At 39.5% G+C, this 120,047-nt stretch overlaps 5 protein-coding genes, 3 long non-coding RNA genes and 2 pseudogenes across 9 annotated transcripts; 3 read left to right on the top strand and 7 right to left on the bottom strand.

The window, feature by feature from the left end:
• The first annotated feature begins 12,450 nt into the window (after positions 1 to 12,450).
• On the top strand, positions 12,451 to 16,236 carry LOC104441135 (cysteine-rich receptor-like protein kinase 25). The gene is made up of 7 exons (XM_039310611.1): positions 12,451 to 13,320; positions 13,695 to 13,850; positions 13,943 to 14,064; positions 14,350 to 14,560; positions 14,948 to 15,185; positions 15,351 to 15,501; positions 15,604 to 16,236. The coding sequence occupies exons 1-7, from the start codon at positions 12,564 to 12,566 to the stop codon at positions 15,955 to 15,957; spliced, it is 1,989 nt and encodes a 662-aa protein (XP_039166545.1). The 5' UTR covers positions 12,451 to 12,563; the 3' UTR covers positions 15,958 to 16,236.
• Positions 16,237 to 17,316: 1,080 nt separating this feature from the next.
• LOC104441136 (probable UDP-3-O-acylglucosamine N-acyltransferase 2, mitochondrial) lies at positions 17,317 to 52,366 on the bottom strand. 2 transcript variants are annotated; one of them, XM_039311452.1, is made up of 10 exons: positions 52,102 to 52,366; positions 51,357 to 51,564; positions 19,908 to 19,984; positions 19,367 to 19,416; positions 19,066 to 19,130; positions 18,908 to 18,959; positions 18,751 to 18,821; positions 18,502 to 18,568; positions 17,816 to 17,887; positions 17,317 to 17,679 (listed from the first exon to the last, which is right to left on the bottom strand). In XM_039311452.1, the coding sequence occupies exons 1-10, from the start codon at positions 52,115 to 52,117 to the stop codon at positions 17,629 to 17,631; spliced, it is 729 nt and encodes a 242-aa protein (XP_039167386.1). In that variant the 5' UTR covers positions 52,118 to 52,366; the 3' UTR covers positions 17,317 to 17,628. The 2 variants fall into 2 exon arrangements, with proteins under 2 accessions (XP_039167386.1, XP_010052447.2); XM_010054145.3 differs by lacking the exons at positions 51,357 to 51,564; positions 52,102 to 52,366 and adding exons at positions 20,708 to 20,920; positions 21,444 to 21,810.
• LOC104441138 (putative receptor-like protein kinase At4g00960) lies at positions 40,160 to 44,471 on the bottom strand. The gene is made up of 8 exons (XM_039311450.1): positions 43,926 to 44,471; positions 42,952 to 43,303; positions 42,330 to 42,455; positions 41,856 to 41,983; positions 41,558 to 41,768; positions 41,187 to 41,424; positions 40,889 to 41,039; positions 40,160 to 40,760 (listed from the first exon to the last, which is right to left on the bottom strand). Exons 1-8 carry the CDS (start codon positions 44,400 to 44,402, stop codon positions 40,425 to 40,427), a joined length of 2,019 nt encoding a protein of 672 aa, XP_039167384.1. The 5' UTR covers positions 44,403 to 44,471; the 3' UTR covers positions 40,160 to 40,424.
• LOC120292902 lies at positions 47,041 to 49,730 on the bottom strand. The gene is made up of 2 exons (XR_005550540.1): positions 48,816 to 49,730; positions 47,041 to 47,313 (listed from the first exon to the last, which is right to left on the bottom strand). It is a non-coding gene; the product is annotated as an uncharacterized LOC120292902 (long non-coding RNA).
• A 4,620-nt stretch (positions 52,367 to 56,986) lies between the features above and the next one.
• On the bottom strand, positions 56,987 to 61,131 carry LOC104441142 (annotated as a pseudogene).
• A 6,899-nt stretch (positions 61,132 to 68,030) lies between these two features.
• LOC104441137 lies at positions 68,031 to 68,877 on the top strand. Its single transcript, XR_724859.3, has 2 exons — positions 68,031 to 68,143; positions 68,309 to 68,877. It is a non-coding gene; the product is annotated as an uncharacterized LOC104441137 (long non-coding RNA).
• A 372-nt stretch (positions 68,878 to 69,249) lies between these two features.
• On the bottom strand, positions 69,250 to 71,759 carry LOC104442732 (cysteine-rich repeat secretory protein 38-like). Its single transcript, XM_010056128.3, has 3 exons — positions 71,082 to 71,759; positions 70,106 to 70,457; positions 69,250 to 69,656 (listed from the first exon to the last, which is right to left on the bottom strand). Exons 1-3 carry the CDS (start codon positions 71,556 to 71,558, stop codon positions 69,502 to 69,504), a joined length of 984 nt encoding a protein of 327 aa, XP_010054430.2. The 5' UTR covers positions 71,559 to 71,759; the 3' UTR covers positions 69,250 to 69,501.
• Positions 71,760 to 84,608: 12,849 nt separating this feature from the next.
• Positions 84,609 to 88,698, bottom strand: LOC104442731 (annotated as a pseudogene).
• Positions 88,699 to 106,349: 17,651 nt separating this feature from the next.
• Positions 106,350 to 108,517, top strand: LOC104441141. Its single transcript, XR_005550539.1, has 3 exons — positions 106,350 to 106,532; positions 106,662 to 106,715; positions 108,222 to 108,517. It is a non-coding gene; the product is annotated as an uncharacterized LOC104441141 (long non-coding RNA).
• A 4,397-nt stretch (positions 108,518 to 112,914) lies between these two features.
• On the bottom strand, positions 112,915 to 117,135 carry LOC104441139 (putative receptor-like protein kinase At4g00960). The gene is made up of 8 exons (XM_039311449.1): positions 116,587 to 117,135; positions 115,632 to 115,983; positions 115,008 to 115,133; positions 114,519 to 114,646; positions 114,221 to 114,431; positions 113,848 to 114,085; positions 113,550 to 113,700; positions 112,915 to 113,421 (listed from the first exon to the last, which is right to left on the bottom strand). The coding sequence occupies exons 1-8, from the start codon at positions 117,076 to 117,078 to the stop codon at positions 113,086 to 113,088; spliced, it is 2,034 nt and encodes a 677-aa protein (XP_039167383.1). The 5' UTR covers positions 117,079 to 117,135; the 3' UTR covers positions 112,915 to 113,085.
• Between the last annotated feature and the right edge of the window lie 2,912 nt (positions 117,136 to 120,047).

Genomic DNA, 120,047 nt, shown 5'->3' with positions numbered 1-120,047 from the left:
GATGTTGTCTATGACTCATCGTCATTTTTATTCAACGATGTCCCCATACTTCGTCTATCTGTTCAATTTCAGTTCATGAACTGCTTTCTTATTCTCTCCGTCAAATGGGCTTTGTCAAATTTGAATATAATCCCGACCCAAACTGTTTATTAATTATGTCACAATATTATAGCCAAAACATAAAAGTTAGTAAAATGGATACATATCACATACCATTTCAGATATAAGTTTTTATGTATAAAAATTATTATTTATGTTAAGAAGTTGTAAATATTAATTTTAAATGTATCTAAACATGTCACGTAGATATAAGGAACATTTTACATTCTTTAACTAAACAATACCAAGCGTGCTACTACAAACAAGTAAAAGGGTCACTTCATACATGACATATTTATTATTCATCGCGATTTGATTTTATTACGAGTACATTAACACATGTGGTGTGTGTGATGTCTTGTCGAAGGATTGTGTTTAAAATTACTAGTCTTAAATAAAAGTCAGCAAGGTTTATCTTCAAAATTATTTGATAATTCTCACTATGCTCAAATGAAGGCTGTTGGTGAGAAAGAAAATATAATAGCTTAAGGATGAAATAGAACAAGCAAATAAAGTTGAAGGACGAGATGGAAAAAGTAAAAGCGACGCGTCAGTAACTTTAACGGCCACGCATATCATATTTAACCATAAAAAATTCAAGAATGACAACAAAAGTTGAAATGCTTGAGGTGCCATTACCTTTTCCCATTACTTTCCTTTTATCTTTGTCCTTTTTGGGTTTATTTAATGTTGGCAGGTCCATTGCATTTGCATAGTTGTTTTGATTTTTCCGTGTAACACCTTCTCTCTTTTTCATTTCCATGGATTTTTTTTATTTTTTATTTTTATTTTTTTATTTTTTTGATGACCGTGGAATCGCTTCGCAGCCGAAAGCAGCTATGCGTAAATCACGGGGTGCTAGTGCAGAGACCTACCTCTCGCGGCTCCCCACTTTAGTCGCACATAATGACGAGTTAGGGATTCGAACCCTGGCCTTGAGTGTGGCCAACGTTCGATTCCACCGACTCAGCCATCAAGGGATGGTATCCATAGAATTATGTTTGTCGGTGATCTTTGAAAGAAACTTGCTGTGGTTATGGTAAGAGGAATTTGTGAAGATAATACCTGTGACATGTGCAAACAGAACCCTGAAACCATGGAGTACCTCTTTTTACTCTGTCCCTAGCCGCGGAGCATATGGTCGAACCCTGCATCGCAAATCGCTATTTCACACATTGTTCTCACTTCGAATCAAAAAACGGATACTAAATTTTCAGCATACCTCCTCGATCTTCGACCTCGTTGCCATTGTTCTTTGGCATTTATGGAAAGAAAGGAATGGCTTCATTTTCTGCAACAAAGCTCCCGATCCACAGTGGCTTGCTAGTTCTGCCGTGGCCGATTACCCATGCTTTGTTCAGTGGGCCAAAATCAAGAGCAAATCACCAGCAAACAAAGATAGCTTCCTTCAGATCTGGAAAAGAAACCCCAGCAAGGGAACCCTCAAATTCAACTTTGATGTTTCCTTCGTCGAGGGATCGACGACCGGGGCCATTAGCTGCGTAGGCAGGAACTGCCTTGGAGAGTTAATTGATGGTTTTGCAATGGAGGTGAGGTCGAGCTCAGTCAAGCAAACGGAGACTCTAGCGATGGTCGAAATGCTTAGATTTTTGAGCAAGACACGGCACGAGTAAGAGTATTATGGTTGAGTCAAACAACTTAACTCTTGTGAAGATACCTCAAGGGGCAGATCACTTCACGTGGGAAGCAGACGTCCTTGTCGCCAAGGCAAAGGTTCTCATTATGGGCTTTCCGAATTTGAGGTTGGCCCTCTACGACAGAGAGCACAATAAGTTAGCGAATTGGATTGTTAGAACCCAAAATAATAGATCCCTACCTCATAATTGGCCTTACTTGTATCTGAAACAAGTATTTTACCCTCGCACTCCTTGATAGAGGTGGCAAATGGGTGGGTCGGGTCAGGTCGGGTATGGGTCGGGTCGAAAATGGGTCGACCCATATTCGACCCATTTAACCCGTTTTGACCCATATTCGACCAATTTAACTCGTTTTGACCCATATTCTTGTAATGTAAATATAGTGACTCGTACCCAATTCATACCCAACCCATATTGCTAAAACCTACTAATATTCTAAAAAAAAAAACCGCACTCACTTTACGCTATATGCTAATTGGATAAAAACCCCAAATTAAATTAAAAAATAGTACATAAAATAAAAATTGTTAAAAAAGACCTATAAAATAAAATTAAAAATAGTAAATAAAATAAAAATTGTTAAAAAAAAAAAAAACCTACAAATTGATTTTTCGATCTAGTTTTCACGGTCCAAAATATCAAAGCAAACAAAACAGTGCATTGATTAAATATTAAGAAGCAATCTCTTCACAATCTAATGAAGCAACCAAAACGAGCCTCTTAGCCATGGCCTTAAGGAATGCTGGAGAACAAGTTTGTTGGACTCCATGTCCACACCGAGAAAAAAACTAAACCTCAAGCAGATGCACTAAATAATCCCTAGCATCATAAAAAAGGATGAAACTCGAGGATGATGAGCTCCTTTTACACAAAACAATCGAACACGGTTAACTTGCTTCCCACTTCAAGTTAGTCATTAACCTTGCTGATCTTTCTTCTTATTATGAGAAGTTCAAGAGGTGCAAGAGAGAATGTGAGACTTGATTTGTCCAGCTCAGCCAGAACTTCTTCCTCAGGTCTGTAAATCAAATCAATCATCTGCCATATATGTAGTAAATAGTTTGGACCCAATCAAACATACGACTGTTCAAGATAACTTATTTGTGATGCAGAGCATATATCCAAATAGAAAGGCTACATCAATGCTAGCTATTAGCATAAAAGTCAACAGATATATCCTTTATTTTAGAACAAATTTCCAACCACCATCCACTTGATCTTGATATTTTGAAAATAGGTTGGTTGAACAAGCACAAGAATGTATCATTAAGTCGTGACAATGAAATATGAATGAAGCTGTCGACATGATTTAAGGGTAAAACCAATGGTTTGCATAAATGCGAAAGGTGTGAAAGTGAAACTACTTGTAGTGTACAACCTCCACCAGTACTTTCACCATCATCAGAAACACTAACTATTATCCAGGGATCGGACGAATTCCAATGGAAGTCAACAATCTTGTCCCTATAAGCAATAAGAACATCAATTAAAGGTCAAAGTTGGAAGAACTATTGATCAAACTAAGAGAAGCAAGCAAATTTGGCACCTGTGCCCAGCATGACGAAAGAATAACCCTGGAGGAGAATTGGGTACTTTTGAACCCACGGTCTCTATCTTTCTACCAATTTGGAAAGCAAAAAAAGATTTATTGACAAATAACATGAAATAATGTAGGGAGTATTGTTAATAATATCAATTTATGAAAACATCAGATAACTTCAGCATTGAGTTTTTGCCACGTGATGAAAACACTAGATCTCTTTTTTACCATTGCATCCTATCCAGTACCATATCTCTTCTTCGTAAACTATCTTATCTCAATGAAGTACTTAAAGCAGCAGACTAACAACTGCTAAGAAAAGTACTCACTAAACTCGTCCTATGAGGAACAACCAAAAGGACCAAGTGAAGTAAAATGAATAACACCTTAAAAATGAAGGCAAAGCTAACAATATTGTAGCTGCTATACTCTGTTTTATGCAGAAGGACGTGAAGCAAACAAACTTTGAATTCAACAAATAACGCACATGCACAAATCACGGAGAGAGTAATAGCATGCAACAAGCAGTAGTAATTTTCATCTATCTCTCAAGAACAAGAATGAAGGCAAACTTGGAGAGTATTTCCTCAATGAGACAGCCAAGTTCCGAGTTTTGAAAACAAATTAGTGCTACTTCAAATATGCCAGATGAAGTTGATCAATGGCCTTAGGTAACTTGAGTCAATCCAACTCCACTAACATTTAAACTCAACTTAGTCACAACCTAAAATCTTTTTGGTCATGACCACATTCAAACATGAACGGGTTTCATTCACATCATCAACCCAATCTAAACACTTGACAAGGACAACATTACTAGCATGCTTTCAAGTCCAGAAACTTCAGAAAATAGTCAACTCAACCAAATGTCATGTCTTAATTCCAAGTGTGAATTCACACGCAATCCCTTTTATATATATTTTATTACAGTAAAACCAAAATAGGATCCATGACCCATTAACACAATAAACCAAAAGAGGATCCATGGACCACCAAATTCCCTCAGCTACCACTCGAATTCATCTCAATACACAAATTCAGAAAATCTTACTAGATGATTTTAATATGTTAAGACCACGCATCTAAATTGCCGCATCCAATTCACCTCTAAGAAGCCCCTGCTCAAGGCTACCAGGTAAAAACCCAAAAGCCCCGAATGGAGCAACATCAGGCAGAGCCGATCAAATGAAGCAGCACACCTACATGCGGACGAAAGACCAACAATGAAAATTAACAAACGAGAATTTAACATTCCGATATTGCGCGCAGAAAAGAATAAGAAGAAGCAAGAAACAGCGCAATCAACAAGCAACCCATGGACGGCAAGAACCCCCTCTTGTAAACCCAATTGCTCGCTTCATGTAGATAAAACGGAGAGACCCCCCAACTCCAAGCAACTTCCACAGACCAAAAAGACCCAAAACCTTTCTTCCATCCATTCTACTCTCAGAGAAAAAGAAACAGCAGAAGTGCAAGCATTCATGCGAAGAACTGCAGAGAAAGAGAGAGAGAAGTGCAAGCATTCATGCGAAGAACTGCAGAGAAAGAGAGAGAAGAGAGAGAGAGAGAGAGAGAGAGAGAGGCAAAGACACAGGGGGGAGAGGAACGTTACTTGAGAGGATGGACAACTCAGCGAAGAGCCCACATGACGATGGAGCTGCAAAGATGAACTCAGAGGCAGGCGGCAGAGGCGACTCGGAGGCGAGCCGCGCGGCGAGTGGCGGAGGTGGCTCGGAGGCGAGCGACGGAGGTGGGTCGAAGGTGAAGGTCGAAGGGCTGTCACTGAGCGGCTCTGTCGGAGGAAGAGAAATTTTTTGGGTTTAAAAAATGGGTCAAAAATGGGTAAAAGAGTGTGACCCATTTTCGACGCATATAAAACTGAACTAAAAACGGGTCAAACATGGGTTAATAGTTGTCATGGGCTATTAACCCATATTCGATCCATATATGAAAAATATGGATGCAAAATGGGTCTCTACTCCTTGAGTTAGCTAATGGATTACGGTATTTTTGACAAAAAAAAAATTAGTGGTTGTGCCTTTTATCAGATATGGAAATGACCATCTATAGCATAACTCTTACAAAATTTCTCAGTTATCAAAATCGGTAATGCAAAGTTACAAAGTAAAAAGCAAAACTCGTGCGAAGGGCCCCATTAGACATTTGTTTTTCTGATTACTTAAGATTCTTTATTTGTTATTACACTCTTTTTTGACAAAAGATCCACAAGTAACTTGTTATATGATCCCAGACCACAGGAGAACCGTATCCTAAAAATGCACTATTGAGGTGGGAGAGCCCACGGTCATATAAACCGCAAGTCAAAGTCCGATACCATCAATATGGGATTCAAATCCCATACCATGTAATTGGGATCACAACATTGTATCACAATTAAAATAAAAATTGAAATAGTTGGCATGGTGGTTTATGTAAGGAATAAAGATGTGTATGGGATTATACCAAACAACATAGTTCATTTCGATGGGTCTCAGTAACAAGTGAAGTATCTTTTTCTCTTTTTGGAATAGAAAATGGCACGTTCCTCAGTGCAAAGGTAAATTATGTGCTAGAACAAACAAAATAGTTCATTTTAATTTTGTCAATAGCGACCAGACTAAAATGCCTCCATTATACCAATGAGCAAAAGAAAAAGGGCAACAACTACCCAATCAATCTAAGCCTATTGTACAAATTTTAATTTAGTCCTAAATTTTTGAATTTTACTAATGTAGTTCTAAATGTAAGCGCAAAATTCTAATGTAGTCCCTTTGGACAATCGCTACCAGAAATTGCTGACATGGTATCCAATCATTACCATCCGTCTTACGTGGTGCATGCCAACATGGACAAATGTCACGCCTTGATCCTCCAAACACGTGCCCATCCCTTCATAGTCGATTAAATAGCGACGTCTCAAGATGCATCGTCGACTCATTTATTCTTAAATGCACATGCAGAATTAGATAGCAAATCCCCATATAACAATTTAATGGGATAGGAAAGTAGGGCCATCTTTTTTCAAATCACAACAAGTTTTTTATAAACAACTGGGTTTATACACAAGACTAGACTACTTACAAAAATATCGGCTTATCAAAAAGGAATTGTCCTATGACGAACTAGTCATAAAGGTTCACTTATTATGCTTCTTCCACATTCCCAAACTCCGAGACTTTCGGCTCTCCACAGCTGTCACCTAAGAACCTGAAAATGTGATCCCATAATGGGGTGAGACTACGTCTCAGCAAATTTAACCCCCCTAAAACCCAATTAGGAAGTCAATACACCCTAAAGGCTACTTAAGCACAACATGAGTCAGATAACTTACCTTGGCCTTAGTTTCTCCCTGCAAGTTAGTTCAATTCATAAATACCGATAATCGCATCATTCAATCAATCAGATTGATTCATCGATCAATCAACTCAATCGATTACATGTCATCAAGATCACACTCCGGTCATCACAAGTATTTCGTCTCAAATCTTACTCACGGCTCAACAAGCATGGTCTATTCGATTCTCAACTATAATTCACAGTCCCAAGGACACGACCTATCTTTAGGTGGTAATCATGGCCCAATGGGTGCAACCTTTAATAGGTGGCAGATCACGGCCCGATGGGTGCAACCTTTAATAGGTGGCTGATTATGGCCCGACAGGCACGACCTCTATCAAGTGGTGGATCACGGCCTGATTTGGCATGACATTTAATAGGTGGTAACTCACGACTCTATTGGGCACAACCGATCCCAATTTGATGATAAATCTCAAACTATTGGCACAGCCATACTTCGGCAACTTTTCAAGGCCCACGTACAACCTTTCAAGGTTAATTTCCAATTTAATACCAACACTAACAAATTTTGAAACAATTTCCCACATAATCCTTAATTCACTAAATTTTCACAAACCAGTGCTTAATTAAATAAACGGAAAGCACCACTGAGATCAGCATGAAATTCCAATCACCAGCAATCTTAGTTGAATTTATGGAAATTAATTAATTAATTAATTACGGAAATAAATAAATGCCAATAAATAGCATAAATCAAACTTAGGCCCAGAAATGCCTAAACGGAAGTCGAGACGGGCCAAAAAAATTACCGAACCAAATACTAGAATTTGTCTAGGCTCTAATTACAATAACTAACCACCTACCATGCATTGATAACTAATTTAAATTCACTAATTAAGTCTAACTAACCACCTAATTTATCTTAGTCTAATCTAATTAACCACTAAGCATCATTAATCTACTAAGCGAGATTTAATGAGTTAAACTCACATGATTAATGATCCGCTCGGATCAAAACGACAGGATCGCTAAGAGGAACGATAACTTCCAAAGCGAGACCGCCAAGCAGGGCCGGGACGGGCTTGAAAACGGGCTACCATGCCCACAAACCCTTGTTGATTTTGGCCACTGATCAAGGGCTGAACGAGCTGCAACGGGGCTGGTTTGGGCACGGTTCGAAGCTAGGTTCGGCAGCCACGGGTGGTGGTGCGAACCATGGCTGAAACGGCCGTGAACCGAGCCGAGTTAGTTGCTGGATTTGCTGGAAATTGGCCGTGAGAGCACTGCTGATGGGCTGCAACGGTGGGCTTCGAGGACGGCCCGATGTGGACGGACGAAAGGGCAACTTCGATGCAGCAGAGACGGGCCCGATTGAGAAGCGGTGGACGAACTGTACGTGGTGTTGGTGCATTGGTGATGTTGGCGAAGGAGAAATGGACGCAGGTGGGGGCGTCGGTGGGGCAAGATGTGCAAGGGAAATAGACAGCAACAAGGAACGGGAAGGAGAGAAGGCCGTCGTCTTCGTGGGGCAGCAAAACCAGTCAGAACTCATGCAGGGAATAAAAATAAATGAAAGAGAGGGCGAGCGATGAACGTCAGCCAAGGAAAAATAACAGTAAACGTTGAAGACTAAAGGGGGAATTGCGGGGCAGCTGGCCGCACGAATGGATGGGGAGGAGAGAGGAGAAGAGATGCGCGGCAAGAGGGGGTGGAAGACGTGGGCGTCGTGCAGCCCAACGTGAGAGAGAGAGGGAATTGACCAAAAGTCAATAAAAGAAAAGCAAGGAGGAGACCCCCCGCCGGGCGGAGGGGCTTGTGTGTGGGGGGGCGTGCGTGCGTGCGTGCGCAAATGGTGGGATAATTAGAGGGAAAAGGGAAAAAAAAAACATAAAACACCATTGAAAATTCGCTCAACTTCACAATTTTGTCAATTGATCACCCTATAGCCAATTTCTTCACTAACTTGAACAATTGAAGTCCAATTAGACACCAAAATAAGACAGTCCCTCAGTCTCACGAATTTCTCCCAAGTCCGAATTTTATTTCATTTTTCTCGGAATCCGATTTTTGAACAAACTTCTCCGGTTGATAGCGGAAATGCCCACGAAATTTCCTTTCACCAATTCACTTACACCAGATGCCAAAAAATCCCTTTAAATTGGCAAATCCAAATTTCCGTTCGTTTTCCGAAACGTCCGAAACGATTTTCCATAAAAATCCTAAACTCATTGTAAATTCCCCAAAATGTGAGCCAATGTTCCTAGAATGACTCGTGATACGACAGGACTTTCAATTTCTGAAATCAAATTTAAATTTTCGGTTAATTTCAATTAGACGTAATTTTAACATAACTTAATCTACCGGGTATCTTTTAGGAATTTTTGGTGCAATTGATCAGTGGTCAATTTTCTTCGAGCCACATATACCTCTTTGACATATTGGCGACTCTTGGTGGTCGTGAAAATCTCGAAATTTCAAATACGAACACAGGGTACCCAAAATGACATAAAATCGGTTTAGTGCCGATCGATGAGAATTTTGTAATTTAGTGGAATCACCCACGTTTAACTACACGTCTCAATCAAGTCAACCTATCTCCAATCTCTAATTGATTTCAAATTGTGCCCTAATGACCCTTATAGACTAGTACGGTCGAGCAGTCTAATCCTAGTCGAATTCTCAAGTCTAGCTGGGACAAAGGGTCGCGATCCCGCGAGGGCTATTACATTAAAATCCTTTAACGGCTTCACCTGATAGGTCAATTATCTCATGAGTGGTCATCTAAGATAAAAACACTATAGTCGCGTTGACGAAAGGTCCAATTTATTTAATCAAAATCAGAACCTTAAAATCATGACGCCACAACAAATATACTCATGCCATGGCAATTGACTAGAAGAATCACATAGGAGTTTCACATAAAAATTTAGAACTGCATTGGTAAAATTGAAAAGTTTAAGTGTAGGATTGAATTGGTATTGCCCCTCCCAAAAAAAAAAAAAAAAAAGAAGACAAAATAGGAAACAAAAAACCGAAGTAAAAGGTAGAAATCAATAAGAAAATTTATCATATGTGAATGCCATGGAGGAGGATGTGATTAACATATTATATTATATGTTGTTGGGGAGCTAGAGTGGAGATGCGTGAGAAAGGAGGTAGGTTTTTACAATCTACATACAACACGTGGTAATTTGTAAAAGAGATATAAGATAAGATCAGACAAAAAAAAAAAGAAGACAAATTGAGGGGTAATAAGGCGTCATAATTTATCTCCTTCATTGACCTAGTCGCCTCTAGATCCATCTTCACGTAACTCTCGAAAAGAAGCAAAGGGCGCATTATAGACAGACAAGGGACCCATGAATGATTGGATTAGACTTGAACTTTGTTGGTTGATGATAGGCCTTTCCTTGCAAATATGGCATGAAATAAATGTAGGCAACTCAACTTTGATATTTGATTGTGGCAGGAAAATAAGAGTTTGTTAAGGAGTTCGCTTTTTATTTTTACTTTTTGGTTCAATTCTCACAGATCACCCAATTCGTGTTTTATCTAATGGGAAATATCCAGAATCTTCCAAAATTTATAAATATCGACACTCAGAACTTTTAAAATTATTAGTAATTTTTCAAATATGTAAAGTACTCATTTGATAATTGCAATTTCTTTCTTCTTCTTTTTCTTTTATGGAGCATTTTGTTAACGAGTATACTGGTTACTTTTCAATGCATTGTCTCTTCTCATGTTATGTGTTGCCCCTATCTTGAAAATCGAACCATTCCTTTTTAAGCATGCTTAACTAGTTCTCAAGGGCACACATTAACAGAATCCTTTTATGAATTAGTAAGGTGATGTAATGAAATAACTCGATCATAAATTTTCCTAACCTACTCATTGCGTACTTTCAAGAAAAATACTCAGAATTATCCTTATTTTTTACGTCAATATCACTTTACTCCCTCTTTTTTAAAAATCACTAATGTACACCCTGAGTTTTGGCTCTAGAAACCAATTTGTACCCAACATTAGTTACCATAAATAGGGATGAGTATAGTTTTAGGGTAAAACCTAGAATCAGAGAACCGCATAGGTGAGAACCTGTTCAATTTAAGGTTTTAAGATATGCAAAATAAGTTCCAAGTTTCAAAAATTGGGTAGATTCTAAGTTTTAGATAGGTGGAACCTAGAACTTAGAATCCGAATCTAAAATAAGTTTTTATATTTTTCTTGGTCTATATCTTCATGTGATCTTACAATATTTTGTGGCATCCAATGATAAGTGTATAATATGAAACCGCTAGTTTAAACTTCTATTTTATGATAGAGACTTCTACTTTATTAATGTTCCATGCTCTTTGTATGTCAAACATAAGTTCTGGTCAACGGATTAGTAATAAGTGGTGGTTATTAAATGTGATAATTCACTACAATGGTTTGATTACTTATAGACCCTAGAAATTATCCTATCACTGGAATTGACACTAGAACCTATGATAGAGTAGGTTCCAAGTGTATGGTAGGTTTCAAGTTCCAAAAAATAAGGAACTTGTTATAATGAATAGGTTCTAAGTTTCAGATGGAACCTAAAATTGCTAATTCCTAACCATCATAACTCTGAGGACAATATCCACATTCTCCTTCCCAAATGGCCCTAGAGAAATTTTAAATTTCTCACCTAGGCAAAACTTCCAAAACAACTTAAAATCCAATTACCCAAATCCTAAATCAAGCTCCACGGTACCCCGATGAATATCCACCTCGCTCGTTGTCATCCACCAATGATCTCCCGTGCTTCCACCCTCCCTTCCTCTCATGATCAATCAAGGTTGCCAAGGTATTAGCGACCTCAATCCACATGCCTTCTCATGGGCTTGGACCACCACAAATTGAGGTAATAGGCCTGTGGATGTGGACAACCTTAGGTTGAGGTCGTCTATGGCAACTTGCAACCTTAGATGTATCAAGATTTGACGCACAATCACAAAGAAATAGAAAATCAAAACAAGAAAAAGAAATATAGACGCGAGATTTTTATCCCAATCCACCCTTAAATTAAGGTTACGTCCAACTAACCATTCCACTATGATTAATACCTCACCTCTCTATTATAACTCTTAATTTACAAGAGAAAAATGTTATATATGCCTAGTAGCTATTCATAGGCCAAAACTTAAATTACCAATAAAATATGGATTTAAATTATAAGAGCCTTCCAGCACAGCTTAGGGACACTACCTCCGCGACCACTGGACCCTCACCCGCTCATCAAGGAACGCAATTTCTGTGCCTTCTTATCGATGGGAGCATGAACCATACTCCTAACAAAATGGAGGTCGCGAGACGGATCAAGACTACAGACCATGGTGGTCAGAGAGAGAGAGTGGCAGTGAGAGAATGGTGGGGCGATTGTCTGCGGCAGTGGATGGTGGTGGGTAAAGAGATATTAGAGTTAGTGCCATCGGATCTTGCGAAATTAGAAACTGAGATTCTGGATAAAGTTTGAATGACGGGAAATAGAGCCTTTGTACTATGGGACTAGCAAATAGTTGGTTCAACGTGGTTTTAGAAAGAGAGACTCAAGTGGCATCAACATCAGTGGTAACTAGAAATCTTTTTGTGATACACGCCACCCAAAATTTAAAGCAAACTGGTAATATCATTGATTTTATTGCAACGACGACGGCTTTCAAGAAACCAAGCTCTTGGGAAAGGAATAAGCAAAAACGACAAATCCCATGTGTTGCCGTCCTCCACAAACACGCTAATTTCTTTTTATCTTTTGAAAGCCGGGGTTGACAGTGGATGATGTCGGCAGTCACGTAGGCTTGTAGTCCTTCACCATATTTAGCAGTCCATGCTGTGGCCTCACGGTTGAATGGAAAGAGCAAATCCCACTTACTCATCATAAACCACGCGCACACAGCAAGAGAGAGAGAGAGAGAGAGAGAGAGAGAGAGAGAGAGAGAAGGATGCGGATGATACGTTTCCTACTTCCTTTCATGCTCAGCTTTTTCACCATCAAAGCTGCTGAATTCACCCTCACCTTGAACAGCTTGAACGGCCATTACTGCTTAAACTCAAGCACCTTCACCCCCAATAGCACCTATCACGCCAACCTCAATCGCGTTCTCGATGATCTCGTCAGAGACGCGGGCGCCAACCCTGATAACGGGTTCAACTTCACTTCAAGCAAAGCCAGCTCGAGCAACGCCGTCTACGGCAGCTTTATGTGCAGAGGCGATGTCTCCAAGAAAGAGTGTGCGAATTGCGTCAGGAACGCGAGAATTCGAATAACCCAGCTATGCCGGATGACAAAAGTCTCCTTCCTGTGGTACGATCAGTGCATGTTGCGCTACTCCGACATGAATTTTACCAGGAAGGTCGAGCTGGAACCTCGGTTGTTTGGATACAATGAAGAGAACATAGACCAGCCTGATGAATTCATGAAGGTACTGAATGTCACTACGGATCACGCGGCTAGAGAGGCTGCTCGGCATCCTCCTAGGATGTATGGCCATGGTCACGCCAAGTTTAGTCAGGAGAAAACGTTGTACACGTTCGCACAGTGTGTGCCTTACCTTTCCAATAACGATTGTTCGGAGTGCCTTCGCAACGCCACATCTAGCCTCTTAAGCCTCCAAGAGGGGAAAATTGGAGGCCGAGTTTTGCTTCCTAGTTGCTTTGTCAGGTTTGAGATTTACCCGTTTTACTGGAGCAGCTCAAAAGGTAAGGTAGAACCTAATAGTTGATTTTTGAAAAGTTCATCATCATGCTTCTTACTACTTCAAAGATTACAACAGAATTTGTGTTGTCCGCTTAAGCTGTTTCTTTGCTCTTCAAGGAGTTATTAGAGTTTCTCAGCCAGCAAAAGATTTTATTTTTTATTTTTTCAATTCTGTTACAGTTGAAATCTTTGCAGTTGGATTACTCAACACACGTTTCATTTAAGTACGGTCAATTCAACTTTCTGCCACAGCTTTTGAATGGAGTCGGGGCATATCTTGTCTCGTGTGTGTGCTGGAACATGAAGTTGTCATGACTAGAACGAGCCATACTTCCATGTATGTAAATGAAACTATTAACTCCGACAACAAATGCAGGGAAAGTGCACTTTAAGTGGAAAATATATGCTGCAGTCCTTGCCGCAGCCACAGGAGTAGCGCTACTTTTTTACATGATAGTGTGGCATATACTACGAGGAAGAAAAAGAATCCCAAGAAGGGAGAGCAAAAGTGGTATAAAAGAAGATCAGATTGGTAACTCGACGAAATACTGCTATTGCATGCATACAATTTTATCGATTCTGTTTCACCAGAGTCTAAAGATATCTGAATTATTTAACTGCCAGTTAGGAGGCAAATTTCTGGACTCCATTCCCTGCAATTCGATCTGCAAACGATAGAAGCTGCCACAGATAACTTCTCGAACAACAACAAGTTAGGGGAAGGAGGATTTGGTCCGGTTTACAAGGTAATTAAGATGTTCAATCTGATCATTCAGCTTTTGACTTATCAAGAAGATGATGCTTGCTAATTTTGATATATAATCATAATGTAGTATGATATTGTGGTTTACAATGAAGCTTCTCAAAGCTCTGGAGCATTTTTCTCCTCCACGTAAGTTAGATAGGAAAAACTCCAAGATTATGTCCTTCTAATCTCATATTAGTAAGAGTGCAAATATAATAAAAATGAAGCAACAATAAGAGGCATCTGTTTTGGGCAAATTTGGAGTTTTTATGTCTTCTGTTATCAGGGTACACTACCCAATGGTCAAGAAATTGCAGCAAAGCGTCTATCTAGGAGCTCTGGACAAGGAGTCGAAGAATTTAAGACCGAGGTTGAATTAGTAGCCAAGCTTCAGCACAGAAACCTAGTGAGGCTACTGGGATTCTCCATGGAAAGAGATGAAACAATACTAGTCTATGAATACGTGCCCAATGGGAGCCTTGATCGCTTGCTATTTGGTTTGCCTCTCTTTTATCTCCTTTTCACCAAGTTAACACACCATCATTTCAGTCTCAATGATATGTTTCACTCAGAGAAAATGAGAAGCAAATATGAGTCTGGCTAAATGAAAAACCATAGATATTAGTGATAGCAGGACGATGTAATGCAAGCAAAAAACCTGTTGTTATTTTGCTTAGTTTTCTTCATCATTTTGTTTCTACATCGACGAATGCAACTTTAAAGATTGAACATTATTTAATAAGTAGATACGGAAAGCAATGAATCACATCATAATGAGAATATTGATCAAAAGTTGACGAAAGCAACTCGGTGTGATGATCTGGCAAGAGCATTATGCAAATACCAGTTGATGTAACTTACAGATTATTTTGACTAATGTACAGATCCTGAGCTCAGTGGACAATTGGATTGGTCAACACGTTACAAGGTTATGGTAGGGGTGGCGCGTGGATTGCTATACCTTCATGAAGATTCTCGGCTTCGAATTATTCATCGTGATCTCAAAGCCAGCAACATTCTACTAGATGCTGACATGAACCCAAAAATCTCAGATTTTGGTTTGGCCCGAATCTTCGGCAATGATCAGACTCAAGCAAGCACAAATAGGATTGTTGGAACATAGTAAGTTCAACATCTGCTAATCTGTCTTGTTATTAAAAAAGAAGAGTGTGCCATTAGCATTGAACTTGGGGCCTTTGTGCTAATTTGTTCAAGCATTTTATATCCATAGCGAAAATTTCTATCTTATCCTCTCATTTCTATGTCAACACATGGTGCTCAATGCAGTGGCTACATGTCTCCAGAGTATCTGATGTTTGGACACTTCTCAGTAAAATCTGATGTCTTCAGCTACGGTGTGCTAATGCTAGAGATTATCACTGGCAAAAAGAACAGCCAATTCTCCGCATTATACTGCGACGAGGGCCTACTAGGCTATGTGAGTATCTTAATACTGCACTGTTTTGTTGGCTAACGTCACTTTTATTAGAAGTGCAGCAGTAATTCAAACGAAATTAACTAAAATTAACTAATCCTTTAGGTTTGGAAGCACTGGAGCAACAGAACGTCGTCGGAAATAGCGGACCCAGTTTTGAGTAATGCTTACTCAGTGAACGAAGTGATCAGATGCATGCACATTGGCTTGCTCTGTGTGCAAGACGACACGGAAGACCGACCTACCATGGATTCGGTCGTTCTCATGTTAAACAGCGAGTCTATTAACATCCCGGTGCCTCAAAGACCTACATTCTTCTTCTCAAGCAAGAAGAACAAACCGGCACCCTCTGTTCCGAACTCAGATCTATCCACCAGCAAAGTGGACCAGTCTAATAATAAGATAACGTCGTCGTCATCTGCAACTGATAGTGGTTATGCTGAGCCTGTTCCGCGGTAGGCAAGATTCTTAGGCTATCATTTAGATCCACCTATTGTTTAGGATAACTCGTGTGTGTACACTTCACTGTTGTATGAGGATTCATCTTATCTTCATTGCCGTATCTCTGGCTTATTCTTTCTCGTAGGACCAGAACAGGATGCCACATGTGTAAACAACTCCATTAGCTCAGACGAGTTTAGCCATTAGATTGGGATTAGCATTTAGGCTTTACAATATGGCACATTGTGACAAGGACACTGGAGCTTTAATAAGAACATCACCTTTTCATGCTTCAAATTTGGCATATGGTTGGAAAATTGTTCAAGTCGTCCACTCAAACGGGTTCGTTTCTTCTCGGTTGCATATTAGCGTAGTCAAAACTCTGGAAATATATTTTATTTCATGATTTCAAGATGTGCTGTTAAAAAACAGATAAGGTACGGTAAGAACCATGCGTTCAAGATTTAAATGTTCCAACACCATGTCCACAAAATTGATGGCCTCCGGCCCTCCAGAAGCTCAGAACCCTCTCTCCATAACGCTTGATTGATCAGGAGAAAGGGCACGGAGAAAACTTCAAAGAGCCAAAGTAAAATTAAAGCTTTCTCTCCACTCAGAGAAAAAGCAAGAAAAAGGAAAGGCTCTCCTTTGCCAGACCAAAATAAAAAAGGCCACTTGACTTGAGCAGAGTCTCTACATGACAGTATCGGAACGGAATCCAACGAAGACAGGATCCGGTCCCCTCCCCGGCACAAAAGAATCAATTTCTCTTGCAAATTGCAGCATATACACAAGCATTATTGTGGAATAAAGTTGATAAAGCTGATACATCACTCAATCAAGACTCCCCAAAGTATACCATTACGGGTCAAACACGCGCGCTCAAAGTCTCACTTTTTGGGATTCCTGATAACCATGCAATTAAGTGCGCCTTCAAGGAAGCAACACAGTTAAAAGCTTTTCAAGAGCAAGAGTCCACGGACTCGTCTTTGCTTTCCCAACAACAATAGCAATTTCAAAGGCCCCAAACCATTTACTTTCACCATTCTTTTGAACCAGTTTTCCCTTTTCCTCTTCTTTTTATGGGGGAAGAGGAAAAGAGAACAAATACTTGATAAGTCGAATAGCATTTCTAATCTAGAAAGGTCTGATACTTTGGAAAAGTTATGCCCCACTGAAAGACAATTAGATTAACTTGTAAGATATGCCAAAGAAAGTTCTAAAGTGAGGATCAACGAATGTTGATGGTAATTGAGAAAGTAGTATGAAGCTGAAAATCGTGCCGAGTCTCTAGATAGCATAAATGTCTACTTGTGGCGTCACAGGTCACTCTAAATTCTTTCCAAGACCATCAGGACAACATTAGTGGAGACTTCATTGTGCAACAACCAACCGATAAAAATAAGCATTGGCCCCTAGAGATTAAAAACTTAAGACAGCACTAAAGCAAACAGCAGGACGTGCGGACCTACAATCAGGAAGTTTCATACCTGACCGCCGTTCGCCACCAAAGAAAGAATATGTTCCTAACAAGACAATGTGCTAAACAATGCTCCTGTAACTTCTTTTTTTAGGCCAGTAGGGGACAGAGCAGACCCCACCTTGGCATGATCTTTTCCGCATCGGAAGCACGATGTTAAAACATCTGGAATCTTATATCATTAGCAAACTCCATGGAACACCTCTCCTTCAAGACCTACCACGGGCAACAACTTGTCTCCTCCAGATACCTATTGGCACCTGCAAAAGCAGCCAATACAACAAATTAAATATTGGTCAGCTGACACCATCAATAAGCTCTTGATCCTGGTAATACTCAGTATAACCTCAGTAAATTGAAAACTGCAAAAGTATTATCAGCTGATAGGGTCCTTACAGCCGGGAAGCCACCATAATCCCCTGGCTCTTTTATGTCCTTGGTGACACAGCTGTTTGCAGCCAGACGCACCTGCATTTTCAAATGTTATTTGATTGTGACTAAGACTCTTTAAACATGCACAGGCAAAACTCGTTTTCTTGTTTATGTTTCTATAAGAAATAGGATATTGCAATGATTTATTCATGTGTTCCAATATTGAGATATTAAAGTTTACTGCAAATCAACCCAAGCAAAAGTTGCATAGTAAGCAACTCACTGGCAATAACATGGATTTTATGATTGCACCTACATGTAAATGCATATTGTACACAATCCAATTTCAACTCCAACAAATCTCTGTCCTTTTAAGTTTTCAATCAGAATTGGAAGGTAATTTGAACGGGTTAACGGGACCAGAGCTGAGCACAGTTCTTGGTCAAACAAGTTTAACCAACCAGTTACAACCCATTTTTCAACATTGGCCATGACATGAAAAATTTGAAGTTTGCAATGATTGAAATAGTAAAGGATATGGTGTTCAACGAACATCATATGATTCAATCACATTAATGTGATGGCGATTTTTCTGTCATAAGAAAGCTCAAAAGCAAAAAGTACATGCTTAGATCATTACAATGTACATCTTACCACATTGAAGTCATTTAGCAATTTCACTTCATCAGAAAATTCTAACAAGTGGATACCTTTGATGTAATAGAGACGTGATCGCGAACAGCTGCCCTTCCACCTAGAGTCACATAATCTCCGAAACTGAAGCGAGGAAGACATCAAAAGTCAAAAGTTAGACTCTGGAAATTAACAACTCAGCTTCTCCAAAACAAAAAATTAATCAGAATATAAACTTAAATGAGCTGTGACTGGAAAAAAAAAAAATGGAGAAAGGTCGTTCACAAGTTCAGAGATTACAAAATTTGTCAGTGAAAACAACATACGTTACTGAACCAGCAATTCCAACTTGGCCACAGAGTATGCAACTTTTCCCAATAACTGCATTGTGACCAATCTGAAAAGCCACAAAAAGTTCATATCATAAATCAAGCAGTTTAATGGAAACATCGTAGTCAGAAAAAAAAAAAAAAAAAAACCCACCTGAACTAAATTATCTATCTTTGACCAATCGCCAATGACTGTGTCTCTCCAACTGCACATGCATATAGTTCGCATGATCAGTCTTTAAATCTTATACAGGGAAAAAGGATTTTTTTGGAATTGTGATATCTCAATAGTTCATTTGGAGTGTAACAAACCTGCCTCTATCAATACATGTATTTGCACCAATCTCCACATTATCCCCTATCCTAGCATTCAGCATCTGTCAAAGGAAAAGAAGAATAAAAACAGATCACACGTCGTTGTACTAGATGAACCAGCTGGAACAATCCCAAGATTCCAAACAGGAATTGGGCCTTGGTCCTCCAGTTTGCTCATTGAATAGTTATGCAGAAACATAGATTGGACCAAATAACCATGAGTGGACAAGATTAAAAGATATTGTAGGCAAGTAAAATAACTAATCAAACTCATTATAAACTAAAATGCAAGACAAACTTGAGGCTTCTTCAACATGTTTCCAGACTCATCCACAAGAAATCCAAATCCTGTTAACAAAATGACACCAAACTTCAGGGAAGTGGAAAAAATAATGACAAACAGTAACTCTTAAGTCAAGAAGGGAAAGTTGTGTCCACTCACTATGTTAGAAGAAACTTAGGTTGAAATTCTTAGATGCAAGACCTTATTTATGGAATCAAACAAAGGATATCTTAGAAAATTGTTTATAATACCACATAGCAGCCGGCAGCAAGTTTATAAACAGAAGTTTGTAGTAGCATCCATACAAGCCCATGCAAAAGGCACACTATCGTGTCATCACAAAGCAAGCATGTCATGATTACCAACATAAGCCCAGAGATAACAAGATGTATAGAATATTGGTCACGACAAAATGGGACCTTGATTTATAATAAAATAGGCTGGGACACTATCAATGGAAAGTTAAGCATAAACGACAGCCATTTTAATGAGAATTGAAAACACTCAAAATACTGATGAGAAAAGCTAATAAATGAGAAAAATTGTGCAGCCTTACCATCTTGACCAATGCAGGCTCCATTGTGGATTATGCATGATCCACCAACAGTACAGTTACCCAGTGAAACATTGTACCTGTTGAAGATGTGATTATCAAGCAACGCCAATTGATTCTTCACAGTTCCACTAGAAAGATACTATTATACATCATAAAAATAATTCAAACAACATTTCTTCAACATAGTTGACACATATAATGAATGCTTGAGTCATTCAGTTGTTGCTGAGCCTATTCATGGATATAGGTCAAGTATGATAGAGCTAGAATTACTGGCCTTTGACACTGAGCACATTTTTTCCCTCGAACATTTGGCCATTCCAGCCCTATGAAAGCAAAAGGCTGATTCATATTCAAATTTCTCTTTGGAATCAAGAGACAAACAACTTAAAGATCGCTTCGCACAAGAACTTAAATGTTAAAAAGAGAAAAGATATACAGGATCGGTAACAAGACATCTGCAATTTGTGGTAGTATGAAATAATATATGCTCCTTCTCATATACTTGCTTGCAGAATGTGGATGCAATGTACATGGACAAACAAAAGTTGGACAAGTTCAAAGACATAATTGCAAAGAGCCACCTCAAAAACGCGACTAACCATTATGTAGAGCGAAGCAAAGGCATCCATTGCAATACACACAATCCAGACAACATATGAACCTCAACCTTAAGGTCTAGCCAAGCCAAGTATAAATAAAAACACATACAGTCATGCAAATCGGCAAGGAATTGAACCCAGACAGATGCAATATGCAGCCAACCAGTGATCCAATATAGAGAAGGAAGTAAATGCTACCCAATCTTTGTTGACGGGCCAACCGTAACGGCAGGTCCAATAACTGTTCCTGATCCCACATGTACATGTGCACCCAGCACTGCTTTTGGATGTACAACAGCACCCACTTCAATGAGTGCAGTTGGATCAATGCAAGCAGACTCATGGAAAGTTCCACCTCCGTTTGGACATCTCAGAAATTCCTGGTAATTTGTCCCGTTACCACCGTCTAATCTTCATTTAGGGGATTGCAAAAGTAGGTTCAGTGTCTCATCATCCTACATCTGCCAACATACTTCATATTCCACATCAAATGCTAAGGCGCACTTATTATCAGACACAGTACAAGAATAAAAATCATGCTTAATGGCTTTTAATAAGCATTAACATATAAAACGCGCGCTACAGCATTTTTCAGCTTAAATTTTTTAGTAACATAAACAATAAGATCCTACGTGGAAATGATCCCTTCCTCGTATACAATGCGAGTTAACCACTATAAAATGCATCGTTGGCTCACTTAATGCTTTTTGCTTTGCCAAGACATTAGACGACATATCGTCAATCCTCCTCCGGCCATTATCTATCTACCAACTAAAACTTCTTAGAATAAATAAGGCAAACATTAGCTAACATGGGCATTAGAGCTCGAAGCCCAATATCACTTGCCAGCATTCGGATCTTCTTTTCAAATTTATCTACTCAAAGCCGCATTTCGTCGAACAGCTGAGCTGCACGACACTCGACCGAGACAAACCTGGAAGCACTCGCATCCGCCGAACATGTGGACACGCCCCGAACGCTACCCACAGCGAACGCAGCCAAAAGATTCAATTTTTCCGGGCGCTTCGGCTTGGGAAGAAGGTGGGCGACCGAACTTGAAGCACCCAAGGCAGCGAGCTTTCTCAGATGAACCGCCATCGACGCTACGAACAGAGCAAGAGGGTGCAAATGGGTGTCGCCCAATGTAGCGAGTGAACTCTCGTTTGTACGGTCGGGAGGTGGTCAGGCTCGGAGCTGCAGCGGGGGAACGACCCAAGTACTGAACTCCAGCACTGTCGGAACAAGGAGAAGAAAGTTCAAGGAAACTCGCAGGCTTGTCGTGCCAGGGGACAGGGACAGGATCTGTTTCAGTCAACGTGAGAATTTTGGAGGGACATTGAATTTAATTATCTTAAAAATTATGAAAAAATTAACTCCAAAAAAAAAAAAATTCCCAATCCCATAAACATAATAATCTACTAGAATGTTTGCATGGGATCGATTGCACGCATGAGAAAAGTTTATAATAATGCATAGCTTTATTCTTAAAATTTGTATTGAAAGTAGACAGAAAATACATCCAATAAATTATTTCGTATGCCACAAATTTTTATGTTGACTTGAGAAAGTAATAGATTAGACAAAAGAAATTGGATTCATATAGAAATACATATAAGGAAAATTTGTAAAAAAAAAATCTATCTGCCATTATTTTATGTGGATTCTCTTAATGGACCAAATTAATTAATGAAATTTGAAGTAACTTTTTATAAGGAGTACAACCTCCTAGATATATAAATGAAGAAAAAGAAGCGTATGGCATTCTCTAATTCCAAAAGGTTAAAAATTGAAAAATTCGAGGAAATTGTTTAAACAAAAAAAAAAAAAAAGAATCAACTCGGCACATTTTTAGCAAAACCCAAAAGTACTTTTATTCATCCCCAAATGAACAAAGAAAGAACTCAAATTGCGTTACGTATAATTGGAACACCACGAGATCTAGGAGAATTACTTCACATGAAAATCCAATATTAGACAACCCGAGTTGTGTCTCGTGAACTTTTATTTTGTGAGTATTGAGATTGGTGGTAAATTTCATTAAATCTTGTATCTCTTCAAAATTGCAATTGCCACATGAACATTTTCGATTCACTTATACACCTATTATTAATTATGGATGATGAATAGATTGACTTCTTTGAGCATTGAGCATCGAATGAATAGATATTGAACTTTGTAACATGAATTTAACGAGTCTTCAATTTTCATGTAAAAGAAGATAGTTCAACTTTTATCTCTTCAAGTATAACTAATTAGCATGGCTAATTAGTTAGTAAGTTTTGTTGTAGTATGTAAACTTACTAATCATTAGTTCTATAGAGAGTGAAAAGGCAACCACGTGATAAGATTTGGAAAAATAAGCAAATAAGTCTTTCTTTGGTTAGATTGAGTGCTAACAACTAAGCTCATCAAAAGTTAGTTGATAAATGTTACATTGTACAAACTTTTGTACAATGCTTACTTTGGTGCTATAATTTGTTTTCAAATCACTTAATGCTAGGGAACCTAGTGAAAAAAATTATATGCTCTCGCAAAGCTCTGCGTCCTCTCTGCCCGATAGTGGCCTCTTCTCTCGCCGACGGTGAGTTTCCTTCTTTCCTTCCCGGGATAGATCTTTTTTCTTTCCAGACTTGGAATCTGTCTTCGCCATGGATATTGCTACACATTCCCCACCGGATTGATCAATCATTTACTCCTTTCAACCCAAAAAACAACAAAAAATCAATGAACAAATTGCTTCCTCAAACCCTAACTTGTCATAACTCAGATCTATCAGTCAATGATTGTGTAATCTACAGAGCTCCCTTCATTCCCCATAAAACCATCGTCTGAACCAAAACCTGCTCATCTTTGGAACCCCATCTTGTCGTCAATGAAAACCCTCTTCTCTAGAAAGCCTTGCTAAAGCAATGGAGGGCAGCCATGAAAACCAGCTCCGTTTGTTGACCCTCTGTAAACGTATGGGAGATCTCTAGGTTGCGGATGATATTACGGAGTTGAATAATCACATCCCTGAGGTAAACCAAAAGGTTGATGAGCATCTATTATATGGAAAATTGTTCTCGAAACCAAATGCTAACTTTCCAGCATTCTGGGCTACAATGAAAAAGTCTTGGAAGGTAGAAGAAGTCAGATGCGAGGTGATAGAACAGGGTTTCTTTGTTTTCATATTTAAATCGGAGGTAGATAATAAGAGAATACTCCAAACAGGCCCTAGGTCTTTTGCCAGTAATCTGTTAATCTTACAAGAAGGAGACCCTACCGTTCCCGAGCATTGTTATGAATTCAACTCCTGCTCGTTCTGGGTGCATTTGATGGGGCTTCCAAGGGCTACAATGTCGGAGAAGTGTATTAGCATGATTGCTGGAAAAATGGGAGAGGTAGAGGAAGTTAGAATTGATGCTCGGAACAATGATTCTCGAAAGATAGGCAAAGCAAAAGTGAGGCTGAATCTAATGCAGCCCCTTAAAACTGGAACAATCATTCACGTGGGAGATCGCAACTAGTGGATTGACTTCAAATACGAGAGACTCCCACATTATTGCTATTCCTGCGGTTATATAGGCCAATATGCTAACTATTGTCCGACATATCCCTATGAAGAATCTGGACTTCCTCAGGACAAACCAGGCCGCTATGGTTCTTGGTTAAAGGCAGAGGTGAAAACTCTTAGCCCTTGCTGGAATACTTTCTACGGCGACATCGATCTTACCTTAATAGAAGATGAAATGGTTCCCGAAACCCCTGTTATCCCCTCTTGTGATGAATCAAACAGGAAAAGTTCTTGTGATGAGAGTCAAGCCCTTGTGCTTTATCAACCTATGACACAAACAACACCAGAAGAACCGGATTCAGCAGAGCTTATTGCACAAAAGAAAGGGAAAAGGACACAGCAGCCTTCAGATCTTCTAAAGACATATCAAATACAGGATGCAGGTGTAGCGACTTAGGGGGTAGTGAAACTTGGTTCAACGAAACCAATATCCAAAAAATTGAAACAGTTTGCTCCCTATGAGAAGAGGGTTTCACTGACAACCCTAGTGGACCTGGACCAACTTATGGATACACCAATTCAAGTATGGGAAGGTGAATCTGTAGGGGCTTTGGTGGCTAGCCCTAACAAGCCACCAAAGGAGCCATGAAAGTGTTAAGCTGGAACTGTCAAGGTCTAGGCTCTCCCTTGACAGTCCAGCACCTACGAGCCTTAGTGGCTCGTGAGAGAGAGACCTAATCTGGTTTTTCTTATGGAGACAAAGAATCAATACCAGGTGGTGGAAAATATCAAAAAAAGACTAAGATTTACTTATATGTTTGCTATTAACCCTATCGGCATTGCGGGAGGACTAGTACTCTTATGGGATGAGTCGGTGCAAATCTCTATTGAGTATAGCTGCCAAGAGATGATCGAAATTTCATGCACAAATGCTGGAAATGGAATTAAAATGAAGATTTCGATGTTGCACGCGTCAGCAAATTTCCAAGAACGAGTCTCTCTTTGGAACTATCTTCGAGCAAGAAATGGAAACACCTCACAACCTTGGCTATGTATATGAGATTTCAATGAGGTATTATACCATTGGGAGAAGGTGGGTCGAAGATCAGTGGAAATGTTCCGAATGACAGCGTTTCGAGAGTTTGTTGATTCATGCTCGTTAATAGACATTGAAAGTAAGGGGTGTGCATTTACGTGGACAAATAACAGGGAATGCGAGGATTTAGTCAAGAAGAGGCTTGATCGAGCATTTTGCAACCTAGAATGGAGGCTCCTATTTCCTAATGCTGAAGCTTTTGTATATCCAGCAATAGGTTCTGATCATGGTCCACTAATGCTTTGTTTAAATTCAGTTGTACAGAAAAGACAAAATTTGTTCAGATTTGAGCCTTACTGGGTAGATCATCCTGAGTGTGCAGCTGTAGTAGATCAGGCTTGGAAGGCAGTAAATGGGCAGCACCAAAACCTGGTAAGGAAAACAAAGCAAGTAACTCAAGATTTGAGAAATTGGAGCAGGAGATCCTTTAAAAATGCATCCAAACAGATTGATCAGCTCAGAAACTAGCTCATCCAGATAATGAACAGGGCAGACCAGACAAATATGGGAGAGGAATACTATAATTTAACTGAGAAAATTGGCACATTATGGCCCCAAGAAGAAATGTATTGGGGCATTAGATCCAGAATTAATTGGCTGAAGTGGGGTGATCGGAACTCGAAATTCTTCCATGCAACAACCATTCAAAGGCAACAAAGAAATAAAATCAAAATGCTCAAACTTGATGAGAATGTGTGGAGTCGTGAGCCTCGAGTTATCAAACAACACATCACAAGCTACTACAAGAATCTATACCAATCTGTGGGGCATCGATACTATCAGCTAGTCTTAGAGCAATGTCCACGCACGGTAACAGAGGAAATGAATGAGGCGCTCATAAGACCAGTCATAAAGGAAGAAGTGCAGCAGGCTGTTTTTCAGATGGGGGCAACTAAAGCCCTAGGACCAGATGGTTTAAGTGGCCTATTCTATCAAAGTCAGTGGCATATCACTCATGAAGACATATTCCAGCTTGTAAACTCTTTTTTCAGAGAAGGAACCTTTGATCCAGAACTAAACTTAACCCATATTACACTCATCCCCAAGGTGGCAAACCCTGAAAGCATATCAGAATTCAGGCCCATTAGCTTGTGTAATTTCAGCTATAAAGTTATCACAAAAGTCATGGCGAATCGACTCAAACCTTGGCTCCATCTTATTATTCCTCCTGAACAAAGCGCTTTTATTAGCAATCGACAGATACAAGATAACATTTTTATAGTCCAAGAAGTCATCCATCAGCTACGAGTTAGAAAAAGGCGAAGAAAATTCCAAGCTATGCTGAAACTAGATATACATAAAGCATACGATAGAGTAGAGTGAGACTTTCTATGTGATTGCGTGAAGAAGATGGGTTTCAGTGATAGATGGGTGCAGCTGATCAGATTTTGCATCTCCTCAACCCAATTTCGAATCTTAATCAATGGTGAAGCAGGGGAAACCTTTATTCCATCGCGAGGTATATGACAAGGCGATCCGCTCTCACCTTTGATATAGCTAGTATAAGCACCTAGAGGAGGGTGAATAGGTGTAAAAATAATTTCTTGAGATATGAAAACAATACTAAACAGACAACAGAAAGGAAGCTCTCCTTTAGTTAACAAATCGAACTATGATCAAAGTAAAGCAGAGAGTGGGGAAGAGAAAATTGAGCACAAAGTTTATAGTGGTTCGGCTTATTCCAAACCTACGTCCACTCTTCTGCACTGACAGCCGACTGGCTGGATTTCACTATGAACAAAAGAGATGTTACAGCACTGCTTTCCCTTGATTCCACAGTGTAGATATTCTACCACACTTCCTCAATGTATCTCAAAATATAGACTCTCTTTTGTGTACAAGATTTCGCTTAGTAAATGAATTAACTAAGAATTAAAGAGCTTCAGACGTTGGAATTCTTCTACCGTGCACACCTCGAACAACTGGAACGTCTTCTTTTATACTCCTTTGTGCCATCATACCCGTTGGCACTTACCAAATGAATTCTTCCAATCCTCCCGTTGGACAGAATCAATTAGGAAGATTATTCGAGCTATTAAAGGAACATGTCGATAGCCCATCAATCTTGCTCGCCCATACAATCAGGATCTTGGTTTCCATAAGTAGAACCTTTCAAGAATACTTCGTCAATCATCGGATCTTTAATCATTCTTGATTTGAATAAAGGAATCCGTTATGTCATATCCAGCCAAGAGATCTTCTCCGGGGTCGATAAGGCCAAATCCTTAATGAAGCAAGCTGGATAGCCTTTCTTCAACGGATTAGAAACTGTCAATGAGAATAGACTTTGAGTCTTGAGTCCGGTAGTCCGGAGGTCTTCGACTTTAATAGAAGAGTCTGCAAAATTTCAGACTAGATTGATAGAAACGTTTTGTCGCCTTCAAAATATTCCAGAAAGATTTCTCCAACAATCTCCCCTTTTGATGGTGACAAAACTTTTTGCAGATTTGAATAACTTTGACCCGCAAAACATTACTCAAGCGTATATGGATATCTCATAAAGATTAATGGCTTAATGATAACACTAGAATCTGCACCCACAGAAAATAGGTTAGTTTTGCATGAGAGTAAAGCCATTCATAAGATATCAATAGTACTTAATATAAACAGCAAGTCAAATCCAAATCCATGTTCAAGTCAATCCTCATCCGCATACGTACACACAAGTCAAACATCAAACTAAAAATTCAACAAGTTTAAGTTCAAAGATTTCAAATCTCGCATCTCTCCCCCTTTTGTCATCATAAAAAAGTTGAGATGGGAATAGAATGGAGTCAAGTTTGCTTAGAAATGCGAACAAGCTGGAAATCTCCCATGGACTCGGATGATGCCTTCCAGCTTTTTCAATTCTTCCTTCGTTGATCCACCTCTTCACCTTTAGCATTGGCTTGAATCAAGAGTAAGGGCTTGATCTCGATCGTACAATGAAACGGAAGAAGCTTGACCAGCATTCTTCAAGTTCCGAGCTTCGCTTTCCAAAGCATATATCTGACCCCGCAATTCCAAAAGAACATCAATGATTCTGCAAAAATTTGCTGAGTTATCAGTCTGCGTACTGGCTTCGGCACGATCTGATGGAGTAAAGGCAAACGATGGTATATCACAATAATCACGCAGATTTGGCGATGAAGCACCATGTCCCTCCTCAGGAAATTGAGAGGCATGAATGTCTTCTGGATCTGCTAGAGAGTGGCTGACTCCTTCACTGGTAACAGGATATGAGAACATTCCTCTGTTTTCATCATCTCCCCCTGTTTCCATGGCTTCAGGTGGAGAAGAGTTTTCCTCATGCTCTCCCTCCTCTTGATTTTCTCTTTCTTCTTCTTCTTCAAACCTTTCCTCCTCTACTTCTTTTTCTTCAGCTTCTTTCTCCTTTTCTTCCTTCTCCTCTACTTCTCTCTCCTCTGCTTCTGTTTCTTCTTCTTTCTCCTGTCGTTCCATTGATTCAGGAACAGAACGACTCAGCTTCTTTAATGCTATAGCAAAAATTGTGAGGTCATCCTCATCATCTTCATCAGTAATGAGAGCTTTTCTCTTCTTGGATGGAGCAACCATGGGTTCCTTCCATTTCCTTTTCGCTACTGAAGAGACTTGATGAGATTTGTGGGGTTTTCTCCTTAAATTTCTCCAACGCCTTGTCGAGCTCTTTCGACGCATTTTGGACACCATTTTCAGTCCTACCACCATTTTGTCACAAGGTCGAACACGAGAGAATTTGTGGAGGCTGAATATTCAAATGTCCGAATATCTTTGACACAAGACCTCGGATAAGGAAGTTGGCCCTTGTCCTTCACCACTGCTCTATACATGTGAAACAGAATAGTGTGAGGAAGAGAAAACTTTTTCCCACCATTAATGGCGTACATCAGCTTTGCCTCTGAGTTAGAAACATCAGTCTTGGAAGTTGATTTCGGTCTGAGGCAATTGATCACAATCTTGTGAAGCAGAATGTTGAACGCATGCATCCTTGAGTAGGAAATCCTTCCCTCTGTCATTCTGTCTTTAACAAGTTCCAATGTGGCACGAGCTATAGAGACACTGATGGGTTGATATCTCCCTCTCTTAACCCAATAACATCTGCCAACATATCCACATCCACTACAAAGTCCTGATCTCGGACACTGAAAGAGATTCTATTCGCATCCAAGAAACTAAGATTTAAATAGAAATATGCAGTTAATTGAGGGGGGAAGTACATTAATGGTGCCATAAGTTGTGTACGGCGCTCACTTTGATGCCAAAAGTTTCCGTCGGATCACTTAAGTGCCAAAAAATTTGAAAAACGCTCACTTTGGTGCCAACTCCGACGAAATTGGCCGGAAATCCGACGTGGCCTTTTTTATTAATTTTTGACGCCGACGTGGCTCGTCGAGAGCCGAGTCAACATCCAAACACCAAAACGACGCCGTTTGGTGTCTCCCCCAATTCAAAACCCTAATCTCCGGCCGTCGCCGTCCTCGACGATCCTCGCGCTCGGCGGCCACGGCTTCGACCCCGACCTCGACCCCAACCGCGACGATGGCCACCAACGGCAGCGGCTCCGACTCGACCTCAACCCCGACCCCGACGATGGCCACTCGGCGGCCGTAGCCCGACCTCGACCTCGACCCCGACCGCGACGATGGCCACTCGATGGCCGCGGCTCAAACCCCGACCCCGACCCCGACGATGGCCACTGACGGTCGTAGCTTCGACCCCGACCTCGACCCCGACCTCGATGATGGCCACTCGGCGACCGCAGCTTCAACCCCGACGACGGCCACGGCTTCAACCTCGTCGAAACCCTAATTTCTCCCCCATGTGAGCTAAACGGCGTCGTTTCCATGAAGCCATCCACGTAGGACGGCAAAACGACGTCGTTTTCTTAAGGAGGACCGAAACGACGTCATTTAAAGGCTTATCAATTTTTTTTAAAAAAATCATTTTGGCCGGAATCTTTCGCCGGAGGCCGGAATCTTTCGCCGGTGGCACCAAAGTGAGCGTTTTCCTCCGATTTGGCACTTAAGTGATCCGACAGAAACTTTTGGCACCAAAGTGAGCGCCGTACACAACTTTTGGCACCATTAGTGTACTTATAGGCTTCTGTGGTGTCAGAACAGAACTGTTCAAGTTAAAGAAAACTGAACTTTTCCCTCAAATTGACATTCACAGCATCAAGGAAATCAAAATCCACACTCCTAGGGTTTATAACCCCACGCTTCAACAATTTGGAGTATAAATCCTTATGTTCATTCGATTTAAACAACTTTGTTCTTTTTCCTCGAATTTTCGCCGCAACACCCATTTTCGGTTGAAATTGGTTGTACAATCTGTCATCATCATTCCCATCTATCGGATTAAATCCCCCAACACGCGGATCACTTGGGATATTTGCAAGGGTTTTTTCTGCCAACCCCTTAGGAGCAATTTCCAAACTCTCCATTTTTCGTAAAAAGATATACTCATTCCCATATCCCTTGTCCTTAAGAAACTCATCGATGTAGTTCAATGGAGTACCAATGCTCTTTAAAGCACGGTAAAGCTTATAAATAAAAGAGGGCTTTTGAACTCTTACAGGATCTGCGTCTTCAACGATTTCTTCCTCTTGTTGATGAACATCATTCTGTGGACTAGATGGTGGAGAATGACGCCGCCGAGAATGTTGTGGGCTCGCCGCTGACTTGGTGACTCCTCTTCCTCGGTGAGATCAAAATGAGTAGGCCCCTTACTCATTCGCCGTGGTCCCCTGCTTGCGATTCTCGAAGACTTTCTTGAAGACGACATCTTTCTCAGTCTTCGAAAGATTCCTTGCTTGACTTTCCTAAGAAAGATGACAACTTTTTCGAAGATTAAACAAGGGAGGAAGACCGGAATGGAAGATCGATGCTTTTTAGGGTTTTGGAGTTAAGTGAAGAGTAACCGACTGTATATAGCTCAGTCGAAGAGAGGCATACCAAGCGTCGTAATGGAAAGTAAAAGATACCCCTTTTTAAAAATAACCGCCTTTTTAAAAATAGATAACCGCCAATTTTAAAATATTAACTCCTTTTGAAAAAGAAAATTGCACTTTTCACGGAAATTGAAGATAGCATAGATCAATTATAAATACATAAATGATCGTACCTTTCCGAGATTTAATATAAGAGAAAATAAAATAACTTACAGTCAAGAACCATGATTGTCTGAAACTACGAGTCTCTAGACTTTAACTTCTTCAAGCTTCAAGATGTTGAGTCTGGAACGGATGATTTCAAATTGATTTTTCTCCAAAGCCTTCGTAAATATATCCGCTAGTTGGTTCTTTGAGTCAACAAACTAAATCGAAACTTCTCCATTTTGAACATGATCTCTAATGAAGTGATGTCGAATCTCTATATGCTTTGCTCTTGAGTGAAGAATTGGATTTTTGGTAAGATTGATTGCACTGGTGTTGTCACAGTTAATCTCCGTGCATGAATCTTCAATTCCAAAGTCTTTTAGCTGTTGTTTTATCCACAGAATTTGTGAACAACAACTTTCGAGAGCTACATACTCTGCTTCTACTGTAGAAAGAGCTACTGTATTTTGCTTCCTTGAAAAACAAGACACTGTCCTGCTTCCAAGTAACTGATAGGTACCCAAAGTGCTCTTTCTATCAACTCTGCAACCGGCTAGATCTGCGTCTGAATATCCAAGGAGAGTAAAGTCTCCCTTTTTAGGATACCAAAGGCCAATGCTTGAAGTTCAAGCAATGTATTTGATAATACGCTTTGCAGCACTTAGATGAGATTCTTTAGGGTCTGCTTGAAATCTGGCACAAATGCAAACACTAAACAAAATGTCGTCTAGAAGCAAGAAGATAAAGAAGTGAACCGATGATACTCCTGTATAGCTTATGGTCAACTTTCTTTCCTCCTTCATCTTTGTCTATCTTCAAGGAACTTGACATTGGTATATTAGTCTTTTTGCAATTTTTCAGTCCAAACTTTTTGACAAGATCATTAGCATATTTTTCTTGATGAATAAAAGTCCCTTCCTTCAATTGTTTCACTTGAAGTCCAAGAAAGAAGGTTAGTTCACCCATCATGCTCATTTCAAATTCATCCTGCATAGACTTAGAGAATTTCTTGCACAAACTTTCATTAGAGGATCCAAAAATGATATCATCAACATATATTTGAACAAGCAGAAAACTTTTGCTTTCTCTTTTGATAAATAGAGTAGTGTCTACTTTACCTTTTTCAAAGCCATTTTGAATTAAAAACTTACTCAACATGTCGTATCAAGCTCGAGGTGCTTGCTTTAATCCATACAAGGCTTTTTTCAGTCTGAATACTGAGTCTGGCTTCCTTGGGTCTTCAAACCCAGGTGGTTGTTCCACATAGACTTCCTCATGGATAAGTCCATTCAGAAAGCACTTTTGACGTCCATTTGGAATAACTGAAATTCTTATAACAAGAAAAAGCAAGTAATAATCGAATTACTTCTAACCTTGCTACCGGTGCGTAAGTCTCGTCATAGTCTATCCCTTCTTTTTGCGTATATCCCTTGGCCACGAGTCTTGTTTTGTTTCTTACGACTTTACCTTTTTTCGTTCATCTTATTTATGAAAACCCATTTAGCTTCAATAATAGATTTACCTTTTGGTTTAGGAGTCAACTCCCAAACATTATTAATACTGAATTGTCTGAGTTCTTCTTGCATAACTTCAATCCAGCTTTCATCAGATAAAGCTTCTTCTATGCTTTTTTGTTCTATTTCATAAATAAGAGCCACAACACTAGACTCTTCGCGCCTTTTGGATCTTGTGCGAATTCCTTCATTAATGTCACCAATAATGAGGTCTTTGGGATGACCGGACTTATGCTTCCGCATTCGGTTGATTTGTCGTTGATGATCACTTCCTTCATTTGAATCTTCAATAACCATTTGTTGCTAGTCTTTCAGAGTCTGAATTGCTTCTTGAGATTTAGACTTTGTAGAGTCTGGAGCAGGTTCAAATTCTTCAAGATAAGTTTGAGCAGATTCATTTTGCATAGAATCTTGGAATTTGACATTCATTGATTCCTCCACAGATTGACTCTTCTTGTTATAGACTCTGTAGGCTTTGCTTGAGATAGAATATCCAATGAAGATTCCTTCGTCTGATTTTTCTTCAAACTTACCAACTCTATCATTTGCCTTTTTCAATATAAAGCATTTGCATCCGAACACATGAAAATATGAAACAATAGACTTATTTCCTTTAAATAACTCATAGGGGGTTTTTTCCAGAATAGGCCTTAGAAAAACTCTATTGATAATGTAACATGTTGTTGAAACTGCTTCAGCCCAAAAACGTGAAGAGATGTTACTTTCAATTAAAAGAGTTCTAGCCATTTCTTGAAGTGATCTGTTCTTTCTTTCCACAACTCCATTTTGCTTTGGAGTATATGGAGAGGAGAACACATGCTGAAAACCAGATTCATCACAGAATTTTATAAAATCATGATTTTCAAATTCACCTCCATGATCTGTTCTTATACTCAAGATAACATACCCCTTTTCATTTTGAACCTTTTTAGCAAACTTTTCAAAGTAAGATAAAGTTTCAGACTTACTTGCCAGGAAATATACCCAAGTAAATCGTGAGTATCATCCACAATTACTAGCCAATATTTCTTACCTCCAATGCTATGAGTTCTGGTTGGTCCGAAAAGGTCCATATGCAGAAGCTGCAGTACACGATTAGTGGAAACTTGATTTATTGGTTTAAAGGAATTTCTTACCTGCTTTCCCAATACGCACGGTGTACATAGATCGACTTTTGGTATGACAATTTGGGTAGACCACGAACAAGCTTCTTTGCTGAAATTTTGGCTATCTCGCTTCATATTGACGTGCCCAAGCTTTACGGCGTGCCATAAGCTCGCTTCATCTTGAATTGAGATTAGACATTGCGATTCATCCGGTTTCACATCCAAGAGGTAGATATTTCCATGTCTTCGGCCCATGAATGATCGAGTAGAATCTTTACCGGTTCCCGAACATATTCCCTCTTGAAAGTTGATTTTGAAACCAGTATCACATAGCTGACTGATACTGAGTAGATTGTAGTTGAATCCTTCCACAAGGGAAACATTGCTTATAGTGAGGTTTCCAATCTTTACAGTTCCAAATCCCACAATTTTTCCTTTGTTGTTTCCTCCAAATGAAACTTTTCCACCATTTACTTGAACGAGCTTTATGAAGCAATTTGAGTCTCCTGTCATATGTCTTGAGCATCCACTATCCGATACCATTTTACTTTTTCTTGATAGTGACCCGTATTTAAAAGAGAGACTCAAGCTTTCTTTGGTACCCATATTTTCTTGGGTCCATTGGTGTTAGTATGATATGCGGTTTTTGCCCATACTTTCTTAACAAGTTTCCAAACCATAGGACACTCTTTTTCAAAATGATTTGCACTATTGCACTCTGAACATCTGAGAGCATTTCGACCCACCGGTTTTACAAACACTTTTGAAAATGATTTTTGTAAAATGTCTTTGAAGGTCTCGCTTAATTCTTTCCTTCACTTTAGGAAAATCAATTAAATGAATGGTTTCTGCTGTCATTCCTAAACCAGATTTATTGAAATAAGGTCTTTGTGCTGAAAGAATTTTTTCAAGTTTCTCAGATCCTATTGAAAATCTTTTTGAAATATTTGATAAGTCATTTTTTAAAAATGCATTTTCTTTTAAGAGATTATCTTCGTTTTCTTCAAGAGTAGAAACATTCATGTCTAAATGTTTCAACTTTTCTTTCAAAACATTTTCCTGTTGTTTTAGTGCAGAGTTTTCTTTTTTAAGTTCGGAAATCCTTTTGAGAGAAGTCTTAAGACTAAAACACAGCTCATCAATGTATTTGGAAACTTTAACAGAGATTTTAAAGTTACTTACCTCAAATTCACTGTCCGAACGAGTCTGTCTCTGAGTTTGATTCTCAATCCGATTGTGCCATCGACATATATTGGCATAATCATCATCACTTTCTTCACACTCGTATCACCTGTGTTTCGCTTTAAGAGCCTTTCGATACTTTTTAGCTTTTCCTTTCTTCTTTTTCAGAAGAGGACAGGTTGGGTCCGATGTGTCCCTTTTTCTTACATTCAAAGCGAGACTACATCTTTGTTTGATTCATCATCATCAACAAACTTGGTCTTTGCTTTTGAAAACTCGTTTCTTTGGATTGAATCTTCTTCCTTTTCGTTCAGCTTTATGAATTTTCTTATCATGAGAGCAAGCTCCTTATCATCCATATCGTCTTGTAACTGTGACATCGAATCATCATTGGATTTTAATGCAATGGATTTCTTACCTTTAGGATCTTCGTCTCCATTGATTCGTTCCACTTCATAAGACTGAAGAGTTCCAACCAACTCATCGATAGATAGTGGCATGATTCTTTGTGTCTCTCTTATTGAGGTTTTTATGTGATTCCAATCCTTGGAGAGTCCACGCAAGAACTTGTTTACCTTCATGGGATCGAAATTGGTTGACCTTGATTTTGAAGACCATTCACGATTTCGTAAAACGACTAAACATATCGTTATAGATTCTCCCGATTTCATTTTGAAGGCTTCATATTGACCGAGGAGAATGTTGATTCGGGTCTCTTTCACTCGATCAGGTTCCTTCATAGGTGATATGTAATCTATCACGTACTTCTTTTGCTGTAACACAAGAAGATATTCTGTTATATTCGTAGGTGATAAAGCACAATATAAAGAATAAATTGCTTTTACATCAAGAGCTTGTCTCTTGATTATCTCTTCCTGAGTCATTTCACTTGACTCAACAGTTTCTTTTCCTCTCTCTGTGACAGATGCAGCTTTAAGAGTGATTCATTTTTCTACAACATCCCATTCCAGAGGATCCTTTGATCGTAGAAACGATTTCATCTTGTTTTTCCAGATGTTGTAATCATTTCCATCAAAGTAAGGTGGTCTGGTATTGCTCTGCCCTTCCACCAGCCCTGGAGCTAGCATACTAGTCATGGATTTTTAACTCTGAAGTAAAACACTTCAAACAAAGTGAGTACACAAGCTCTGATACCAATTGATATAGCTAGTATAAGCACCTAGAGGGGGGTGAATAGGTGTAAAAATAATTTCTCGAGATATGAAAACAATACTAAATAGACAACAGAAAGGAAGCTCTCCTTTAGTTAACAAATCGAATTATGATCAAAGTAAAGCAAAGAGTAGGGAAGAGAAAATTGAGCACAAATTTTATAGTGGTTCGGCTTATTCCAAGCCTACGTCCACTCTTCTGCACTGACAGCCCACTGGCTGGATTTCACTATGAACAAAAGAGATGTTACATCACTATTTTCCCTTGATTCCACAAAGTGTAGATATTCTACCACACTTCCTCAAGGTATCTCAAAATATAGACTCTCTTTTGTGTACAAGATTTCGCTTAGTAAATGAATTGACTAAGAATCAAAGAGCTTCAGACTTTGGAATTCTTCTACCGTGCACACTTCGAACAACTAGAACGTCTTCCTTTTATACTCATTTGTGCCATCATACCCGTTGGCACTTACCAAAAGAATTCTTCCAATCCTCCCGTTGGACAGAATCAATTAGGAAGATTATTCGAGCTATTAAAGGAACATATCGATAGCCCATCAATCATGCTCGCCCATACAATCAGGATCTTGGTTTCCATAAGTAGAACCTTCCAAGAATACTTCGTCAATCATCGGATATTTAATAATTCTTGATTTGAATAAAGGAATCCGTTATGTCATATCCAGCCAAGAGATCTTCTCCAGTCAATAAGGCCAAATCCTTAATGAAGCAATTCTAGATAGCCTTTCTTCAACGGATTAGAAACTGTCAATGAGAATAGACTTTGAGTCTTGAGTCTAGTAGTCCGGAGGTCTTCAGACTTTAATAGAAGAGTCTGCAAAACTTCATACTAGATGATAGAAACGTTTTGTCAGCTTCAAAATATTCTAGAAAGATTTCTCCAACAACCTTATCTGTTCATACTTTTGGCCAACGTCCTCTCCCACATGGTGCAAAATGCTGTTAGTGATGGTAGCCTAAAAGGTATTAAATTAAACCCTCACTACCCCACTCTTTCCCACTTATTTTTCGCGGATGATGCTATTTTCTTTCTGGATGGAACACTTAGAGAAGCTCAGAATCTTGCAAACTTACTGAATTGCTATTGTTTTGCAACGGGCCAGTCAGTTAATCGTAACAAATCTGGAGTGTTCTTCGGGGAAAGCTGTCCACAGTTTTTAAAAAGAAACATAGCATCTGAATTGAGGGTTCCTATCTTAGAAAAAACTGGAAAATACTTAGGGATACCATCCGATTGGGGTCAAACAAAAAAACAGATGTTCAATTGGATCATGGCACGGGTGGACAGAAAACTGGAGGGCTGGAAGGAGCAGTTAATTTCAAAGGCGGGGAAAGAAGTACTAATAAAAATGGTTGTTCAGGCTCTTCCCCAATATGCCATGAATATATTCAAAATACCCCTATCCATTTGTCGAGCGATTGAAAGGAAAATTTCAGATTTCTGGTGGAGGAAGAATGCAGTACAGAGAGGTATTCACTGGAAGAGTTGGGATGTCTTAAAGATGAGAAAGGACCAAGGTGGATTGGGATTTAGAGATTTAATGGAACTTAACAAGGCAATGCTGGGGAAACAAGCCTGGAGGCTCCATCAAACTCCAGAGGCCTTATGGAGCAGAATTTTTAAAGGACTCTACTTCCCTAATGGTAGCCTATGGACTGCTACTAAGGGCGCTGACCATCATGGGGTTGGCGTGAGCCTCCTACTTGGCCAAGATGCTCTTGAACCTGATTTGAAATGGGAGGTTGGGGATGGCAAATCTATAAACTTAAGAGAAGATCGTTGGCTCATGTCAGGCAAAATTGGAGGACCGGCGAATCAAAATGACTCGAAGCTAGTTGCCGATATTATTGATCCACACTCGCGTACATGGAAAAATCAACTCATTAATGAGCTCTTTGACAGTAACATCTCAGAGGAGATCCATCAAACAACACTCAGTATAAACACCAGACCTGACTACTTAATATGGATAGGGCATCACTCGGGGAACTACAAAATCAAACATGGGTACCACAGACTACGAGCAGCAACTATAACAAACACAGAGAACCAGGCATCATCTTCTTTTCAAGTCCCCAACTGACTATGGAAGGAAATATGGCAACTACATACTAATCCCAGAATCAGGCACTTCATGTGGAGCTTATGTACCGAAGGCCTTCCTACGAGACTCAACCTGTGCCGGAGGAAAATCTTACCTAAGCCTACTTGCCCTTTCTGTCACGAGCATCCGGAGTCCTCCGAGCATCTATTTATCCTGTGCCAGTGGATAAACGCACTATGGCTGAACTTCAGTGATCAAATCAACACCTCCCCGACATCAGTTACAAGAATAGATCAGTGGGTATGCAACAACCTCTTCTCCGGCAACTCAGCAAGTCAAAAAGCAACCTTCGCGACCACTCTGTGGTACATATGGAAAGCACGAAACGGCCTGATCTTTCAAGGCCGGAAAATAGAACAAAACAAGATAATCATTGAAGCTCGCCTAGCTCAGCAACTATTTGAGAAGTGGCAACCACAAAGGACAGCGATTACCTCGGAACGATATTCATGGGTGCCTCCAGATCCGGGCGCGTGGAAGATTAACGTGGACTGTTCATGGCAGGAGAACAGATCGGAGGGATCCATAGCCGGAATTTGTAGAGGAGCTGATGGGGTGTGTACCGCTGGGTTTGTGCAGAAAATCCGAGCTCAATCAGCTCACATGGCCGAAACCCTAGCTATCCGACGTTCGCTCGAGTGGTTGAAGGAGAAGCGAACCGGTCTGTCAGAACTAGTTTCAACCGCACGAACTAAAGCAGCTTTCTACGTATCAAGTGACTGCCTCCTTGTTGTTCAGTCTATTATGGGCCACACAGAAATTCCATGGGCCTCGCGGCCCTTTGTCCTTGACTGCCGATAGCTGCTGGGCCAAATGAAGGATGTCTTTTTGCAGTTTGAACCGCGTGAGTCCAACCGAGCCGCAGACTGGATTGCTAAATCACACAATTCCGGTTCCTTGCCGGGTAATTGGGTTACTAATCCCCCGCACGAACTTTTTCTTATCTTATGTGTTGATTTTTTTACTACTTGTATTCCACCTACTTAGTATCAATCAAAGCGTTTTCACTTCGACCAAAAAAAAAAAAAAAATCACTTAAATGCTAAATCGGAGAAAAATCAATTACTTAAGTGTTCACAGTGACAAATTCCGGCAATTCATCCCACATGAATTTTTTATATGAAATTTTAATGTCTCTGTGGTTTTCTTATAACAAGGACGTCCAACTTGGACGATATGTTGACCTTAAATGCGACATCCCGAATTATAAATTCGATAATAATATTTGGGATGTAAAGTTAAGTATTAACTAGTTGGGAGTATTGGATGGCACCTATGAAATCTCTGGTGGGTTACTAATTTTGTGAGAAAAGTGTGAAGGATGATTTTCATGATTGTAATTGCTCAAAGTTCGATACGTTAACATTAAATCGATAGATACTAACGTGTACATTGATGGTGTAGAGTGATAATAATTGATATACCTATGTTTATTTGGTCAAACTCTAAATTACCAAACTTTTTCTAATAATTTACCAATTTCTTACTAACTTTGAAATTGTGACCTAATGTTAGGTGACAACTCTTATTTGAACCACTCATCAACATTGTAGATCGCTTAAATAACGAATGATCTATAATAACATACCAGGTTTTAATGAATTATATGAAATTACCAACTTCATCTTATTCATTTACCAACTTTTTACATGACATGTTAGTAGTGGCCAGTTCTCGTTGTCGACAGTAACTTTACACATACAAAAGGAAGTTCAAGCATCTAAGTAGCTAATAATTTCTCAGATTAGTCACACAAAAAAAATTATTGTGAGAAAGTACAGTAATTATTCATGAGAGTCAGTAGTTTTCTCATAAGAAACTAACTACTGATATATCTAAACTAAACATCCATAAGTGACTTAAACATTTCTATAATGCAAAGTAACTTTCAAATATCTTTTCCATTAATATAATATGCAATTGAAGTAACTTTTTCAGAGTAAATTCCGTCTATAGCCAGTAATATAAGCGACAGACTTCACCCATTTTTAAGACCATAGCAGCATATAATCATCCCAGATTCCAGTCAACACATGAAATAATGCAAATATCAAATGATGTACTGATGTTGCACATTGCCTCGTCGTTCCATCGTTCCATCCGCAGTGGAACAGAAGACGTGCACAAATATAGACTCCAATCTATGATCATCGAGGATATAGCTCGGTGATGGAAGCCTCATTCACTGATTCTTGGATTTCTCTGTCTTTGGATCGATTTGAATGAGTTACCATCACCTGCGAAGCTGTGTCAGATTCAGGGATACTGGGCAAAATGAATGCAGGTCGTGATGGTAGTGGCAAGGTGGTGGAGTAACTACTGAGCATCAGAACCACCGCACCCATGGTGGGTCTGTCGGCCTCAATTTCTTGAACACACAGCAATCCGACATGAATGCACCTCAATATTTCAATCCTCGAACCATCGGCCAAATTAGGATCTATGAGATCTGAGGGGGTCCCTTCCCTCCAACTCCTCCATGCCTGCAATGAATCATAAACGCAAACTCAGTATGGTAAGGACAGTTGCTCAACTCATTTGAGTTTGGGTCCACCACTCTTTCCCAGCGATTCTTTAGGGGAAGGAGAGTGATTGAAAGATTTTTTCTTACATAGCTAAGAAGGTCCTCCGTGGTATCCCCATTGCAGAAGCGGCTACTTTTTTTACCACTAATAATCTCTAGTAGCAACACCCCAAAACTAAAGACATCTGACTTGACTGAGAACAATCCATGCATTGCGTACTCTGGAGCCATGTACCCACTGCATCACAGGAATAATTAGCACTTTCAACGCAATTCCACCAAAGATGCTGTGCCTTTATATCTGCTAGCTATTCAGATTATATGGAGAAGAGCACGGGAAATATAACTGGATCTATTTTAAGATACTATGCTATGTATTACTTACTAAGTGCCAACAACCCTGCTTGTGGCGTCTTGAGTTTGATCCACCGCAAATAGCCTTGCTGTACCAAAATCTGAAATTTTAGGGTTCATCTCTGCGTCTAGCAAAATATTGCTTGGTTTGAGATCCCGATGAATAATTCGAAGTTGAGAATCCTCATGAAGATAAAGAAGCCCACGAGCAATGCCTCCTATTATCTTTTGACGCCTCTCCCAATCCAGCCGCCTACGCCTAACAGGATCTACATAGCATATTGAGAAAAGGTTATAGTGATGTAGCTAGTGCAAGGTCACTCTAAACGCAGATTGGCAAGAACATGCACTTCAATTACTCATAAATCAGATGATGCTGGAACAAAGGTGGCATGATCATACCAAATATAAAGTGGTCCAGGCTCGAGTTTGGTACGAATTCATAGATAAGAAGCCTTTCTCTCCCCTCCAGGCAAAATCCTAAGAGCCTAACCAAATTCCGGTGTTGAAGCCTTGCGACCAAGAGGACTTCATTCTTGAATTCTCGATCACCTTGTCCCAAATCTACAGACAGCCTTTTTACTGCTATAATTTGTCCATTGGCCAATGTTCCCTGAAAAAGAATGCAAAAAGCAACCATATACATGTAAATGTTTCAAATTCTTTGTTATTGTATGAATAAACAATTTGCGGTGATTACCTTGTAAACAACGCCAAATCCACCTTGTCCCAATTTATTTGCGTCAGAGAAGTCATTTGTTGCCTCTCTGATGGTATTCAAGTCGAACTGCAGGGATTCTGCATTTGTGATTTCATCTACAGGTACAGCTACAAAGTTGAAAATCCAAAGTTGCTTATTGTCTAATTCCACACTATCAGTAAGCCCGTCTGCTGACTTAACATTCTTATTTAACAGATAATCCATTCTAAGGAAAATTTAGCCTCTAGGTGATGCTAGCAAATAAAAGATTTTCCAGAGCAATCTGGGAACTTTGATATCTATAGCCCTTACGAATCTTTCCTCATTCAGTCGAAATCACCGACCTCCGAATTTCTAGAAAGTTACTAGCTTGAACATCAAGGCTTAACCTATTGGCTGCTAATCTGTTTCACATAGGTTGTATTCACCCAGTATTTCATGAAAATCAGTCACCCAAAAGTAATGAGAACTTACTTTCGAAAGTTTTCTTTAATCTTCTTGACCTCAAACAGATGCACAATATTCCAGCAATTAAAAGAGATAATCCAACAGCTGGGATTGTGATAATGAGGGCAATACGACCAAAGTAAGTATCCTTTCCTGAAAATGGAAGAGCTCTTATGTTAGACAAGAAACTCACAGAGAATAGTGTTTAGACCCAATTACCAATAACAGATTTTAGGAGGGGTTGCACATTTAAAGCAGTCCTTGGTGTTATTCTATCGTTTCGATGAAATTACTTCAGACGGTGATACTTAAATCCAAAGAAAGAAAGACCCATGATGCATCAAAAATCTCATTAATTTCTCATCTGCTACTTATTTCATGCTTATACCTCATTCAAAAGGAAACATAAGTGTCTCAGGAACTTATTACACCAAGAATAAAAAATTAAATTACATCATGCTTTAAAATACACTTAATGCGGCCATACTCAAAGGAGGAGGAGCAGGGGAAGGAGTCTCTTGTTTGTAAAAGGAGCTCATTGAAGTTGATAGCATGCTTGCTCACATTTGTTATCATGTTTGTCCTACAGACAATTGAAAACACAAATAGAATGCTCTGCCATAGGTAAGTGTACATTAGAAGGAAGTACCATTAGGGGATGGGTTATTCGTTGGAGGAGGTGGAGGAGATACTGGCGATTGCGGTGGTGATGGTGGCGACTCATAAGCCGAAGAATCAAAAAAAGGGTATACTTCAAACCTGATATTGCAACTGGGACTAACAACCCTTCCTCCTATTTTCTGATTACAACACTGAGGAATTTGTCCAATAGCGCTCACCAAACAATCGTCGCATTGTGACTGTGACAAGTCTGGAGTGCACTGCACAAGTCCAAACAGAATCTGGAAGTTTGGAGCTGTTGCGTTTCCAACAGCAAACTTCCTTGTCGAATTGCCACTTGCAGCTCGGTCTCTCAAACCATCCGTCAGATTCCTCAAAACCTAGAAAACAGAACCAAAACTATAAGCTACCATCGGGACAAGAAGACAAGAATTAGTACTTTATCATGACCCGCACCATAAAATCCTACTCAATCTTGATGCATATGAATTGCTAGCTGCTATCCAAGAATCATACCTAAAATAAAATGCTCCTTTGAGCTCAGACTACCCTCAAACATAAAGTTCAACAATTCAAGACGAAAGGAAGTAAAAAACACATTCTCTGAGAACAAGTTGCAGAGACAATACAAAAAGGAACAAGAAAACAAAATCATAATCAGCCCCAGGATATAACCATGGGCTCTTCCGGACGCTGTCTAGCACTTCAAAAGGGCTATGATGAATTACAAAGTGCAGCTAAACCGGCAAGAATTGCACTCAAACAGCAACCTGATCGAACCGATCCGCATCGTCGGGCATGTCGTCTTGTGGAGACGAGGATTCTCGTGGTTTACTATGTCGAAAACTTCGGAAAGGTTCGATGAAGTCAGCGAAGTCAACGCGTCAAGAAGCATGATGCACTCTGCTTTCATGGAAACAAGCGAAATGCAATGCAAATGTTTTGTTCAAATGAGAGATGCCGATCGTGAGCATGCAAAAGCTGAACTCTCCGATTCCGAACCTGATTGAACTGATCGACGTTGTTGGTGACGTTGTTGCCGTTCCGCATGTAGAAGGCGGGCGAGTCCTCCTTGGTCCGAAAAATGGAGCGGTTCGAGTACCGGAGCATGCAATTGTCGTACCAGATGATCGCCTCCTTCTGCACCGGGCACCGGCGGGCGATCTCGGGGGCGGAGTCGTTCAGGCAGCTCCGGCAGTCGGCGGGCCCGACGTCGCCCCGGCAGAGGGCGATGGCGTTGACGGCGTCGGGGCTCCCGCCGCCGGCGGAGAGGTTGTAGAAGCCGTAGTCGGCGGCGGCGGCTGCGGCGGCGACGACGGAGGTGAGGAGGGCGTTGAGGTTGTCCCCGTAGGTGCCGTTGGCGGTGAAGTTGCCGTTGGTCCCGCAGAAGTGGTAGAGAGGGTCGGCGCCATGGGCGGAGGCGGCGAGGGCGAGGAGCGAGAGGAGGAGGGGGACGGCGGAACGCGGCGGAGCGATCATCGGAAGCTTGTCTTGAGTTTCAGTTCTGTCAGAGAGAGAGAAGGGGGGCGGGGATTCGGTGCGGGAAGGGACACGGCTTTGACTTCTGCCGGCGGGCTTGACCGTTGACTTTGACCGGCTTAAGAGAAATCCTGATCGTGACGCTACAGCGATTGTGACGGGACACCGGTAATGATGAAATTTAATTCCCGAAATAAGATACTGAGGTGCTATAAACAAGATATTATCAATATATATATAAATAAATATTAAGTTGTTTTTTTTTATTACAAAATTAAAGCAACCCAAAAAAGAATAAGGTCAAACCCGAAATATAAAAAATGCCAATGATTAACTATGATCGACAAACTTATTACTAAATTAGTCTCTCGGTGCTTATAGCACTTCACACGAGAATTCATTCTAAAAATACATAATAGTAAATCAAAGAGCGACACCGCAGCTAGCATCCGAACCAGAAAAACAAAGAAGAAAGAATAAGAACAACAACAAGTGTCGTCATAGAATTGAATAAAAGCGCATTCTAAATTAGTATTTTCACTGTTAAAAAGTCTAATCCAAAGACTTGAGAGGCCATATGTATATAAAGAGCTAGACAAGTGAGATACTTCAACACCCTTTTTCTTGTTTAATTCGAATTAGGAACAACACGTGAAATTTGACAAGTAGGTGAAGGGACAATATATGCATGTAACAATTTTGGAAACCTTCGCCTCTTCTTGAGAGATCACGTATACTCATTTCGGAGTTGGTGGCCATTGTGATTTCCTTGTTGAGATGCTTTGCTCGGGTGCTATTGTGCTAGTCATGTAGGGCCAGCATTCACTTGGGTCCTCTCCTAGGAGCAGTCCCTCCTAATGTGGCCTCGTTGACCACACTCAAAACATTTCCTCGAATCCTAATAGGGTCTCCGCCCATGTCGTCCACCACAACTTTGGCATGGTTCATTCTGGTAAAGTACTTGATTCATTGCATGGCCTTTCTCGGCTTCTCCAAATTTTTTGAAATTCCGCTTCTTATGAGAAGGGCCAACTATCCTTGAGATGGGTGGGGCCTCTTGTCTTGTCAAACATAACATGGTGCCATCTAATATCCAAACCCAATTCTTTGTTCACTTTCTATTTGTTCCCTCATCAATTTTTATTCTACAAGCCGGGCTTGCTTGTAAATTTCATTATAGTCCTTGATGTTAAGGGCAATAGTTGTTTTCTAATGTCCACCTTTTAGAAATTTCTTAACTTTCTCTTCTTGATCCTTTATCAATCGAGGAGCGTACTTGGAGAGTTTAGAGAATTCCATTTCATATTGGTTTACAGTCAGCTCCTTTAAGTCCAATTAGATAAATTCTATTATCTTCATGTCCTTAGCGCAGTAAGAGAAATGCTTTTTGTAGAAAGCCCTAACAAATTCATGCATTTTTACTATTGTATAGATCAAGAAGATTGCGACCCTAGAGGCCCTCCACCGATGCTTGGCATTTCTTTCTAGTTGGTACTCAACCAAAGTTATATTCTCGTTGTCATTGCAGTTCAATAGTCGAAAGATTTTCTCCATTTCATCAATCCATTGTTCTGCCTTTTCTAGGCTTCCAATGCCAATGAAGGAAGGTGACTTTATTTTCAAAAATTGTCCTACCAGTCCTTGGGTGCTATGTTTCGCCTCAGGTTACTATTGGGCTTGTTTCTCCATCAAGTTTCTTTTGTTAGCAAATGCTTGTAAGAAATCCTCCATCTGAGGTTCTGCCTTCAAAGTGTTGGCCTCCGTCCTCGATGGAGAACTTCTTGACCTCACCATGTTTCCTACAAATTCCTAAGCATTACCCACGTAAACGATTAGTGACCCGGTATTTCTAATTGTATAACCATAAGCAAAATTGCATCAGTAACATATGCATGTCACTAAAATACACAGGTAACTTGAAATTGTTACCTGCGCTTTACAAGTGACAGTCCATCACCCGTTGTCCAAAATAATTCAAGCCCATGCATTTAGTATCTTATCGCAAGCGTTCATCCTAGCTCCTTCAATTGCTAATGTAACTTATCACTCTAGTCAAACCTATGCTCTGATACCATTAGAACTGTGACGCCCTCAGTACGTCACAACTAATGTAGAGCTACTAGCGCAATTATCATTTTCGTTTCACTTTTCTTAAGCGTACAAAAGTGTAAATAACTAAAGTAATACTGGGGTGTACAGGGACTTCTATAAACTAGGCAACTTCATTTCTTATTTATTTATATACATTTGCTAGGTGATAGTTTTGGTACACTAGGAAATTTCAAAAGGTCATTACTACTGACTACACCATACTGTAAGTCGGTCACCCCATCCCAACCTAGCTGTACCCGTGGTCACCTAACTCTGACCCTTGGCTTAATCAAAATCTTCCAAGTTCTCAAAAATCCAACTGCCCTCCTACCTCCCTTCTATGCGGCGGGGTTACCTCCGACTCTTGGCTCGTTGACGAATAGTGGGAGGGGACCCTGTCACGCCCCGACCCTCGGTCACGTGACTATCCTTCAAATTTTGGTTGATTTTGAGAGCGATATCCTAGGACGTATCTATCGCTGACCATTTCATTTATATATGCACATGCAGAAGCAATTATAAATCCCTAGATAATAAAACAATGGGATAGTAAAAACAAATCATATTTTTCATACTGAAAATTCAAAACCACACCTTTTTACACACATCTCATAGTATTCTACAATACTATATATACGTAAGTTTGATCTAACATCTATTCACATGCAGACAAGGTCTGACAAGACAAGACAGGATCTCAATCCTCATTCGGGTCGTACTTGGGGTCGTCCTTGGGGTCCTTCTCCACGTACTGCTCTTCGGTTTCCTCAATAGGGATCTCGTCATTAGATTCCTCCTCCTTAGGCTCCTCATACGAGTCCTGAAATGGTTATTCAATAACCACTGAGACAACATTTTAGCAAGTTCTACCCCTTAAGACCCGATTAGTAAACTAATACATCTTTGGGCTACCTATGCACAACATGAGTCAGATGACTTACCTTGGCCTCAGATTCCACCTGCATATTAGCATAGATCAAATAGGCACCCAAGCAATCACATCATTTATCGAAATATCGATCAAATCGACCTAGTCGATTACATGCCAAAAAGACCACTCATGGTCATTTCCATTCAATCAATCAATTCACAACATCATATCAAGGCAACGGATCACATCAAATCACACTCAGATCGAATCATCGATCAATTGACCTAGTAGATTACATATCATCAAAACCATTTCCAGTCATTTCAACTATTCCAACTCAATTCCTAATCATGAATCATGGTCCTTAGGACACAACTTATTTATAAGTGGACTTTATTAGATTTAGTGGCTTTACGGCCCCACTCGGCATTTTCAAGATTCAATGATTTTACGGTCCCACTCGACCCTTTTAAGATTCAATGGCTTTACGGTCCCACCCAACCCTTTCAATATCTGATGGATTTACGGTCCCACCTAACCTTTCAATATCTGATGGATTTACGATCACACCCGACCCTTTCAATATTTGATGGATTTACGGTCCCACCCGACTCTTTCTATGATGTCATACTCCGTCACCGAGCCACATGCATTCTCCAGGAAGACATTCAGAGTCTCCGAGCCACGTGCATTCTCTAAGGCTACCTTTTCGCCAATGTGACATATCCAATCACCGAGCCACGTGTCCTTCCCAAGTGACATTCCAATTCACCGGGCCACGTGCATTCTCCAGGTGATTTACCAACTCACTTTCGATACTAACAACCGATATCCAACCAATCCTCAATCACATAGCCAAAATTGCATTATTTAAGAACATAACTTCAAAATGCACCATTAAATCAATTCGACACGAATTAAAGGTCAAATAAATAAATGGACCACTCCACAACAATCAGCACGAGATTCCGGACACCGGCCATCCCGGTCGAATTTCCGGAAAATAAATAATTAAATAATTAATTTCGAAAATTAAATAAATAAACACAATAATTTCAATTTGGCATAATATGAAACTCAATTAAATAAACGGATTGCTCCACGATCATCAGCATAAAATCCCGGTCACTGGCCATTCCAGTTGAATTTCCGAAAAATAAATAATTAAATAATTAATTTCGAAAATTAATATTTAACTCCTAAAAATTCCATTTAAGCCCGGATTGCCTAATTAACACCCGATAAGGGTCGGGAAAAATCCCAAGAAGCATCCAATAAATATTGGCACATGTCTATTCGCTAATTGCACAATTCAATTGTCTAACATGCATCACAATTATTTAATAATCACTAATCCACTCTAATCTAACCACCTAATTGCATTTAATTAAATCTAATCAACCTTGAAGTATAATTAGCAAAATAAGAAGGCTTTAGTGAGCAAAACTCACTGGGTAAAAGCGGAGACCGAATCACCGTGACGGCGGCTGAAACCTAAATTTTTGGCGGTTTCGATGCACCCTCGGGCCAGGCCAAGAAACTTTACAAGCCCACAGAAAATTCTGGACTTAAACTTGGGCTTGGACCTGCTGAGAATGGACTGAACTAAACGGGCTTCAAGGTCGCGGGCTTTAAATAGGCTTGCTGGACTTCACTAAATTGGGCCGGGCTTCAAATAGGCTGAAGACTGTTGGATTGGGCCTGACTGAAATTAATGGGCTGAACTGCAGCTTCAAACTGGGCTGAACCACAACTGAACATGGGCTTCAAAGCTGGACCGAAGCTTGCAGACTTGGGCCACTGAAAACTGAACTGGGCCTGCTGCGGCTGAGTTGAATTCGCTTGGGCCCGTGGAGAATTTTCGCTGGACTGCTCGGTAGGTTGCAGCGTGGGCTGAGCTGTAGCAAATTGAAGCAGCAACGTAGGACACAACGCTGGGTTTCAGCTTTGCTGGCAGCTGGATCCGTGAGCTTCGGTCTTCGGCGAGATGGCAGCAGTTGGAAATCAGCTGGTTCTGCTGGACGAACGGCAGCAGCTTTGGTGGACTTTCAAGCGGCAAGGTGGAAGCATAAAGGAACCGGTGGTGCTGGCAGCTGGCGGAGGATGCAGCAGCTTCGGTGGGATGGGGATGATGGGGTTGGCAACAAGAAGACCGGTGGAGACCAAACTTGCTAGAGGGAGCAGCAACGTGGCAGAGATGGGCTTCGGTTGAAGCTGGACGAGTGGCAACAATAAAGTAGAAACGCTTCGGTGGCGATATTTCGGTGGTGTGGGCTTCGGTCTTCATGGGAAGAAGACGTGAGGAAGAATTGAAAATGGGGATGAGGGCAGAAAGAAAAAGAAATGAAAGCGTGACAAGAAGCATGAGGAATCGACGGGATGAAAGGCACAAAGATGGAGGAAAAGAGGGAATGGATAGAGATGGTGAGAGTTGGGCTCCACCAAGCCCACTTTTTCCACATAAAATATCGTCCAAGCTTGCCCAAGAAGCTTTATCACTTGGCTGCAATTTAACCACATAAATACACCACTCAACTCCCCAAATGGTCCAATTTTGCTAGGCTTAAGGGGGCTTACGAATTTGAGAGAGATGGCTTCAATTACACAACCATTCTCTCTTGATTCACTTTCATTTGGCCTCTAATATTTCAATTGATATATCAATTATCAAATTGATAATTTTCCTCACCCAATCACCCATCTTGCATCTCAATTTTGCGATCGAAAACCATCTCCAGCATTTTTGCACTAAAACAACCCGGCGATGACTTTTTCCCAAAAAATCTCGGTTGTTAGAAAAATCTTCTGAGACTGAATCGACGTTCCTAAAATGACCTGTGATGTGACAAAATCTCCAATTTTTGAAATCGGACTCAGATTAACAGTTAATTTCACTCGGGTGCTTTTTTAGTGTGACCTAGGCTATTAGGTAGTTTTTAGAACTTTTTAGAACAAATGACCCGTGGTCGATTTTCTTCGAGCCACGATGAACCCTCTCGACACATTGACGACTCTCGATTATTGTGAAAATCTCGAGAATTCAAATACAGACACAGGGTACCAAAACAATAAGAAAATCAATCTAGTGCCGTTCGACGAGAATTTCCCAATTTGGTGGAGTCACCCACGATCGGTCATTCTTCTCAGTCGAACCGACCTATCTCTGATTTCAAATCGATTTTATACTATGCAACAATGATCTATAAAGATGAGTACGATCGAAAAGTCGATTCTTGGTCGAATTTTCAAGTCTATTCGCCTTAAAGTCTTTAATAGCTTACCCAGCTAGTCTAGTTATCTCGTGAGTGACCAAATCAGAGAAAAACACTATAGTCGCGTCGATGAAATGCCAAATTTATCTAATCGAAATCAGAACCCGAAAATTTGGATGTCACAGACCCACTGTGTGCACATTGACACGGGTGTACATTTTGACGAACCCAAGAGTGACTTGCCTCGTCAAAGGCTCAATATCCACTAACCAAATTTTTTCCGCCAAAAATTTGGCCATTCCAACCCTATGAAAGCAAAAGGCTGATTCATATTCTAATTTCTCTTTGGAATCAAGAGACAAACAACTTAAAGATCGCTTTGCACAAGAACTTAAATGTTAAAAAGAGAACAGATATACAGGATCGGCAACAAGACATCTACAACTGGTGGTAGTATGAAATAATATATGCTCCTTTTCATATACTTGCTTGCAGAACGTCGATGTAATGTACATGGACAAACAAAATTTGGACAAGTTCAAAGACATAATTGCAAAGAGCCACCTCAAAAACGCGACTAACCATTATGTAGAGGGAAGCAAAGGCATCCATCGCAATACACAGCATCCAGACAACATATGAACCTCAACCTTAAGGTCTAGCCAAGCCAAGTACAAACAAAAACACATACAGTCATGGGAATTGGCAAGGAGTTGAACCCAGACAGATGCAATATGCAGCCAAGCAGTGATCCAATATAGAGAAGGAAGTAAATGCTACCCAATCTTCGTTGACGGGCCAACCGTAACAGCAGGTCCAATAACTGCTCCTGATCCCACATGTACATGTGGACCCAGCACTGCTTTTGGATGTACGACAGCACCCACTTCAATGATTGCAGTTGGATCAATGCAGGCAGACTCATGGAAAGTTCCACCTCCGTTTGGACATCTCAGAAATTCCCGGTGACTTGTCCCGTCACCACCCTCTAATCTTCATTTAGGGGATTGCAAAAGTAGGTTCAGTGTCTTATTATCCTACATCTGCCAACATACTTCATATTCCACATCAAATGCTAAGGCGCACTTAGTATCAGACTATCAGACACGGTACAAGAATGAAAATCATGCTTAATGGCTTTTAATAAGCATTAACATATAAAACACACGCTACAGCATTTTTCAGCTTAAACTTTTGAGTAACGTAAACAATAAGACCCTACGTGGAAATTATCCCTTCCTCATAGACAATGCGAGTTAACCACTATTAAATGCATCGTTGGCGCGCTTCATGCTTTTTGCTCTGCCAAGACATTAGACGACATATCGGCAATCCTCCTCCGGCCATTATCTATCTACCAACTAAAACTTCTTAAAATAAATAAGTCAAACATTAGCTAACATGGGCATTAGAGCTCGAAGCCCAATATCACTTGCCAGCATTCGGATCTTCTTTTCAAATTTATCTACTCAAAGCCGCATTTCGTCGAACAGATGAGCCGCACGACACTCAGACCGAGACAAACCTGGAAGCACTCGCATCCGCCGAACATGTGGACACGCCCCGAACGCTACCCACAGCGAACGCAGCCAAAAGATTCAATTTTTCCGGGCGCTTCGTCTTGGGAAGAAGGTGGGCGACGGAACTCTAAGCACCCAAAGCAGCGAGCTTTCTCAGATGAACCGCCATCGACGCTACGAACAGAGCAAGAGGGTGCAAATGGGTGTCGCCCAAAGTAGCGAGCGAACTCTCGTTTGTACGGTCGGGAGGTGGGCAGGCTCGGAGCTGCAGCGGGGAACGACCCAAGTACTGAACTCCAGCACTGTCGGAACAAGGAGAAGAAAGTTCAAGGAAACTCGCAGGCTTGTCGTGCGAGGGGACAGGGACAGGATCTGCTTCGGTCAACGTGAGGCTGATATGTAGAATTTTGGAGGGACATTGAATTTAATTATCTTAAAAATTATGAATAAATTAACTCCAAAAAAAAAAAAATTTCCCAATCCCATAAGCATAATAATCTACTCGAATGTTTGTATGGGATCGATTGCACGCATGAGAAAAGCTAATAAAAATACATAGTTTTATTCTTAAATTTTTTTTCAAAAGTAGAAAAAAGTGCATTCAATAATTCATTTCGTATGGCACAGAATTGTACGTTGACTTGAGAAAATAGTAGATTAGATGGAAGAAATTGGACGTCCAAAGAAATATGTATAAGTCAAATTTGTAGAGAAAATTCCACATGCTATTATTTTCATATTGATTTTCCTAACGGACCGAATTAATTGATGAAAATTCGAAGAAAGTAACTTTTTATAGGTAGTATAAACTGATTGTTTATCATATGTTTTTCGAAGAAATGGAAAATGTAAAATTATAAAATGATGGAAAAATAATATTTTCCTAGAAACCTTGGGGAGGGGGAAGGGGAGGGGAGGGGTGGTAGGGGTGATTATGGTTCGAGTTGAGCCGGTTCAATACCTAACCCAAGAACCAACTTACACAACGTTGGTCCCTAATTTTTTATTTTTTATTTTTGGTAAAGGTTGGTTCCTAATTTTTGGGATTGAGGATCGACCTGATTGAGCCTAGGACTGAGGATTGGATTGACTCTATGAGTTCAGTCTGGTTCTAGAGTCAATCTAAGACTAACCAATAATTTTTTTCTTTTATTTTTTTGTATTCCCTAAAAATACAAATCTATTATTTTAAATTACATATCTATCAACAAGGATAAGCCATGAGCCATGGGGTGAGCAAATAGAGGCAAGCCACGAGGCCAACGACGAATGGTGAGCATTGTTCAAAAGTGAAGAGGGTTTTCTAATTTGGGCTTTGTTTCCTTCTGATTTACTTGATGACGAACAAGGCCGGCAAAGAGAGGCGAGTGGCAAGCAATAAGCGTTGAGGGTGTTGAGCGACGATTGGGGCAAGCATCAAGCATCGAGCGGCCAATGGGGCGAACGTCGAGTGACGAGTGGTGTGAGCATCAAATGAGGAGTGCCGAGTGAGGCGAGCATTGCGTGACGAGCAGGGTGAGGTTGAAGAGGATAAAAAAGAAAGAAGAACAAGAGTACTGGAGGAGGAGGACATCATTTGTTGCCATTTACTGTCGTTTGACACCATTTGATGCCATTTAATATCGTTCAAGTTAGGATTTACTCTTTAGAATATATATTCTAATATATTAGATATATAATATATAATACATCTAAAATATATTATATATAATATATAGTATATATAGTCAGGGTGACTGAGGACTCAAAGATCTCAAAACCAAGACCAACCCAATCTCCTTAGAAAGCGGATCAAGATCAGCAAGGTTGGGTTGGTCTAAGGTGGACTAGGGTTGACCCTAGTATAAAAAGCTGAGAAGATTTATAAATGAAGAAAAAGATGCGTATGGCATTCTCTAATTCCAAAAGATTAAAAATTGAAAAATTAGAGGAAATTGTTATTAAAAAAAAATCAACTGGGCACATTTTCAGTAAAAACCAAAAATACTCTTATTTATCCCCCAAATGAGCAAATTATTGGAACACCGTGAGATCGACAACAATTACAATTCAACATTACCATGAGATCTATGAGAATTACTTTACATGAAAATCCAATAGTAGACAACCCGAATTGTGTATCTTGAACTTTTATTTCGTGGATGTTGAGCTTGGTAACATTCGTTCAATCTTGTATCTCTTTAAAATTGAAATAGTCATGTGAACATTTCCAATTCGCTTATACACTTATCAATTAATTATGGATGATTAATATATTGTATAATTTGAACATTGAGCATCGAATGAAGAGGTGTCAAACATTTGTATCATGAATTTAACGAGTCTTCGGTCAGGTGTTTTACTTTTTTCTCTTCAAGTTTAATTAATTAGCCATGCTAATAAGTTAGTAGATAAATATTACAGTATGTAAACTTACTAATCACTAGCTCTATTGAGAGTGAAAATGCGACCACATGGTGAGATTTAGAGAAAATAAGCAAATTAGTGTTTCTTTGGTTAGATTGAGTGCTAACTACGAAGCTCATCATAGGGAAAAATGTTAGAAAATTCCTAAATATATTGCATTTGTGTCGATTTAACTATAAACTTTTTAATAGTGTCAAGTCAGTCCTAAATAATTTAATTATAAACCTCTTGAAATAGTGTCTATTTAGTGCTAAGCCTTATAAACTGGTGTTAATTAAGTCATTTTGGCTAATTTTAATTGGATTTTGCTGACATGGATACCGGCTGGCCGATATGGCATTGTCGACGCTTATATGAATAATTTTTAATAATTTTATTTATTTATTTCTTTGTTCTTTTTTTTTTTTCCTTTCCTTTCTTTCTCCTTCCTTTAGGCGATGGCCATCCGACCATCAGCCATGGCCGAGCGGGTTGGCCTCACTGGCCAAGGCAAGGCGAGCCTTGATGAGGGCTCCCTTCGCCAATCCGGTGAGGCCTGGCTCTCACCCAAGCCAACATGACCTCACTAGATTTGGCAAGGCTCAACCTCATTGGGGCTCTCAACTCGCCGACCATGGCTGGTGGCCAACCACCGCCTAAGGGAAGAAGAAAGGAAGGAAATAAGGGAAGGAAAGAAAAAAGAAAAAGAAGAAGATCAGAAAATTAATTTAAAAATTGAAAATGATAAAAATATTATTAAAAATTGTCAATGTCAGCGCCGACAGTGCCATGTTAAAAGATTTATGACTATTGGCACTTGTTCAAAGGTTTATGATTAAATTGACACTATTAAAAGGTTTAAAAATGAATTGACATCATGCCAAAAGGCTTAGGATTGAATTTGCATCATTAAAAAGGTTTAGGATTAAATTAGTATAATTACAATATGTTTATGACTTTTCTAACACTTTTCGTGCTCATTATAAGTTAGCAAATAACATGTAACAACATTCAAATTTTCATACGGTGCTCACTTTGGTGTTAAATTTTTTTGTCAAAAATCACTTAGAGTGCACATGACAAAGTTTCTAGAGCAAAAACCAATTTTTGGCCAAGAATTGATTTTTCAATTTCTATTCTCTTGACGAATTTCTAAAGAAAGAAATGCATTTGATAACAATTCAAAATTTTTATTTCTAGAACATGTATGTGTTTGATAATAGAATAAAATTTCTATTTCTATGGGGGTGACGACAAGCGGCCAACGTCCGATGTTCGGTGGCGACATCCCGTGGCGGGCGTCCAACGATCAGTGGTGGGTGTCTAGCATCTCACAGGTGGTAGGTAAGTAGCGGACAATGACGAGAGTAAATAATGAGAAGAGTTTTCATTTCTTACTTTTATTCTAGAAATAAAAAAAGAAAAAAATTTTGGCTTCTAATTTCTGCTCTAACTACTATTTCAGAAATAGAAAAATAAAATTGCGTTATCAAAGGAATTTTTATTTCAAACCTATTCCATGAAATAGAAAAACAAAAAAATAGAAAAATAGAAATTTTGTTATGCGCACCCTTACATGTCAAGTAGGAGAAATAATGAACACTTAAGTGTCTCCAATTAACAAATTTTGACAATTCATTCCACATGGCTTTTTATATATATATAAAATTTTAATGTCTACGTGGCTTTCTTTAAAAAAAAAAAAAACGACATCCAAAGTAGATGATGAGTTGGCCTCGAATGTGATAATCGAAATTTTGTAAATTCAATAATAATATTTGAGATGTAAAGTCAAGTATTAACTAACTGTGAATATTAAATGGCACACACGGAATCTCAAGTGGGTTAGTAATTTTGTGACATACCATAAGTGCGAAGGATGATTTCCACGATCGTCATCATGCGAATTATGATATTTTAAGATTAAATCCATAGATGTCGACATTTACATTGATGGTATGGAGTGACGATAATTGATTTTTCTGTTTATTTGGTAAAACTCTAAATTACCAAACTTTCGTAATGATTTCCCAACTTCTAACTTTGTAATTACAAACTAAATCTAGGTGACCAACTCTTATTTGAAACACTCATCGACATTGATTAGATCGCCTATATAACAAATGATCATTAATAACTCACCAACTTTTACTGAAGTATATGAAAATGCCAGCTTTATCTTACTCATTTACCAACTTTTTAAATGACAAGTTGAGAGTATCTACTTCTCATTGTTGATAGTAACTTTACACATACAAAAGTAAGTTCAAACATTTCGGTAGCTAGTAATTTCTCAGATTAGTTGAAAAAATTTCATGTGGGAAAGTACAGTAAAGATTCATGATACTCAGTAGTTTTCTCATAAGAAACTAACAATTGATATATCTAAATTCAATTTTTATACATGAGTAATAACATTTCCATAATGCAAAGTAACTTTCAATTATCTTTCCCATTAATGTAATATGCAATTGAAGTAAACTTTTTCAGAGTACATATCGTCTATAGCCAGTAATATAAGCGACAGACTTCATCCATTTTTAAGACCATAGCAGCATATAATCATCCCAAATTCCATTCAACACATGAAATAAGGCAATAACAAATGATGTGCTGATATGGCACATTGTTCCATCCGCAATGGAACAGAAGACTTATACAAATTTAGACTCCAATCTGTGATCATCGAGGATATAGCTCGGTGATAGAAGCCTCATTCACTGATTCTTGGATTTTTCTATTTTCGGATCGATTCGAATGAGTTACCATCACCCGTGAAGCTGTGTTAGATTCAGGGATACTGGGAAAAAATGAATGCAGGTCGTGATGGTAGAGGCAAGGTGGTGGAGTAACTACTGAGCATCAAAACCACCGCACCCATGGTTGGTCTGTCAGCCTCAATTTCTTGAACACACAGCAATCCGACATGAGTGCATCTCAATATTTCAATTCTCGAACCATCGGCCAAATTAGGATCTATGAGATCTGAGGGGTTCCCTTCCCTCCAACTCCTCCATGCCTGCAATGAATCATAAACGCAAACTCAGTATGGTAAGGACAGTGGCTCCACTCATTTGAGTTTGGGTCCGCCACTCTTTCCCGGCGATTCTTTAGGGGAAGGAGAGTGATCGAAAGATATTTTCTTACATAGCTAAGAAGGTCCTCCGTGGTATCCCCATTGCAGAAGCGGCTACTTTTTTGACCACTAATAATCTCTAGTAGCAACACCCCAAAGCTAAAGACATCTGACTTGACTGAGAACAATCCCTGCATTGCGTACTCTGGAGCCATGTACCCACTGCATCACAAGAATAATTAGCACTTTCAACGCAATTCCACTTAAGATGCTGTGCCTTTATATTTGCTAGCTATTCAGATTATATGGAGAAGAGCACGGGAAATATAACCGAATCTATTTTAACATACTCTGCTATGTATTACTTACTAAGTGCCAACAACCCTGCTTGTGGCGTCTTGAGTTTGATCCAACGCAAATAGCCTTGCTGTACCAAAATCTGAAATTTTAGGGTTCATCTCTGCATCTAGCAAAATATTGCTCGCTTTAAGATCCCGATGAATAATTCGAAGTTGAGAATCCTCATGAAGATAGAGAAGCCCACGAGCAATGCCTCCTATTATCTTTTGACGCTCTCCCAATCCAGCTGCCTACGCCTAACAGGATCTGCATAGTATATTGACAAATGGTTATAGTGATGTAGCTTGCACAAGGTGACTTTCTAAATGCAGATTGGCAAGAACATGCACTTCAATTGCCCATAAATCAGATGATGCTAGAACATAAGTGGCATGATCATACCATATATAAAGTGGTCCAGGCTCGAGTTTGGTACAAATTCATAGATAAGAAGCCTTTCTCTCCCCTCCAGGCAAAATCCTAAGAGCCTAACCAAATTCCGGTGTTGAAGCCTTGCAACCAAGAGGACTTCATTCTTGAATTCTCGATCACCTTGTCCCAAATCTACAGACAGCCTTTTTACTGCTATAACTTGTCCATTGGCCAATGTTCCCTGAAAAAGAATGCAAAAAGCAACCATATACATGTGAATGTTTCAAATTATTTGTTATTTTATGAATAAACAATTTGCAGTGATTACCTTGTAAACTACACCAAATCCACCTTGTCCCAATTTATTTGCGTCAGAGAAGTCATTTGTTGCCTCTCTGATGGTATTCAAGTCGAGCTGCAGGGATTCTGCATTTGTGATTTCATCTACAGGTACAGCTACAAAGTGGAAAATCCGAAGTTGCTTATTGTCTAATTCCACACTATCAGTAAGCCCATCTGCTGACTTAACAGTTAATAGTAATTCATTCTTATTTAACAGATAATCCATTCTAAGGAAAATTTAGCCTCTAGGTGATGCTAGCAAATAAAAGATTTTCCAGAGCAATCTGGGAACTTTGATATCTATAGCCCTTACTGAATCTTTCCTCATTCAAATCCGATATCACCGACCTCCGAATTTCTGGAAAGTTACTAGCTTCGTAACATCAAGGCTTAACATATTGGCTGCTAATCTGTTTAACATAGGTTGTATTCACCCAGTATTTTATGAAAATCAGTCACCCAAAAGTAATGAGAACTTACTTTCGAAATTTTTCTTCAATCTTCTTGACCTCAAACAGATGCACAATATTCCAGCAATTAAAAGAGATAATCCAACAGCTGGGATTGTGATAATGAGGGCAATACGACCTGAGTTAGTATCCTTTCCTGAAAAAGGAAAAGCTCTCATGTTAGACAAAAACTCGCAGGGAACAGTGTTTAGACCCAATTACCAATAACAGATTTTAGGAGGGGTTGCACATTTAAAGCAGTCCTTGGTGTTATTCTATCAGTTTCCTGATGAAATTACTTCAGATGGTGACACTTAAATCCAAAGAAAGAAAGACCCATGATGCATCAAAAATCTCATTAATTTCTCATCTGCTACTTATTTCATGATTATACCTCATTCAAGAGGAAACATAAGTGTCTCAGGAACTTATTACACCAAGAATAAAAAATTAAATTACATTGTGCTTTAAAATACACTTAATGCGGCCATACTCAAAGGAGGAGGAGCAGGGGAAGGAGTCTCTTGTTTGTAAAAGGAGCTCATTGAAGTTGAAAGCATGCTTGCTCACATTTGTTATCATGTTTGTCCTACAGACAATTGAAAACACAAATAGAATGCTCCGGCATAGGTAAGCGTGCATTAAAAGAAAGTACCTTTAGCGGGTGGGTTATTCGTTGGAGGAGGTGGAGGAGATACTGGCGATTGCGGTGGTGATGGTGGCGACTCATAAGCCGAAGAATCAAAAAAAGGGTATACTTCAAACCTGATATTGCAACTGGGGTAAATAACCCTTCCTCCTTGTTTCCGATCACAACACTGAGGAATTTGTCCAATAGCGCTCACTAAACAATCGTCGCATTGTGACTGTGACAAGTCTGGAGTGCACTGCACAAGTCCAAACAGAGTCTGGAAGTTTGGAGCTTTTGCGTTTCCGACAGCAAACTTCTTTGTCGAATTGCCACTTGCAGCTCGGTCTCTCAAACTATCCGTCAGATTCCTCAAAACCTAGAAAACAGAATCAAAACTATAAGCTACCATCGGGACAAGAAGACAAGAATTAGTACTTTATCACAACCCGCACCATAAAATGCTCCTTTGAGCTCAGACTACCCTCAAACATAAAGTTCAACAATTCAAGACGAAAGGAAGTAAAAAACACATTCTCTGAGAACAAGTTGCAGAGACAATACAAAAAGGAACAAGAAAACAAAATCATAATCAGCCCCATGATATAACCATGGGCTCTTCCGGACACTGTCTAGCACCTCAAAAGGGCTATGATGAATTACAAAGTGCAGCTAAACCGGCAAGAATTGCACTCAAACAGCAACCAGATCTAACCGATCCGCATCGTCGGGCATGTCGTTGATTGGAGACGAGGATTCTCATGGTTTACTACGTCGAAAACTACGGAAAGTTCCCATGAAGTAAGCAAAGTCAACGCGTCAAGAAGCATGATGCACTCTGCTTTCATGGAAACAAGCGAAATGCAATGCAAGTGTTTGTTCAAACGAAAGATGCCGATCATGAGCATGCAAAAGCTGAACTTTCCGATTCCGAACCTGATTGAACTGATCGACGTTGTTGTTGACGTCGTTGGGGTTCCACAGGTAGAAGGTGGGCGAGTCCTCCATGGTCCGAAAAATGGAGCGGTTCGAGTACCGGAGCATGCATTTGTCGTACCAGATGATCGCCTCCTTCAAAAACGGGCACCGGCGGGCGATCTCGGGGGCGGAGTCGTTCAGGCAGCTCCGGCAGTCGGCGGTCGCGACGTCGCCCCGGCAGAGGGCGATGGCGTTGACGGAGTCGGCGCTCCCGCCGCCGGCGGAGAGGTTGTAGAACCCGTAGTCGTCGGCGGCGGCGGCGGCGACGACGGAGGTGAGGAGGGCGTTGAGGTTGTCCTCATAGGTGCCGTTGGCGGTGAAGTTGCCGTTGGTCCCACAGACGTGGTCGAGAAGGTCGGCGCCATGGGCGGAGGCGGCGAGGGCGAGGAGCGAGAGGAGGAGGGGGACGGCGGAACGCGGCGGAGCGATCATCGGAAGCTTGTCTTGAGTTTCAGTTCTGCCGGAAAGGGAGCGAGGGAGGGGAGTTGTTATCCGGTGCGGGAAGCCACGCGGCTTTGAACCAATCAGCGCCTGACTTTGACTTCTGCCCGGCGGATTGACCGTTGACTTTGACCGGCTTAAGAGAAATCCCGATCGTGACGCTACAGCGATTGTGACGGGACTCCGGTAATGCTGATATTTAATTCCCGAAATAAGATACTGAGGTGCTATGAACAAGATATTATCAATATATACAAATAAATCTTAAGTTTTTTTTTTTTTTTTTTGGCATCGTATATAATATCACTGCTGCATTTAGGAGTGATCTTTCCCTCTTTCAAAAAGGTAGTTTTTTATGCTTTTAGTTTTTTTCGTTATTACTAAATTAAAGCAATCCAAATTAGAATAAGGCCAAACCCGAAATATAGAAAATGCCAATGATTAACAATGATTGACAAACTCTTTAAAAAAAAAAAAAAAAAAAAAAAAAACAATGATTGACAAACTTATTTCTAAATTAGTCTCTCGGTGCTTGCAGCACTTCACACGAGAATTCATTCTAAAAATAATAATAAATCAAAGAGTGATACTACCATTAGCATCTGAACCAGAAAAACAAAAAAGAAGAAGAAATGTCATCACATAATTGGATAAAAGCGAATTTTTAATTTAGTATTTTCACCGTTAAAAAGTCTAATTCAAAGACTTGAGAGGCCACATGTACATAAAGAGTTAGACAAGTGAGATACTTCAACACTTTTCTCCCGTGCAATTTAGAAGAATAACAAGCACGTGAAATTTGACAAATATAGATTGCACACACAAAATAAATAGAGTAAAATGTGATTATGGACATCTAACCTAAAATCAGGTCAAGGGAGAACATACATATATAGAAGAGCATATAAATCTCCTAAATGAGTGATGTGAGAAACTTTAACATAAATGCCTCCTGTACTATCCTTAAAAAATACAAGTCACACAACATTTGGATAAGTAGGAATCAAATAGTTTATATAGATAAGATGTGAGGTGTAGTACGCTACTAAGGTACTATTTGTGCTTGACAACTCATTTTTTCAACTTCTTATTCCAAAGAAGAAATCAATCTTCACCACCTACTCCCTCGTTTCTCTTCTTCCTTGGCATGTTGCGAGGGATTGAATGCCATGATTGAGAGAGAATTACAACTGTTTGCTTGGAAAATGGCAGGAGTGTCCAAATTTCATCACCAAAGACTTTGAATATTTTTCACCAGGCACACCTTGACTGATGAACCACTTCTTTATCAGTTAAAAAGCACCCAAAAACAGCTTATTAGGGTGAGCATCCGTTCAGGATTAACCCTGGACCAATCCTAGGAATTGTACCGGTCCTTGATCCTAAGACCCTTGAACCTTGAATTATACGGGTTAGTCATCAGTCCTAGGACTTTAGGTTTAGTTTAATCCAGACCAACTTTGTATATATTATTATTTTTTTATCTACTCTAAACCTTTACACCTTCGGTTCTATTTTTTCTTTTGCGGTTTTCTCATATAAATTATAACAACAAAAACCCAGCCCAAATTTGATAAAAAATAAATAAATAGAAATCCTCTCTGCTCATCTCGCTTTGGTTTGCTTGTTGCTTGCCTCTCTTTACCGGCCTTGCTCGCCACACGAGTGTAGTTCAACTGTTGAAATCGCTCGCCTTTCTTCGCTCGCCTCATGAATGCAGCTCAATAATCACAAATGGAGATTTATATTTTTTTTTAATCTTAGATTTATATATGATATGTACTGATATTCATAGTTTGGTTGTCTAATGTCGCATTGTCGATAGATATATAATTTGAAAGAACATGTTTGTCTTTTCAAGGAATACAAAAAATGTAACAAAAAAAATTCAGTTTGGTCCTTTGTCCCAAGCTCAATAAGATCAGTTTCTGGTCCCAAAAATTGAGGACCAACACTGTGTGGAATGGTCTCTGGGTTAGATATTGGATCGGTCCAACTCAGACCATGCTCACTATTACAACTCATCATGGAGAGAGAGAGAGAGAGAGAGAGAGAGAGAGAGAGAGGAGGGGGAGCGTGTAATATCTCGAAATTTGACTCATTTTGAAATATATGAAATAGTTATTTTATCAATGCACTGATAGTTAATTTATTCTGAATTAATCACTCATGAGTTAATTAATCTATTGGATGAGGCCGTAAATGGTTAAAATGCGAAAGACCAAAGAATTCAATTAGTGATCAATCGCTCGACCATAAGGATTGACAATGATCAATACTACGTTGTTAAGTAAATTAGCGAACATATATAAATCGATTCGATGGAAGTATATAGTTGGTTCTCAAGTGATTCTGCATGATTGCGATGCTCGCGTCAAATAATGATAAACCAATTTTCTATTAATCTTTTACTCAAAGTACGTAGATGAACCATTGCGATTACATGACAACCGAGGGTCACTCATGATTTGAAGAGACACAAACGTGGATAGAAAATTATCAACCACGGGTCAACCGTGCGAAGACCCCTAAAAGCCACCCGATGGTTTAGGTTGAATTGAAGTCGCATTTGATTGATTTTAATCATGAGATTTAATTCGATTTCGGGAATCGAACTTTCGAGGATTTCCATAACCACATATTAGATGTTGCCTTATTCACAGTTAATTTATTGGCAAGCACAAATTTTTTTAAAAATGGTTATTCGATCGAGAATTGGACATCGGGAAGAGAAGCTGAGCCAAGCAAGGGCCGTTGGGCCTCATGCCCATGTGGATCGGCCAAGGAGGCCCAAGTGGGCCAAGCCAAGCCCACCAAGCCCAATTCAAGCAAATGGACCCAAGGGCAAAATTGGAAAGTTCGGCCAAAAAGTATGTGAAATGTCCAAAATGTCCTTGCATTTATGGACTAGAGGACAAAGGAAATAAAGGAAAGGATGAGAGGATTTTAGGAAATTTTGTTGAATTTACAATGATTAAGATTTTGGAAAAATCTTGAGAAATCTCTCTCCCTCCCCCGTGGATGCCACACCTTTCTCTTCCTCTCTCTCTCTCTCTCTCTCATTTTGCTTCTTCTTCTTCTTCTTCTTCTTCTTCTTCATTATCATCTTTATCTTCATCTTCATCTTCTTCTTTTTCTTCTTCAATTTTCCTCCATAGCCACCCCTCCCTAGCCGTGACCACCGCCTCGTTTGTGCCACCCGTTCAAGCCACCACTACTGTTCTCACCACTGTCCACTATTATCTCCATCTCCACCATCGCCCAAGCCAAGCCAAGCTTGGCTGTGGGTTTTGAGGAGTCACTGGCGCCGCACCGTCTTCACTGTTGCTTGTCTGTGCCATCGCCATTCCTCGCGCTGCCGCTCATCGACCTCTCCACTGCCACAAGCCACCACCAAACACCCCTTCCTCCTTACCTAAGCTGTGGGTCTCAAGTCTCAAGTCGCCGCCGATGTTTGCATCTTCGCTCAAGCCGTGAGACCCGAGTTCTCGTTGTCGTCGCGTCACCGTTGTTGTGAGCTGGCCGCTGTCACGAGCTTGCCTTTGCTGGAAAAATGGTGAGTTAACTCCTAATTCTTGATTAGAAAATTGATTGTGTTTAGGGGTAGTTTAATTTAGGGCTAATGGTAGTTAGTGGCCTTTAATGATAGTTTAGCCCTGACTAAGGTTAAGGATAGGGATAGATTAGATTAAGACTAATAGAGATTAGTCTTAATTAAGGATGGTTAGTTTAATTAATCATGTTTAGATTAATTAAGTGTGGTTAGTTTAATTAATCTTTGTTAGTTTAATTAATTGCAGTTAGTCGTAATTAATTGCAATTAATGGAAATTAATGATAGATTAGCCGTTAAGTAGAATTTTATGCTTGATTTATTGGATTATGCATAATTATGACTGTTTGAGCTTGTAATACCATGTTGTTGATTGCCCAAATCATGAGTTTAAATGCTATTTTCAAAAAAAGGTTCATTTAAAAAGAAAATGGCAAACTTTGAGGTGTCGTGTTTGGATGCGGAGTTTTACATGCTAAATGGGGCAATGGGGTTTTCAATGAAAGAGTGCAAAGTTTGGTGGGTTGATTTTAAGTACGTGACCACGTGCGATTATTTTACCAGAATTTTAAATATGAAGATTTCCCAAGATTTGTTATTTAAGCACAAACTCTGTTACACTAGGCTAATTGATGGAAAATAAAAATTAGCTTGAGTGTGAAAGTGCTTGTGTGGTCACTTAATTGAATCAGTCACCTAATGAGAGGTTAGTTTATTGGATGCCCAACTGGGGTCTGGATGTCGAGTTGTGGTTGAGGTTGGACCGATGCTCTTTATGGAATGCCAGTCTAAGCGGGGGTTCTAGATGATGTCGTGCTTGATGGGGCGAGACGATGTCTAGTCATACCGGAAGACCGCCAACTCGTATGTTGGCCGTGGCCTGAGGGGTCGTAATAATCGAAACACGTGTAAATAATTGTGTTACATTATGAGCCGAAACAGTGAGGCACGGTATGAGACGGTTGTGTTACATTATGAGCATAAACTGTGAGGCACGGTATGAGACGGGCCAAAACAGGTTTTACTCTATAATCGAGACTCATGTAGATGCTTGGTGCATGTTTAGGTTGCCTCCATGACGAAAATCTAGGGGGTCTCAGGCGGTTATCAAGCAGGTTAAAGGGCTTCTCTCAAGCGATGTGGGATAGCTAAGATCCCTATAACATGCACCCGGATCCACCTTAACCTGGCTTTGATGCTAATTTGGGAGGTCTCGGCCTTAAAAGACATCTTGTGAGGTGATGGGAGCCGCAGCAGTTATCAAGCAGGCTAGAGGGCTTCTCCCAAGCGATGTGGGATAGCTAAGATCCATTTAGCATGCACCATTGGGGTTTAGGCTGTTGACTCACTGAGATTTTACCTCACCCCGTTATTGTTAAATATTTTCAGATTCGTAGCATGAAGAACCATTGGGTGCGATTTGGGGTCCTGATGGACCAAGACACAAGTGTGCCTAGTGTCACTTTTGGTCAGTCTCGTTGTTAGTGAAATTTAGGTTAACCCTGACCCTACAAGTTTTTAATATGATCGGTAGGAAGTAGCCATAAAAAGGACTGTAATTATTAAACTTTTTAGGGTTAACATATTATATATTAAAGTGTTGTTTTGGAATATTTTTGGGTTCTTACTATCCCTATTATTTGTTGTTTGACTAGGTGGTTATATAAATTGCTTCTACATGCATTTAAACGAAAGAGAAAAAAAGAAGAAGAATGGGTCGGCAAAGCGTCTTAGGATGTCGCAATTTTTAATAGAATGTTGAGGGATGTTCGTACGCTCAGGGCTGAGAGAGAGAGAGAGAGAGAGAGAGAGAGAGAGAGAGAGTATAAGTAGTGTGAAAGCTGATTGCACAAAAATGGGCAGAGAGTTTGTGTTTCTTCTTCCTCTCTCGGTTTTTATGATTTGTTCTCGAAACTTGGTTTTCTTCTGCTGGTTTTGATCCTTCAAAAAGGCATCGCATGCAGAAATGAAGGCCATGCAAAAAGTATGTATGTGCGTGCCTTGATTAGGGTCAACTCTACATCTAATTTGGGTCTCACATTCACATTTATGGACTTTTAATCAACGTTTGTCGCATGAAATTTAGCGCACGTAAGCAAATTTTCCACTAAAGGTTAGGAGAATTACCAACCTTTTTGAGCTTTTTATTTTTTATTTTTCCAAGTTTCTAGGGGGGAGCATATCCAGGCGACCCGATTCGGAGCCTTGGATGCAGTTGATGTAAGTTTTATTACCTAACCAAAGGATCAATAATCAGGAGAAATTTTTACCAAAAAAAAAAAAAAATCAGGAGAAATTGTTCATATTTGCACTGTCACATTTTTTCTTCATAATTATTGTTATTTAAAAGATGTATTTTGCCTAACCATCTGTTGCTATTGTCGGAAGCCCTTCGTGGGAATAAAAGTTGATGAAATGGTAATACATCCTAAATATGTTACTCCAGAACATTAGAACATTCAGCCTCTTTTCGTTAGCCTTTCCCTAGTTAAGGAAATGAAGACTTGTCTTAAACATGGACACGTCAATACTATACCCTTCAACATATGAAATCATGTCGCAAATTGTACTATAAATCAGTACAATAATAGCATAGGAATGTAACACATGCTGAAGTGTCTCATTAGTGATCCTCGCCGAGTAATGATGTTGCATAATCAGTAAATTATAGGATAAGCTCTTTTCTTTTGCGTTAATTCATGATAACCTAAGTAGTATGACGTACTTTAACATTGTGCCTACAACCAACTAATATGCCCTTTCCTTTGCATTAATCCCTCTAAGTAGAACTTGACCTGAAAATATCATCTGATTATGTTCATGTATTTATTATTCCAAGGATATATTTTAGGTAGGGTTTCACATCTACTTTCATCCATATACATGTATTATTAGGCAAATCGATGCGAATAGTGGAGTTTGTCATTAAATATTTACCGTACTCTACATTATTTTGTGGCGTAAAGACCATCTTACCCTAATTTTGATGTGTTATAGATGTGCATAACAAATTATAAGTAGCGATGTTACTGTTGATCATGCTTTAAGAGGAAATGTTAGATAGTATGGGTTAAGATATGCCCAACAAAATCGTATGGGAAAATGGAGATGATTAAATGGTAGACAGTCCTTAAATTTGTATTGAATATCAGGGTGTGTTTGTTTCACTGAAAGTATTTTAGCGGAAAGTGTTTTCTGGATTTTCAGCCGTTTGGTTCTCTAAAAGGGATTTGGTCAATGAAAATTACTTTTTGGTCAACACAAATATCATGTGTTATTTTAAGAAAACGAATTCCTCCGTCTCAGGAGCTGAAAACACTTTCCCTTTTTATTTTTTTCCTTCTGACCTTTCACTTTTCCTTTCCGTACGCCGCTCTCGCCACTCTCTCCCTTCGCTTCTTTCGCTCGTCTTTCTTCTTCAGCTCTTCTTCAACGACGCACTCCTTCTTCGCCATTGAAGGTCCAGATCTTCTTCGCCATTGAAGGTATGGCTCTTCTTCAATGACACTCAACACGGTTCCAAGTTCTCTCTCCTCTCCGATTTGAGAATAATCTCAGAATTTGTTTGATCGATGCTTTACGTTGTTGAGTTGATGTTGATTCTCTGCATTTCATTTGTTTGATTCACGTTTCCGTTCATCTTCTTCAAGCAATTGAAGTGAAAACGCCTCTCAAAGCCTCTCTCTTGATCCTCTGCGTATTCCAGAAGCTTCTGCCCCGTTGATCGGCGCCGGAATCTGTCGCTCACCTTGCCACATCCAGTGCTCTTCGGATCATGATGTTCTTGCGCGCTTGAGCTTCGAATCCGTGTGCTCCATCAATGGACTCAAGTTTATTGACTGACAAATCCATGTGCCAAATCCAGCTCAATGACCTACTCTTTTTCTCTGCTCAACGTCTCCTTCAGTTTTGCCTTTTCCAGGTGAAAGCACGCCTCGTGACCGAGAATTTCTTATGTTGTCTTTAAGCAGTGTGTTCTCCAGTCTTTCCGCTGATTTGGTGTGGCTGTGATTGCTGATTGATGCCTCTGGCTTATCGCTTTCTGGGTGTTGAGAAGCAATTGAATGGTTGATGTCGATCAATGGGAGAGTTTCAATTTCACTGCTTGTTTTCTTGTGGGGTTCTTAGAAAGAGAAATCTTAGACGAGACCCACGTTTTCTGGGCGTCCCAAATCCCAGAATTCGGCCTTGATTTCGTGAATGAAAAGGGTTTAAAATTCGTTTTTCGCTGTTGGGTTTTGGTTGAGAATGATGGGTAAGTATCTGCTCTGCGGAGACACTAGTGAGAGAGTCGATTTACTTTGTGGAAGAATAGCCATCTTCACATTTCTAGATGCAATGGTCAAGGCGCCTCCTTGATAAGTCGTTTGCCATCCAGATCTTGTTATTTCGCTGACCCGTCCGTTTGATTGATTGCTGAAATAATCGTGAATCGCATGTTTGTTGCTATTAATGAGATCGTTTTGACTTACTCTTGTAACCGGAAATCATGTCCATTTTTAGGAAAAAAAAAAAACGTGTATGAGTTTAACAGATAATCCGAAGTTGCTTATTGTCTAATTCCACACTATCAATAAGCCCATCTGCTGACTTAACATTCTTATTTAACAGATAATCCATTCTAAGGAAAATTTAGCCTCTAGGTGATGCTAGCAATAAAAGATTTTCCAGAGCAATCTGGGAACTTTGATATCTATAGCCCTTACTGAATCTTTCCTCATTCAGTCAGAAATCACCGACCTCTGAATTTCTGGAAAGTTACTAGCTTCGGAGCATCAAGGCTTAACCTATTGGCTGCTAATCTGTTTCACATAGGTTGTATTCACCCAGTATTTTATGAAAATCAGTCACCCAAAAGTAATGAGAACTTACTTTCGAAATTTTTCTTCAATCTTCTTGACCTCAAACAGATGCACAATATTCCAGCAACTAAAAGAGACAATCCAACAGCTGGGATTGTGATAATGAGGGCAATACGACCTGAGTTAGTATCCTTTCCTAAAAAAGGAAAAGCTCTCATGTTAGACGAGAAACTCACAGGGACCAATAACAGATTTTAGGAGGGGTTGCACATTTAAAGCAGTCCTTGGTGTTATTCTATCAGTTTCCTGATGAAATTACTTCAGACGGTGATACTTAAATCCAAAGAAAGAAAGACCCATGATGCATCAAAAATCTCATTAATTTCTCATCTGCTACTTATTTCATGCTTATACCTCATTCAAGAGGAAACATAAGTGTCTCAGGAACTTATTACACCAAGAATCAAAAGTTAAATTACATCATGCTTTAAAATACATGTAATGCAACCATACTCAAAGGAGGAGGAGCAGAGGAAGGAGTCTCTTATTTGTAAAAGGAGCTCATTGAAGTTGAAAGCATTCTTGCTCACATTTATTATCATGTTTGTCCTACAGACAATGGAAAACACAAATAGAAGGAAGTGCCTTTAGCGGGTGGGTTATTCGTTGGAGGAGGTGGAGGAGAAACTGGCGATTGCGGTGGTGATGGTGACGTCTCATAAACCGAAGGATAAAAAAAGCGGCCTACTTCAAACCTGATATTGCAACGGGGAATAATAACCCTTCCTCTTTGTTTCTGATTACAACGCCGAGGAGTTTGTCCAATGGTTCCCACTAGACAATCGTCGCATTGTTGCTGCGACAAGTCTGGAGTGCACTGCACAAGTCCAAACAGAGTTTGGAAGTTTGGAGCGGTAGCGTTTCCAACCGCAAATTTCCTCGTCGAATTGCCACTCACAGCTCGATCTCTCAAATCATCCATCAGATTTCTCAAAACCTAGAAAAAAGAACCAAATCCATAAGCTACAGTCAGGAGAAGATGACAAGAATTAGTACTTCGTCAAGACCCGCACCATAAAATCCTACTCAATCTTAATGCAATATGAATTGCTAGCTGCTATCCAAGAATGATACCTAAAATAAAATGCTCCTTTGAGCTCAGACTACCCTGAAACATAAAGTTCAAGAATTCAAGACAAAAGGAAGAAAAAACACGTTCTTTGAGGCCAAGTTGCGGAGACAATACAAAAAGGAACAAGAAAACAAAATCATAATCAGCAGCATGATATAACCATGGGCAGCTCAGGAAACTGTCTAGCACTTCAAAATGGGCTATGATGAATTACAAAGTGCAGCTAAACCGGCAAGAATTGCACTCAAACAGCAACCTGATCGAACCGATCCGCATCGTCGGGCATGTCGTCGAGTGGAGACGAGGATTCTCATGGTTTACTATGTCGAAAACTTCGGAAAGGTTCGATGAAGTCAGCGAAAGTCAACGCGTCAAGAAGCATGATGCACTCTGCTTTCATGGAAACAAGCGAAATGCAATGCAAATGTTTTGTTCAAATGAGAGACGCCGATCGTGAGCATGCAAAAGCTGAACTTTCCGATTCCGAACCTGATTGAACTGATCGACGTTGTTGGTGACGTTGTTGAGGTTCCACATGTAGTAGCCGGGCGAGTCCTCCTTGGTCCGAAAAATGGAGCGGTTCGAGTACCGGAGCATGCAGTTGTCGTACCAGATGATCGCCTCCTTCTGCACCGGGCACCGGCCGGCGATCTCGGCGGCGGAGTCTTTCAGGCAGCTCCGGCAGTTGGCGGCCCCGACGTCGCCCCGGCAGAGGGCGATGGCGTTGACGGAATCGGCGCTCCCGCCGCCGGCGGAGAGGTTGTAGAACCCGTAGTCGTCCGCGGCGGCGGCGGCGACGACGACGGAGGTGAGGAGGGCGTTGAGGTTGTCCCCATAGGTGCCGTTGGCGGTGAAGTTGCCGTTGGTCCCACAGACGTGGTAGAGAGGGTCGGCACCATGGGCGGAGGCGGTGAGGGCGAGGAGCGAGAGGAGGAGGGGGACGGCGGAACGCGGCGGAGCGATCATCGGAAGCTTGTCTTGAGTTTCAGTCCGTCGGAAAGAGAGGGAGGGAGGGGAGCGGGTATCCGGTGCGGGAAGCCACACGGCTTTGAACCAATCAGCGCCTGACTTTGACTTCTGCCCGGCGGGCTTGAACGTCGACGTTGACCGGCTTAAGAGAAATCCCGATCGTGACGCTACGACGATTGTGACAGGACTCCGGTAATGATGATATTGAATTCCCGAAATAAGATACTGAGGTGCTATAAACAAGATATTATCAATATATATATAAATAAATCTTAATTTTCTTTTATTACAAAATTAAAGCGACCCAAAATAGAATAAGGCCGAACCCGAAATATAAAAAATGCCAATGATTAACAATGATCGACAAACTTATTACTAAATTAGTCTCTCGGTGCTTATAGCACTTCACATGAGAAGTCATTCTAAAAATAAATAATAGTAAATCAAGGAGCGACACCGCAGCTAGCATCCGAACCAGAAAAACAAAGAAGAAGAACAACAACAACAAGTGTCATCATAAAATTGAATAGAAGCACATTCTAAATTAGTATTTTTCACTGTTAAAAAGTCTAATCCAAAGACTTGAGAGGCCATATGTACATAAAGAGCTAGACAAATGAGATACTTCAACACCCTTTTTCTTGCTCAATACAAATTAGGAACAACACATGAAACTTAACAAGCAGGTGAAGGGACAATATACGCATGTAACAGTTTTGGAAGCCTTTGCTTCTTCTTGAGCGATCACATATACTCATGTCGGAGTTGGTGGCCATTGTGATATTCCTTGTTGAGATGCTTTGCTCAGGTGCTATTGTGCTAGTCATGTAGGGCCAGCATTCACTTGGGTCCTCTCCTAGGAGCAGTCCCTCCTAATGTGGCCTCATTGACCACACTCAAAACATTTCCTCGAATCCTAATAGGGTCTCCGCCCATGCCGTCCACCACAACTTTGGCATGGTTCATTCTGGTACGGTACTTGATTCATTGCATGGCCTTTCTCGGCTTCTCCAAATTTTTTGAAATTCCGCTTCTTATGAGAAGGGCCAACCTATCCTTGAGATGGGTGGGGCCTCTTGTCTTGTCGAACATAATATGGTGCCATCTAATATCCAAACCCAATTCTTTGTTCACTTTCTGTCTGCTCCCTCATCAATTTTTATTCTACAAGCTGGGCTTGCTTGTAAATTTCATTATAGTCCTTGATGTTAAGGGCAATAGTTGTTTTCTAATGTCCACCTTTTAGAAATTTCTTAACTTTCTCTTCTTGATCCTTTACCAATCTAGGAGCGTACTTAGAGAGTTTAGAGAATTCCATTTCATATTGGTTTACAGTCAGCTCCTTCAGGTCCAATTAGATCAATTCTATTATCTTCTTGTCCTTAGCGCAATTAGAGAAATGCTTTTTGTAGAAAACCCTAACAAATTCATGCATTTTTACTATTGTATAGATCGAGAAGATTGCAACCCTAGAGGCCCTCCACCGATGCTTGGCGTTTCTTTCTAGTCGGTACTCAACCAAAGTTATATTCTCGTTGTCATTGCAGTTCAACAGTTGGAAGATTTTCTCCATTTCATCAATCCATTGTTCTACCTTTTCTAGGCTTCCAATGCCAGTGAAGGAAGGTGACTTTATTTTCAAAAATTGTCCTACTAGTCCTTGGGTGCTATGTTTCGCTATGCTCTGATACCATTAGAATTGTGACGCCCTCAGCACGTCACAACTAATGTAGAGCTACTAGCGCAATTATCATTTTCGTTTCACTTTTTCTTAAGCATACAAAAGTGTAAATAACTAAAGTGATACCGGGGTGTACAAGGACTTCTATGAACTAGGCAACTTCATTTCTTATTTATTTATATACATTTGCCAGGCAATAGTTTTGGTACACTAGGAAATTTCAAAAGGTTAGTACTACTGACTACACCATTTTGTAAGTCGGTCACCCCATCCCAACCTAGCTATACCCGTGGTCACCTAACTCTGACCCTCGGCTCAATCAAAATCTTCCAAGTTCTCAAAAATCCAACTGCTCTCCTACCTCCCTACTATGCAGCGGGGTTGCCTCCAACTCTTGGCCCATTGACGAATAGTGGGAGGGGACCCACCGTGTGCACATTGACGTGGGTGTACATTTTGACGAACCCAAGAGTGACTTGCCTCGTCAAAGGCTCAATATCCACAACCAAATTTTTTCCCCCAAAAATTTGGCCATTCCAGCCCTATGAAAGCAAAAGGCTAAATCATATTCTAATTTCTCTTTGGAATCAAGAGACAAACAACTTAAAGATCGCTTTGCACAAGAACTTAAATGTTAAAAAGAGAATAGATAAACAGGATTGGTAACAAGACATCTGCAACTGGTGGTAGTATGAAATAATATATGCTCCTTCTCATATACTTGCTTGCAGAACGTGAATGTAATCTACATGGACAAACAAAAGTTGGACAAGTTCAAAGACATAATTGCAAAGAGCCACCTCAAAAAACGCGACTAACCATTATGTAGAGGGAAGCAAAGGCATCCATCGCAATACACATCATCCAGACAACATATGAACCTCAACCTCAAGGTCTAGCCAAGCCAAGTACAAACAAAAACACATACAGTCATGCGAATCGGCAAGGAGTTGAACCCAGACAGATGCAATATGCAGCCAAGCAGTGATCCAATATAGAGAAGGAAGTAAATGCTACCCAATCTCCGTTGACAGGCCAACCGTAATAGCAGGTCCAATAACTGTTCCTGATCCCACATGTACGTGTGCACCCAGCACTGCTTTTGGATGTACAACAGCACCCGCTTCAATGAGTGCAGTTGGATCAATGCAAGAAGACTCATGGAAAGTTCCACCTTCGTTTGGACATCTCAGAAATTCCCAGTAACTTGTCCCGTCACCACCCTCTAATCTTCATTTAGGGGATTGCAAAAGTAGGTTCAGAGTCTTATCATCCTACATCTGCCGACATACTTCATATTCCACGTCAAATGTTAAGGCAAACTTAGTATCTGTTGGAATTGTTCAGCTGCTGTTTTCTGTCATATTTTCCTCTGTTTTACTCTGTGTTTTTTTTTTTTATATTAAAAAACAGCCAAGTGCATTTAGTTTTTTGCTATTTTCTAGGAAGTGAATTAGCACGTTTAGGTGCAGTTAAATGCTGCACGTGTGTGTGGTTTGTAAGCAGTTATTGTTCTTGTTTAAGTTGTCATGTACTTGACAGTTTCCTAAGAAAACTGAAGTACGCAAGTTTGTGCTCTGTTTTCTCTGTGCTTCTCTTCCTCATTCAAAAACTATAGCTTCTGGTTTTCTGTTTCTTGTTTACTGTTTTGATTAGTAACAACTGTGGTATCAGAGCGTGTATGATCTTGAGGGACTGTGAAGTGAAGCAAGTATCGAAGTGTAAAGAAGTTAAAGGGTGATGGAGACATGGTCGAGTGGTTTCTCTGCGATGGCTTCTCTAGTATTTACTAGAGAGAATTATCAAGTATGGGTTGTTAAGATGACAACATTTTTGGAGGGTCATGATCTGTGGGAAGCTGTGGAGGATGATTATGAAGTTGCTCCACTTCTAGATAATCTGACCATGAATCAAATCAAACTTCATAAAGAGAGAACCACAAGAAAAGCCAAGGCAAAATCTTGTCTGTATGCTGCTGTCTCACCTACCATCTTTACCAGAATTATGAAGTGTGACTTTGCAAAGGCCATATGGGACTTCTTGAAGGAAGAATATGAAGGAGATGAGAAGATAAGAGGTATGAAGGTGCCGAATCTCTTGAGAGAATTTGAGAGACAGCAGATGAAAGAGTCTGAGTCAGTGAAGGAATACTCTGATAGGCTAGTGGGGATAGCTGATAAAATCAGAGTTTTAGGGACTGACTTGAAGGATGAAAGGCTTATTCAGAAGATCCTGGTGTCTCATCCAGAGAAGTTCGAAGCCACCATAGCGTCTTTGGAAAATACAAGAGACTTACCTGATATAAAGCTTGCCGAATTGTTAAATGCTTTGTAGGCACAGGAGCACAGAAGACTGATGAGAAGAGAAGAGTTTGTAGAGGGTGCGCTGCAAGCTAGTTTGTAGAGGGTGCGCTGCAAGCTAGAGTGAAATCAAATGATGGAGGCAAAGGGAAGAAATGTATTCAGTCTAGAGAAAATGCTGGTGACTCCAAGTTTGTAGCAAAAGAAGGAAATTCTGGTGGGTCTAGCAAATGGAAGAAGAACAAAAAGCCTTGTCAATACTGTGGTGGAACTAATCATCAGTTTTAGATGTTGGAGAAAGCCTGATGCTAGGTGTAGAAGATGTCACAAGTTGGGTCACATGGAAGCCATCTACAAAGAGAAAAATTACCAGCAAGCAGGAGAAGCCCCAGGTAGCAGTGAATGAAACTAAGGAAGAGCACTTGTTTGTAGCTTCTTTTTCTGAATCTTCTATTGGGAATGATGCATGGCTGGTGGATAGTGGCTATACCAATCATATGACTGGCAATTCGAAGCTGTTTAGGATTCTAGACAGGTCAGTCAGGTCTAGAGTCAAAATTGGCAATGGACAGTATATCGAAGTGCAAGGGAAGGGTACAGTGGCTATTAAAAGAAATCAGGAGGTGAAGCCGATCAATGATGTTCTTTTTGTGCCAAATATTGACCATAATCTGTTAAGTGTTGGTCAATTAGTTGAGAATGGCTATAAAGTGAAGTTTGAAGGGAAGGAATGTCTTATTAATAATCCAGATAGTAAAGAAGTGCTAAGAATCCCAATGAGGGACAAGAGTTTCATTTTCAAGCCACAAGAGATGCAACAAATGGCTTTAAAGTGCAAAGAAGAAAATGTAGAGTTATGGCATAAAAGACTTGGGCATGTTCACAGGAAGAGCATGTCGTTTATGCAGAGAAATAGCTTGGCAGATGACTTGCCAAGTTTGATGAGGAATTTCCATAGTGCATAACTTGTCTTCTTGGCAAGCAAGTCAGATTTCCTTTCAAAGAATGAGGCTGGAGAGCATGTGAGAAGCTGCAATTAGTTCACACAGATTTATGTGGACCTATGTCTGAGTCTTCTCTCAATGGTAGCAGGTATTTCATTACCTTCACTGATGATATGAATAGGATGAGTTGGATTTATTTTCTGCGAGCCAAGTCTGAAGTTGCTGATGTGTTTGTGAAGTTTAAAGCCTTAGTTGAGAATTAGAGTGGGAAGAAAATTAAAATGCTTAGGTCTGATAATGGTTATGAGTATACTGCTCATAAGTTTAAGTTGAATTGTGAGCAAGCAGGAATTGTGAAACTGCTCCCTATTCACCTCAACAGAATGGGGTCAGTGAGACGAAAAATAGAAGTATTATGGAGATGGCCAGATGTATGATGCAGGAGAAGATGTTGCCTAAGAAGTTCTGGGCTGAAGTAGCTAATACTGCAGTGTTCCTGTTGAACAGATTGCCTACAAAGGCCTTAGAGATGTCAACACCTTTTGAAGTCTGGTATGGTGTTAAACATTTTGTGAAAAATTTGAAGGTTTTTGGGTGTTTGTGTTATACTCATGTTCCTGAGGTCAAGAGGGACAAGCTGGATAAGAAAGCAGAGCTTGGAATCTCCAATCAAAAGCTTATAGAATTTTTCATCCTATGATAGGGAAGGTGACAGTAAGCAGAGATGTTGTTTTTCTAGAGGAAGATGAGTGGAATTGGATGGAAGGAAAGAGTGCAAAAACAGCAACAGTTCGAAAAACAACCTACAACAGATGTAGAGGTTGATGAAGTTATAGATGGATTGGAAGACAGTGTGGATGATTTACCAGTGAGAGGCACAAAGTCACTTGCTGAAATCTATGAAATAAGCAATGTGGCAATGCTCGAACCATCTAACTTTGTGGAAGCTAAGGAGGATCAAAGGTGGATTGCAGCAATGCATGAGGAGATTGCAATGATCCAGAAAAACCACACATGGGAGCTTGTTGATAGACCATCTGATAAGAATGCGATTGGGGTTAAGTGGGTGTTTAAAACAAAACTTAATCCTTATGGTTCTGTCAATAAACACAAAGCTAGACTAGTGGTGAAAGGCTATGCACAAATATGGGGAGTAGACTATTCTGAAACATGTGCTCCTGTTGCACGACTTGATACAATAAGACTATTGTTAGCTATTGCAGCAGAGAAGGGGTGGCCTATATTTCAGTTAGATGTCAAGTCTGCATTTCTGAATGGAGAGCTTGAGGAGGAGATTTTTGTTGAACAACCTGAAGGCTTCAATATCAAAGGGCAAGAAGAGAGTGTATACGGGTTGAAGAAAGCTCTATATGGACTGAAGCAGGCTCCAAGAGCTTGGTATGGGAAGATAGATCGATATTTGCAGGATTTTGGCTTTGTAAAAAGTTTAAGTGAGTTTACTCTTTATGTCAAGAAGGTGAATTACAATGTTGTAATTCTGTCACTTTATGTAGATGATCTATTAGTGACGGGGAATGATATGGAATTGATAGAGAATGTGAAACAAGATCTATTTGCAGTTTTTGAGATGTCAGACTTGGGAAAGATGATTTATTTTTTGGGTCTAGAAGTCAAACAGGCTTCATATGAGATCTTCATCTGTCGAAAAAAAATACATGAAGGAAATACTAAAGAAGTTTCAGTTGAAGATTGTCGAAGTGTAAGCACTCCTATGGCTGCTAAAGAGAAGCTGCAGAATAATGATGGAACAGATGCAGTAGATGCTTCTATGTATAGAAGTCTAATTGGGTGTCTCATGTATCTTACAGCAACCAGACCAGATATTCTATTTGTTGTGAGTGTTTTATCTAGGTTTATGAGTAGTCCTAGTCAATTACATTTGATTGCAGCAAAAAAGGTCTTGAGATATCTCAAAGGAACATTGTTCTTTGGTGTGAAGTTTAAGAAAGGTAAGAAGTTTAATTTGCAAGGATTTTCTTATAGTGACTGGGCTGGTTCAGTAGATGACATGAAGAGTATGTCTGGATATTGTTTCAGTTTTGGTTCTGCTTGTTTCTCCTGGTGTTCCAAAAAGCAAGAGATTGTAGCTCAGTCCACAGCAAAGGCTGAGTTTATAGCAGCTACTGCAGCTGCAAATCAAGCTTTGTGGTTGAAGAAGATAATGAAGGATTTGTGGTTGAATTCCAGTAATTGCATTGAAGTTAATGTGGATAATCAGGCTGCTTTAGCAATATCTCAGAATCCAGTTTTCCATGGCAAAACCAAGCATTTCAAAGTCAAATTTTTCTTTCTACATGAGGTGCAACAAAGTGGCGAAGTTAAGTTGGTCTATTGCAAATCTGAAGATCAGCTTGCAGATATGTTCACAAAACCACTTCAGGCTGGAAGATTTGAGCTGTTAAGAGAGAAAATAGGAATCTGCAGCAGCAACTGATACAAGGAGGAGTTTGTTGGAATTGTTTAGCTGCTGTTTTCTATCATATTTTCCTCTGTTTTACTCTGTTTTTTTTTATATTAAAAAACAGCCAAGTGCATTTAGTGTTTTTTGCTATTTTCTAGGAAGTGAATTAGCACGTTTAGGTGCAGTTATATGCTGCACGTATATGTGGTTTGTAAGCAGTTATTGTTCTTGTTTAAGTTGTCCTGTACTTGACAGTTTCCTAAGAAAATTGAAGTACGCAAGTTTGTGCTCTGTTTTCTCTGTGTTTCTCTTCCTCATTCAAAAACTATAGCTTCTGGTTTTCTGTTTCTTGTTTACTATTTTGATCAGTAACAATAGTATTAGACACAGTACATGAATGAAAATCATGCTTAATGGCTTTTAATAGGCATTAACGTATAAAACACACGCTACAGCATTTTTCAGCTTAAACTTTTGAGTAACATAAACAATAAGATCCTACGTGGAAATTATCCCTTCCTCATATACAATGCGAATCAACCACTATAAAATGCATCGTTGGCGCGCTTCATGCTTTTTGCTTTGCCAAGACATTAGACGACATATCGTCAATCCTCCTCCAGCCATTATTTATCTACCAACTAAAACTTCTTAGAATAAATAAGTCAAACATTAGCTAACATGGGCATTAGAGCTCAAAGCCCAATATCACTTGCCAGCATTCGGATCTTCTTTTCAAATTTATCAACTCAAAGCCGCATTTCGTCGAACAGATGAGCCGCACGACACTCGACCGAGACAAACCTGGAAGCACTCGCATCCGCCGAACATGTGGACATGCCCCGAACGCTACCCACAGCGAACGCAGCCAAAAGATTCAATTTTTCCGGGCGCTTCGTCTTGGGAAGAAGGTGGGCGACCGAACTCGAAGCACCCAAAGCAGCGAGCTTTCTCAGATGAACCGCCATCGACGCTACGAACAGAGCAAGAGGGTGCAAATGGGTGTCGCCCAAAGTAGCGAGCGAACTCTCGTTTGTACGGTCGGGAGGTGGGCAGGCTCGGAGCTGCAGCGGGGGAACGACCCAAGTACTGAACTCCAGCACTGTCGGAACAAGGAGAAGAAAGTTCAAGGAAACTCGCAGGCTTGTCGTGCGAGGGGACAGGGACAGGATCTGTTTCGGTCAACGTGAGGCTGATATGTAGAATTTTGGAGGGACATTGAATTTAATTATCTAAAAAATTATGAATGAATTAACTCCAAAACAAATTCCCAATCCCATAAACATAATAATCTACTCGAATGCTTTTATGGGATCGATTGCACGCATGAGAAAAGTTAATAAAAATACATAGTTTTATTCTTAGAATTTTTTCAAAAGTAGAAAAAGTATCTTCAATAATTCATTTCGTATGGCACAGAATTGTACGTTGACTTGAGAAAATAGTAGATTAGATGGAAGAAATTGGACGTCCAAAGAAATATGTATAAGTCAAATTTGCAGAGAAAATTCCACATGCTATTATTTTCATATTGATTTTCTTAACAGACCAAATTAATTGATGAAAATTCAAGAAAGTAACTTTTTATAGGTAGTATAAACTGATTGTTTATCATATGTTTTTCGAAGAAATTGAAAATGTAAAATTATAAAATGATGGAAAAATAATATTTTCCTAGAAACCTTGGGGAGGGGAAGGGGAGGGGGAGGGGGAGGGGTGGTAGGGGTGATTATGGTTCGAGTTGAGCCGGTTCAATACCTAACCCAAGAACCAACTTACACAACGTTGGTCCCTAATTTTTTATTTTTTATTTTTGGTAAAGGTTGGTTCCTAATTTTTGGGATTGAGGATCGACCTGATTGAGCCTAGGACCGAGGATTGGATCGACTCTATGAGTTCGTCTGGGTTTAGAGTCAATCTAAGACTAACCAATAATTTTTTTCTTTTATTTTTTTGTATTCCCTAAAAATACAAACATATTATTTTAAATTACATATCTATCAACAAGGATAAGCCATGAGCCATGGGGTGAGCAAATAGAGGCAAGCCATGAGGCCAACGACAAATGGTGAGCATTGTTCAAAAGTGAAGAGGGTTTTCTAATCTGGGCTTTGTTTCCTTCTGATTTACTTGATGACGAACAAGGCCGGCAAAGAGAGGCGAGTGGCAAGCAGTAAGCGTTGAGGGTGTTGAGCGACGATTGGGGCAAGCGTCAAGCATCGAGCGGCCAATGGGGCGAACGTCGAGTGACGAGTGGTGTGAGCATCAAATGAGGAGTGCCGAGTGAGGCGAGCATTGCGTGACGAGCAGGGGTGAGGTTGAAGAGGATAAAAAGAAAGAAGAACAAGAGTACTGGAGGAGGAGGACATCATTTGTTGCCATTTACTGTCGTTTGACACCATTTGATGCCATTTAATATCGTTCAAGTTAGGATTTACTCTTTAGAATATATATTCTAATATATTAGATATATAATATATAATACATCTAAAATATATTATATATAATATATAGTATATATAGTCAGGGTGACTGAGGACTCAAAGATCTCAAAACCAAGACCAACCCAATCTCCTTAGAAAGCGGATCAAGATCAGCAAGGTTGGGTTGGTCTAAGGTGGGACTAGGGTTGACCCTAGTATAAAAAGCTGAGAAGATTTATAAATGAAGAAAAAGATGCGTATGGCATTCTCTAATTCCAAAAGATTAAAAATTGAAAAATTAGAGGAAATTGTTATTAAAAAAAAAATCAACTGGGCACATTTTCAGTAAAAACCAAAAATACTCTTATTTATCCCCCAAATGAGCAAATTATTGGAACACCGTGAGATCGACAACAATTACAATTCAACATTACCATGAGATCTATGAGAATTACTTTACATGAAAATCCAATAGTAGACAACCCGAATTGTGTATCTTGAACTTTTATTTCGTGGATGTTGAGCTTGGTAACATTCGTTCAATCTTGTGTCACTTTAAAATTGAAATAGTCATGTGAACATTTCCAATTCGCTTATACACTTATCAATTAATTATGGATGATTAATATATTGAATAATTTGAACATTGAGCATCGAATGAATAGGTGTCAAACATTTGTATCATGAATTTAACGAGTCTTCGGTCAGGTGTTTTACTTTTTTCTCTTCAAGTTTAATTAATTAGCCATGCTAATAAGTTAGTAGATAAATATTACAGTATGTAAACTTACTAATCACTAGCTCTATTGAGAGTGAAAATGCGACCACATGGTGAGATTTAGAGAAAATAAGCAAATTAGTGTTTCTTTGGCTAGATTGAGTGCTAACTACGAAGCTCATCATAGGGAAAAATGTTAGAAAATTCCTAAATATATTGCATTTGTGTCGATCTAACTATAAAATTTTTAATAGTGTCAAGTCAATCCTAAATAATTTAATTATAAACCTCTTGAAATAGTGTCTATTTAGTGCTAAGCCTTATAAACTGGTGTTAATTAAGTTATTCTGGCTAATTTTAATTGGATTTTGCTGACATGGATACCGGCTGGCTGATATGGCACGCCGACGCTTATATGAATAATTTTTAATAATTTTTTTTTGTTTTGTTTTGTTTTTTTTTTCCTTTCCTTTCTTTCTCCTTCCTTTAGGCGATGGCCATCCGACCATCAGCCATGACCGAGCGGGTTGGCCTCAATTGGCCAAGGCAAGGCTGAGCCTTGATGAGGGCTCCCTTCGCCAATCCGGTGAGGCTGGCTCTCACCCAAGCCAACATGACCTCACTAGATTTGGCAAGGCTCAACCTCATTGGGGCTCTCAACTCGCCTGACCATGGCTGGTGGCCAACCACCACCTAAGGGAAGAAGAAAGGAAGGAAATAAGGGAAGGAAAGAAAAAAGAAAAAGAAGAAGATCAGAAAATTAATTTAAAAATTGAAAAATGATAAAAATATTATTAAAAATTGTCAATGTCGGCGCCGACAGTGCCATGTTAAAAGATTTATGACTATTGGCACTTGTTCAAAGGTTTATGATTAAATTGACACTATTAAAAGGTTTACAAATGAATTGACATCATGTCAAAAGGCTTAGGATTGAATTTGCATCATTAAAAAGGTTTAGGATTAAATTAGTATAATTACAATATGTTTATGACTTTTCTAACACTTTTCGTGCTCATTATAAGTTAGCAAATAACATGTAACAACATTCAAATTTTCATACGGTGCTCACTTTGGTGTTAAATTTTTTTGTCAAAAATCACTTAGAGTGCACATGACAAAGTTTCTAGAGCAAAAACCAATTTTTGGCCAAGAATTGATTTTTCAATTTCTATTCTCTTGACGAATTTCTAAAGAAAGAAATGCATTTGATAACAATTCAAAATTTTTATTTCTAGAACATGTATGTGTTTGATAATAGAATAAAATTTCTATTTCTATGGGGGTGACGACAAGCGGCCAACGTCCGATGTTCGGTGGCTGACATCCTGTGGCAGGCGTCCAACGATCAGTGGTGGGTGTCTAGCATCTCACAGGTGGTAGGTAAGTAGCGGACAATGACAAGAGTAAATAATGAGAAGAGTTTTCATTTCTTACTTTTATTCTAGAAATAAAAAAAGAAAAAAAAATTTGGCTTCTAATTTCTGCTCTAACTACTATTTCAGAAATAGAAAAATAAAATTGCGTTATCAAACGAATTTTTATTTCAAACCTATTCCATGAAATAGAAAAACAAAAAAATAGAAAAATAGAAATTTTGTTATGCGCACCCTTACATGTCAAGTAGGAGAAATAATGAACACTTAAGTGTCTCCAATTAACAAATTTCGACAATTCATTCCACATGGCTTTTTTTTTTTATATATATAAAATTTTAATGTCTACGTGGCTTTCTTTCAAAAAAAAAAAAAAAAAAAAAAAACGACATCCAAAGTAGATGATGAGTTGGCCTCGAATGTCATAATCGAAATTTTCTAAATTCAATAATAATATTTGAGATGTAAAGTCAAGTATTAACTAACTGTGAATATTAAATGGCACACACGAAATCTCAAGTGGGTTAGTAATTTTGTGACATACCATAAGTGCGAAGGATGATTTCCACGATCGTCATCATGCGAATTATGATATTTTAAGATTAAATCCATAGATGTCGACATTTACATTGATGGTATGGAGTGACGATAATTGATTTTTCTGTTTATTTGGTAAAACTCTAAATTACCAAACTTTCGTAATGATTTCCCAACTTCTAACTTTGTAATTACAAACTAAATCTAGGTGACCAACTCTTATTTGAAACACTCATCGACATTGATTAGATCGCCTATATAACAAATGATCATTAATAACTCACCAACTTTTACTGAAGTATATGAAAATGCCAGCTTTATCTTACTCATTTACCAACTTTTTAAATGACAAGTTGAGAGTATCTACTTCTCATTGTTGATAGTAACTTTACACATACAAAAGTAAGTTCAAACATTTCGGTAGCTAGTAATTTCTCAGATTAGTTGAAAAATTTCATGTGGGAAAGTACAGTAAAGATTCATGATACTCAGTAGTTTTCTCATAAGAAACTAACAATTGATATATCTAAATTCAATTTTTATACATGAGTAATAACATTTCCATAATGCAAAGTAACTTTCAATTATCTTTCCCATTAATGTAATATGCAATTGAAGTAAACTTTTTCAGAGTACATATCGTCTATAGCCAGTAATATAAGCGACAGACTTCATCCATTTTTAAGACCATAGCAGCATATAATCATCCCAAATTCCATTCAACACATGAAATAAGGCAATAACAAATGATGTGCTGATATGGCACATTGTTCCATCCGCAATGGAACAGAAGACTTATACAAATTTAGACTCCAATCTGTGATCATCGAGGATATAGCTCGGTGATAGAAGCCTCATTCACTGATTCTTGGATTTTTCTATTTTCGGATCGATTCGAATGAGTTACCATCACCCGTGAAGCTGTGTTAGATTCAGGGATACTGGGAAAAATGAATGCAGGTCGTGATGGTAGAGGCAAGGTGGTGGAGTAACTACTGAGCATCAAAACCACCGCACCCATGGTTGGTCTGTCAGCCTCAATTTCTTGAACACACAGCAATCCGACATGAGTGCATCTCAATATTTCAATTCTCGAACCATTGGCCAAATTAGGATCTATGAGATCTGAGGGGTTCCCTTCCCTCCAACTCCTCCATGCCTGCAATGAATCATAAACGCAAACTCAGTATGGTAAGGACAGTGGCTCCACTCATTTGAGTTTGGGTCCGCCACTCTTTCCCGGCGATTCTTTAGGGGAAGGAGAGTGATCGAAAGATATTTTCTTACATAGCTAAGAAGGTCCTCCGTGGTATCCCCATTGCAGAAGCGGCTACTTTTTTGACCACTAATAATCTCTAGTAGCAACACCCCAAAACTAAAGACATCTGACTTGACTGAGAACAATCCATGCATTGCGTACTCTGGAGCCATGTACCCACTGCATCACAGGAATAATTAGCACTTTCAACGCAATTCCACTTAAGATGCTGTGCCTTTATATCTGCTAGCTATTCAGATTATATGGAGAAGAGCACGGGAAATATAACCGGATCTATTTTAACATACTCTGCTATGTATTACTTACTAAGTGCCAACAACCCTGCTTGTGGCGTCTTGAGTTTGATCCAACGCAAATAGCCTTGCTGTACCAAAATCTGAAATTTTAGGGTTCATCTCTGCGTCTAGCAAAATATTGCTCGCTTTAAGATCCCGATGAATAATTCGAAGTTGAGAATCCTCATGAAGATAGAGAAGCCCACGAGCAATGCCTCCTATTATCTTTTGACGCCTCTCCCAATCCAGCTGCCTACGCCTAACAGGATCTGCATAGTATATTGACAAATGGTTATAGTGATGTAGCTTGCGCAAGGTGACTTTCTAAATGCAGATTGGCAAGAACATGCACTTCAATTGCCCATAAATCAGATGATGCTGGAACAAAAGTGGCATGATCATACCATATATAAAGTGGTCCAGGCTCGAGTTTGGTACGAATTCATAGATAAGAAGCCTTTCTCTCCCCTCCAGGCAAAATCCTAAGAGCCTAACCAAATTCCGGTGTTGAAGCCTTGCAACCAAGAGGACTTCATTCTTGAATTCTCGATCACCTTGTCCCAAATCTACAGACAGCCTTTTTATGCTATAACTTGTCCATTGGCCAATGTTCCCTGAAAAAGAATGCAAAAAGCAACCATATACATGTGAATGTTTCAAATTATTTGTTATTTTATGAATAAACAATTTGCAGTGATTACCTTGTAAACTACACCAAATCCACCTTGTCCCAATTTATTTGCGTCAGAGAAGTCATTTGTTGCCTCTCTGATGGTATTCAAGTCGAGCTGCAGGGATTCTGCATTTCTGATTTCATCTACAGGTACAGCTACAAAGTGGAAAATCCAAAGTTGCTTATTGTCTAATTCCACATTATCAGTAAGCCCGTCTGCTGACTTAACAGTTAATAGTAATTCGTTCTTATTTAACAGATAATCCATTCTAAGGAAAATTTAGCCTCTAGGTGATGCTAGCAAATAAAAGATTTTCCAGAGCAATCTGGGAACTGTGATATCTATAGCCCTCACTGAATCTTTCCTCATTCAGTCAGAAATCACCGACCTCTGAATTTCTGGAAAGTTACTAGCTTCGGAACATCAAAGCTTAACCTATTGGCTGCTAATCTGTTTCACATAGGTTGTATTCGCCCAGTATTTTATGAAATCAGTCACCCAAAAGTAATGAGAACTTACTTTCGAAATTTTTCTTCAATCTTCTTGACCTCAAACAGATGCACAATATTCCAGCAATTAAAAGAGAGAATCCAACAGCTGGGATTGTGATAACGAGGGCAATACGACCTGAGTTAGTATCCTTTCCTGGAAAAGGAAGAGCTCTTATGTTAGACAAGAAACTCGCAGTGAACAGTGTTTAAACCCAATTACCAATAACAGATTTTAGGAGGGGTTGCACATTTAAAGCAGTCCTTGGTGTTATTCTGTCAGTTTCCTGATGAAATTACTTCAGACGGTGATACTTAAATCGAAAGAAAGGAAGACTCATGATGCATCAAAAACCTCATTAATTTCTCATCTGCTACTTATTTCATGCTTATACCTCATTCAAGAGGAAACATAAGTGTCTCAGGAACTTATCACTACAAAGATGAAAAATTAAATTACATCATGCTTTAAAATACACTTAATGCGGCCATACTTAAAGGAGGAGGAGCAGGGGAAGGAGACTTACAACCCCTAGTCTCTTGTTTGTAAAAGGAGCTCATTGAATTTGAAAGCATGCTTGCTCACATTTATTATCATGTTTTTTTGGTAAAGACACATTTATTATCATGTTTGTCCTACAGTAAATTGAAAACACAGATAGAATGCTCTGGCATAGTTAAGTATACATTAAAAAGAAGTACCTTTAGTGGATGTATTATTCGTTGGAGGAGGCGGAGGAGAAACTTGTGGTGCCAGTGGTGGTGACTCTGGCGACTCATAAGCCGAAGAATCAAAAAAGGGGTATACTTCAAACCTGATACTGCAACTGGGGTAAATAACCCTCCCTCCTTCTTTCTGATCACAACACCGAGGAATGTCTCCAACAGCCCTCGTCAAACAATCCTCGCATTGTAGCTGCGATAAGTCTGGAGTGCATTGCATGAGTCCAAACAGAGTTTTGAAGTTTGGAGCTGTCGCATTTCCGACCGCAAATTTCCTGGTGGAATTGCCACTTGCAGCTCGGTCCCTCAAGTCATCCGTCAGATTTCTCAAATCCTGTAAAAAACAACCAGAACAATAACCTACTGTCTGAGGAAGAAAAAAGAATTTGTACTTTGTCACTACCCAAAACATAGAATCCACAAACACCTATTTAACTTTATGCAGTGTGAACTATTAGCTGCTATCCAAGAATAATACCCAGAATCAAATGCTCCTGTGAGCTTATAATTCCCTGACAAGCAATGTGCAAATCTTAATGGCTTACAGGAAACATAAAGTTCAAGAATTCAAGACAGAAAAGAACACATCCCCCTGAGAAAAATTGCAGAGACAGAAAAACCAGGATGGATCAAAAGAGAGGCAAAGCATTACAAAGTGCATTGAAACCAGGATGAATTATAGACTCGAAAAGGCACATTGTCAATAATAGAACACTGATTTGGCGCATAGTTAACCAGTTTGAAACATGTAAAGAAATACTTTCCGTTTTCGAGAAGAGAAAAACAAGAAAAGAAAATCATCTTGATCTCTTCTCGAACCTGATTGAACTGATCGACGTTTTTGGAGACATTGTTGACGTTCCACATGTACATATAAGGCGAAACCTCCACCACGCCAAAGATGGACCGATTCGAGTAACGAAGCATGCAATTGTCGTACCAGACGATCGCCTCCTTCTGCACCGGGCACTGGCGGGCGATCTCGGCGGCGGTGTCGTTCAGGCAGCTCCGGCAGTCGGCGGCCCCGACGTCGCCCCGGCAGAGGGCGATGGCGTTGACGGCGTCGGGGCTCCTGCCGGCGGAGAGGTTGTAGAAGCCGCGACCGTCTGCTGCAGCGACGGAGGCGAATAGGGTGTTGAGGTTGGCCCCGTAGGTGCTGTTGGCGGTGAAGTTGCCGTTGCTCCCGCAGTAGGCGCCATGAGCGGAGGTGGCAAGAGCGAGGAGCGAGAGGAGGAGGGGGACGGCGGAACGCGGCGGAGCGATCATCGGAAGCTTGTCTTGAGTTTCAGTTCTGCCGGAAAGGGAGCGAGGGAGGGGAGTTGTTATCCGGTGCGGGAAGCCACGCGGCTTTGAACCAATCAGCGCCTGACTTTGACTTCTGCCCGGCGGACTTGACCGTTGACTTTGACCGGCTTAAGAGAAATCCCGATCGTGACGCTACAGCGATTGTGACGGGACTCCGGTAATGCTGATATTTAATTCCCGAAATAAGATACTGAGGTGCTATGAACAAGATATTATCAATATATACAAATAAATCTTAAGTTTTTTTTTTTTTTTTGGCATCGTATATAATATCACTGCTGCATTTAGGAGTGATCTTTCCCTCTTTCAAAAGGTAGTTTTTTATGCTTTTAGTTTTTTTCGTTATTACTAAATTAAAGCAATCCAAATTAGAATAAGGCCAAACCCGAAATATAGAAAATGCCAATGATTAACAATGATTGACAAACTCTTTAGCCCAAAAAAAAAAAAAAAAAAAAAACAATGATTGACAAACTTATTTCTAAATTAGTCTCTCGGTGCTTGCAGCACTTCACACGAGAATTCATTCTAAAAAATAATAATAAATCAAAGAGTGATACTACCATTAGCATCTGAACCAGAAAAACAAAAAAGAAGAAGAAATGTCATCACAGAATTGGATAAAAGCGAATTTTAATTTAGTATTTTTACCGTTAAAAAGTCTAATTCAAAGACTTGAGAGGCCACATGTACATAAAGAGTTAGACAAGTGAGATACTTCAACACTTTTCTCCCGTGCAATTTAGAAGAAGAACAAGCACGTGAAATTTGACAAATATAGATTGCACACACAAAATAAATAGAGTAAAATGTGATTATGGACATCTAACCAAAAATCAGGTCAAGGGAGAACATACATATATAGAAGAGCATATAAATCTCCTAAATGAGTGATGTGAGATACTTTAACATAAATGCCTCCTGTACAATCCTTAAAAAATACAAGTCACACAACATTTGGATAAGTAAGAATCAAATAGTTTATATAGATAAGATGTGACGTGTAGTACGCTACTAAGGTACTATTTATGCTTGACAACTCATTTTTTCAACTTCTTATTCCGAAGAAGAAATCAATCTTCACCACCTACTCCCTCGTTTCTTTTCTTCTGATGCAGCCCACATTGAAGACCGGCTCTCTCGACCAAGAAGATCGGCCCGCATTAAAGCTCGACGAAACCGAGAAGCCATAACGACATCTTGAGTCCATCCTAGAAGCTTGAAAGACAACTTGGAAGCTCGCGTGATGCTTTTACTAGTTTATAGTTTCCATACCCTTTACTATATCTCCTAGTTTCAATGCTCCTTTATTTCTCCTAGTTTCAATGCTCTATCTTTATTTCTTTGATGATATAAGCCCAATTTCTTGTAGAAGACAGATAGCTTTTGATGAATGAAAAACTTTGCTTGAAGCAAGTATCGTGAACCTTGTAGAGTTCAACCCTTGAAAACCTAGAAGAGTTTTCACTCCGTCCTTGAAGAGTCGGAGCTTTCGAAATCTGCATCCTTGAAGAGTTGCAGTCATCGATCTAGAAGAATCGGTGTCCCTTTCAACTTCCTTGGAGGCCTAGAAGAGCAACCAGCGAAGTTCCTATATTTTCCTGTTCTGTTCGTTACTTCCAACCCAATTTCGACTATCCTACAGTGCTTATTTCAGAAAACCCAAAACAGTAAAATTGTAGATCCAGAAGTCTTTGTTCATTTGGTTTTGGAATCAGGTTTATCCGATCTGTATCGACAAAGATACGACTGTTCTCCTGAGCTTGCGCAGTGCTGAAATTACTGTTCGTCCCGTTTCTTGTGCGCGAGTCACTCTCCCGATCCTATTGTTTGAGAAAGCCTCCCCTAGGCTTGCATCATCTTCCTTGGCATGTTGCGAGGGATTGAATGCCATGATTGAGAGAGAATTACAACTGTTTGCTTGGAAAATGGCAGGAGTGTCCAAATTTCATCACCAAAGACTTTGAATATTTTTCACTAGGCACGACCTTGACTGATGAACCACTTCTTTATCAGTTAAAAAGCACCCAAAAACAGCTTATTAGGGTGAGCATCAGTTCAGGATTAACCTTGGACCAATCCTGGGAATTGTACCGGTTCTTGATCCTAAGACCCTTGAACCTTGAATTATATGGGTTAGTCATCAGTCCTAGGACTTTAGGTTTAGTTTAATCCAGACCAACTTTGTATATATTATTATTTTTTTATCTACTCTAAACCTTTACACCTTTGGTTCTAATTAATCTATTGGATGAGGCCGTAAATGATTAAAATGCGAAAGACCAAAGAATTCAATTAGTGATCGATTGCTCGACCATAAGGATTGACAATGATCAATACTACGTTGTTATAAGTCAATTAGCGAACATATATAAATCGATTCGACGGAAGTATATAGTTGGTTCTTGGGTGATTCTGCATGATTACAATACTCGCGTCAAACAATGATAAATCGATTTTCTATTAATCTTTTACTCATATTACGTAGATGAACCATCGCGATTACATGACAATCGAGGGTCGCTCATGATTTGAAGAGACACAAACGTGGATAGAAAATTATCAACTACGGGTCAACCGCGCGAAGACCCCTAAAAGCCACCCGATAGTTTAGGTTGAACTGAAGTCGCATTTGATCGATTTTAATCATGACATTTAATTCGATTTCGGGAATCGAACTTTCGAGGATTTCCAGAACCACATATTAGATGTTGCCTTATTCACCTGTTAATTTATTGGCAAGTGTGAAATTTTTTAAAAATGGTTATCTGATCGAGAATTGGACATCGGGAAGAGAAGCTGAGCCAAGCAAGGGCCGTTGGGCCTCATGCCCATGTGGATCGGCCAAGGAGGCCCAAGTGGGCCAAGCCAAGCCCACCAAGTCCAATTCAAGCATATTGACCCAAGGGCAAAATTGGAAACTTTGGCCAAAAAGTATGTGAAATATCCAAAATGTCCTTGCATTTATGGACTAGAGGACAAAGGAAATAAGGGAAAGGATGAGAGGATTTAGGAAATTTTGTTGAATTTGCAATGATTAAGATTTTGGAAAAATCTTGAGAAATCCCTCTCCCTCCCCTATGGATGCCACACCTTTCTCCTCCTCTCTCTCTCTCTCATTTTGCTTCTTTTTATTCTTCTTCTTCATTATCATCTTTATCTTCATCTTCATCTTCATCTTCTTCTTTTTCTTCTTCAATTTTCCTCCATAGCCGCCCCTCCCTAGCCGTGACCACCGCCTCGTCTGTGCCACCCGTTCAAGCCACCACTACCGTTCTCACCACCTCACTGAGCACCACTGTCCACTATTATCTCCATCTCCACCATCAGTGCACCACCACCCAAGCCAAGCCAAGCTTGGCTGTGGGTTTTGAGGAGTCACTGGTGCCACACCGTCTTCACTGTCGCTCGTCCGTGCCATCACCGTTCCTCGCGCCGCCGCTCATCGACCTCACCACTACCACAAGCCACCACTGAACACCCCTTCCTCCTTACCTAAGCTGTGGGTCTCAAGTCTCAAGTTGCCGCCGATGTTTGCGTCTTCACTCAAGCCGTGAGACCGGAGTTCTCGTCGTTGTCGCGTCACCGTTGTTGTGAGCTGGCCGTTGTCACGAGCTTGCCGTTGCTGGAAAAATGGTGAGTTAACTCCTAATCCTTGATTAGAAAATTGATTGTGTTTAGGGGTAGTTTAATTTAGGGCTAATGGTAGTTAGTGGCCTTTAATGATAGTTTAGCCCTAACTAAGGTTAAGGATAGGGATAGATTAGATTAAGACTAATAGAGATTAGTCTTAATTAAGGATGGTTAGTTTAATTAATCATGTTTAGATTAATTAAGTGTGGTTAGTTTAATTAATTTTAATTAGTTTAATTAATATTTTTTAGTTTTAATTAATTGCAGTTAGTCGTAATTAATTGCAATTAGTGGAAATTAATGATATATTAGCCGTTCTTACAAAAAAAAATGATAGATTAGCCGTTAAGTAGAATTTTATGCTTGATTTATTGGATTATGCATAATTATGACTGTTTGAGCTTGTAATACCATGTTGTTGATTGCCCAAATCATGAGTTTAAATGCTATTTAAAAAAAATGGTTTATTTAAAAAGAAAATGGCAAACTTTGAGGTGTCATGTTTGGATGCGGAGTTTTACATGCTAAATGGGGCAATGGGGTTTTAAATGAAAGAGTGCAAAGTTTGGTAGGTTGATTTTAAGTACGTGACCACGTGCGATTATTTTACCAGAATTTTAAATATGAAAATTTTCCAAGATTTGTTATTTAAGCACGAACTCTGTTACACTGGGCTAATTGATGGCAAATAAAAATCGGCTTGAGTGTGAAAGTGCTTGTGTGGTCACTTAATTGAATCAGTCACCTAATGACAGTTTAGTTTATTGGATGCCCAGCTGGGGTCTGGATGTCGAGTCGTGGTTGAGGTTGGACCGATGCTATTTATGGAATGCCAATCTAAGCGGGGTTCTAGACGATATTGTGCTTGATGGGGCGAGACGATGTCTAGTCATACCGGAAGACCGCCAACTCGTACGTTGGCCATGGCCTGATGGGTTGTAATAATCGAAACACGTGTAAATAATTGTGTTACATTATGAGCCGAAACTGTGAGGCACGGTATGAGACCGGCCAAAATAGGTTTTACTCTATAATCGAGACTCATGTAGATGCACTCGTGTAGATGCTTGGTGCATGTTTAGGCTGCCTCCCTGACGAAAATCTAGGGGGTCTCAGGCGGTTATTAAGTAGGTTAAAGGGCTTCTCTCAAGCGATGTGGGACAGCTAAGATCCCTATAGCATGCACCCGGATCCACCTTAACCTAGCTTTGATGCCAATTTGGGAGGTCTCGGCCTTATTGGCATCAAAGCTGATTGCACAAAAATGGGCAGATAGTTTGTGTTTCTTCTTCCTCTCTTAGTTTTTATGATTTGTTCTCGAAACTTGGTTTTCTTCTGCTGGTTTTGATCCTTCAAAAAGGCATCGCATGCAGAAATGAAGGCCATGCAAAAGGTATGTATGTGCGTGCCTTGATTAGGGTCAACTCTACATCTAATTTGGGTCTCACATTCACATTTATGGAGTTTTAATCAACGTTTGTTGCATGAAATTTAGCGCACGTAAGCAAATTTTCCACTAAAGGTTAGGAGAATTACCAACCTTTTTGGGCTTTTTCTTTCCAAGTTTCTAGGGGGGAGCATATCCAGGCGACCCGATTCGGAGCCTTGGATGCGGTTGATGTAAGTTTTATTACCTAACCAAAGGATCAATAATCAGGAGAAATTTTTACCCAAAAAAAAAAATCAGGAGAAATTGTTCATATTTGCACTAGTATCACATTTTTTCTTCATAATTATTGTTATTTAAAAGATGTATTTTGCCTAACCATCTGTTGCTATTGTCGGAAGCCCTTCGTGGGAATAAAAGTTGATGAAATGGTAATACATCCTAAATATGTTACTCCAGAACATTAGAACATTCAGCCTCTTTTCGTTAGCCTTTCCCTAGTTAAGGAAATGTAGACTTGTCTTAAACATGGACACGTCAATACTATACCCTTCAACATATGAAATCATGTCACAAATTGTACTATAAATCAGTAAAATAATAGCATAGGAATGTAACACAGGCTGAAGTCTCTCATTAGTGATCCTCGCCGAGTAATGATGTTGATATTGCTAGTATGAGTACCTAGAGGGGGGTGAATAGGTGCCTAAACAATTTATCGATATACGAAAGCGATTCTTAACATATGATAGAAAGTAAATTCTCTCTTAATTAACAAAATGAAATACGATTGAGGTAGACAGAGAGAGGAAGAGAAAATTGAACACAAGATTTATAGTGGTTCGGCTTATTCCAAGCTTACGTCCACTCTTCCGCACTGACAGCCCACCGGCTGGATTTCACTATGATCAAAAGAGAAGTTACAGCACAGCTTTGCCTTGATTCCACAGTGTAGATGTTCTACCACACCTTCTCAAGGTCTCTCACAAATATAGACTCTCTTTTGTATACAAGTATTTGCTCAAAGGATTTATCTAAACAAATAGGAGCTTCAGACTTTGGAATTTTTCTATCGCGCACACCTTGAACAACTAAGACAGTCTTCCTTATATACTCCTTTATGCCATCATACCCGTTGGCACTTACCAAAGGAATTCCTCCAATCTACCCGTTGGACGGAATCAATTAGGAAGATTGTTCAAGCTATTAAAGGAACGTGTTGATAGCCCATCAACTCGTTCGCCCATACAATCGGATCTCGGTTTCCATAAGCGAGAACCTTCCAATAATACTTAGACAATCATCGGATCTTCAATTATCGAGTCAATCTTCGATCAATCAAAGGACTCCGTTATGTCTTCTCCAACCACGAGATCTTCTCCAGTTGATAAGGTCAAATCCTTAACAAAACATCAAGTTCTGGATAACATTTCTTCAACGGATTAGAGACTGTCAATGAGGATAGACTTTGAGTCTTCAGTCTGGTTGTCTGGAGGTCTTCAGACTTTAAATAGCAGAGTCCGCAAGCCTTCGACTAGATCGATAGAAACGTTTTGTCAACTTCAAAACACTTCAAGAATATTTCTCCAACAATCTCCCCCTTTTTTATGGTGACAAAACTTTCCTGCAGATTTGGATATCTTTGACTTGCAAAACATTCCTCAAACGCATATGCATATCTTATAGAGATAAATGGCTAACAGAATAACACTAGAATCTGCAACCACAGAAAATAGGTTAGTCTAGTATATGATTAAGCCATTCATAAGATATCAATAGTAGTTAATAGAAGTAGTCAAGTCCAAGTCTAGTTCAGTTCTCATCCAGACACAAAACAAAGTCAAACAGGTTCAAACCATAAACCTCAAAACAAAACCAACCAGGTTTAAACCATAAACCTCAAAACAAAACCAACAAACAAAAAGTTTAATGGATGAAAAGTTTTTGATCAAATCTTGCATCTCTCCCCCTTTTGTCATCATTAAAAAGGATGAGATGAAGTTAAGATTGCTTGGGAACGCGGACAAGCTGGAAATCTTCCATAGATCGAACGATGCCTTCCGGCCTCTTAAAGTCTTCCTTTAGTTGTGCAATCTCCTCACTCTTGGCATTGGACCGAGTCGAATAGAGAGGGCTTGCATTTTATCATTTAATGAACAGGAAGAAGCTTGACCTTCATTCTTCAAGCTTTGAACTTCGCATCCCAAGGCATAAATCTGACCTCGCATCTCCAAGAGAATATCCATGATTCTGCGAAAATCTGCTCCATTATCAGTCTGAGTACTTGCTTCGGCTCGATCTGATGGAGTAAATGCAGACGATGGTAGATCAGCATAATCTTGTAGATTTGGCGATGACACTTCATGACCTTCTTCTGGAAACTGAGATGCATAAACATCCTCTGGGTCTGCTGGTGAGCGACTGACTCCTTCACTTGCATCAGGACATGAAGATCGCACTCCTTTCTCCCGATCCCCCCGTTTTCATGCCTACAGTGGAGAAGAGTGTTCCTCATGTTCTCCTTCTTCTCTTCTTTCTTCTTCTGGTCTTTCCTCCTCTGTTTCTTTTTCAGCTTGTAATTCTTCTGCTTCCTTCTCCTCTGCTTCTTTTGTCCTTTGTTCCGAGTCTTGCTGTGGAACAGGACGACTTAAATTCTTTAAGGCCAATGCATAGAGGGTGATGTCTTCCTCATCATCTTCATCCTCTACGAGAAGAGCTCTTCTTTTCTTGGATGGAGCAACCATGGGCTCCTTCCCTTTTCTTTTAGCTGCAGAAGATATTTGATGAGATTTTGCAGGAGTCTTCTCCTTGAATTTCTCCAACTCCTTGCTCAGTTCTTTCAAACGCATTTTGGTAACCATTTTCAGACCTACCACCATATGATCGCATGGTCAAACACAAAGGATTTGTGGAGGCTGAATATTCAGATGTTTGAATAACTTCGTAACAAGGCTTGGATAAGGGAGTTGACCTCTGTCCTTCATCATTACTCTATACATGTGAAACATCACAGTGTGAGGGAGAGAAAACCTTTTTCCAAAAAGAATGGCATACATCAGCTTGGCCTCTGAACTTGAGACATCAGTCTTGGAAGTTGATTTCGGTCGGAGACAATTAATCACAATCTTGTGAAGCAAGATGTTGAATGCACACATCCTTAAGTAGGTGATCTTTTCATCTGTTCTCCTGTTCTTCACTAGTTCAAGTGTGGCCCGAGCAATGGAAACTTTGTTTGTTTGATATCTTCCTCTTTCGACTTCTAACACATCTGCCAGCATGTTCATATCCACAACATAGTCTTGGTCTTTTACGCTGAAAGAGAATCTATTCGCATCCAAAAGCTTAGATTTGAATAGAAATATGCAGTTAATTCAGCATATGCCTCTGTAGAGTCAGAGCAGAACTTTTCAAGTTGAAGATAACTGAACTTTTCCCTTAAGTTCACATTCACTGCATCCAGAAAATCAAAATCCACACTCCTAGGGTTTATTACCCCACACTTCAGCAATTTTGAGTACAGATCCTTTTGCTCCTTTAATCTGAACAAATCTCCCTTTTTTCCTTGATTTTCAACCGCAACACCCATCTTCGGTTGAAATTGACTGTATAATTTATCATCATCATTCCCATCCACAGGATTCGGCCCCCAGTCATGAGGATCACTTGGGATATTTGCAAGGGTTTCCTCAGCCACCCCTTTTCGAGCAATTCCCAAACTTTCCATTTTTTTCAGAAAAATATATTCGTTCCCATGTCCTTTTTCTTTAAGAAAATCATCAATGTATTTCAAAGGAGTACGAATTCCTTTTAGGGCACGATATAACTGGTAAATATAAGCAGGCTTTTGAACTCTTACAGGGTCTGCATCATCGGTAATTTCTTCCTGTTGTTGATGATCAACTCCTTGAGGACTAGATGGAGGAGAATGACGCTGTTGAGAATGTTGTGGGCTCGCTTGCTGTTATGGAGTAACTTCATCTTCAGTAAGATCGAAGTGCGTAGGCCCCTCACTCATTCTCTGTGGTCCCCTGATTGCGATTCTTGAGGACTTTCTTGAAGATGACATCTTTCTCAGTGTTTGGAAGATTCCTTGCTTGACTTTCCCGGGAAAGATGACAACTTTTTGAGGATTGAGCGAAGAAGACAAACGGGAATGGAGGATTGATGCTTTCTAGGGTTTTTGAGAGAAAAGTGAAGAGGAATCGACAGTGCACAATCGGTTAAAAAGAAGAGTAAACGAACCGTCACAAAGGAAATAAAAAAATGCCTTTTCAAAATAACTGTCTTTATCCGCAAAAATAGCTATTTCAAAAATAACTTCCCTTTTGAAAATGAAGCGATGCAATATTTACGTCAATTAAATATAGCAACAATTTAAACACGGTCGATGATCGTACCTTTTCAAGATGAGATTCAAGGGAGAAAGACTTACAGTCTGACGGACGTACCAAGACTGTCTTTCAGATAAAGTCTTGTAAGTCTGAGTCTAAAAATCTTTAGACTTTGATATCCTCATACCTCAAAATGTTGAGTCTGGACCGTATAGACTCAAATTGATTTTTCTCCAAAGGCTTTGTGAATATATCAGCTAGTTGATTTTTTGAGTCAACAAATTGAATTGAAACATCTCCATTTTGAACATGATCTCTAATAAAGTGATGTCGAATCTCTATATGCTTTGCTCTTGAGTGGAAAATTGGATTTTTGGTGAGATTGATAGCGCTGGTGTTGTCGCAATTAATCTCCGTGCATGAGTCTTCAATTTCAAAGTCTCTTAGCTGTTGTTTTATCCATAGAATTTGCGAACAGCAGCTTCCCAAGGCTACATACTCTGCTTCTGTTGTTGAAAGAGACACAGTGCTTTGTTTCCTTGAAAACCAAGACACTGTCCTGTTTCCAAGCAACTGGCAAGTTCCCAAAGTGCTTTTTCTATCAACTCTGCAACCGGCCAGATCTGCGTCTGAATATCCCAGAAGATTAAAGTCTCCCTTCTTAGGATACCAAAGACCTATGCTTGATGATGAAGCCACGTATTTAATGATGCGTTTCGCAGCACTGAGATGGGATTATCTAGGATCTGATTGAAACCTTGCACGAGATGCAAACACTCAACAAAATGTCGTCTAGAAGCAAGTAAGATAAAGAAGTGAACCAATAATGCTCCTGTACAGCTTTTGATCAACTTTCTTCCCTTCTTCATCTTTGTCTATCTTCAAAGAACTTGACATCGGTATGTCGGTCTTTTGCACTTCTCCAGTCAAATCTTTTGACAAGATCATTAACATATTTTTCTTGATAAATAAAGGTTCATTCCTTCAATTGTTTTATTTGAAGACCAAGAAAGAATGTTAACTCTCCCATCATACTCATTTCAAATTCATCCTGCATAGACTTAGAAAATTTCTTGCACGTATTTTCATTTGAAGATCTGAAAATAATGTCATCCACATATATTTGAACAAGTAAGAAACTTTTGATTTCCTTTTTGATAAATAAAGTCGTATCTACTTTACTTTTGACAAAACCATTTTGTATTAAAAACTTACTTAATCTGTCGTACCAAGCTCGAGGTGCTTGCTTTAAACCATACAAAGCATTTTTCAGTCTGAAGACTGAGTCTGGCTTCTTTGGGTCTTCAAACCCTGGTGGTTGTTCCAAATAAACTTCCTCATGGATAAATCCATTTAGGAAGGCGCTTTTGACGTCCATTTGGAATAACCTGAAATTCTTATAACAAACAAACGCAAGTAATAGTCGAATAGCTTCTAACCTTGCTACTGGAGCGTAAGTCTCATCATAGTCTATTCCTTCTTCTTGCGTATATCCCTTGGCCACGAGTCTTGCTTTGTTTCGTACGACTTTTCCTTTCTCATTCATCTTGTTTCGAACACCCATTTAGCTCCAATAACAGTTTTACCTTTTGGTTTGGATGTCAATTTCCAGACATCATTAATGCTGAACTGTCTGAGCTCTTCTTGCATAGCTTCAATCCAGCTTTCATCAGACAAAGCTTCTTCTATGTTTTTTGGTTCAATTTCAGAAACAAGTGCTACAGCACTAGACTCTTCTCGCCTTTTGGATCTGGTGCGAATTCCTTCATTAATTTCGCCAATTATAAGATCTTTGGGATGACTGGATTTATGCTTCCAGTTACTTGTTGATTTGTCTATTTGATGATCTCTCTCTTTGATTGAATCTTCACGAACATCCTGATGCTGGTTTCCCAGAGTCTGAGATGCTTCTTGAGTTGTAAGCTTTGGAAGGTCTGGAGCAGGTTCAGACTCTTCTTGATGAGTCTGACTTGATTCATCTTGAGTTGAGTCTTGAAATTTGACATTCATTGACTCCTCCACAGACTGGTTTTTCTTGTTATAGACTCTGAAGGCTTTGCTTGATGTAGAATATCCAAGGAAGATACCTTCATCTGTTTTCCCAGAATACATGGAGTACATGGATCAGTCTTTTGATAGGGTAATCTGGGTAGTCCTCGAACAAGCTATTTTGATGAGATTTTGGCTAATTGCTTCATGTTGACATGACCAAGCTTTCTGTGCCATAAGCTTGCTTCGTCTTGAATTGAGATAAAACATTGCGATTCATTTGGTTTCACATCCAGAAGATAGATGTTTCCATGTCTACGACCCATGAAAGACGAGTAGAGTCTTTACCGATTCCGTAACATATTCCTTCTTGAAAGAAGATCTTGAAGCTAGTATCACACACGGTTGACTAATGCTGAGAAGATTGTAATTGAGTCCTTCCACTAAGGAAACATTACTTATTGTGAGATTTCCAATTTTCACAGTTCCAAATCCCACAATACTTCCTTTGATGTTTCCTCCAAATGAAACTTTTCCACCATTTACTTGAGCAAGCTTTATGAAACATTTTGAGTCTCCTGTCATGTGTCTTGAGCATCCACTGTCAAGATACCACTTTACCTTTTTCTTGACGGTGACCTGCATTTTTAAAAAGAGTCTCAAGCTTTCTTTGGTACCCAAACTTTCTTGGGTCCTTTGGTGTTAGTAACATAAACAGTATTAGCCCATATTTTCTTAACAGGTTTCCAAACCATAGGACACTCTTTTTCAAAATGATCCGGACTGTTACATTTTGAACATTTTAGAGCATTTCTACCTACAGATTTAACAAAAACTTTCTTGAAGTGATTTTTGTAAACCTCACTCGAGAGTCTTTTCTTAATTCTTTCTTTTACTTTAGGAAAATCAATCAAGGGAATTGTTTCTTCTATCATACCTAGACCAGACTTATTGAAGTAAGGTCTTTGTGCTGAAAGAATTTTCTCAAGTTTTTCAGACCCTATAGAAAATTTCTTTGATATATTTGATAAGTCTGTTTTTAAAAAAACATTTTCTTTTAAAAGATTATCTTCATTTTCTTTAAGATTGGAAACAGACAAGTCTAGACTTTTAACTCTTTCGCTAAAACATTTTCCTTTTGTTTTAGAGCTGAGTTTTCTTTTTTCAGTTTGGAAATTCTTTTGAGAGAAGTCTTAAGATTAAAGCATAGTTCATCAATATATTTAGAAACTTTGACAGGAATTTTAAAATTACTTGCCTCAAATTCACTATCTGAGTCTGATTCAGAGTCTGAGTCTGATTGTGCCATCAGACATAGATTGGCATATTCATTATCACTTTCTTCACACTCGTGTCACTCCAGTGTTTCGGCTTTGAGAGCTTTTCGAAATTTTTCAGCTTTTCCTTTCTTCTTCTTCGAAGAGGACAGTTGGGTCCGATGTGTCCCTTTTTCTTACATTCAAAGCAGACTATGTCTTTGTTTGGTTCCTCATCATCAACAGACTTGGTCTGTTGTATTTGAAAGCTTTGTTTCTTTGAGTTGAACCTTCTTCCTTTTCTATTCAGTTTTCTGAATCTTCTTATCATGAGAGCAAGCTCCTCATCGTCCATATCTTCTTCAGAATCTGTATCATCATAATCATCATTTGATTTTAATGCAATGGATTTCTTACCTTTTGGATCTTCATCTTCATTGATCCGTTCCACTTCATAAGATTGAAGAGTTCCAATTAGCTCGTCGACGATAGTGGCATAATTCTCTACGTCTCTCTTATCGAAGTCTTTATGTGATTCCAATCCCCTCGGAGAGTCCACGCAAGAGCTTGTTTACCTTCATGGGATCGAAGTTGGTTGACCTTGATTTTCAAGACCATTCACAATATCTCGTAAAACGACTAAACATGTCGATAGTGATTCTCCTGGTTTCATTCTCGAAGGCTTCATATTGACCGAGAAGAATGTTGATTCTTGTTTCCTTCACTGACCGTTCCTTCATAGGTGATATGCAATCTGTCCCAAACTTCTTTTCTGTACCACAAGAAGATATTCTATTATATTCAGTTGGTGATAAAGCACAATATAAGGAGTAAATTGCTTTTGCATTGAGTGTTTGTCTCTTGATTATTTCTTCCCGAGACATTCCGCTGGTTTCTTCGCTTTCTTTTCCTCTTTCGTAGACTGATGCAGTGGTAGGATTAATTGCTTTTTCTACAACGTCCCATTCCAGAGGATCCTTTGATCGTAGGAAAGTTTTCATCTTGTTCTTCCAGATGTTGTAATCCTTTCCATCAAAGTAGGGTGGTCTGGTATTGCTTTGCCCTTCCATCAGCCCTGGTGCTAGCATACTAGCCATGGATCTTTTACTATGAAGTAAAACACTTCAAATAAAGTAAGTATACAGGCTCTGATACCAATTGATATTGCTAGTATGAGTACCTAGAAGGGGGTGAATAGGTGCCTAAACAATTTATCGATATACGGAAGCGATTCTTAACATATGATAGAAAGTAAATTCTCTCTTAACTAACAAAATGAAATACGATCGAGGTAGAGAGAGTGAGGAAGAGAAAATTGAACACAGGATTTATAGTGGTTCGGCTTATTCCAAGCCTACGTCCACTCTTCCGCACTGACAGCCCACCGGCTGGATTTCACTATGATCAAAAGAGAAGTTACAGCACAGCTTTGCCTTGATTCCACAAAGTGTAGATGTTCTACCACACCTCCTCAAGGTCTCTCACAAATATAGACTCTCTTTTGTATACAAGTATTCGCTCAAAGGATTTATCTAAACAAATAGGAGTTTCAGACTTTGGAATTTTTCTATCGCGCACACCTTGAACAACTAAGACAGTCTTCCTTATATACTCCTTTATGCCATCATACCCGTTGGCACTTACCAAAGGAATTCCTCCAATCTACCCGTTGGACGGAATCAATTAGGAAGATTGTTCAAGCTATTAAAGGAACGTGTTGATAGCCCATCAATCCTGTTCGCCCATACAATCAGGATCTCGGTTTCCATAAGCAGAACCTTCCAATAATACTTAGACAATCATCGAATCTTCAATTATCAAGTCAATCTTCGATCAATCAAAGGACTCCGTTATGTCTTCTCCAACCACGAGATCTTCTCTAGTTGATAAGGTCAAATCCTTAACAAAACATCAAGTTCTGGATAACCTTTCTTCAACGGATTAGAGACTGTCAATGAGGATAGACTTTGAGTCTTCAGTCTGGCTGTCCGGAGGTCTTCAGACTTTAAATAGCAGAGTCTACAAGCCTTCAGACTAGACTGATAGAAACGTTTTGTCAACTTCAAAACACTTCAAGAAGATTTCTCCAACAGATGTTGCATAATCAGTAAATTATAGGATAAGCTCTTTTCTTTTGCGTTAATTCATGGTAACCTAAGTTGTATGACGTACTTTAACGTTGTGCCTACAACCAACTAATATGCCCTTTCCTTTGCATTAATCCCTCTAAGTAGAACTTGACCTGAAAATATCATCTGATTATGTTCATGTATTTATTATTCCAAGGATATATTTTAGGTAGGATTTCACATCTACATTTCATCCATATACATGTATTATTAGGCAAATCGATGTGAATAGTAGAGTTTGTCATTAAATATTTACCGTACTTTACATTATTTTGTGGCGTAAAGACCATCTTACCCTATTGTTTATGTGTTATAGATGTGCATAACAAATTATAAGTAGCGATGTTACTGTTGATCATGCTTTAAGATGAAATGTTAGATAGTATGGGTTAAGATATACCCAACAAAATCGTATGGGAAAATGGAGATGATTAAATGGTAGACAGTCCTAAAATTTGTATTGAATATTAGTTCAAAATCAAATCTGCCAAAACAAGCTTCGCAAACCAAATTTGGACAAGGACCATCACATTAACAACGGAACATGGAAAAATTTTGTTATTTTATTCTAATTTTGAATATGTAAATTTGAAGGTTGGACATTAGTCTTTGTGTCCGATATTGCTAGGCAACTATTTCTAGTAGTTAAAATTGATTTTTGTTGACTCGGTTCATTTGGGTCGATCGTTAATGTAATATACAATTGCGATGTACATTTATTTTATCTTATATAAATAGATAGTAGATATAATCGAATGGGGGAGTCAAAGTTGTCGATGCAAATAGTTGAATTCAAATGAGACGTGCATCGAACTTGCCCAGAAAGGGACAGCACTGGAAATTTTTGGACAAAGACTTGTTAAATAAAGCTCTACCAAGAACGACTTTAACCAACAATCTTTTGTTTTTCCTTTTAAAAAACACGACCAACCGGAAAATAACTTTGAAAGGAGTCTTGAGATTGTCAAAATAATTTATACGTAAAACTATGAATATATATTTTCAGAACAAATTGCAACATTTAGGAGGAAGTTATCTCTGAACAGATATTTTCTCAAAAAACATATTGAAAATTCAGAATTTTATAATTTATGAAAAATTACAACATTTCAAGGAGAAGAAGTTATGTCCGAATAGACACAACTCTCCATATGTTATAAAGGTTGTAGGAGCGCCTAATAATCGTTAGATAGAACTAATAAATTCGAAATTAAATAATTAAAAAAATCATGGGTTTATTATAAACATTCACACTGTTTTAATATGACACTGTTTTAATATGACACAATGGTTATTTTATAATTATAAATTTCAATTTTAATAAATAAAAATACTGATCATTAATTAGTACCAAATTGTGTCCACATGAGCACTTACATTTTTTTGAATTGGGATGAGGCGCATTTTAATTTGTTTTACAAACACACTACCAACATTACATACATACATATCTATACCAATACCTCTTAGCTCGGTCTCACGCTTGTTGGCTTTCAATCGATGGTCATATCATCAGATTCACAGCAAGTATTTGATTGTTAAATTCTACAAGAGATGTAGCAGGGTTGTTAACTTCTTTTTATGGTTCTTGTTTCTTTGACTTTCTAAGTTTGCAGGTGGAGCCAGAGGAGGCAGCCCAAGATGTTATGAGTGTAAGTCTGCTGCCTAAATCAGGCGACTGAAAATGCTCATTGTTATTGTAAGATATCCATTATTCGAACGGAGGGTGTCGTGCCACTGCAACTTTTTCTCCTCTGGGAAGAACTGTAGAAACCCCAAATTACAGCTAACAATTCATCTCTATCTGTTATACTCGTACCTATCATCATATCAATTCGTGTTAGCGTCAATATATCAACATCTTTCGAGTGACAAGCCAAATAATTATTGGCTAATCTTATTGTTGCATTTCGCGATTTATTCAGATTTTGTCTATATATTTCTTCAGGATCATTCAATGGTTGAGATTATAGTCAAATTTTTATTTATTTATATCAAATTCTTAGCTCATTCATTTTGTTTTTTGATCATTGATGATTTTTTTCATACCTCTTAGAAAGCTAGTAACAAAGTTAAGATGCCATTCTCTTTTTTCTACACGAGAAAGTTCCTCAAGATAATCTTGAATTTTTTTTTTTGTATAATTCAATCTTTGTTTCGTTGATGGTCATAGATATTAGCAATGAATATGAAGGGATAAATATATTTGATTTAAGAATAAATAGCCAAAATGAGAAAGTTTAGGTATGTACACAAATGAGTATATCTTGCTAAATGAATATAATGCAATAAGACTATTGAATGGAGTACGAAGAGATCCATTATTGTCTTTTCTATTGAATATCAATCACATGATGATCTAATATCATTTAATTTTCAATTAAACTAGTAGCATACACACGCGTTGCACAGGCGTTATTTTTTTTATTTAAGTTGTGTAAAATTAGAATATGCTTGTTGGTATAATTATTCATTTAATCATATCATATTTCATGTAAATCTTCATCTTCTCCAGACTGAATCCGACCTGGGTTTTCATTATGGATCCTATGCATTTCGGGTCAAATTGGGTTAGAGATAACGCACAACCCTTACAATTTGGGTTGGGTCGGGTCGGGTAGCAAGGAAACCCGACCCGACTTGAGCCATTGACACCCTTAGTCTATGGAGACAAGGTGGGAGCGGTGGTTCTCTATGAAGGAACTATTGATGCTCGACAGATTCACATATTTTCAATATTTTTGTTCAAAGATGGAATCGTCCTTCACCACCTACTCAATGGCAGGACTGTGGAAACTTCAAGACCAAAGACTTTGAACTTTAAGCGGGCACGACCTTGACTGAAGAACCACTTCTGTATAAATAGGGAACGACGCAAAGGGGCCAAAACAGCTTATCAGACGAGAGAGAGAGAGAGAGAGAGAGAGAGAGAGAGAGAGAGAGAGAGAATAGTATCAAAACTGATTGCAGAAAAATGGCAGAGAGAGCTTGTGCTCGTTCTTCCTCTCTCAGCTTTTATGATCTGTTTTCCAAATTTTGTTTTCTTCTCTTGGTTCTGATCCTTCAAAAAGGCTCATGCGGAAGAAATAACACTGCATCAGGTATGTTTATGAATACGTGTGTCTTGATTAGTGTTCAACTACACATCTGATTTAGCATACACAAGTCAATTTTCTAACAAAGATCAGGAGAATTATTAATCTTTTCTGACTCTTTCTTTCTCTTCGGAGGCAAAGGGCCGGTAATTCCAGGAGACCCGCCGGGGAGCCCTGGATGTCGTTGATGTAAGTACCTACGAAAACTTGCGCGTATTTTGCATCGATACCATGTTTTCATTTTAGATCACTATTATTTGGAGAATGTATTTGGCTGAACCGTTTGTTGCCATTGTCGGAGGTCCTTCGTTTGAATAATAGGTGGTAAATTGGCAATACATCGTACATACGTTACTCCGAAAAAAACAGAACATAAAAATTCAGGGCTCTTTTCCGAAGTCTTTCCCTCGTTAATGGAATGAGGACTTCTCGGACAAGTGCATACTATACCCTTTAATATATGAATCATGCGCCAAATTGTACTAAAAACCATCACAGCAATAGCATAATTAATAACATATGTTGATTCATAGTAAACTAAGTCGTATACATCCACATATTAAACATTATGGATACAGCCCATTAATTAGCTCTTTTCTTTTGCATAAATCCATCTAAATAGAATTTGAACTTAAGATATTCTGTGAACCCATTATTACTAGGATATAGTTTACACACATATTAAGTTGTTCCCACCTCCGTTTCATCCATATTCGATGTATTATGAGGCAAATGAATGTGAATTATGGACTTTTCTATGATATATTTACTGTATTTTACATCATTTTACCAATGCAGAAAACAATTTTACCCTATTTTAGATGTGTTTACCACCTCCGAAAATGGTAACTTGGGTTCTATAAATGTGCACGACAAATTATAAGTATCGTTTCATTGCTACTTTTGTTTGTTCATCATAGGTTTTGTGAATTATCTTAATCATGCTTTTTGAGGACATATTAAGATAGTACGGGTTAAGATATGCACAAAAAAAAAGTGTATTGGAAAGCGGAATTGATGTTAAGATAGATCATCTAAGAATTGGGATTGAATCTTAGTTAAAAAATAAAACATGTCAAAATAAATTGCACGAACCAAAATTGGATAAGGACCATAGCACATCAATAATGGAACATGAATTTTTTGTATCCTTATTTTTACGATCAGTATATAAAAGCTTGGACATTATTTTGGGTGCCCAATATTGTTTTCGGTTCATTCGGGTCAATCATTAGCTTAACAAATGACTTGGATGACGATCTTTTCTATCTCAACCTTAGATGCATTGAGTGATAGATCTCGTAACTAACATTTCTCATATGAACGGGCCGTTCATATAATTGAGATATCAAATGGGAGCACTAGCCAAGGTCGAGGACGCAGTGAAAATGATTAAATGGGAGGGCGATAAGGTAAATGCATGCAACTTGCTCAGAAAGTGAAAGCACTGGAATTTTCTTGACCAAATACTTTTGGAATTGAGCTCTTCCAAGCTCGACTTTGACTTTGAACGATTTATACATTCACACATGCATTTCTGAACTGATTCTTCCTATTTGAGTCTCGCGCTTGTTGGCTTTCGATCAATGGTTATCGACATGAGCAAGTTACTGATTGGTAAATGCTAAATGAGACGTAGTAGGGTTGTTGACTTCTTTTTTAATTTTTAATTTTTTTGCTATTCTGAGTTTGCAGGTAAAGCAAGTGGAGGCAACCCAAAGTTGAGTCCAGGATGCTATTGATGCAAGTTTATTACAAAAATAAGGCTACCGAATGGTTATTGTTGTGGTATCCTTTGTTCGAACAGAGGTTATCGTGCCACCACAACCGTTTCTCCACTACATTAGAACCACATGAACCCTATCAGTGTGGTCAAATCGTCATTTATATGTTGTACCCATACCTATTATCGTATCAATTCGTGTCAGCATCAATATATCGTAACTTTTACTTGACAAGTCAAATAATTACTGGTTAAGCTTATTACTTCATTCATGTTGTATTCAGATTTTCTCCATATACTTTTTACTGTATCTTGCCGCGTTTTTATTGCCTGAACAAATAGTCTTGTTTCGACAGCTCTACCCGCACACCTTCCTTTTTAGCTTTTCCCACAAAGTCACGTTCTCATTCTTGTGTAGCACTTAATCATTGACCAACATATATCAATAGTATGAGGTCCTAGAGGTGACTTCCACGTGGCTCGAGTTGCCATGTAGCACGTTTGACTATAAGGCCCTAAAGGTGGCTCACATGAGTTCACATTACCATATAACACTTACCCCTTCACCAGTCCATATGACAATTGGTTTCATATACTGAATCAAATCACCTTTCATAAAACAACTCAAAGCCAATGAAATTCTATAAAAAAATTTTTGCAAACCCAAAATATATCATCTTACCCTACTCTATTTATCAAATAAAATATATAATATACAAGACATTACTCATATCATTTCGGAATTCATTTCATAAACCAATAACATTTCAAAATGTCTCCCAAATTATTTTAGAACTCATTCAATAAATTTGTTTGCAACATAACACATATATGTAAACTTTCACAACAACTTCCATAACACGTTTTCTAAAACATTCATAAATAATCAAGAAATGGTAAATGTTGATCTAGTTTGTTATGCAATAGCAATCCCATTCCATAACTTATATAATATATAATCCATATTGCTTTCGAAACAGGAATTGATAAACTTGAAGAAGAGATAACACCACTCACCTTGGAATGCCTACGATCAAACAATGTAGCTATATGTACCAACAATCTCATAATCCTATCAATATTTGAGGTTAAAATGAGAGCTTGTTACCCACCATTCGTTAAGTTTTTGTGATGTATTTGGTTGAATAGGGAAATCGTAAAAAATCTTTTGATTGTCATCTCCCATCGTTCCTGCTCGAGAGCACTTGTTTTAAGCCCGTCAAGCGTGGAATCTGCTCATGGATATAGGAGACTTCAATATGCATGATTTGAATTTTTGGAGGAGATATCATGTTAGCTTGTCAGTGTTGGCCTCTGTCCTCGATGGAGAAGAACTTCTTGACCTCACCATGTTTTCTTGCAAATCTTGAGCGTTACCCACGTAAACAATTAGTGACCCGGCATCACTAATCGTATAACCATAAGCAAATCGCATCAGTAACATATGAATGTCACTGAAATACACAGATAACTTAAAATTGTTACCCGCACTTTATAAGTGATAGTCCATCACCCGTTGTCCAAAATAATTTAAACATATGCATTTAGTATCTTATTGCGAGCGCTCATCCTAGCTCCTTCAATTGCTAACACACTTTATCACTCTAGTCAAACCTATGCTCTAATACCATTAGAGATGCGACACCCTCAGCACGTCACAACTAATGTAGAGATACTAGCGCAGTTATCATTTTTGTTTCACTTTTTCTTAAGCATGCAAAAGCGTAAAGAACTAAAGTAATCCTGGGGTGTACAGGGACTTCTACAAACTAGGCAACTTCATTTCTTATTTATTTATATACATTTGCCAGGCGATAGTTTGGGTACAATAGGAAATTTCAAAAGGTTAGTACTATTGACTACACTGTACTATAAGTCGGTCACCCCATCCCAACCTAGTTGTACACGTGGTCGCCTAACCTTGACCCTTGGCTCAATCAAAATCTTCCAAGTTCTCAAAAATCCAACTGCCCTCCTACCTCCCTTCTATTTGGCGGGGTTGCCTACATCTCCTGGCCCATTGAGGAACAGTGGGAGGGGACCCACCATGCGCACATTGATGTGGGCGTACATTTCGACGAACCAAGAGTGACTTGCTCGGTCGGAGGCTCAATATCCACAACCAAATGAGACTTAATCCGGATGAAAAGCGTATCTAGGAAACCAGGGTCTATGGATTCGTCCTCTTGCCAAGTGAAATCGACCGGTACCCCATAACAAACCATAAGAGAGGCAGGTGGGATCGACATTTCTATTGATCTGAAAAGATAAAGTCAACAACTATTGAGTCTAAACCCAGCAAGCGGAAGGTCCACCGGTTTAAAAGTACAACTATTATCAAAGAACCATTTCAAAATAACATAGATCAATAAAAGCATTAACTCAATTTAAAAGTACCAAGGTTGAATTCAGGGAACCTGTAACCCCTGAGCATCTCACACCCACCTAGCATCACAAGGACATACGGGGATTAGCATTAGGCCCCTTAGACATCTAGAGAAACCTAGTTACTCCTCAAGGCATCCCTACTACAACCAAAGGCATTGTCGTCCCAAGGACCGACGGCATTCTTAGTCACACATCCACTTCATGATGCAGTAATTCTATAATTCAATTTAAAATCACGTTGGCGTTACTACTATTCAATGACTCAAGCATGAATCTAACGAATCCTCAGTCATTGTTAAACCTCTAGACTACTATAAACTCACTCGTGCTAATATTAGGTGAACTGCAAAAAGAATCCCACATCCTAGGCCCCAAACTAGCCTTATAAGGTGTTCCGTGTGTCTTTAGAAACAATAGCTGTTGTCTAGGTAAACGGGTTTTAAAATTATGAAACTTTAATATGAGATAGACAAGATCTAGAGAGACAATTTTTCTGAAGAGCTCAAAGTCCGATTCAGCTTGTACAGTTCTAAATAATTTTTGTAATCCGGGCCCACGATAATAAAAATTTCCAAAACATAATAGAGAAGTAAAATACATATTTCGTAGGCTAAATGAGACTGAAAAATCATGGAAATTTAATATACAGTACCATAAGATGTACTCTACAACTTTTATGAAGGACACGTGTTAAAATTTTTGACCAAATTTTTTTTGGAAAATTGAAAGCAAACAGAGGTCGGTTCAGTGACCTCGAAAACAGATTTCAAACCTTGTAGTTTTTCAAATATTGTTTTGTCATACGAAGTTAAAAAATTCTGAAATTAAAGTATGTCGTAGAATAGCCAATAAGAGAAAAATGCCACATGAAATTCACATCACCTAAGTCGGTACATAATTAGCAAAACTTGGGGTTCCGCTAGAATTCGAATCTGTCTTCAATCCAAGTATTAGTTTTGCTTAGGAATTCAGCCACCTCAGTCCCCGTACGTGTTAGATCTCGGCCAACTATGCATTCTACAATACAACCGCGAACTTGACTATTTCGAATTCGACAATTTAGCTAGGTAACGCAATAAAAACCTTCGATCGAATGAGGATCCAAACAATGCCTACTGGATTTTAAGGAAATCATCTCGTCAAACAACAGTCAATTGCTATAGGATAGAACGGAGGATATCTACTAGCCTCAAGTCCTCGTGAATTGTAGTGACGTCTCGGCGGGACTGAGGCGAGGCTGGCAGTAGCGACGGCTTGGTTGAGTTGCGAGGAAAGGACTGCCCCTAGCTTCAAGTTGAGAAGAGGGGCTGTTCCTCGTTGGCTATTGAACAAAGCACGTGGCGACTGCTTGTTGTGAGCAGCAGATGGAAAACTAGTGAGTTGCTGAGGAAGAACGGTGAGGAGAGGTAATCTGCCGAAAGAATAAAGAGAGGAAGAAGTGTAGCGACTTCTTTTGGGGTCCTCAAGCGGTGCCGTTGGAGTTGCGTTCTGTCGGTGCCGACGAGTGTCGTTGGTGGAGGCGCTTGAAATCCTGTTGTCTTCAGATGAAATGGACAGCCGGTCCCCTTGACCGGCCGAGGTGTCCTTGGGCGTTGGTGGCTTGACTTGCGGCACTTGTGGGCTGATGTGGGCTGCTGGCCGGTGGGTTGAATCGGTGTTAGTGTTGGTGGTTGTCGCGGCGGCGGTCCGATAGCCAAGGTGGTTCGACCATGAGCGGGACTGCTGAAGCGAGGCACGAAAAATCTGGTGATGGAATTTAATAGTGGGCTTGGCAATGCGAGGTGATCGCTAGTGACTTGTTCGGATGGCGGCTCAACCACATAGCGCAGGACGACGGAGTGACGGTGGCGCGTTGCGACAATGTCGACTTGACGGTTTGAGTTGTCTTGATGGTGCCAAAGGTGAGTTCATTAACGTGGCGTGGTGAGTTCAATAACATGGCAACATTTGAGGCTTGCTATTTTGTCAAACGAAAAATCCGGATATCACATTAACTGTCCAATTTTTCAAAGAAAGTGACAATTAAAGTATACTTTTCGGAACTTTTGACACTTTAAGTATCATTCCGTGTCAAATTTTAGCACTTGTGCTGTATTCTTGCTTCTATAATGCAAAGTAACTTTGGGTATTTAAGTGTGCCATGTGCCAAGTTTTGGCACTTACACTGTATTTCTACCTTTAAAATGCAAAGTAACTTTCAAATATCTTTTCCATTAATATAAAATGCAATTGAAGTAACTTTTTCAGAGTAAATACCGTCTACAGCCGGTAAGGTGAGCAATATATATCACCCATTTTTAAAGACCATAGCAGCATATAATCATCCCAAATTCCATTCAACACATGAAATAATGCATTATCAAATTATGTTCGGATATGGCACATTGCCTCGTCGTTCCATCCCCAAAGAAGCAGAAGATTTACACAAATATAGACTCCAATCTGTGATCATCGAGGATATAGCTCGGTGATAGAAGCCTCGTTCACTGATTCTTGAATTTGTCTGTTTTCGGTTCGATTCGAATGAGTTACCATCACCTGCGGAGTTGTGTCAGATTCAGGGATACTAGGCAAAATGAATGCAGGTCGTGATGGCAGTGGCAAGGTGGTGGAGTAACTACTGAGCATCAAAACCACCGCACCCATGGTTGGTCTGTCGGCCTCGATTTCTTGAACACACAGCAATCCAACATGAACGCACCTCAACATTTCGGTCCTCGAACCATCAGCCAAATTAGGATCTATGAGATCTGAGGGGGTCCCTTCCCTCCAACTCCTATATGCCTGCAATGAATCATAAACACAAACTCAGTATGGTAAGGACAGTTGCTTGACTCATTCGAGTTTGTGTCCACCACTCTTTCCCGGCAATTCTTTAGGGAAAGGAGAGTGATTGAAAGATATTTTCTTACATAGCTAAGAAGGCCCTCCGTGGTATTCCCATTGCAGAAGCGGCTACTTTTTTGACCACTAATAATCTCTAGTAGCAACACCCCAAAACTAAAGACATCTGACTTGACTGAGAATAATCCATGCATTGCATACTCTGGAGCCATGTACCCACTGCATCACAGGAATAATGAACACTTTCAACGCAATTCCACTTAAGATGTTGTGCCTTTACATCTGCTAGCTATTCAGATTATATGGAGAAGAGCGCAGGAAATATAACTGGATTTATTTTAAGATACTCTGCTATGTATTACTTACTAAGTGCCAACAACCCTACTTGTGGCGTCTCGAGTTTGATCCACCGCAAATAGCCTTGCTGTACCAAAATCTGAAATTTTAGGGTTCATCTCTGCGTCAAGCAAAATATTGCCCGCTTTAAGATCTCGATGAATGATTCGAAGTTGAGAATCCTCGTGAAGATAAAGAAGCCCACGAGCAATGCCCCCTATTATCTTTTGACGCCTTTGCCAACCCAGCTGGCTACGCCTAACAGGATCTGCATTGTATATTGACGAAAGATTAGAGTGATGTGACTAGCACGAGGTGACTTTCTAAATGCAGATTGGCAAGAACATGCACATCAATTACTCTTAAGTCAGATGATGCTGGAACAAAAATGGCATGATCGTACCATATATAAAATGATCCAGGCTTGAGTTTGGTACGAATTCATAGATAAGAAGCCTTTCTCTTTCCTCCAGGCAAAATCCTAAGAGCCTAACCAAATTCCGGTGTTGAAGCCTTGCAACCAAGAGGACCTCATTCTTAAATTCTTGATTACCTTGTCTCAAATCTACAGACGGCCTTTTTACTGCTATAAATTGTCCATTGGCCAATGTTCCCTGAAAAAGAATGCAAAAAGCAGCCACATACATGTGCATGTTTCAAATTCTCTGTTATTTTATGAACGAACAATTTGCAGTGATTACCTTGTAAACTACGCCAAATCCACCTTGTCCCAACTTATTTGAGTCAGAGAAGTCATTTGTTGCCTCTCTGATTATATTCAAGTCGAACTGCAGGGATTCTGCATTGCTGATTTCATCTACAGGTACAGCTACAAAGTAGAAAATTGGAAGTTGCTCATTGTCTAATTCCACATTATCAGTAAGCCTGTCTGGTGATTTAACAATTGATATCCATTATTTTTTAACAGATAATCCATTCTAAGGAAAATTGAGCCCCTCGGTGATGCTAGTAAATAAAATATTTTCCAGAGCAATCAGTGAACTTTGATATCTATAGCCCACACTGAATCTTTCCTCGTTCAATCAGAAATCACCGACCTCTGAATTACTGAAAAGTTACTAGCTTTGGCACATCAAGACTTAACAAACTGGCTGCTAATCTGTTTCACATAGGTTGCATTCATCCAGTATTTTATGAAAATCAGTTACGCAAAAGTAATGAGAACTTACTTCCGAAATTTTTCTTCAATCTTCTTGACCTCAAACAGATGCATAATATTCCAGCAACTAAAAGAGATAATCCAACAGCTGGGATCGTGATAATGAGGGTAATACGACCTGAGTTAGTATCCTTTCCTGAAAAAGGAAGAGCTCTAATGTTAGACAAGAAACTCACAGAGAACAGTGTTTAGACCCAATTACCAAGAACATATTTTAGGATGGATTGCACATTTAAAGCAGTCCTTGGTACTATTCCATCAGTTTCCTGATGAAATTACTTCGGACGGTGATACTTAACTCGAAGAAAGGAGGATTCATGATGCATCAGAAATCTCCTTAATTTCTCATCTGCCACTTATTTCATGCTTATACCTCATTCAAGAGGAAACATAAGTGTCTCAGGAACTTATTACATCAAGAATCAAAAATTAAATTACATCATGCTTTAAAATACACTTAATGCAACTATACTCAAAAGAGGAGGAGCAGGGGAAGGAGTCTCTTGTTTGTAAAAGGAGCTCATTGAAGTCGAAAGCATGCTTGCTCACACTTATTATCATGTTTGTCCTACAGACAATTGAAAACACAAATAGAATGCTCTGGCATAGGTAAGTGTACATTAAAAGGAAGTACCTTTAGGGGATGGGTTATTCGTTGGAGGAGGTGAAGGAGAAACTGGCGATTCTGGTGGTGATGGTGGCGACTCATAAGCCGAAGGATCAAAAAAAGGGTATACTTCAAACCTGATATTGCAACTGGGAGTAATAACCCTTCCTCCTTGTTTCTGATCACAACACCAAGGAATTCTTCCAATAGCATTCATCAAACAATTGTCGCATTGTAGCCACGACAAGTCTGGAGTGCACTGCACGAGTCCAAACAGAGTCTGGAAGTTTGGAGCTGTCGCATTCCCGACGGCAAATTTCCTCGTCGAATTGCCGCTTGCAGCTCGGTCTCTCAAACCATCCATCAGATTGCGCAAAACCTAGAAAACAGGACCAAGACTATAAGCTGCTGTCAGGACAAAAAGACAAGAATTAGTACTTCGTCACGACCTGCACCATAAATCCCTACTCGACCTTAATGCGATGTGAATTGCTAGCTGCTGTCCAAGAATGAGACCTCAAATCAAATGCTCCCGTGAGCTCATACTACCTGAAAAGCTATGTGCCAAATCCCAATGGCTTACAGGAACATAAAGTTCAAGAATTCAAGACTGAAAGGGGAGAAAAAAAAACACGTTCTTGGAGAACAAGAACACAAAAACACAACCAGCACCGTGATTTAATGACGACAAGTGCTATGATGAATTACAAAGTGCAGCTAAACAAGGACGAATTACACTCAAACAGCAACCCAATTTAACCGATCCGCATAGTCGGGTACGTCGTCGAGTGGAGATGAGGATTCTCATGGTTCACTATGTTGAAAACTACGGAAAGTTTGCATGAAGTAAGCGAAGTCAACGCGTACAGAAGCATCATGCACTCTGCTTTCTTGAAAACAAGCGAAATGCAATGCAAATGGTTGTTCAAACGAAAGATGCCGATCGTCATCATGCTAAAAGCTGAACTTTGCAATTCCGAACCTGATTGAACTGATCGACGTTGTTGGTGACTTTCTTGGGGTTCGCCAAGCCGTAGGCTGGCAAATTCTCGTTGGTCCGAAAAATGGAGCGGTTCGAGTACCGGAGCATGCAGTTTGCGTACAAGATGATCGCCTCCTTCTGCACCGGGCACCGGCGGACGATGTCGGGGGCGGATTCGTTCAGGCACCTCTGGCATTCGGCGGCCCCGACGTCGCCCCGGCAGAGGGCGATGGCATTGACGGCATCGGGGCTCCCGCCGCTGGTGGAGAGGTTGTAGAACCCGTAGTCGGCAGCGGCGGCGGCGGCATCCGCGGCGGCGGCAGCAACGACGGAGGTGAGGAGGGCCTTGAGGTTTTCCCCGTAGGTGCCGTTGGCGGTGAAGTTGCCGTTGGTCCCGCAGAAGTGTTTGAGAGGGTCGGCGCCATGGGCGGAGGCGGCGAGGGTGAGGAGTGAGAGGAGGAGGGGGACGGCGGAACGCGGCGGAGCGATCATCGGAAGCTTGTCTTGAGTTTCAGTTCTGTCGGAAAGAGAGGGAGGGAGAGGGGTGGTTATCCGGTGCGGGAAGCCACGCGGCTTTGAACCAATCAGTGCCTAACTTTGATTTCTGCCGGCGGCCTCGACGTTGACTTTGACCGGCTAAAGACAAATCACGACCGAGACGCTACGACTATTGTCACGGGACTCCGGTAATGATGATATTGAATTCCCGAAATAAGATACTGAGGTGCTATAAACAAGATATTATAATTATATGTAAATAAAATCTTAAGTTCTTTTTTATTACTAAATTAAAGCAATGCAAAAAGAATAAGGCCGAACCCCGAAATATAAAAAACGCCAATGATTAGCAATGATTAACAAACTTAATGCTAAATTAGTCTCTCGGTGCTTATAGCACTTCACACGAGAATTCATTCTGAAAATAAATAATAATAAATCAAAGAGCAATACCACAGTTAGCATCCGAACCAAAAAAACAAAATAAAAGAAGTTTCATTATAGAATTGAATAAAAACGCATTCTAAATTAGTATTTTCATCATTAAAAGGTCTAACCCAAAGACTTGAGAGACCATTTATACATAAAGAGCTAAACAAGTGAGATAATTCAACACCTTTCCTCTCACTCAATTCAGGTTAGGAACAACATGTGAAATTTATCAAGCGGATGAAGAGACAACATATGCATGTAAAGAATATATAAATCTCGTAAACAAATGATGCGAGAAATTTTAACACAAGTACATTCTATACCATCCTAAAAAATATGAGTCCGAGTGTTTGGATGAGTAGATTCCAATCGTCCATTGAGATAAGATCCAAGTGATAGTATAAATGCTTGACAACTCGATATTTTAAATATTCTATACTAAATTGGGAATCAATCTACACCACCTATTTTCTCGTTTCTCTTCTTCCTTGGCAAGTTGCAGGGGATTGAATGCCATGATTGTGAGATAATTGCAACTGTTTGCTTGGAAAATGACAGGAGTGTCCAAATTTCATGACCAAAAACTTTAAATTTTCTTCTCCGGGCACGAGCTTGAATGATGAACCACCCGTTTAAAAATAAAGAACGACCCAAAAACAGCTCATCAGAGGAGAGAGAGAGAGAGAGAGAGAGAGAGAGAGAGAGAGAGAGAGAGAGAGAGAGAAGTGTGAAAGCTGATTGCACAAAAATGGCCAAGAGAGCTTGTGTTCTTCCTCTCTCAGTTTCTATAATTTGTTCTTGAAACTTAGTTTTCTTCTCTTGGTTTTGATCCTTCAAAAAGGCATCTCATGCAGAAATGAAGGCCATATGTATATGTGTGTGTATTTGTTAGGGTCAACTATACATCTGATTAGAGTCTCAACCTCACATTTGTGGACTTTTAATCAACTTTTGTCACATGAAATTTTGCACATGTAAGTAAATTTTCTACTAAAGATTGGGAGAATTCCAACCTTTCCAGCTTTTCTTACTTTCAAGTTTCTAGGGGGAGACTATCTAGGCATCGGAACCCTAGATGCGGTTCATGTAAGTTTTATTACCTAAACAAAGGATCAATATATCTAAAGAAATCCTCACCCATGCATGGCTACGCTGGCTGAGATCGTGCCCCTATGGACCGAATGGTCAAGGGTTCGTAACTCTTAGAGCGGTTTTGTAAATTAAGCAGGGGGCCCCGACAGTGGATTGCTGAGCTAGTTTTCCCCGAGATATAGTCGATCTATGCTCTCGTAAAGTTGAGTCAGGCCGGATCCTCAGCATAATATATATATATATATATATATATATATATATATATATCTCTCTCTCTCTCTCTCTCTGAGTCAAGCCGGATCCTTAGCATAATATATATATATATATATATATATATATATATCTGTGAAGAAATTGTTCATATTTGCACCGAAATGACATTTTTTTTATAGAATTATTGTTATTTAAAGAATTTAATTTGCCTAACCATATGTTGCTATCGTCGGAAGCCCTTTGTCCGACAATACATCCTAAATATGTTACTCCAAAACATTAGAACATAAAAATTCAAGCTCTTTTCTTTAGTCTTTCCCTAGTTAAGGAATTGTGGAGCTGTCTTAAACATTGACAAGTCAATACTATACCCTTCAACATCTTAATCATGTCGCAAATTGTACTATAAATCAGTACAATAATAGCATAGGAACATAACACAGGCTGAAGTCTCTCATTAGTAATCCTTGTCGAGTAATGATGTTGCATAATCAGTAAATTATATGACTAGCTATTTTCTTTTGCGATAATTCATGGTAACCTAAGTTGTATGATGTACTTTAACATTGTGCCTACAACCAACTAATATGCCCAAAAAATTTGCGTTAATCTCTCTAAGTAGAGCTTGACCTGAAAATATCATGTGATTCTTTTCATGTATTTATTATTCCAAGGATGTGTTTTAGGTAGGGTCACATCTACATTTCATCCATATTCAGTGTATCATTAGGCAAATTGATGCGAATAATGGAGTTTTTCATTAAATATTTGCCGTACTCTATATTATTTTGTGGTGTAAAGACCATCTTACCCTATTTTTAATTTGTTATAGATGTTCATAACAAACTATAAGTAACGATGTTACTATTGATCATGCTTTAAGAGGAAATGTTATATAGTCCAGGTTAAGATATACCCGACAAAACTGTATTGCAAAATGGAGAAGATTAAACGGTAGACAGTCCTAAAATTTGTACTGAATATTGGTTCAAAATCAAATCTGCCAAAACAAGCTGCGCAAACCAAATTTGGACCAGGACCATAGCACATTAACAACGGCACATGGAAAATTTTTGTAATTTTGTCCTAATTTTGAATATGTAAATTTGAAGGTCGGACATTATTCTATGTGTCCGATATTGCTTGGCAACTATTTCTAGTAGTCAAAGTTGATTTATGTTGACTCGGTTCATTTGGGTGATCGCTAGTGCAATATACAATTGGGA

The sequence above is a fragment of the Eucalyptus grandis genome, chromosome 4 (genome assembly GCF_016545825.1).
Source record: "Eucalyptus grandis isolate ANBG69807.140 chromosome 4, ASM1654582v1, whole genome shotgun sequence".
In the NCBI taxonomy this organism is placed as follows: Eukaryota; Viridiplantae; Streptophyta; class Magnoliopsida; order Myrtales; family Myrtaceae; genus Eucalyptus; species Eucalyptus grandis.
This window is presented reverse-complemented; position numbering and strand designations above follow the sequence as displayed.

Bases quoted from the DNA above. Each gene is read 5' to 3' on its own strand.
- LOC104441139 (XM_039311449.1), bottom strand. From the start codon at position 117,078: ATGATCGCTCCGCCGCGTTCCGCCGTCCCCCTCCTCCTCTCACTCCTC. The intron at 115,984-116,586 runs GTTCGGAATTGC...CCTGTTTTCTAG, and splicing joins ACGTCGATCAGTTCAATCAG to GTTTTGCGCAATCTGATGGA. The intron at 113,701-113,847 runs GTAAGTAATACA...CCTGTGATGCAG, and splicing joins AGTAGGGTTGTTGGCACTTA to TGGGTACATGGCTCCAGAGT.
- LOC104442732 (XM_010056128.3), bottom strand. From the start codon at position 71,558: ATGATCGCTCCGCCGCGTTCCGCCGTCCCCCTCCTCCTCTCGCTCCTC. The intron at 70,458-71,081 runs GTTCGGAATCGG...TCTTTTTTCTAG, and splicing joins ACGTCGATCAGTTCAATCAG to GTTTTGAGAAATCTGATGGA. The intron at 69,657-70,105 runs GCACTTCCTTCT...TTCCTTTTTTAG, and splicing joins GAATAACCCACCCGCTAAAG to GAAAGGATACTAACTCAGGT.
- LOC104441135 (XM_039310611.1), top strand. From the start codon at position 12,564: ATGCGGATGATACGTTTCCTACTTCCTTTCATGCTCAGCTTTTTCACC. The intron at 13,851-13,942 runs GTAACTCGACGA...TTTAACTGCCAG, and splicing joins TATAAAAGAAGATCAGATTG to TTAGGAGGCAAATTTCTGGA. The intron at 14,065-14,349 runs GTAATTAAGATG...TTCTGTTATCAG, and splicing joins GATTTGGTCCGGTTTACAAG to GGTACACTACCCAATGGTCA.
- LOC104441138 (XM_039311450.1), bottom strand. From the start codon at position 44,402: ATGATCGCTCCGCCGCGTTCCGCCGTCCCCCTCCTCCTCTCGCTCCTC. The intron at 41,040-41,186 runs GTAAGTAATACA...CCTGTGATGCAG, and splicing joins AGCAGGGTTGTTGGCACTTA to TGGGTACATGGCTCCAGAGT. The intron at 40,761-40,888 runs GTAAGAAAAAAT...GATTCATTGCAG, and splicing joins CGGAGGACCTTCTTAGCTAT to GCATGGAGGAGTTGGAGGGA.
- LOC104441136 (XM_010054145.3), bottom strand. From the start codon at position 21,607: ATGGCGGTTCATCTGAGAAAGCTCGCTGCCTTGGGTGCTTCAAGTTCG. The intron at 20,921-21,443 runs GTTTGTCTCGGT...CCCTAAATGAAG, and splicing joins GCGGATGCGAGTGCTTCCAG to ATTAGACGGTGGTAACGGGA. The intron at 17,888-18,501 runs GTATCCACTTGT...TTGAAAATGCAG, and splicing joins ACGTCTCTATTACATCAAAG to GTGCGTCTGGCTGCAAACAG.